This window comes from Barbatula barbatula (assembly GCF_947034865.1).
Source record: "Barbatula barbatula genome assembly, chromosome: 22".
Taxonomy (NCBI): domain Eukaryota; kingdom Metazoa; phylum Chordata; class Actinopteri; order Cypriniformes; family Nemacheilidae; genus Barbatula; species Barbatula barbatula.
The window spans coordinates 2350542-2464842 of record NC_136785.1 but is presented as its reverse complement, the minus strand read 5'-3'; the positions used below and the strand labels follow the sequence as shown (position 1 = coordinate 2464842).

Sequence of the window (114301 nt, the reverse complement as noted above, 5' to 3'; positions counted from 1 at the left end):
TTGTGTGTTAGTATGTGGGGGGTTTTGAGTGTTGGCCAACTGAAACACTTTCGCTGGAGTGCTCCGGCCAAGAGAAGCCTTTTAGAGAAACACACAGACAGGCTGAGGAGTGCGTGATAACACACACACACACACACATTCGTTCTATAGGTTTATGTATGCAGAGAACGTCCATTGATTGTTCAATTATGTAATTTCCTATAGAAATGGAATTGATATTTTTCTCCAATAATGTGATTAGGAAGCTAATGAATAGGTCTTATTTTTCTTCTGAGAAAATGTGTCCTTCATAAGAGTGTGTCAAACAGTGCACTAATTGTTTTTTTAATATTTTAATATTAACTTCAACATTTCTCATCAAATTCTTTGAAAAAACGTTATTGTACGTTTATTTTAAAGCTCTAGATCGTTTTATCATCACCTTCTTTTTCTCTCTCGCAGCATTTCCACGATGGACGGAAAGCACAGCAACAAGTCGAAGCCAGTTGGAAGCAGCTGGAGGCGGTGAGTTTTAAAATCACCGATCAATTATCAATCCATCAGTCAGACTTATTATAAATAATCATTAAATATTTTACAGAAATATACAGTGATTGTGTCAGATAGTAATAGCTTGTACTTATGTGCAGTGTAACCGTATTATATTAATACTGCACTACGCTCACAAAAATAAAGGTTTTTAAAAGGTCCTTTGTCGGGCCATAAAGAACATTTTAATAAAAAGTAAATGTATTCAATATTAGGGTTTTAGGAAGCCTTGATGGAGAGGTTCTACGGCATTGTTAAGAAGAACCATATTAAGCAACCCTATAATTTTAGAAGCGCATCATAGTCTTGGTTTACCAAGACACACGTTTAAAATACCATAGTAATACCATGGTACATGTTTGTGAGTGATTCAACAACTTCACTCCGCAGATGTTTTTACTCGAAAGATATATCATGACATTCCTCTGAACGCCTGCTTTCTCAAGTGAATGTTTGTGTCTGTGTTTCAGACGGTTTGTGGTCTTGTTTTTGGCTGCATGATTGTTGATTCTGTTTGTGTGTAGTATGAAGAAGAGAGAAGAAGAATTGTGTATGTCAGCGTATAAGAGTGATCTCATTGTGTGCGTGTGTGTGATCGGAGGGGGCACAAATGTTGATTGTCCCTTCAAATTCGAATCCAAGAGAGATGAAGAGTAAATAATTCGACTTGAGACACACATTTATTGTGCTGCAAAACTGTTCAAAAAGACCGTACTCTTCCTCACAAATACAGGAAAACGTGTCAGTACCTTTCGGAATTATGAGCTCTTAGTCACAATTCATGCTTTGTCTAATCTAATGAAGCCATTCTTGGATAGTTTAAAAACAACAAAATTTTACTTTTTTTGTAATGTTTTAATGTGTGTGTGTGTGTGTGTGTGTGTTGCAGTGTAAAAGGAAGTTTGAACGGGATTGTAAAGAGGCAGACCGGGCGCAGCAATACTTTGAGAGGATGGACGCAGACATCAATGTGACAAAAGCTGACGTGGAAAAGGTACAAAACTTGTTTGTGATTGTGTGTGCTTGAGCGTGTCTTTGAGTTCATCTGATGAGGTGTTTCACACAAACACACACATTAGAAACGCAGCTATGCCATCTATAACCAGCAATGACATCATTGTGCCCAACACATATGCTCTATTTCATGTTTTTCATGATTTATTGTGCCATTAACACTTTGCGAGATAAAGTTTACAGACTGATGGATGAGTGTGAGTGTTGGCTGTTTGAAACTGTAGAGTATTTCATCGGAGCATGAAATCACCGCTTCAGCTATCTCACTTTGGCATTATTTAGTTTCGGTCTGGATGTATAAACAGATAAAGATTGATAACTCCTGCGACTGCTCAGATGTGTCTGTTTTTTTCCTTTCCTCCTCCAGAACACATCACTCACTGTATCACTGCCGCCGTGGCAGTCTCGTTGCACATCGCCTACGTCCTTTAAAAACTCAATGAACTCATTTTTAATCTTTCCTTATTAGCCCGTTCCAGAGCGTGTGCTCGGCAGATGCCTTCATGAAAGCCTCTGTAGAACAACAAGAAGTTTCCAGAGGTGGAAAAGACAGTCTGTGTCCAAAAGTTTGGAATCCTAAGAATCTCAAGAAGGTTTCATGCCCTTGAAGGCTCGGATAGTAAGGAAGTTAAATGACCTGTTGGTTGGTGTTTGTATAATCTTGACTATGGCAAGCGTATCGTTCAAATAAGTCACCAGAGCCAAACGTTCAGGACTCTCGTGTTGATTTAGATGCAGATGTTCAGGGTCAGTTGTGGTTCAACAACTGTATTGGGTCTGTTTGTCAGTGGCTTTGTTCAGATGTACTAGTATGCAGTATGTTAACGGTGCACACTTTACACATTTTATGCATGCTTAAAAACAGGCGACATACTGCATTTGTAAAACCTGTGCAGTATCCCATAATGCATCGTTCATTTACAAAGAAAGTCATGTACAGTATATGATGCTCTTTGAAACATGAATCATTGCATACTGCGTAGTGTCTCACACTAAGTGTACTTAGTAGGCATCTTAGTTCGTTTGACATTTCACATTTGTTAGTATTTGAAAGCTAACTTTTTTTGTGTGTGTATTTTTTTAATCATGCCTTGAAGCGATGTTATCTTAAGGTAGGTGCACACCGGCAGGTCTGTGTGTGATTTTGTGTGTCGGGACACTGTTGCTTGGCCACGCCTACACGACACACCTGCCGAATGGCCAACCAATCACAGGCTTGCTCAAGTTTGTCTGCGCTGTTGCCTCACATGTCACATCGCTCCAGGCATGAAAATATCAAATGTGTGTCCGTGTGTAAAAACACGATTGAGCTTGCTGGACATGTGTTCTACGTTATTGGGTTGTCTAAAATAAAATGCATTTATTATTATTTAATATAACATCTGATCTAATGAAGTCTGGAAGATAGGGACACTTGTTGGCATTGTGATGTGAACATTGTGTATGTTAAGTATATTTTTACTTTAAAATGTTGAAAATATTTGTAATGCACCGTTTGAAGGCTATTCGTTTAAATAATTGAAAAAAATACAACTTGGATACTAAGATTTCCATGACTTGTAAGACCTGTGAACACATTTATCGTGTCTGCATGCACACTTTCAATTGCTGCAGATCTGCTTGTGGAGTTTGAGCGTATCCATAGCAACACTGAACCTCAGGTTAACAGGCTTGATTTCCTAGAATCAGATCAGGATGTGGCTAACATGACCCTGCTCTTTCTGCATCTCTCTCTTTCTCTCGCTCAGATGCATTTGTATATTCAAAGTTTCAGTTTTTAGACAGACAAACAACTCGAGTTCATTTGTAAAGCACTGAGATCTCCTCTCGAGCAGTTCATTGTGTGTTTTTGTGTCAAGAGAGTTCATGTACTTTTCCAAGTGGATGTTAAATGATCTCTCATTTTTAAGTTGCTGTGGATAAAAATTGTGCCGTGCTGGTTTATGTTAGTTGTAAAAGCATGTATACGTGAAAGAGGCCAATGGTGTGTTTGCTTCAAAGTTTGAGCCGTGAGAATTTAATATTGCGTGTAGTTTTTAAGTTTATGTCTATGTACAGTATATATGCATCAAGTCATTGACTTTGATTCACAGAGTGTTTTTATAGCCAGATTGGTATTGTTTCGTGTGTGAGAGAATCTGTGTGTGGGAAAGACTATGTGTCTTTAGAGATCGTACTGCAATCTTACTGCATTACCAATAATATTATTTACATGAATATTATTTACAGTCTCTCTCGCTCTCTCTCTCTCTCTCTCTCTCTCTCTCTCTCTCAGGCACGGCAGCAGGCGCAGATGAGACACCAGATGGCTTCTGACAGCAAGAATGAATATTCCTCATACCTGCAGAAATTCAACCAGGAACAGAACGAACATTACTACACCATAATACCCAATGTTTTCCAGGTGCGAACACACACAGACAGGAAATTTAGTAGGCATGTAACTTTAAAAAACGATCTTTAATGTCGAGAGCATGCCTCACAAGGTTTCCACAGCTCAACAGGTATTGGAACAGACTGTCTAACTGTTTCTGTTTGTGTCGTGAGCAGAAGCTCCAGACGATGGAGGAGAGGAGGATAGAAAGGATGGGCGACTCGTTGAAAATGTTCGCAGACGTGGACCGACAGATTTTGCCCATCATCGGGAAATGCCTCGACGGAATGACGGAGTCGGCCGAATCCATCGACCCCAAGACTGTTAGTGACACACACACAATCGATCAATCTAGGCAGTGTTTGAGTCTAGCGCCCCCTGCTGTCCATACAGTACCCTTTCTTTGAGGAAAGAAGTGATTTGCTCTCAGCTGGTCTCCTTACACTTTAAACTACCGGAACAGATAGATAGGATTAGATTATTACCCAGCCACTGATACCCGATCTCAGAACTGCCAGAGAGCGATGCATGAAAGGGGCAGGGCGGATCTGAAAGCTTAGTCAGGGTAGACGCCGTAAGAACATTCATTGGTGGCATTTGTGTTCATTTTTGGATTACCTGTGCATATATGCATACCACAGTTCAAAGGTTTAGGGTCAATTATTTGTTCTTTTTGTATATGTTTTTGTCATTAAAACCAAAATTGAATTCTCAGATGTAATTCTGTCAAACAAATCTTCAGCATATTCATCCTTTGCCTCAGAATTTCCAAAAATGTTCCCTTGTCATTTTATCAGCCAGCCTCTCCCCCTGAAATGCTTTTTAAACAGTTTGAAGGAGTTCCCGTCGGATCTGGGCTTCTACCGATTGCTTTTTTCCATTACTCATTCACACATCATTTTACGAAAATGATGTCATAAATTCAGATTAAATGTTTTTAATATCACTTAACCATTTTAGGCAAGTGAATTCGAACATTTGAACATTAGCGTGAACTCATATTTTAGTGATTTAGAAACTTTGATGTGTATGTATATATATATACAGGTATATGTATACTATACAGTATGTGTATGTACCATTAAGTCGTTCGTCTCCATCCTTACGCCTGCAGGATTCGTCTCAGGTCATAGAATCGTACAAGTCTGGCTTCGAGCCTCCAGGAGACGTGGAGTTTGAAGACTACGGTCTGCCGATGAAGAGAACAGTGTCCGAGACCAGCCTCACCAACTCACGCTCGGACAACAAAGCAGACCGCTCCAGCAAGGGCAAGAGTAAAACTCTCTGGCCTTTCATTAAGAAAAACAAGGTAACACATACACACACACACTCCTGTCTATCAGCTACGGTTTAAGATGTGACGATTTGTAGTATAAAACAGAACTATTCAATAAGAAGCTGATCATTAGATCTCCATAAAGAAAGTGTGATCAGTTTCTTTAATTTTAGTTTGTGGTGTTTATTTTCATTTGTGTTTTCGTAGTTAGTTGTGTATTTTCACCGTTGTAGCTGTTGTTAGTAGCTGCTGTTATTCGTTTGCCACCATCGATTCCCTCCGCTCTCCCTTCCCTTTGGTTCACCTGCACGAAAACAACCGTTCCACATTCATCCTTAACACTCGATTGATAACGTACTAATGCACGGCCCATGAGGCCTCACCTGTGACGTTGCAGAGTGTCGTAACCCTTAACTCTTATCCCTTGCTTCCTCTCAAACTGAGTGTGTCTTCCTTCTTCGGCCACTCATCGTTGCTGTTCCCATGGTAACAATATCCTTCTTTTTCCTTCACTGTCTTCCTGTGGCTATTTTGACCCTTGACATTTGTGTGACCCCGCCTAACCCTGCAGGCCCGGGATACGAGTATTAACATTATGACACACATTCAATGCCATGTGTCTGTGTGATTGTGTGTGTGTGCGTGTGTGTGTGTGTGTGGTTATGTTTGAAAAGGATAGCTGTGTAGTGTAGAGCGTACTCCATACCGCGTACTATGTTCCATGTATTGTCCGCTTTGGTCTAAAGAGTATGCAGAATATTACACATTATTATACAATATTTTCTATATATATTTTTAAGAGCGGTACACTATGTTGTTGTCACATCATTATGTTTCATTTCATTATGTTAAGCTACACTATCGCTGTTTGTCATTTATGGTTCGCGCCTGTATTCTGTATATTTTGCTGAATGTAGTAGGTGATCTATACAACGTATGTACATACTGTAAACAGTATACATACCCCAGATATAGAAGAGTAGCATGGTAGTGTCTGTGTGTGTACTTCAATAGCTCGTACTTGTAATTTCTCCACTTTTGTGGGTAGTATTCTGTTTGTGGACAGTGGTAACATATTTCAGGCGTTTAAGACATTTTTAGAGCCTTGTCTTTAGAAACCATGTTATGCAACTGAACACACAATTCTCGGGATGTGTGTTCTTGAATAAGGATTATATAAGTACTGTATTTGTAATTTGTACAGTGGGTTGAATTATGCCCTTAGATAAACTGTGTGTGCAAAAACTGTTCATCCATTAAAAGATGTACCACAATTTTGTGATGGTCAAAATGTTCTGGGTTTAATACAAGTTGAGCTCTATCAATATATGAATGAAGCTAGCACAGTTTGTAAAACCAAACAGAAAAAGTCAAGTTCACTTTAAAATGAAAATCTGTAGAGCCTTTGGGGTTCTTTAGGGGTCTGTAGGGGCCCTACTGATGATGCTAATGATCTTTTGCGGTCTACGTGGGTGTTTAGGGGTCTTTAGGGTAGGGGTTAGGGAATATGCATTCCATAGGGTTTCAGAGAGGTGCTTATATACAATTGTTGTGGTAGAGGTGATTTTCTGCGCTGATTTCAAACTGAAGGACGAATCTAAATATTTTCTCAGGTGATTGACATCCTGCCATAGATGCTTAATTTGTAATAAACCCAGGATATTCCTTTAAATTCATTCATTTCCGTTCATAATCTAGACTTTTCTTAATGTGTAAAGATGGGATTTCATTTGGATCTCTGTATAGATGTTTAACAAGGTTTTTAGCCTGCTGGGAACCAAACCTTTAAGGTCCACTTTCCCAGACTCATTAATTTCTCCATTACGCTTGCAAATAAGAAGTGAGAGAGAGAGAGTGAGAGAGAAAGAATGAGAGAGAGAAAGAAAGAGCAAACGGTTGACCTGAAAGAAGTTTTTATGTGCTTTAGAGGATGTGTGTGTGATGTGCATGTAGCATTTGTTAAAGGGATAGTTCCCCCGAAATGAAAATGTTGTCATTGTTTAGATTCCCTCATGATGCTCTAAACCAGTGTGACCTTATTTTTGTAAACATTCTGCTTAAATTCCTTTTGTGTTTCATGAGAGAGATGTCATATTGGTTTGACATAAAGGTGAATAAACGATGACATCATTTTCACTGTTGAGGAAACTCTTTCTTTAGTTTTGCAGTGAGTTGAACCCGTGCATGTTGACCCCTGATATATCGAATAGAGTTTAACGCACTAACTCTCTCGCTCACAGGTTTAATAACTCCACAGCTGCAGCGTTGTTCTTTCAGTTTGCATTTCTTTTACCTTCCATTTGACATTGTTTGTCTTTTTTGTTTAATTAATTGATTAATTGATTAATTCGTTGATTTAGTTCTGTAACATTTTTCGGTCCTTATTTCTCTTGTTTTGTGTTCCCCCTCCTTTTTTTACCTCTTTCTGGGTCGATTTTGTCCCCCTTGTACTTTTCTCTTTCTCTTTCTCTCTCTGTGCTTCACCCTCTACCCCTCTCTCTCTCTCTCTCTCTCTCTCTCTCTCTCTCTCTCTCTCTCTCTCTCTCTCTCTCTCTCTCTCTCTCTCTCTCTCTCTCTCTCTCTCTCTCTCTCTCTCTCTCTCTCTCTCTCTCTCTCTCTCTCTCTCTCTCTCTCTCTCTCTCTCTCTCTCTCTCTCTCTCTCTCTCTCTCTCTCTCTCTCTCTCTCTCTCTCTGCTTCACCCTCTACCTCTCTCTCTCTCTCTCTCTCTCTCTCTCTCTCTGCTTCACCCTCTTTCCCCCTCTCTCTCCCTCCCTCTCTCTACATTTCTCTCACTTACTGGTCGCTGCTCTGTGGCACGTGTCTTACCGGTAGCTTATGTCCCTGTTAACATCCCCCGTACCCCGCCAGTCCCCCCCCTGAACCTCCCTCACCTTCTGCTGTGACCCCTGACCCCTGCCCCACTCCCCAGACCCCCAAACAGTCCAAGGAGCCCCTGTCCCACCGATTCAACGACCTCATGACCTCCAAGCCCAAAATTCACTGCCTCAGGAGCCTCCGGCGAGGGGTAAGTAGCAGTGCATGCTCGCGTGACGTCACTTTCGTGTGGGTGTGTGTGCACTTGTTGCCGCTCTTTGCCTGTATCATCACCTGCCATGCCATGAGTGTGTACAAATGAAAGAAAAAGGAGCTGAATGATTAAAAAAATTATATATATCGTTTTAGAGATTTGAGACCTTAATGATGTCATGATGTCGCTCCGTTTTTGTAAGTGATGATGTCACAATGTGCTTAATGCTGTCTTTAAGTAAAAATACTATAAAAGAATAAATAAAATATAAATTTTTATTTAAATGTGTTTAGTTGCTTAAACTATTATATATATATTTAATTATATTATTTACATTTATTTATTTTAGATTTCTACTATAATAATCAGTAATAGTTATTTGTGCATAATTTAACAAAATGTTATTTGTTTTTAAATGTGAATTTTGATAATACGTTTAGGTTCCAAGCATTATGTGTTACTAAATTGTAACATCTTAAAAAGACTTGAAGGCAGCATCAGATTCTGAAGCAATGATGTCATAATGTGACTCAGATTCTTGAGGCGATGATGTCATAACGTGACTCAGGTTCTGGAAGTAGCAGTGGAATATTTTATATCCTTCGGCTCCTTTTCCCCTTTACCTCATGCAGCGAATGAAACTCACTCTTTCTCTCTGTCCATCTGTCTCTCTCTCTCTCTCTCTCTCTCTCTCTCTCTCTCTCGCTCTCTCTTCTTTCTTTTGTTGTTTTTGATTTCCATGGTTTCACCATCTCACCTTTTCAAAAACACTCACTCATACACAAGCAGACACACGTATATGGGGCGCCAGTGAAGGGACGTGAACCCCGGGCTTAACACAGAGAAGGTCCCTGCAAAGAGGCTTAAAATAAAGACGGGTGCTCAAACATAAATGTTTGTCCCGATTACAAGCACAGACACGCTTCAAACAAAAACATTTAGAAACAATGTATCAATTACAAACGCCAGACCTTTTGATAAAGTCAGAATAGATTCACCTTCCCCTCAGGAAGGGCGTCCTCGTGTTTCCGTGTGTGTGAGCACAGATTTGGAGTTTTGAATGACTCGAAGATAACAGAAGCAAGATAACAGAGCAGAAGCCTGCTTCTCATGTGCCTTGGTAAATCTTAGAGGTTTGTCTTGCCACAATGATATTTCTCTCAGTTTTACTGTCAGATGCAAAGATCTCTGTTGCGAGATTGTCCCTTTCCTATTTTTTGGCTGTTTATTCATCAAACAGGAAGTGCGAGGTTGGGCTCATTCTCAAAACATGCTGACAGTTTTGTGTTGTGTCATTTGTTTCTTCCTGAGCTCATTTTTAACCCTCAGAGACTCGAGCATTAGAATATGTGCTTCTCAAATGGAAAGACACTTTTGTAGTTTATGCTGATGTTTGTTTTTGGGTGAATATTAAATTTTGTTCAACATTTACAAATGTCATAGTTTTGAAAGGTTGTCATGTTCGAGATGTTCGCAAACATGCTGAGGTTAGAGAGACGATTCAACAGCTTGGTATAGATTTAATAGAACATGAATGAAAGTGATAGTTCACCCAAAAATAAAAATCCATTCATTACTTTTCAAACCTTTATGGATTTCTTTCTTCAGCAGAACACAAAAGTAGATATTTTGAACCAAGTTGGAAACCAAACAGCACTGGACACCATTCACCTTTATTGTATAGACACAAAACCAATGCAAAGTAAAGGGTGCTGGTTTACAACATTTCCAAAATCTTCATATTTGTTCTGCGGAATAAAGAAGTCATACAGGTTTGAAATGACAAGAGGGCGAGTAAAGGATGGCAGATTTTTTGGGTGAACAATCACTTTAGGCAACTGAGGTGTCTGTAGTGTTTTACAGACATTTTTGGAAATTCTGAAGTCATTTCAAGTCGTGGGGTGGGAGCATTTCAGAGCATTTTAGCATGACAAGAACAACTGTAACATGCTAAAATGTTTTACGCTTTCATTCTGTTTGTTTGTGCTCCTGGCTGATTATAAATGTTTATCGTCTATGTATTCGTGTAGAAGATTTGATATATGTTAGTAGAGTAAGACCAAGAAGTTTCATGTGTTTTAACAAATTTTACTGTCTTTCGTAAATAAAGTGTTGTTCTCTAAGCACACATTGAATAAAAGCTGTTGTTTCTGGAGATAATTTAGGGATGGCATGCACACAAGAGGTGTGTGTGTGTTTTCTAGTCTTCAATAGTTATGACTTATGTTGAAATTGTGTTTTTCTTTTTTTCGTGTGTTAGAGGTTTAACGTATCTGGTTGTGATTTATGTTTGTTAACCTATTGATATGTATGTGTGCGTGTACGTGTACGTTTTAGAGACTTTAATACTTGTGGGTGTTGTGGAATTTATATATGTTTTTCTTTTGTAAAGTGGTGTCTGTGTGCATTTGGTGTTTATTTCAGGCTTCAAGGTGTGTATGTCATTTTGTATATTTGTTTCGTTTCACTTGTTGATTTGAAGGTCCGTGATCTGTGTGTGTGTGTGTGCGTGCGTGCGTGCGTGTGTGGTTAATTTGGGTGTATTTTTTGCTGCAGTCTGCCCAGTCTCTACATTATAATAAAGAGATAATGAAGAGGACTCTCGGCCGGCCTACATATGCGTTTGAGGCCAGGCAATATGTTGTAAGTGCGTGAAAGTGTGTGAGACAAAGAGAGTATCTGTGTATGGTTGAATGAATGTGTAGCTGAAACACATTTTTAACTGACGTAACCTCATTTAGTACTTCTTTGTCAAAAAATACTTAAATGTGTTGATATTCTAAAATAAAGAACAGTTTTTTATGAAAATATTCTCTTAAATGAGGTTAGCGTCTGATAATCCTTTTAATAGCCATCTGTAAATGAACAGTTACGTCATCATCAGCAGACTCTCTCATTGGCTATTTTGGCTTTTGACCCACCTACCCGTGCACCCCGAGCAGCTTGGCTCCGCCCCTGTGCTGTGGCAGCAAATCAGCTTGTGTGGGAGGGGTTAATTCTCAAAGTGTCACGAGTGCATCGCCAGAATGTTATCCTGGTGATGGATCCAAAGAGGAAGTGCTCGTAACACTTTATCAAATACACAGATACATTCAGAATTCACCCCTTTAAGTGGCCTTAGAAACAAAATGTTATTTTGCTGCTTTGTTATCCTAGATGTTTTTTTTCGGTGTACATCACATTAGACTCAAATTAGTGTGTATTTGTTATCTGTGTGAAAATCTTTGTCCTGTCAGCACATTTATAAATGTTCAAAATGAAATTCACCTATTGTTGATGCGTTTATTCATTTGTCTAAGTTCAAAACCTTCAGTTATGAAAACACAAATAGCTTTCAATGTCTGGGTAGTTTGAGCACCCTGAAAATACAAAAACTTTCTTAAAGTTTCTCCGCGTTAAAGACAAGTTGAAACTAAATGTCACTTATAAAAAAACGATTTATTTCAGTTTATATTCTGTTTATTAGCATTTTGATCATTTATTATATTAATTATTAATCCTTTTTATGTCTTATAATTCTCCACTTGTTCAGAATATTACACAATACAATAATTGGCCAAGAATCAGCTGTTTACCGTATGTTTTACACACATTTCACATCAACATGACTTTTATTTCGATATCCCAGCACAGGCGCTGAAGGATTACCCAAAATCCTCTCTGTTGTGACAGCCCTTTCAAGCACTAGCAAATCTGATGAGAATCTTCACATTGTTTGTTTCTTTTTCTCTCCTCGTTTCCTCTTCCTCCACTGTTGCTCTGTCAAACAGTCCTTGTGTGTTCTTATAAACCCATCTCTGTTGTTTTCTGTTGGCTGAATATTGCTTTACACCGATGACATCATCCACATGACCCTATAACATCCCTCATGATAAGTGGTTCATTGGTGAAACCTGCTGAAGTTCACTGCATCACAAGGACAGATGTATCATGCACAACATTTTCTGTCAGGTTTTGGTTTGTCTTATGTGCTCAGTTTCTGTGATGTATCCTACATAAAAAAGCCTCTGCGTCTCTTTAATTCACATCAATTAAATCTAAAATCCTAAAGCTAAATAAATGACTCAAATGTGTCCAAAATCATTCCTGCATGAGATCCGGTTGTGTAATTTGTATAAAAGTTGTTTATTGTATAGTATTGTTATACCACAGTAATTTTTGAGGTGAGATTGGATAGCGTAGGTTAATGTGGTGAGCTTCAGCAGAGAGATGATAACACATCTATGCACCTGCATGTGTTAACACATTCAAGCGTCCGGTTGTTGCCTCTCTGATGTGTCTCTGTTCTCTCTCCGTCTCTCGGGCTCTCTCTCTTTCCGTCCGCGAGAAGCTGTCTCTGAAGCTGGTAAGCATGACCTCAGTAGCATGTCCATAGCGGCATGACCGTAGCATGTTCGTCGTCCTAGTAACACAAGGCCCTTTAACATCGTTCTGTGTTCAACCCGCATCAATTATTTAAAGTTTTCCTTATTTAAACCAGCTTTTGTTGTCGTTTTGTCATTTGACCTTTTGTGTGTTTTGAAGTAATAAACCATGTTGTTGTCTCATTTATCTTTTTTGTTGATATGTGTTTTTGTTTCGTCTGGTTGCCGTGATGACTGTCCCTCTGTGTAGCTCTCACTCAATGCCCACGTGCGGAACCTTATCGAGGTGATCTGAAACCCGTTTTATGTCCTCGTGTTTACATGTCCATCCATTTTTCTTGATTTTGTCCGTACGCGGTGTCATTAAAACCTTGCTAACAAGATATGTGGCATAATACGCGGAAATGTTGAAACTCATTTTTTTATATATTGATCTGTACTTCACTAGAAATCGAGCAATTTGAAAATGTAGGGTAGCAGAGAATGTTTAAATGTGCGGTTCTGTCAATTGATATTATGGGGTCTTCAATAATTGTCATTTGTATGTTATGTAAAATATCTTAAGTAAACACTCGGGCCCCTTCCAAAATGTATACATGCCATTTTTAGTAAATAATTGAATCAATAATGTTCAGCGTGATCTGTATATAAAAATACACTATATAGCTTTGTAGATTTGAATCCAGGTTTATGATAGATTTTTACATTTTGAGATGTTTTTGTTGCAGACAACAAGTTTATTTTATATTTAAATCATACATGAAAATAACACCTACTTATTATTTTATTTTAACATTTTTATTATTTTCTAAAGAGGGTGAGTATACACGTGAGTGCAGCATGTGTGTTGTTGTGCTTGTGTACATTTTGACTGCTAGTATAAAGTGGGGATTAGTGGTTTAATTTAATAAAATATTTCATTTTAAATGCAATGCATGATCATAACGTGGATTGTTTGATGTTGCATGACAGTGTTGTGCAGTGAGGTATAAGATCACTTTATCTTGCTATGTGATCTTGGATGTTGTAGGTGGGGTCTTCTCATACACCGGTTCAGTTTAAGGTTAAATTATAGTATTAGTTGTGTATCTTAAAGGAAAGGTTCACCCAAATATGAAAATTCTCTTCGTAAACAGAATAGCATGAGGTTGAGTAAGCTATGAGAACCATTTCGGTTTGGGGTGAACTGTTCCTTTAAGGTCTGCAGACTCATTGCGCACCAGCACCTCCCTATGGCAATAAACGGCAACAGCATGGCTGTCAAATAGAATTTAAGTGTTCAGAATGTCAATACAGTTTATGCAAACAGGAAACAGGAGAGAGAAAGAGAGAGAGATGAGTGAAAATAAGCAGAATAGTTGTTGAAGCTGTGCTGTTGTTGACATTGACTAGATTTAGTGAATCGTTTATGACACAGACTTAATGCCATAAATAAGATGCAGTTTTTCTATATTTAGAATCGGATTGGCTTATTCCTAAAGTCAGCTAGCCAACCAGATTGTAGTATTTATTGTAATCCATTGTGATTGAATGTTAAGTGTAAACATTTTATATTTTTGTTTATATTTTTATTCATTGCTAAAATATTAAAGGTGCATGCATTATTTAAACCCTCTGGCATCCACAGCATATGGAAAGTGATTCTGTTAGTATTAACATTCGCTTTTATTTAACTTACTGTTGTTTACCTGCCCCCTCTCTTCTTCTCTCTCCCTCGCTTTCTTCTTCTCAGGGTTCGAATCCTGAAGATTTCAGTCATTTGCCTCCAGAACAGAGAAGAAAGAAACTTCAGGCTAAGATAGACGACATCAATAAAGACATACAGAAAGAGATGGATCAGAGGTGCATAAACATACACAACAACACACAAACTCTGTATCGCAGATATACTTCAACCTTTCCATGCCGAGGAGCCGCTAATGTATTATATATAATTGTTTATTTTAAGCTTGGCCTGTAAAAACAAATATATAGTGTCATATGATATTATAACATACCTTGGTGTGATGCTTACATTCTGTCATGTGTGTTTGTTCTCCACAGAGATGCGTTGACTAAAATGAAGGAGGTGTATGTGAAGAACCCACAGATGGGGGATCCTAACAGCGTGGACCCCCGGTTAGCAGAGATCGCCCAGAATATTGAGAAACTGCAGACGGAGGCTCAGAAGTTCGAGGTGTGTATTGAAACAACACGCTGGCTTCAGCGAGTACTACGGTTATGAGCGTGTGTTATTGTGTGTGTTTCAGGGCTGGTTAGCGGAGGTAGAAGGAAGGATGCCATCGAAGAGTGACCCACCGCGGAGGACGAGCACACTGTTTGAGACCCAAAACAGCACACCACCCACCACCAACAACAACTGCGCACAGGATAGAGAGAGGTACACACTCTCACACACACACAGACACACACTTTCACTGTAATGCGGTCGTACGGTTGCTATAGTTATTCTCTACGTGTGTGTGTGCGTGTGTGTGATGGAGCAGTCCGGATGGCAGTTATACGGAGGAACAGAGTTCTGAGGTCCAGAGTAAAGTCCAAACGGAACCGCCGGAGTTTGACGAGTTTGATGACGCAGATGAAGACCTGCTACCGACCATCGGCACCTGCAAAGCCCTTTATCCATTTGAAGGTATTCCATGTATGCTATGCATACTTTGACTCCGAACTAATCCCAATGCATTCTGGGATTGGCTTATCCGCGATTGCATCTCTTGTCATTTTTCCGTTTTCTCCATCCGTAGGTAGTAATGAAGGCACCATCGCTGTGGCAGAGGGTGAGCTCTTGTACGTAATAGAAGAAGATAAAGGTGACGGATGGACGCGTGTTAGGAGAAATGAGGAAGAGGAGGGTTACGTCCCCACAACCTACGTCGAAGTCTTTCTGGACTCCAACGCCAAAGGTGCTATAACCTACATTTGACTCCTGACAGGGCTGTATGACCGAGTGTGCGCTTGTGTGTAACACTCTTCAAAGCCAAGCAAGTGACTTTTTTTATGTGAAATTTGACTGTTTTTGGTGAAGTGGATAGACTTTTCCAAAGAGACTACATGATTGTATGTTTTAATACTGTACAGTCTGGGTTTAGATATTAGTCCACCATAGTTGAATATGGTAACAGCACTTCACATAATAATCACAGTAGTATCTTGTTGTATTGAGTAGCAATGCATGTCAGAAACTATTGGGATATATGTGATATATGCAAGGTTTTTTGGACAGTTTTTCTAAGACGAAAACATACAATTATTTGTGTGTTTTTCCCCGGATAATAACATTGATTTAACACAATATACACGTTATTAGCATTAGCCTGCCCACTCATAAAAATAAGTTAGTTGGTTGAGTAATAAAACTCTAATCCATAAACAGGAATAATAACGTTAGTCTATTAACTATTATATTTGTCACTTTTTATTGAAAATGACATTATATCTTTATAACTCTTTTTATACACTGTACATAAAAAACGATTCTGGGTCCTAGTAGATTTCATCAAATGAATCGAGTAAACTTTACTTAATACAATTGTGTTTGTGTTTTTTAACCAAAATGTAAATAAAAATGATAGAAAACTTCTTGGAATTCTAAATGCACAAATTGTTGAATGAATTCAGCTCAATTTTATCATGTTCAACCCACATACACTCTTATCAAAAATCTTTACTTAATAATTTTGTGGTGGGACTACATTCATCTTGAACAGTGAACAGTGCATTTAGATTTCCCAGCATGCGTTGCATGCGACAGGACTAGGAGAGTATCTTTTGTCTAAAAGTGCTAATTTATGGGCTTTACAATAAATATGAAAGACTTGATAGTGTTTATTGTTCACTTGTCTTTAGAGATTGTGTTTGTATTTTTGAGTTTCGTGGTTATCATCGTTCAGAAGGTTGGTGCTTGCGCTCAGGTCAGGGAGGGGCTCAAAATAGGTTTTATTTCATTCAGTGAACAGTAATGCTGCTAATGACAGTACTGAGATAACTCTCAGCTTACTTCTACATAAACAATAATAAATGTTAAACACTCCAATGCTCAAATTTGCATTTCTTGATGATTTTATGTTAGTTTATCATTTGACATGTGCTTTAATAATTTAGATCATTTTACTTTAGTTAAAAATAAGCCTTAAAGTACTTTATTTTATGCAATATTGTTACCATAATTTTTTTAAGTAAATATCTGTGTAATTTCTTACAGCGTATAATGTATGATAATCTCAAGATTAGAACCGCATGCAGATTATGTACACGCACACGGTTTACTGTCAGCATTTATTGATTCCTAACTTAAAACTATATGAGACATCGTTTTACAATATTCAGGCCGCACACCAGTATCGTGAACAGGGATTTGCAGCTTCAAAACGTGCAATTTATGTAGGAATTGTGAACCTTTTCTGGACGTTTTCCCTACAGAGCTTTTTTCCTGGAGAAGGGTTTATCTTTCTGAGGGCGAGACTGAAAGTCTGTCAGTGTTTTGGTCTGTACACATTAAGAGATCTCGAATGAACGTAATTTGTCTTTTTGTTTCACTACCCAAGACTGTCTCCGTGCTTTTTATTTAAAACTGCATGAGTGATTCACTCTAATGGAGTGCCGGACTCGGTCATGGGAACTTGTACATCAGTTTAAAAATGCATGAAATTATTCACGTCGGATGAACCCTTAAAATATAACCCAGAATCATTGAGAATAGAGTGTTTCTGCATCTTGAGTGTTGAGTTTTTTGTTTGGAGTTGTGTGCAATAACGCATGTGTTATATATTTAACACGGAATACAAAGTCAAATAAACCATTGAACTTATATTTAAAGATACCATGACACAAAAATGATTTTGTGTTAATATGATTCATTTTTCAGTCCATTTTGTTGTGTGTATTGTACTCGACTGTACTTGTGAGAGCATACATCAAATGTCACATTTGTGTGTTTAGTGAGTGGGCTTTTCACACTTGAAATTGTCAACAAAATCATCATTTAAGAGAAGATGTCGAAAAACTACAACGTGTTGCTTTAAATGTCTAAAAGTAGTTTTATAGACAATAATTAAATAGTGCAAATATAAACGTTTTTCATTATAAACTAATATAAAATACAGAATAGATGGGAACTCCTTCCATGTGTGTGACATCATTGTTTGTGACCAGCCAGGAACCGCAGGAAATTTTGAAATGGGAAGCATCCATCATTTCACCGTGTCTAATGTTTTTTTGTTTTGTTTTGTTTTCATGTTTGTTTGTTTGTTTGTATGACTGCAGATTCGTAAAGTGTGGAAGGAGGACTCAGTGGTGCAGGGCAAACAGCAGCCACATGTGGGGAAAACTACAACCTACACTTCATGGTCACCCTAGAGTCAGACAGACAGACAGACAGACAGAGAGAGAGAGAGAGAGATTATAGAGGTCTCTCGGCCTAAACGCATTTGTAATTCTCCTGCTGTAGAGAGAAACAGCAAATCAGAGGAATGAGAACTATTATGACATTAGATTTATTACCTGTTTGTTATTTTATAATGAGGTTAATATGATCTGCATATATATCATTTTGCTTAACGGCTGAGCTTCGCTGAACAGTGTTAAATATCCTCTAGCCTGTGTGAATGACTGTACGTATGCGTGTGTTCGCTTGTTTGTGATTCCCTTATCCGTCCCAAACTCAAATCTACTCCAAACCCTGGAAACGTGGCCTGGAAAAGGAGCTAAGTTTGCAGTACCTCATCTGCTTGAGAATTTAATCTCTTACACTTCCATACAAAGTTACAGAAACAGAACTTGATATCCTTTGGTTATTTTATGCTTGGATGCAAAAGGAAACAAAACGACGATGCTAACCATGACGTTTATGAAATTCACTCACAATGGCTCCTTTATCAGGCCACACCTCTTTACGTGCTTCGATTTCATCTCCCAAAGATAACAACTGCTAGCCATTGGTTGCTAACTTGGCTGTCACAGATCAAGTGGGCGGGGCTTCACTGGCCAACAGCATGCCTGCTTGCCCTGGCACCTCCTCTGTCTTCGCCCTTCCAGTGCATTTACCTGTTTGTCTGTTAACCGTTCATCCTTTCTAACACCATTTTTTGCACACCTCCCTTGTTTTGCCGCCGTGCCCTGATATGATGTGCGTTTTCTTTCATCCAGTGACTTTTCTCGCTTTTCTCACACTCAAGCAAGCACTGTTCGATTTGCTGGATGGGGAGCGATTTTTCTGTAAACAGAATATACATACATGAATGAACATGATGATGTCCTGTTGATGTGTATTTATTGTGACGGATGTTATGTTTTCACGGTTTTACCCTGTGGAGCAGCGGGCCGAGAACCTCGCAGGAAATCCATATGTAATGTGGGGGTTTTATATGTTATGGTTTAAATGTATCCTGAGCCAAATGTACAGGTTAACCAGACAAATAACGTGCATAAGCTGCGTGGCCTTCATATGTTAACCTGAATATTTGAGAGACTGGACTACATGCTTGAGTTGTTTTATTTTAACTGATTTGTTTTTCCTTTTTTATCGTGATAACTGCGGTTTGACAGTTTTCTTGTTTCTGTAAAATCTGTGAAGACATTTTTTTTCCAATGACTACTCACAACTCCCGGAGGCACATATTCATTTTTCTTTTCTTTAACATATTTTTTAATCCTCTCACATGTCATGTTGGGTCCAGAAGAGGTTTTAGCGTTTTTCTAGAGATTTTTTACATTAAGTAGGGTTTAAGTTTAGCACATCTAGTTTTTCTCATGCCACAAAACTGCTATTGAAAGGTGAAGTGTATCAGTTTTCTCTCCTGTCCTTGCTAAATATGCAGACAAATCTGAACGTTACTTACAGGACGCTGTGGCACTATCAAAGATCTTAAAACAGCTCTGTTTGTTTGAGCTTCCTGTCCAGGCTCACTAAGCAACATTAGCTCAACCAAATCTGTTTGTCTGAACAATGGCTTTGATTGTTCGAAAAACGTTGCAATTCCGTTAGGTGAAGCCGGGAGCTCAGAAACAACACACTTCCCCTTTAATGCTAAAGGATTTGTATTATCATTATTGAGTTATGAGATATTTTATGATGAACAAACTGCACAGCCTCTCCTAAAAACGGACTGACTCTGATGGAACTGTAAATATGAAAATGTGTAATAGTTTTGAAGTAGAAAACATTTCACCGTTCTGGGAGGAAAACCTCATTAGAATTGTTTTCTAAAAACATTCTTTGAGTGGAAAATCTATTTCAAATATTTCCACCTTTGAGCCATGCTGTCTGTCACCATATGGCAAAAATACACCCCTACAAAAGAAGTGAGCTCATATTTGGCCCCAATGACGAAATCCACGCTCCCAACCTGCTCTACAAAACACCATTCCCAAATAAGAGAATTATAAATATATAAATATATGTATATCTATACGTGCAAGTCTATAAATAAGAGTGAACTACCAAACGTAAGAGTCTATTTTTAAATTTTGATTAAGAAAATGTCCAAATTTCTTTTCTCTGCTTTGCTAAATGAATTTAACCTTTTGGTGGGATCTGCCAACTGTTTGTTTTGCACTTTTTGTTTGTTTGTTGTTTGTTAAATGCTTGTGTTTTGAGCACTGAATACTTTGTATGTGTTAACTGTGCCAATTAAAATAGAGGGAAAATCAAAGAATTATTGTCCCAGTGTGTTACTTTGTGTGTTGACCTACATCGTGGAGACCAGCAAAAAAAATCAATATTATATATGAAATACCTAACATGAATACTTCAAGATATAATATTTATAAAGTTGTTTGTGATGGTGTGGTTTTACTTCTATGAACACTTTCGTAAGTATCGCAATTGATGATTCCACGCAAATCTAACAAGTCACAATAAGCAAGTGGCTGATTGATGGGTCAGGCCTAAATATACCCATGCAGTTTTACACTTATAAGCAAATAAAAAAACACATTAAACAGACAAAAAACGTGTTTGTATTTTCACATTGTTTTCATTATTATAAAACAAAAGCTTTCCGTGGTATGTCAGTTACATTAATGACAAAACACAAATTGGACATGAACTTGTTACATAAACCAGGAATAACCACGAGCTTTGATTTAAATAGACACGTGTATTAGCGATGAACGATTTCATTAAACGACGTGGACTATAGGGCAGGGAATCGATTCCAAAAATAACCGATTCGGAATCATCAGGAATCAAGAGAATTTTTGGGGTGGGGGTTTCCCCTTTTTTTCTCTTTTTCATGTTTTTCTCATATGAATATATAGCCTATATATCAAATTGTAATTTAGTGTTTTAGATAATGTCAATAATTAAGGAAGCACTACCTTAGTTTCTCGTTTTCTTTTCTGTGAATTGCAACCGGGGTGGGTTTAAATAAGTTTGACTTCTACCCACTCCTTTTCGAGCAACAGTATTGTGATGTTAAAGTATGATGAATTTAACTAGTTGTACAGACTAATCAAAACGCTTTGCCATTACCTTTGTTATGTGTCATTAAATATTGCTCGAAATAAAATAAATTCATTCAGAGTCGATTCCTCTTTAAGAGCCTCTCATGAAATGAACCGTAAACAACAACAAAGAATGTTTCCGAATCTTTTCGAATCAGAACTGGAATCCGGAATCGAACAGTCGCTTGTGACGTATTGCTTGCCTCTGATTGGTCAAGAACACTCCCCATGCAAATGAGTAAGCGTCTAAAGAAAACTGTTTACAATTCTAGACACACGGATACTAAATATTTGCCTTCGGTATGCATTATACGTGTATATTTATACAATATGCGGTTACAAACAATGTAGCTATCACGACACAAAATAGTCACCGTCACTGTGTCTGATAGTCAAAGCCAGACGGATATATAGACCCAGCCACCGTCTCTATAACCGTGTTGTATGAAAGGAGAGAAGGTTAGCACTCCCCTTGACAAGGATGGAAGAGGTCCTAGTGACCTTCAACACACATATGGTTAAGGCACTGCCACCTACTTCGTGGCATCTCTAACCACATTTTTTATTTTGCTACTTTCCTCATTTCAGTGAATAGACCAGATAGTTCATTCCGGTTTAGTTAAAACACGCCCATGCTCCAAATGTTTCGGTCGGAGAGTTACCATACACGTTGACAAGCTTCATACATAGTACATTCATACTTCATATTACTGGCTCGCTTTTTCAGTTCGAATCGCTTCGTGTTTCTCACTCGCTTTTGTTTAAAAGCCTTAAAAATACACGCGTGGAAAAGCTAGCAAACCAGTGCTAGCAAACATCACGCGGCGCGTCACAGTGGCGTCACGCTGGTCAAAATCTCGCGATGATTGTTTGAACGGGCGGGCGGGAGTCGCGAGGTTTGCGCTTCCTTTTCCAAACGTACGACCTGTTTGTTTTTGTTGTTGAATTAAAATGTTTTCAACCTTTTCGGTCGTCGTTGATTTTTGTATTTCTTAGTGGGTTAAGCAGGGATGGATTCGGCGGATGAGGATGTGTCTGCTCGGGTTTTGTTGCGGAGGGTCCTGCGTACGGAGTTACCCAGATCTCCAGTTACCAGAAGGTGAATATATTGAATTTAAAATGTCGCTTTAACGTGGTGTTCTTGACGAGTTTATACAATGGTATTGATTAGATGAGTGTTATAAACTGTTAACACGGTGTTTATACAGACGAGACTGAAACAAACACAGAAAGTGAATATATATTATACACAACGGTCTATAATGTATAGCTATAAGATCATACGGTGACGTAACGACCTATCCGTGACATAATATACATTTTGGACTGTTGATCATGTCAGCTTGGATTGTGTCTAGTTTATATTATGTGGTTTTATTTATCAACATACTGTTTTTTTATTATATAATGAAGCAAAATAGTGAGCTATGCATTTAGAAGTATTGTTCACTTACAGATTAATGTTTGTGTACTGTATATGTATATCCCTTGAGGTCAGAGGTATGCCGTGTATTTAGCTGTGTTGTGCGTTTTAGTGGGACCAATGCACGCCGTAGTGCGAGGATAAAACACACTCCTGGACTGGAAAGCCCTGGAGTCGCCCTGCGCCGCAGACTCAAGCAGAAGCTTCATGAGGTATATATGATGTTATTTGCTCCATTATCACCTTATATCTTCATTTGAGTTTCACTTTATCTCTTTCCACAACCAGGGGTGATGCTGTCGCTAGTCTTGGCTTGGACATGTGCGTGCGTCACAGTCACACATTATCTCATGCCAATACTTAATAGGTTGTAAATGTGGCCATTTGCGTTGTAGGCTTTGACACTATAACTACACTGATTTGTAAATGGCTCAGATTAGTTTCAGCAGATGGTGAATGAAGATGAGGGTTTAAGAAACGACTACGTAATAGATGAAGAGTGTTTTTTCCACGTGTGCTTTTTTGTGGTGTGTTTGAACTTGAAATCCAACGTGTCTTGTCATCTCCGTGTTGCCGATGTGTTTCAGAGCACCCAGTCACCTCTCCCTCCACCTAAACGACAGAGGTCAATAGGAGTGAAGACGAATCCTCCAGCTGTAGCCCCGCCCCCTCTGTATGACGATGACATCACAACCCGTGGCCTGCTTAGGGGAATCATTCAGATGGGTGAGCTAAACTCTTAAATCTTGTGAATCTTATATTTCTACACACTACCGGCACCACACCGAGTTACTAAAATACATGTGTATAGTTAATTTTTATTTTTTATTATTTGTTTTTCAGACACAGAGGCGTCTTTGCTGATGTCGGGTCAGCCTGAGGTGCAGGAGGCAGATCCACATCCAGACTCCAGTGTTTCCAGCGCTGGAGAGAAAACGTTCGTATCAGTCTCTTCATTCCTTTAATGGTTCAGTCATCTGCCATCTGGTGGTTGTGTGAATGTGCTGTGTTTTCTCAGTGAGGGTCTGTCTGGAACTGAGCTGTCTGATCTGACCCTACACACCGAGCCTCTGACGCATGTTGTGAAGGGGCTAAGTCGCAGGAAAACGCAACGTGCCTTTAGCGTTTCTGCGTTTGAGAGACAGCTGGATGAGCTGCCAGGTCCTCTGACATATTTCTGCTGCTTTTTTGTCTATTTTTGTCTAAAAATATTTTTTTTCTTTCATTTATAACTTCATCTTTATCATAATCTCATATTCTCAGACAAATCTGTGGAGGAGGGTTCTGTCCCTCAGGAGAAACAGGATGTGTCTCAGGATTTGGATTTCTCTGCTGGGTCTAAAAGGTAAAGATGCTCAGGAATACTTTCAGTATTTTGGTATTGGTATTAACTCATACTAATGGGTTTGATCAAGGTTAAACATCGCGTAACTGTTTAAGAAAAGTCCTTATTTGGGGGAACTGAAAAAATAAATGCAGAGAAAATCTTTTATTCTATAATATTCCATTGTATTCTAAAATATTTATAGTCCAAAAATGTTTAATAAAATACATGAATCTGTATGATTTTTATAACAGTGGCCTGAACCTGACTTTAAAAACCCCATTTGTGGAAAAGCACACTGAGAGGGCGGGGCTCCAGCGGAAGGTGTCCAATCGGAGGCTGCCTTCTGTGGATGCGTTCGATGAGGCAGTTCAGAAATGCCTTGAGCAGGCCCCTGACCCAGGTTTGCACACAGACTCCGAGTTCTACGCAATCATCAAATTCTGCCCATATCTGACTCACTTTTCCCTCTTTTAGATCACTCTGAGGTTCAGGATGGAAAAACTCTAGAAGATTCTTCGTGGCAGAAGTTCACGCTTGGCCTAAATGACGTCACAGAACTTTACCTACAACCTGCGGGGTCAACTGTTCTGCAGAAAAAAGACGATACTATGGTACCAGATACTGAGATGGAGAGAGATGCTGAGAACGAGGAAGATAGTGCTCTGGAGACAGTAGAAGAGGAAAACCAAGAAAACAAACAGAATTATGTCGATGAAATTCAAAATGTTCTTGATTCAGAATCCGTAATCCAAGAAAACATAGACTGTGATGTGGAATTTGTATCACATGAAGAGACGGTGCCTTCATCTCAAGAAGCAGAACACTGTGTGTCTTTGAGTCCTGAAGATGACATCATGCTTGCTCCGACGCAGGCGATGACAGAGTCTCCTCCTGAAACTCAGTATGTAGAGGAACATGATCTAGAGACTGAGGAGGACATTGAGGCAGAGAACGTTCAAGACGATGCAGATACGTCACAGGATTTGGAGAGAATAGCACGCAGAGCTCACCGCTCAGAGGGTGGAGGTGCTGTCCTAGCAGTTCCACCAGGCCAGAGAGTCACAAAGAGTTTAGGGGCTGGATTGAACCCCAGAGAGAAAGGTGAGAGGAACTCAAAACTTCCTACAGGACTGTTGTTTTGTAGTAGGTAATATTAATACAAATGTATGTTTGTGATATGTTGCAGTTCATTGGCCATTGAGGGAAAGCAATAGTTGTGTGTTCTGTTTTTTTTGTAATTCTCTCTGGTAATTTTTTAAAGCAATGAAAATCCTAAATCCTGAAAATTCCTTATGAATAAAACTGTTTCTAGTTATTTACATTTAATTTAGCAGACGCTTTTATCCAAAGCGACAGAGTTCAGGGAGCAATAAGGCGATGTCATACAGGAGCAATAATACAATAGATGCTAATGCAAAGGTACTAGTTTCAACAAAAGCAAGACCACTACCTGTGGAGAGAGAGAGTTAGTATTCACATAAGATATGGGTTTTTAGTAGTTTTTTGAATGTTGTGAGAATTGTTATGCTCTAAAACATCTCTGGACCAGGATGATTATAAAAACTACCATCTAACAGACAGTTGGAAAATAAATGAATTAAAATCACATTATATTGTGTAATTCAGTCAGTAATTTAAAGAGCTCACGTGTGTTTCAGATCTTCTGGAGTTTGGTAACACGAGCAGAGAGAGTTTCCAGGATGTTCCTGATGAAGAGGTGGAACCACAGGGCAGCCTTCTGTCCCCTCCACTGTACCCAGCAGCAGAGGTCACCACTGAGCAAAGCTCACAGCAACGTGAGGCAAGTCTGGATGGGGAGGATTTGCCGGTCGTTGAAGGAACCGAATCGACCCCATCTGAGCAAAGATCACAACACGACACTAGTGTGTCTGGAAAAGAGTTGCCGGAGAACGAAGATGATGATCCCCGAGAGGTGGAAAACCAATCAGAGGATGAGGACATGATAGATTCTGAACCAGCCAATCAGAGCCCTGAACCGCATTCACCTGCTCAGAGTGAACAGGAAGTGGAGGAGGAGGAAGAGGAAGATGATGATACTCATAGTGAAGGTGGCTAAGTTTAGCTAAATCTATCATTAAAAGGAGTATGCCATCAATTTGAAGCTTTTGCATTTAAGTTTTTGTTTGTTTCAGAACTGTCCATGAAAACTCCTGCTTTTGTGAAACAGAAGAGAATGATCCCAAGTGCTAGTGCTCAGGCCACACTCACAGTCCTTAAAGAACTGAATTCTGGGTAATTTAATTCACAGGCATCATTCTTTTTTTCCAGTGCTTACTGTTTTTTCATTCTCAATATAAATTAAAACTTGATTATGTCAGTCCCGCTCCTCAGGTTGTCAAACGACGCCCCAGACAGAAGCGTGAAAAGGGCTCTGATGTTCTGCCCAAGAGTTACGTCATGAGTGTCTTTAAACATTTTGCCAAAACAAAGGTGGCCAGTGACGTCTACCCTGCCATCAATGAAATGTAATACACCACCTTTGTTTTAGCTTTTTTTGAGGAATTTTGAAGCTCACGGCGAGATCACTACTTATTTTATTTTTCCCATAGTCTGAAGAAATACTTTGAACGACTTGCAGATGATCTGGAGGTTTATGCTACTCACGCCAAACGTAAAACTATTGAGATGGAAGATTTTGAGCTGCTCATGAGAAGGTAAGATTACTCTGATAAATATAAATGCCTTATTCTGTGTTTAGCAGCTACAGTGAGTGTTTACGTTTTTCTTTCAGGCAGGGCTTTGTCACTGACAGCATGCCTGTCAATATACTGATAGAGAAATATCTCCCTCTCGAGTATCGCAAACTTCTCATTCCTGTGGCAACCAGCGGAAACAAAGTCGTCCCGAATCGAAGGAGGTGAAAACGCAATGTTGCCCCAAGAATGCAAAGATGCAGCTTTGCATATATGCATGTGTTCATGTAAATATATTCTTACCTTCTTTCAAATGTAAATGTACTTGTGTTCTAGAAAAGGATGCATTGTGTAATATTTAGCTGCTGTTAAAAAATAAATTTGTAGATTTTTGTCATTTTATTTATATATTTTTTTTAAATAATACACACAAAACACTTCTTGCTCATTTAAGGAATACTCCACCCAAAAATTAAAATTCTGTCATTATTTACTCACCCTCAAGTTGTTCCAAAATCTGTTAAATGTTTTATTTTAACATGTTTTTATTGTTTTAGTTATTATGGGCCAAAACAAACCAACTCCATTATGTGTGTGTTCAACAGAACAAAGAAACGTATACAGGTTTGGTACTGAATTTGAGGGTGAGAAATTCATGACCGAATTACAATTTTCGGCTTGGAGTATCGCTTTAAATAACCATTCCTCAGTGGTTAGAGCGTGGCGCTAGCAACGCCAAGGTCATGGGTTCGATCTCAGGTATTGCACACACTCAAATACAAATGTATAGTATCATGCAATCTAAGTCGCTTTGGATAAAAGCGTCTGCCAAATGCATAAACGTTAATACAAAATGACATGTGTGTTAGTTTGATATGGCCACTAGGTGGCAGTCAAACTCTGTGTTATGGAAGAAACTTGTCTATTAGGCAATTGGGTTATACACCAGAAATGATTTAACCAATGTTCAGTGTTTTTACGTCATTGATAAGGTTTCTGCAAAGTTGCCAAACTGCCTTACATAAGAGACCCTGCCCACAAATGAGATATTTTAGTCCTTCAAATCGCTCTGAAATAGGGAACCGAGTCTGCTGTTGTCTACCAGACATCATTTATTCCTTTAGCAAACACTTCCATCCAAAGCGATTTTAACAAAAGTCTGATTGTTCAGAAAAGTAGTGCAATTATGTTCACCTCCCTCAACAGGTTGTCTGATTTGTGGAATGAATCACGTCTGCAGCACAAATGATGCGAGACTAATCACATACCAGTGTTTAATACTTTCGAGTTCAGGGTTTGTTCAGATTCCTTAACCTGAGTGTGAGCAACAGCGTTTAATGTCATAACAATTTATTTATGGATTGTGTTGAAATTAGTTTAAAAAGGTTTTGACGTCCTTAAACCAGCTAATGGTCAAAGTCACAATTGCTTTCCCTACAACTTTCTTCCCTTTGCTAATGAGCAAAACAGATGTGCCTGTGTGTGTTTTACAAGGCTAAGTCTGTTATTGAGATTAGAGGCCCCAGACAGACGCTCGATTCCTTTCTAAAACACTCCCGTTTCTCTTGATTTATTCAGTATCCCATATTCCGGATCCGGTTTACATTCACACATGATGAATCCGACTCATCCAGTTGTTGGGTCCCTGTGGCCCTCTGGGGCTCCGACCTCCTCTTCCCCCTCTCCTGCATGCAGTGACCCTTACGCATTCTTCCCTGCGTGAGTCAGCACTGCACTGGGACCAGCAAACTCAATTTATCACGCCGAGTTTCATTACAGTGTAACACTTAAAGCAAACATCGCTTGAAAAACCAACCTCGGACAAGCCAATCTGTTCTGTGTCTCCTTCACGAAACCACAAACTTGGGTCGCACAGCGGCCAGAATGCGTCACGTCATGTAGCATGACTCAACGGGCGAGAGACCATCAACAATGTGGCTAAATCTGTGAGCGAAGATGAGATTCAAACAGTGAGCATGTAAAATGTGAGAGAAAGTGTTGTACATCAGTAAGATGCGCCAAACGACACTGCATGTCTTTCGTTTCTAGTGTGGATTTAAGATGGAAATGTTAGACAGGCTGTCGTCATTCTTCACGTCTGTTGAAACGATTGAAACATTCATCCCAAATGTTTCTCAGGGTCTCATGCCGTTGGTCACTAGGCAGATGTTTTGGTGTTGGTCTGTTTGTGCAGTGTTGTGTGAATGTATTCTGCTGCTCGGGCTGTAGAAGAACCTTTTTTGGGCGCTTTCTTGTGTTCATCTTGCCAGAATTTGTACCCAGTGGACTCTAAACAGTTTCATCATCACTGCGGGACTGAGTCACACTGCTACTCACACTCACACACAGAGAGAGAGAGAGAGAGAGAGAGAGAGAGAGAGAGAGAGAGAGAGAGAGAGAGAGAGAGAGAGAGAGAGAGAGAGAGAGAGAGAGAGAAAGAGATTGTGCGTGTAGTACACATCTCACAGAACAAAACATTCAACAGCAGGGAATTAAAAGTAAATGTTAAAACAGAAAGACGTCTTAGCCCCAAAAGCTTTTTGGCCTGTTGTGTGTTATTGAAAAAACATGACAGTTGTCTGCTAACCGATGGCTTGTACTTGAGATTAGTTTTGCAACCCTCTCTGTCAGAATAAACCTGCTCAAAGCTCCTCAGATTGATTTAAGCGTGCACAAGCCCCTCACGTGTTGCTTAAAACGACTGGTTAGTCTTCATAACCCGTGCTTTATTAGCTAATGCTATCTAACTATTTAAAATGGATTCGATTACAAATCGACCACTTTTCTATTTCTGGATAAATGAAACATGACATCTAAAACCCAAAGTTGAACCGCAAAAGAGACTTAAGTGTTCTGACATTTTTGAAGTTTCCTCTCATAAAGATGCCGCGGTCGAGATCCCTCTCACAGGTGCCGTTCTGGAACATTCTGACATCAGTCACGTGGAGTTACCGAACATTTTCCGATCTTTTCCATTATGAGGTTTATCTGACTTCGAGAGATTTAAGTCATCAGAGTGTTTTTCAAGGGTTTGTGTGTGTCACCACTGTAAGTCATCTCTCTCTCTCTCTCTCTGTCTCTCGCTCTCTCTCTCTTCTCCCTCCTTTCAAAAAGACGGGTCGACGGATGGAAAGTGGAGATGAATCCTATTTTCCCCCACTCACCCGAAAGATATATAGTTTCCTGTTTGAAGGCCAGTTGTAAATGTACTCGTGGATTTCTCTCATCTGTTTAATTTCCCCTCCGTCTGTTTCTTTTTTCTACATCTTTACATTTCCCGTTCCCCTTCCATTCCTTTTTTCTTATTTCTCTTCCTTTCTGTGACTTAAATAATTTTACCCATTTCGTTTTTGGAATTTACTCCCACACTTACATGTTTATTAAAAATTATATTATTATAATGATCATTTACATTATATAACAAAATACCTAAGTGGCAACTGCAAACTATGAACATGTTTCAAAAATGTCTTCTTTTTCAGTAAACTGTGTGTGTTGTTAAATGACATCTAATGTGAATATATATATATATATATATATATATATATTCATGGTATTTAAATCTGAACAATGTTTTATTGCGACTGGCCCGTTGTAGACAGTTTTACAACAATGTAAATGTTTTTTACCAGAGCATGACTGGGGGTCCTAATCCCGGACTGAAAGTCTCTTTGTTTAGCTTTCCAGTTATTACTCATTGGTTTAATTTGCTCTGATTTGTCGATGGTGTGTTGGCCGATTATGGTTTGAAATGTTCCACTGATGTTCATACCGGATCAGGGAACCTTAATGTCATACAAAACTGTGTACATTGTGTATAAAGCATCGTTGAAGGTTAAGTAAATACAGTTCAGCTTTGCAGACTTCATTTAGGTTGTGATATTATCAGATGAGATGTTTGTCTCTGGGTGTGTGCTTTGCTGGGGTTGGCATTTTCGGGTTTGCCTGCTTTGAAAATATGAGAAATCCAATTCTCATAATTTTTTTAAGGTGGAACCCCTAGGAAGACAGCGGACAGCTTCATGCTTAACTGAGACCTCCTTAAAAGGTCACTAGGTTCTAGTTTTTATACATCTTTGTTGCACAATAGAAATAAATGGCCCTTGCTCTTCTAGCTACTTTTAAATATGCCGCCAGCTAAGAAATATTAAGCAATCGCCCAGAATCATTGGAAAGGACTGATGGTAGGACGGGGAGAGAAATGAAGTTCTCAACATGGCAATATACTGGAAAGAGTTCATGAGTATTAGTGTTGGCCTTTGCTTCTGACTTCTGAATAAGAATGATGTGCCACTTCTTCTCCAACCTGTCAATCTTTCTTCTATTTGCTTAAATAAATTCAGTGTGATGTCTTTGGGCGTGATGGTCGAGATGCCTTGCTGAAAAATGACTGTTCTGAATGTTCTCTTGAAATAACATTCGCTTTAACATCTTTATGAGTCTTGTTTTAAGTATGGCAGCTTAACAGAGCTGGATCGAGCTAAGCAGTTATGCTTCACTAGAAGATTGCTTTACATCATACATAATAGCCATTATTATACTGGATGAAGTGATTTAATCATAGGAGACCCCAGAGATGACTGGTTACCTAGAGACAGCCGCTTACTGTGTTTTTAAATGTATTTTTTTTTATCACCAACCGGATGGTTTTTACTTTTGAATGTCTCTGTGTTTATTTACATTTAGTCATTTAGCAGACGCTTTTATCCAAAGCGCCTTACAGAGAGTTCAGGGAGCAATAAGCGATATGTCATACAGAATATGTCATACAATAAGCCGATTTAAGGCGCTGACACGTTTCACAGTTCTTTTTTCCCTTCAAAAGATGTTGTGACAAAACTATGGTCAGATGTTCTTAATACCGTGATAATGTCCGATAGTCACACTGTGGTACTGTGATACTCGAAGAAAACCATGATGGTGTTTAAAAGTATTTTATTTAGCACAACGTTTTTTTATTTCTTTGTTGTTTTTATTTTAACGCCATCCCACATGTTAAAAAACTGTTGTATACTAGTTATTATTGTAAATTGTTATATGCTAAAGTGCAGATGTCACCTGGATTGATATGAAATATTTTAAGGTAATTTACATTATTAATCTGTAATTAAATGGTTGTTTATACGGTTTTCTCCAGAGCTGCATCCTTCACACTCATTTATTTACATGGGTCTTGCCAAGCAACCGTCTAAACACTGACCCTCACCCCTCCCAGCAGAAACCCCCATCCATGTAGCCTATGCTGAGGACACATCTGAGTTCACACACACATCTGGACTGAGGCAAGTGAATGCCTTTGGGATGTCCAGGTGCAAGTGGTAGTTTGAAGTGAATGGAAGAGGGGAGATATACATATTGTGTGCGTTTGTGTCAAAGAGGGATTTCGTCTGAATGTCTGAGATGGGGAAACTATATAGTAATTATTATTCATGCTTTGATAAATTGAAGAGAGGAAATGCTCGCCCACACACTTTGAAACATCAATAACTTTTTCTGAACTCCAACGAATCATTGTTTCATCGACCCAAAACACTTCTTCGGCTCGATTTTAACAGAACCTGCTATATTTTGTGAAAACAACACAATTTCCAAATACCCATACATAGCCAGAACAGTTTGCTATTTTTTAAGTGTGATTGATTGTAAGGTCAGTAAAAGGCCGACTTTTACTGACTCTTTATTTATAGCCTATTTCAGGTGAGCCTCATCTTTGAACATGTTGTGAGCAAGAGCGTGGGAGAGAACGTGTCTTCACGCTCTGCTGCTTTCAAAAACCACCCATCACGTTTTTTTTCTCATTGCGTTTGCTCTCAATACAAAGCAAATGTTCCCTCCGTCTCTTCCTCTTCGGCTGTCGTTCGGGTTTCTCAGCACCCACACATCTCCTGCGTCCGAGTTTTGGATGGAGAGACGGCGCAGGAAGCTGGGCCCACGATGACATCACCACCACCGTGTTCCAGCTTGCATCTGGAAGCGCTCAAGTTTCAGAACAAGAGGGAGAGTATGAACCATCTTGGCACTTCTGCATCACCAGCGCGGAGACAGAAGTCCACAGAGAAATGGAGGGCTTAGGAAACTGGGCCATTGGACAGAATCAGGGTGTGAATTACGGGGGCGTTTGTTTAGACTCCCCCCCACGCCCCGTAGGAAGTCAAAACTAAATGTTTTACTTATTACAATTCTTATAGTACAATATTCAAAGCTGATTGGTGAATTGTGAAGTTCTGTGGTCTTTTGTGTTTAAATAATAAAGCTATACAGTTTTACAATTGTAACTGTAGTTTCACATTGACATTAGTCAACCCCTACAAATGTACCATTGTCTAAGCAATGTTTAACTAAGATACTTGGTATAAAAGTGGAAATATAAATAATAATCAATCTGCCATGTTTACTATACTCTTGCTTTCATAAAGGTTAAATATGCTAGGTGATAGACAACATTCGTGTTTCGTGGGTGGGAACTGTGACAGCTGGCTGGAGGAAATCCTGCTTCCAGTGAACACATTTTCCCCCTCACCTCCACACGAACACCTCTCCTGCTCCCATTTGGAAACTATTAACTCAAGACGACAACCAGCCGAATCTTCTCCGCTTTCATAAACAACACCATTTCAGATGACATTGCGCTCGCGTTGTTTAAATTATGTACCAGTACTGATCGGTTTATGCCAAATTTTTTCGTCTGACAGCATCACTGTGAATGTAATGTTTCTTCTTCACAGTAACTGTGAGTAGTAGGGTTCGTATGGGGACCAGGAGACTGCAGCGCCTCTGCTGGCCGTTAGGGGGCAGGTCGCCCTCAAAGCCCATATAGGAGTCACGTGACTTCAACTTTAGAAGTCATTAAATGAAATCATCCTCACACATGCAGCATCTCTCTCTCTCTCTCTCTCTCTCTCTCTCTCTTTCTCTCTCTCTCTCTCTCTTTCTCTCTCTCTTTCTCTCTCTCTTTCTCTCATTTTCAATTTAAGTGTGCTTTATTGGCATGACAAAATGTACATTCGTATTGGCAAAGCATTTGCAGGCCGTGTACAAATAGTGCAAGTATACAAGCGAAAAGAAAGATAATTATATTAATAAAATAAAGTGTGATGTATGTAGTGCAACTTAAAGTGGTTTATAATATACAAACTAAAAATATATATATTATTTCAAAACTTTATGACTTTTTCATAAATCATAAAGTCGATAACCGTACAGCACCAGCTCCCACTTCTACACTGGAAACGTTTTTGCTGTAGTTATGCATCTAGTTGCCAGTAACTTACTGTAGATTTAAACTGATCTAATTTATTGGCAACAGTTTGTTCAAAGATAAATGAAAAGTCATTATCTTTACAGAAAGATTCGTTGAAAGAAAGTCATACAGGTTTGAAATGGTGAGTAAATTCATTTGTATTTTGGGGTGAACTATCACTTTAAAGATGCAAATATGCATGGTAAAAGAGCATTGTAAAAAATCTGTAAACGGAAATATACAGTTTTTTCTGTAGAAATGATAGGATACAGGGATATATATTAAATAGTTTTCCCCATTTTTCTTGTAAATGTTTTCTCTTGTTCTGTCATTTGATAGTTTTTGACCGTATTTCAAAAATAAACTGTACAAAAAGAAATCTTGTTATAAAAAAATAGAAACTTTGCCAGCAATAAACTGTAAAATAACGGGTTTTCCTGATAATTTCTTGTAAATTTGCGGTCTTCTGTAATTTTAGGTTTTTGACCGATTTCAAATACATAAAACATTGGTAAAACAAACAGTACAGTTTTGTTGTTTTGACATTTAACGTGGAAAATCGGTAAAAGATTCTCTAAAATATTGTTTTGACAGTGAGCTTAAAGTGTAGAAATGTAAAATATACATTACAAACATAAGTTTAGCACTTGTGGACCGTACACAGTTACATATTTGTAATTATATTACAAACAATATAGAATTTGTGATTATACAGCATATTAATACCAACACATTCGTCTTCTCTCCAATGCGGCTGTAAGAAGAGAAAAACACAAATTAGAGAAGAAACCACACATGTGTAACATACTGTGTAAACAGTTCTTTTTCCTAATGTCTTTTCTCTCTTTATCTTTCCTCAACTCTCTCCAAATCCTCACGTCTCTGGATGAACAATTCCATTCGTGGTTCATTGTTTTTTCCTCAAAGGCAAACACACAAATGCACACCCACTCTTTCTGTAGTCTGGGGAGAGATGGTGATATGATTTGCTTGACCCACAGGATGAGATGGAAAGAATTTACCACAGCTGGTCAACACGTTAAGAGAAGCAGAAAAGAAAGGAGGGAGAAACAGAGGGAGTGTAAGACACAGAAACGGCTGAGGGGGGTGTTGCTTATTTGTGTCATTTTTTCCACATTCCTGTTTCGTGACCAATCCAACTGTCTGACCCACACGTTTTGACTCTCCGTCTGTTTCTCGCTCCAGGGGGTGTCCGTCATGGCAACTCTGAGGGGCAGATCCAATCCATGTGCCCACAAAGGCCTCCTGTCTCCAAGCAGGGATTCCCCTGTGTCTTTTCTCCTGTGTTCCACATATACACAAGTTCTGCTGTTTTCAGGTGGTTGGCAGCGAGGTCTAGAACATTTGTGTTATTTCCAGTCAAGCTTCTTGCCGTATGTTATAGGTCATGCAGATGACTGTGGTCCATTTCTAGTACATGCACATGGCTCACAAATGTTGCAAATAGTTGCTTTGTTCTTAACAAACACAATTAATGCACATTTGTAAACATCCTGTGGTGTAGGATCCCATACTATAAATATGGCCGGCGATTTTGTTTATTAACACGTGTTTCTCGATTGATAAAGCATTGCAATAACAGTGCCAAGGTCATGGGTTCGAATCCCAGAGAACACACATACTCACAAAATGGACATCTTGAACGCACTGTAACTTTGGATAGAAGCTCAATTCTAACATGGAGGTTAATATTACAGTTCATGCAGTTTGTTGACGTTTTGCTTCTCTGTGGTTCCACATCACGTTTTAAGCTCCATGTTTTCAACTTTTAAACTTGAGTATTATCCCGTACAAGACCGGCAAATCATAATGCAAAAACATTTCCATCACGAATCCTTCGAATCTCTCGATACGTTCCTTTTCTTTCATTTTGCACGTTAATCACTGGAACAGAGAAACAGGAGAACTGTTGGAGGTAGGAGAGGCTGGTAGGGGGAGGCTGGAAGTCTGTGTCCCAGGGCACAATCCCTCTGTCTGGAATGACTCAACAGGAAAACATCCCTGCTCAGAGCTCCACATCATCAGCCCCCCTCAACTTTCACGGGTGATTTCTGAGAGGTCAGTGTGTATGTGTGTGTCTATATGTGTGTGTTTGTTAGTGTTTAGAAAAGAAGCTTTCTGGAAAAAGAATTACCACTGTCATCCATCACCATTAAACAAAACACACACACAAACCGCTCCATTCGGTGAGAGGAACACACACTAGACACACTAACCCAGAGAAACCCACTGGAAATACTTCTGAAGTCCCTCAGCATTTAATAATTTTGTTACTTAAAACAACTCATCTTTAAGCATTAAAATAGCATAAGTAAATGTTTTTTTCCTGAATATGCAAACCGGTACCCTCCTCCATTCAGTGGTGTGAGCCCGGACCATAGATTATAAGTACATAGATATGAGCAGCGCATGCTTGTGCTGAGAAGCAAAGCTGAAAAAGCAGCGAGTATTTCAGTGCCGAGTCTCTGCGCCATCCTTAATATCTATGGCTCAAATCTGTTAATGTGATTGGTGACAGGGTTATGATGTCATAAACAGAAGCTTTCAAACTGCATTTTGGTAAACTGCATTTTATGGATAAAAATATTCTGTAATGGTTTAAAATGATGCATTTGGAGATGGTTTATCTTAAAACACCACATATACATATAAACTAAATTAGTCTTTGAGTCTTGATTTTCACCACCGGGGGACTTTAATATGGTCGACATCTCTCCGAGACAGCAAGGAGAGGAAAATAGATAATGTCTCCTGCTATTCTGAATTGTCACTTAAGATTCCCAAAACATGAAACGTTTCTCTTTATTATTTCATAATTATTAGAAAATGTGATGATGTATATTCTTTATTGCTTCTGTATGTTAACAACCGTCTCATGTATTTCTCACTTCTTTTACAGAGTTTTAGAGGCATAATGGGGAAGACCTATCTGAGAATTCTCGTTTTCTCCGAGCAATGAAAGTTCTTTGTTTACTTTCATCCAGCTTAATAAACCAATAGAAGAGTTGGACCACGTTCTTATTGTTCTATATGTTCTATACTGTATGTTCCGATGTTTGAGGGTAAATCAGAACATATGCAGACGTTCACACATCAACTAAGATGTTACGTACATGCACACCCACTTTTCTCCACAATCTCATTCGCTTCAGAATCTCTCTCTTTCTCGATCTCTCTTTTTCGCTTTTAGGACTCGCTTAATAATGGAAAAAATGTCGGAGAATATTTTCCAGCTTTCGAAACCCCAAAGCACTCAGTGATTTTATGGAGTGAGTCAGGCTGTCTGCTGAGGGAGAGAGAGAGAGAGACCACAAATAAAGAAGAAATGTAAAAATGACAAAAAGGGCCGCTTGTCTTTATACAGTAGGAGGAACTGTGAAATAGTCTGTCGTTTCGTTTGCTCACTCTATCCATAGTTTGACTCTCTCGTTCCATTGAAGTCGAATGTTTCTGTTTCTCGCTGCATGGGCCTCTTCCTCTACAGAGCTGGATGTTCTCCATGGGTTTCTTGGCTCCTCTAGTTCAATATTCTGAGGATTGATTCAGGGAATGAAAGAACGAGAGAGAGTACCACAGTACAGTGAGGAAACACCGTGGAAATGTTATATACACCATGATACCGTTATCATCATTTTCATACCATAGTCACACATAGCCAGACAGTATACACCATGTCTATAAAACATTCCCAGTTTTCTTTGTTTGGAACTTTTTTGATATTAAATAAAAATGTTTTTATCATGCGTTGGATTTTTCCATTTTTAATTGTTACCAGAAACAGAAGAGATACGTTATTCTAAAACAATACATGAACCATAGAAAACAAGGTATTATTTCAATAACAATTTTATTGGAAGTTAAAGGTTTTTAACTGTAAAAATAATTGCACGATTATGATTACTTTCTGTGTAAAAAGAGGAGATTTGATGACGAAGAAATCAACCTTTTCAAGAGATGGATGGGGATCACCCCTGTCATTTTAAAAACGGTTTGGAGTTTTCAAGATTATGAGACATTTAGTCAATTAGTAGAAAAGAGTTATTGTTCATGTTTTTCTTACAGTATTATGAATGTTGAACATTTGTAAAATTCTCTGCTTTCTGTCTCTTTCTGTCTTGAAATTGTCTGTTTGGTGGTTCTCACTGCAAGGAAAGTTTACTGAATCCTTTACTGATCCTCATAAATCTGGATTAATGTCACACCTCTTGACGTTCAAATGACACACACGTCCCCAGACCAAGATTTTTGAAAGACAACAGTGTTATTTGTGTTTACAGGTCGTAACACAGATGACATTCAGAACCAACCAGCTTCTCATTCTGACAGTGTGTCAGTGTTTAATGAGAGCTGACAGTGGCCATTACAAAAGCCAGAAGCCGCACCGCGGTCCAAACGGACAGAAGATTACAGGTTTGGACCACAAGCGCTGTGAAGTTTCTTCAGCACAAGTTGGTTTATGGTAAAGAGCAGTGAGATGTAGAGTTGCTCTCTGAACATATTCTTTCACTTCAGTTTAAGTCTTTTTGTGTACAGTTTTTTATTCGAGTTGATGTTTAAGCCACACTTTACCTTGAAAGCAAACGAATAAAATAAGGAATTTGGATTTTGACGAAATTTATGCAAACTATGTTCACTTCAGTTTAAGGTGATTTGTGTACGTTGTAAGCGTGTTTTTTATTTGATTTGATTTAAGTCACGCTTTACCTTGACACCAAAAACTAAAATGAGAAATCGCGACAGTTTTGCAAAATATAATTTCGATTTTCATTAATTTCAGTGTGAAATGGAATGCGAAAGATTTACTTCTCAACTTATTGATGAACTCAGTTTCTGAACATAAAGCTCAGAATCAGAGAGATTCACATTTGAGCAGTGCAGGAAATGTAAATTGTATCGTAACATTTTCTGTCAGACTCTAATCCGCTTTCCTGTTCTCCTCTGATCCTCCTCTTATTCGTCTTTGCTGTCTGTCTAGCTCTCCATTTCTCTCCGTTTTTAAACTAGTTTCCGTTTGTCTGTGGAAAAAGAGTTGGAAATACTTAATAATTCCACCAAAATGTCTTTACATTCTCACCAGAAGAGGGGGGGTCCAATCCCGCCCATTCCCCCTTTCTGATGGTGTAATCCCTCTCTCTCTCTCAAAAGAAACTGCAGCCCCCTCAGAGGAGTCCCATCCGAACCAAATCCAAACCGATGCTGTTTGTTAAACATGCAAATATTTCACTTAAGCCCCTGACACAGATTCTACGCCACGTGATGCGTTTTTGATGCGTCATTTTCAACCACTGCCTGTCTTAAAACTATAATTTTCTTGTTATTTCAGCTGTCCGTTTTTAATAAGCCTCCCTCGCACTGTGATTGGCTGTCGTGTGCGGCTCAGGTGTGTTCGAGTTGGTTCTGTTAATGTAATGCTCCAGGTGAAATAGCAGAGCTCCGGTCATGCTTAAAGTTCAAAGCCACACACACACACACACACACACACACACGCAAGAAGAAATAAAAACCCAAACCAAGCTGTAAAACAGAAAATATTGGGTGATAAATACACATATGGAGAAAAGAATTTGAAAAAAGGAAAAGAACGTTGAAAAGAAAGAATGTAGATGCAGTTGGTTCTCCATGCGTCCCCCACCCTCCTGCCGGACCGTGCAGTGAGCTCAGATGATGTCAGAGAGAGAGCACATATGTTTCTGCTGTTACAGCAACAGTATGGAGGGAAAGAAAAGAAGAAAGCAGGGAGAGGAGAAATAGAGTTATCAGAGAAAGGAGGGGACGACAGATCTGCTGGGCGGATTCTGTTCCTAATAGGCCACGCCCTCCGTAGTAAGCCACGCCCTTGTCTCTCACCGCTTTGGATGTGATAGGAAGGTTCCTTGTTCTCTGTTCTGTGTCACTACAATACATTGAAGTGAATATGCAACACCGTATAATGAACAGAACTTGCTAAAATGATTTTGTGCGGAGATTAAAGTCACAGCACACCTGCACACAGTGATGATGTCAACTGCCCATCATCCCATGAGAATGTCTCAGATGCGTGGTCTTCTCAGGACGGCCGGTCGTGGAGCAGCTGGTTTTTATGGTGCAGATTTATGACTGTTCATGGTTTTAATGATTTGGGTGTTTGCTGTGATAATGATTTGAAGTTTGGTGACTGTTCTCTAATGTCATGATTCACCGCAAGGAAACGTCGCATAACGCTTTACATGTTAGACAATAATTAGTAACACTAGTCCTCATTTTTGGGCTGATCAGACGTCTGAAGACTCAATCTGTTTCAGTTAATTGTTTTATACTGGATATAGTATCTTATAAACGTAATTGTCATCAGACTCTCACTACACGGTTATCGTGGCCAAGAGACGTTGCGGTGAAAATATGATCACGGTATCTAAAGATTTTTATAAAATAAACAATCCTCTCGGTCAAATCCATCTTTAATTTGGTTGATTTTCCTTTTTCTCTTTTTTTGGCATCTGAGTTGCACTCAGAATAGGAAGTGTGAGACCAAGGGAGATACTTTGTAACTATTGTGGCTCTTAAGGCAAAAGTTTAACCAATGCTGAGTTATTTATGATATTATCATGTGTGTAAAATTAACACAATATTGATCGTTACGGTTATAAACATCAAGGTCATTGTCAATTAAGGCATATTGTGAAACCCCTAATTTGTGCCAACAAGTTATTTTGTTCATCACGTAACTCTTTTTTATGTTTATGTTATGCGTGTGTACGTTATATACACTATATATTCGCTTAATAGGACTAGGTGTTATAATCTAGTTTTATTAAGCGAAATGCGTATAAACATGTATATAACGTACACACTACGTTTATTATACATAAGATACAATGACACTGTACGGTAGTATATATAAGATACATATGTATATCCTTCAGGTTTGTGCACACTATGTTCATAGAAAGTTAGATTGCAAGAAAAATATATAATCTTTTGGTAGCTCTAAAATATAGCTTGGAGTTTAGAGACCCACAGGCTTAAAGAAAAAGGGACTTAAGAATAATGTAAGTTCTGTCATCATTGAATCACCCTCATCTTCTTCAAAACGTGTATGAATTCCTATTCACATTTAGAGACTAATATGAAACAAGCTGTTATAGAGTTTTTTGTTGACCTTGTAAACAACATCAATTTAATTTCTTAGAAGGATAGTTCACACAAAAAGTAGAATCCTGTCATCACTTTTTCAATCAAAACCATTATATGGCACACAAAAGAAGATATTTTGAGAAATGTATCAGTGGTTTTGTGTCCATACAATGAAAGTCAATTCTGGCCTGAGAGTGAGTAAATGATGAAAGAATTTTCATTTTGGGCATGATATCTCTTCAAAGCTGGTGGACCCCCTTGGACCACCAACAAACAAGCTACGTGTTTCAAATAAACTTTGACCACACTAGACTGGTATGACCTGGATTTTCCGAGCAGTGATTGCTGATGTGTTTTTTTGGCCAGTACATTAAACATAACAGATGGGGGTCTCCGTAACTGGCCTCAAATGGCTCATGGTGGAGCTGTGTCATGGGGCTCTATGAGTCTTTGTGGGTTTAACATTGACCGAGTGGTTTTCTATCGTGGGAGAGAAACACAAAAAGCAAATCTCTATTAACAAAACATACAAATTAGGGTGGGGGCCAAGGTTGGCGTCACACAAATATTCACACACCCACATGCCTCCCATCAATGTGTATTGTATCGTAAACCAACACAAACACACACACGGAAATCCTATCGGCCATTTATGTAGATTTCTGGACTAAGCATTGTTACATTTTATTATTTCAATCTAACAATGTTGGTGTCTGACTCGTCTGTGTCCTGCTCTTTGTGTCTGTGTCATCCTCTCTATCACCAAAATCAACATTAAGTGTTATTTGTAACTTTCCAAATGTGATGTTTTCACAAGAAAATAGGAGCAACAAGAGACATAGGCTATAGTTGATATTAAAGAGATCTCATCTTATAAAGTACCACAGGACAACTGGAGATTGTCCTCACACCTTTCGTGTGGTGCGTAAGAGAAGATTCCAGAACAAATTTCCGGTCCCCCAAATTCAGCAAAAATGATTTCTCTCTCTCTTGGAGTAAATTCCTTTTCTCCACTGTCCAGCTCTGCCCTGCTTGTCTTTGTGAGAATAACGTATTGAAATGTGCGTCTCTTTGTGTGTGTTTAGGATTTTTGGTGTGCTTGTTTCTTCATGATGTGTTCATTCAGTGGGAAGAGAAATCCTGAGTGTGTGTGTGTGTGTGTGTGTTCAGAGTATCGAATGTGTTCACAATTTCCGAGTGCGAGTTGCCAAAATTTAACAAGACATTTACCATGCATCATACCACACGCTACCTAACCAACATTCATTACATTACACTATCAAAGCGAGAGAGGGACATGTTTACAGACAACAATCCAGCTATCTATCTTTTCTTGTCAGTCTGTCTGACTTCATCAGAGTGTTTTTAATACTGTGGGAGAGCATGAACGTCGGTCATGAGTTTTATATGTTCTTACTTCATTTCATAAACTCATTCGATCCTCTGAGGACCATTTTTGAAATCCATATCCAGAATGAAGCCATGCGTATCTAGGTAGATGTTTCTTCAGCAGGATGATGGAAGTGTTTCTGAAGAACACAGAGATCATCTGAAGGACACATGTGCAATGTCGGTGTGTTTTCCACAGCGTGTTCCCTGCTCCCACTACTTTTTTGTTTAGTACTGATTGAAACATTATGAATCCATTTTGTTTTTAAGGTGACCTGCATCCAGAAAACAAGGTCATACGGGCTTGGAACGGCATGAAGGTGAGTAAATGATGACATCATTTTCAGATTAAGGACTCAACGAAGTCCATATAAATGCACAAATACAAGCCTGTATAGAAAGGTTTTTTTCTGAAGCTTTGGATTTGGAAAGAATGCAAATGAGGCAGCACTGAGGGCTCATGGGTAATAGGTAGGAAAGGATTGGCTCAACTGAAGGATATTGGGGTTCTGTGAGTCACCGATAATAATTACACTTTCTTCCAAACAGCATGTGCTCATCTGACCGCAATTCCGAGCGCACGCTCTGGAAGACTTGAGCAGAGCCGTTTAAGTCGGTATGTAATTCGAAATAATTTTCTTTGATTGCTGTTTGTAGGACAATCTGCATTTGTTTATTCTCAAAAGAGAGCTTGAGATTATGACCTTAAAGAAAAAAGTGAAGCATGCACAATTCATTCAAAACAGCACACATTCTGAATGTTTCATTCAACAGCATTTCAAAAATAAATTGAAACTTTTTGGAACCTTCAGAGGATCTAAAGCCGTGGTCCTTGAATGTAACGGAATGAAATAATGCTGACTCAGTCAATGTGTGGCTTTGCCTGGTACCGGTACGTCTCCCTTGAGGTCCAGACGCCACAACGGAAAGAATTCCTCACTGTTGAAAAGGAAGCGTGTCACCACCGAATCACGTCTGGAGAAATCTCTCACGCCCCCCCCAATGCACTTCATGATGGATTTTCTGTTGAATGTGCACAAAACTTATTCTAATTGGCAATGGAGAGGATCTCATGGCTGGAATCACTTTCCTTGCACATGAACTCAATGTACTGTACTCGAGAGGAACTAAATGTTTCTGCTTCCAATATGTTCCAGGTTTTTTTTAAGGACAGTAGACAGTTTGAGGCTTTTGTGTCTGATACACGTAAGTTCGTGGGTCATAAAATTACTTTTAAGTTGTCTTTGTAAATTTAGATAAGAATACACCATAATGTCCACCGATAACTAAAAATGTATAAACATCACCTGTGGATTTCTTGGATTTCCGGTCTTTGTTGAAAAAGAGTGACATTTTCATCTACACATTTGTTAGATACTTATTTTTCAAAGTTTTTGTATATTGCGCTCCTTTAATAATTGAGCTACAGGAACAGGCGCCAGTGACATCATCAACATCGCAGTACACGGAACATGTGATGGTGCTTTTTCTGTAGCTTGATTCAAAACTGTGATGTTTGGCATGTGAACATTTGACATGAAAGCAGGGAAAACCGTCGCCTATAATGTTAATTAAACACATCTCGCTGTCTGGCACTCCACCCTGTGTGTTTGTTGTGGTTAAAATACCTCACACTGACCTGAGAACAGTTGTCATGGTTCAGTCCTAATGTAAGTGGTTTGATAAAGCTGATCGGGGGTCAGATCTCAGGCGAAGGTTGTCGGTAGTTATGTGCGGCTGCCGTAAGTGTGTTTAGTAGGCCAGATCTGTTGTGGAGGAAGAGGTGGCTTTCACATGGACATTTAAGTAATGAGAGGCATTTAAAGAACATGTATGAAGATTCCCAGGAAAAGCGATCACTTTAGGGTATATTTAAATGTTAGAATTACACAAACAACTCAAATGAGAGGAAAACAAGACACAGTTAATGACATGACCGGGTGTTTAATTACGAACTGCTTTATTATGTCTTCATGTGGAGTGCGATGTGGGTTTATTCAGGGATGAAAAGAGTTTCTCAGAATGTTTGGTGTACATTCGATTCAAATGAATGTATGCAGCACTTTTTTTACAATATCGCAATGTTTTAAAGCAGCTCAACAAGAAAATAAACGAATCACAAAAAAGTATAAATACAGACAAGTATAAACATTTCTAGATGACTGTGGTCATTTCCAGTCCAGCGTCTGTTGGATTTCTACTAAATCAAACCTCAGGAGTGACATAAACTCATCCAACAGCAATGTGAAAGACGGACAGCATGACAAGACACATGGAAATAAGACGAAAATTAAACTAATAATTGCATAAAATATATTTTTTAACTTTTCCAAAAAACAAATATTACTATTGTATTGCTTAAAAGTGAATAAGAGCTTGTGTTCTTTACAGTATTTGAGGTCTACAAAATACAGAGCACCTTTTCTGTTCATCTCTAGTTTCTTTTCTGCAAATAAATGCAAACAGAAACTTTGAAAATGTTTATTTGAAACTTTATTAGCACTTCACAGAACGAAACAACTATAATCATTTTACCTGAACACATACCTACATGCTATTAAATAGCAAATAAAAAAAATGAAAATAATTGAAATGGTCTCTTCATTTTTTTCTAAGGCTGTGCGGGACATGAGAATTTAGCAAACTGTATTGTCCTGATAGAAAGATTGTAGACTAAACTACTTTTTTTTTACTTTTCTAAGATAGCCTACTCTTAAACCTTAAATCTCAACATTGTCAATAAGTTGAGAAAACTAAAAGAATTCGAGGTGAGCAAATCTTTTGAGCTACGATGTTCCCAATTTTAAGTAAGCAGAACTATCGTAGTAGTTTTGAGCTTGTTGTACTCGTGCATATTAATTCCTTTTAATTTTTAAAATGTATTAAGGTAACTTTTTTATTATTAAATAGTTAAATAAAGGCAACAATTATAAAACAGCCGTCACCAAGATGGCAGCTATGGCACCTCCCACAACCTAAGCATAAGCACCGCTCTTCTGAACGAAGTCAAAAACACAACAAGCTCTTCTCAATATCCAAGATGAATGAACATTCATCATTAACAAGGCTTCTTCCTTTCTAAAAACTCATAAAATAACACTTCATTTCAAAACCTACTCTCCTAATGCAGTCTCACTCAAAGCATGCTGGGAACGGAAATGTATTCTCAACAAATTGTCTTGAATTAACTTGTTTAAATGAAGTCAAACTAGCTCAAAAGTAAGAATTAGTTACATGAACTCAAAATATTTAATTTAGTAAAATTGTGGAAAATATTTTTCTACTTTAGACTTTAACTATTTAATTACTCTAAAGATTCAGGTTTACAGCTGAGCTGCACATCTTCATGTCAAGAGCTAAACTTGGTAGCAGCACGTGTTGGATTTATTAGCTCTCTTATGAAACTAAATTCATGACTAAAAACATGAAAACAATGTCTCATGGACATATGAAACTAAAATGAAAGATTTATCTCCCTTCTTTAAAGAAGTGTTAGAGATTTCTGCAGACATGATATGAAAGTGACACGTGTTAGCGAGCATGACATTTCTTACTCTGTTCTCCGATAAAGCCACAGGTCGACTGACTCAACATTATTTCATTCAGATGCTTTCCGTGACCAGAGGAAATTATATACAGTGGCTTTTGGATCCTCTAAAGGATGTGAATTTTTGACTCAAAATTAAAGCAGATTTATAGCATTTTAAGTCATTTTATTTTAATTTAATAAATTTGTTTCATTCATTTGATTTCATTTTCCAGAGTTATCCTGTGCCGGGTGGTGACCGGGCGTCTTTCCCTTGGTTTCCAAACCAGTGCTGTAGGCCTTATGAGATATTTAATTCCACAGCTCCAAACACACAGACAGTCAGACAGTTAGAGTGAACATACCAGGTGACAGCTGACAGTTTTCTCTGCTTTTATGATGCCAAACATTACAGTTTTACATCATGTGTTCTATGTTGACCATAGATGATGGTGTCTCACTTAAACACAGGTGGTCTTTCCAACATTCGGCATGACGTGGCACGGCGACCCACCTCATGCACCATAAAACCACTTTTACTAAGTCTGGGGTCTTCATTACATTATATGTTTATTTTATATAATTGAAAAAACTTTTTCTAATGTTCATTCATTCATTTATTTATTTACAGGAGATGCAAAGATTTAAACTAAAATACGTTCACAATGATGTGAAATCAGGCTTCCAGCTATAAATGTTCATATGCTGTACATGTTTAAGACTTTATTCTGACTGGTCTTTAGGGAATGGTTTCGATCATTTACCAGTGACATATATCTGGAACTGAATTTAGATGAAGCAGTTCTGCACTTGGGGTGAATTCAGCTCACATGGTCTCATCCAAACACGCTTTAGATTCCCTCCGTGATTGATAACATTAAGCAGATATCAAAGGAGTCGCTGCGGAGGATGACACGCACGGTTTCCACATGCAGATGGAGAGAGAGGCACTTCATAGTTTTATAGAAACTAACATGTTACCTATCACTGTCTCAATTTCTCTAAAAAGATCATGTGAAGTGTTTCGAATAAGAGACGTTTGCCTGTTTTGCCCTTGTCTGTACGTGTTTGAACAGCCTCGTTGGGTCCAAATCAAATTCTCGGATCATGTTTGCAAGATGGAAAATGTGTGAAAACCTTGATCCAGATTCAAGGGTTTAACTCTGTAATTATTAATCTGATTGACTTGATAATGTTGATGTGAATATTCTGGGGTTTATGGAGCAGGGTTAATATGAAACACTGATGGATGGAGACCTGAGGGAAAAAGTGAGGCTGAGCCAATATGTCCATCACCGTTATTTTTTCTGTTCTTTTGGCACTTCTCTTTTATTCACAGAGTACATGGCACAGGTGAGGATGACAAAGTTATGATACATTTTTTTTTTGTGTACTGTTTATGCGTGTACAGAGGTAGTCAAGATTTCTAAAGGCCAGGTTAATATCCTGTGGGTTTGTCTTGTGCTTCCCAAATCGTCTTTTGTAACCAAAAGGTTAAAAAATATTTCTATTTGTCTTTCGGATATGTAACTGGATAGTTTTCACACATGTTGATTGATAGTTCCATAGTTGCTTTATCAAGAGACTTCAAACGATTCAGAGATGAAAGTTAATGGCTTGGTGAAAAAGGATTCACTGCAGATTTGCCATCTTTTCACACGGGCCCCATGGCGTAACACGTCTTGCAGAACAAGCTCTATTTAAACTTCTAAAATCCTCCCGACTGGTATTCCTCTTCTGGATATTCATTAGATAAAGTAGTACTTTCACCCTCAGAAAAGCATTTTGTGTACTTCTGCAAAAGCAAACACGGCAGACAAAAGCAGATAAGTAAAATCCCAGCTGAAGATCTCTGCAAAAGTATCCAAATGTTGGCAGCTGGATCGAATCCAGTGATGAATGCTGTTTACATTTATGAGTTGTGTACAGCACTGGCTTTTGGCCATGTTTAATAACTGTCTTCTTCTTACTAATTGAAAAGTGCTTGAGAGATGTGCACATGTTTGCTGAGATCGCTCCGGGATGAAGAGAGTACACTGGCAGAAAATAAAGAAATAAATGTTTGCACTTTTGCAGTCTCTATACCCCTTCCATGTTTTCATGATTACTTTGTTTTCTTCTCTTTCGAAACATCTGTTATTAAACCACAAAATCAGTAAAATGCACTTCTTTATATCCACCAATCAGATTGCAGAATTTATCCAGTGAATGATCACGATGGGGCTATTTTAAACTATTTTACAGCAGGTTTGTGTGTTCCGCATATTTTATTGGTGTTTATAATTTTTTTCATTTGTATTATTTATTTGTATTTTCAAAACATTTTGCTGAATTGATGAGTGCATCTATGAGGTATTAAAGTTTATAAATTAATGTTTTAATGAATACAATTTTTAGAAAGAAATTTGCTTGAAATAAATCAGTAGTGTTCTAGGGTTAGGGTCTCAACGACATATCATAAATAAACATACGAACAAGATCATTGGAAAAAGGCATTCGCACGAATGAGCCCCCTTGTAAAATCGGTATGAGTTCCTATCAGATTGTGTTGATATATATGTACACATATGAAGAATGTCGCGTATGAAAATACGTTAGACTGAAAGTCGTGCTGACCGACACGAAAAAGGGGGAAATTTGTGTCCATGAACACAAGTGAATAGATATCAGTTTATGACAATGTCACAAATTCCCTTGAGACTATGTTGAGTGAGTAAACGTAACAATTTCATCGACAAGAGCATCAAGTTTCGGGAGATCCCGTTCCTTAAACTTATTAGAGTTGTTAATGTCCCAGTTCACTGCCATTTATCCATTTTTATGTCAGGTGTTCCGAAGACGTTTTTGTTGACTGAATGATGTGTTCTCAAGTATGCGACCGTTCAACCCACCAGACACGCTGTACATTTAACCTTTACAGCCATAAAACAATGTATATTCCCTTCCACGCTGCACTGTCTATTTACTCAACAAGTGTTTGATTTTCTTAATATCTGCTTTGAGGTGGTACTTGCGGTGTCTTATTTTGGGACTTCAGCGTTTGTGTGTGTTTGAAGGGCTGTTCGGGAGTAGCTGCCCCCCGCTGGCTCAGGGACACCTCTGCACAAAAGAAGCTGCATTCTTCAAATTCCCTGCGAGGTAACCTGAGGTGGAGTGAGACATCACCCCCTATTTAACATGTGTAACGTTGAGGCATAAACTCCACAGCGATGTACAATTTGATGTCACCTTTCTGATGTCACTCTCGTAAAGTCAACATTGGAAAGTAATGGACTTCTTTAGAACGCATCTAAACTTTTTGCTATTCACCATTGCCATAATTTACCGGTAAATGTTTTTATTGTGTTTCATATGTAACAAGGACCGAATTCTCATCCCGTTTACATTCGGCCCCGTGTCAAAAGGTCATCACCTCGATGGCCTTCTCTGCCTCAGCTGCCACGTGTGTCAGGAGGTCCAGAATCATTTCAGCCTTAGAATAGTTTCCAAAATGTAATTTTAGGATGTACTCGGAATAACCATTGGCTCTAATGCACGGCACTGTTTCGTTTTTACCGTTCATTGGCTGGGTAGACAGGGCAAGTTGAATTGTTCAGCATCTTGTGCTAACCGCTTTACATTGGCTCTGTATTAAAAAGAGAAAGAAAACGATTAAACAGGCGAATAGTACTTTTTTAACATTGGAATCACAATGTCTTTGATGATGATCAGATGTCTCTGTTTGATGTCCCTAAAATAGTGTTTTGTCTATTCTTAGAAAAGAAAACCAAGCCACAATGAACTGACAGCAGAAGACATCAAAAGATCCCTCCCTCCTCTCGCTCTGACCAATCAGACGCCGCGCGTTCTCTTCTCTCCTCTCCGATTGGATGCTCGCCTCGTGACTGACAGCCCTTCTGAATGAAGTTTTTCCCATTTTGGCTCCGCGAAGTTTCAGTGACGGGGGCATCGCCTCAGCTGGAGAGAGATTGAGAGAGAGAGAGAGAGAGAGAGAGAGAGAGAGAGAGAGAGAGAGAGAGAGAGAGAGAGAGAGAGAGAGAGAAGCAGCGCACCGAAGGAAAAGCATAGTCGGGAAAGACTGGAGAGAGGGTGCCCCATCCATCTATCCCTTCATTTATCCCCCCATCCTTGATTCACTTATGGCTGCATGAGAAGCGCTGTCCCTCCACGCTCCTCTCTCTCGCTTCCTTTCCGTGGGACTTTTGGGTTACTGCTTGTGTCCTGATAGACAGCGCTTGTCAGAGCCTAAGTATAACCGAGCTCGAGCGATCCACGCGCGGTGTGGACGGGTGGTCATGGATACACCTATCAGATGGAAAGTAAAGAGGAGGCTTAAGGAGGTGCGGCTGTCGCTACTGATAGCATTTCTGATGTTTGTCACCTCCAGAGCCAGCGCAGGTAAGCGGCCGTCAGATGTTATCCAACTGTTACTTTGTATCGCTTGGTCGGCGCATCAAACGCGGGCGGCGCACAACGGGGAGTGCGCGAGAATGCTGCGCGGTGTCTGTCCGGTGTCCCAGGACTGGGGATGGAGTGAGATGTTAAACATTTGTTTGCGCATACACCGCATCGGTACGATACGGAATAACGGCATTCTCGTGCAGCGCAATGGGAAGAAACTGAATTTGCCAACTCTGATCCCATTCGATGTAAAGCTCGTTCAAGCTCAACTATTGTTGTGTAGATCACCATAAAGACTCTCTTGTGGGGTTCAGAATTTGATCTTTTTACATTGCTTTTTTAGATCAGCACATTCTTTTACGAGAACTCGGTACAGAAGGTTCTCGAGGGGCATCAGCATCCCTTTTGAGCAGCCCCGACGTGGGAGTTGTGAGAGCATCAGGGGTGACTCGGACGACTCGAGGCTTGTGTATGAGTTGTTTTGAAGTGTTTGTGATGCTCTTTCTAAGAGATCTGTCAGAAAGAAGGTTTTCTCCAGCAGGCGCTCGTTGACTGCAGAACGTAATTGGAAAAATATGCAGGACGCAGATGAGAAACACAAGAGCATCACACCAGTCTTTAAGTATTTGGATTGGTGGTTAAATGATAAGAATAACAGATAAATGTTAATTCCTCTTCATGAAGAGTCGGGAGTCCTGTAGTGGGCTTTAATGAAGAACATCAGTGGATCGGGGTGGAGTCGCCACACATTCTCTACATCAGAGATGCTTGGGGTTAAACTTGTCATTATGCTCTCAACCAATTATCAAAACCTCAGTATTTTGTGCATATAAAGTAGGGATACAGTATTCAGTATACCTTATGCATACTATATACTTTTTAGGGTTGCAGTGCACTGGTTGTTTGGTGTTCCATCATTTTATTGTTCCCTGGTTTGTAAGTGTGAGGCGTGTAGTCATTAATGTGAAGCTTTAGGTTCAGTTCAATTATCACAGAGCTCAAGCAGACAGGATATAATCTCTCATCTTCTTTTTCGATTCTCCAGCCTGTCCCAGGGAGTATACCCCTTCTCTCTCTCTCCCTCCCTCTTTCCCTCCCTCTCTCTCCAGGCTGAAGGGAGGGCGAGGGGTGTGTTGGATATTCTGCTCCGTGTGTAATTAGTTTCATGTCTGGTCTGGCCGTTTAGAATTATTTATCGGTTTTATTAATAGCAAGGTTCGCAAATGTTTTGTAAGAACTTAAATATAAATATATTTCTTTGGTCTTAACTTTTAACAATTTAGTCTTTTATAAGAACTAAAAGGATGAGGTTGCTAAGTCTCTGGTCTTGTAGAAAACTATCTAAAGGTGCTAAAAGCTAAAAACTATTGACTACCATAGTAGGAAACGGAACTGCTATGGTAGTCAACGGTGCCCCAGAACTGTTTGGTTTCCAAAATCTTAAAATCTTATGTTGTGTTCAACAGAACAAAGAAATGTTTACAGGTTTAAAAAACTTGAGGTCGAGTAAATGATGACATCATTTTTGAGGGAACTTTCTTTTTCTCCATTGCTTTTTTCTTAATGAGGATGTTGAAGGGTTAATGCCACATCTGTTTATTTGATCTCCAAAGAACTACTTAGGACCTGACTCTAGACCTCAGACCAGGGGTCTCCGACGTTTTTAAGCGAGGGCTACCAGATAAAATCAACTGGAGGTCTACTTGTTTATAAATTACTTTCAAACATGAACATGTGATGCATTATTTTTCTCACATATTTTTGCACTTAAATCATTTAAACATTGGCTTATAATACATTTTCATGACGATGTAGCACTTGGTTGATCGGTACAGTCACAGATTCGTCCAATTACCTGAGCCTTATTATTTAGCCCTGTGTTTGGCGGGCACCTTACAGAGTGGCCACTAGGTGCCCGCGGGCACCACGTTGGAGACCACTGAACCATAAAATAATCATTTATTGTGATCACATCTGTTAAGCTGTGAACTGTATCTGATCAATACATGCTTACACTTACTCAGAATAAGTCAAGGCCAAAACAATTAAAGTGATGTATTCTTTAATGGTGTTTAATATAAAACATCTGTTACTAAGATCATTACAGTACTTTTAATCTGGACTAATGCTTATTATATAAGTTATTTGGTTTCCTACATACAACTTCACAAAGAATGCTTTGCACGAGTCTCAAATACAGCTGTGATCCCTACGCATTTTTGTTCCGAATGCTTCCTCGGTCACGTGTTTTGTAGTAATGCAGAAAGATGGTGTGTTTGATTCACGGACGAGCTTGCAAAATTTCAAGGGTAAACTTTAGAGAGCTATGAATCCAATTAAGGCGTTTAATAGTTAAAAAGTTGTTCCTTCTTTGTTTAAAAAAATACCACAAAAACACTCTACAAAGCTATGCCAAACCAACAGGTGGCGATATAACTCTTACCCTAAGTTGCCTTGGCCAATGAGAAACCTGGAATCTGACGGCAAACAATGGAGATAGCAGAACGCTTTCCTATATCATACGTCAAATCTTCAGTTTCACCGTCTACACGACAACACTGAACCCGGTGTTTCTAAAAATCTTTCCCCTGGCAGGAGTTTAAAAAAAAGTTTGGTTTCACTGACCGAGTACCGCATTCGGACGAACGGCCAAACCGCATAGAAAAAACTGCGGTTTTGAAAATAACCGTGTTCGTGTGGTCAGCAGCTTTCACTGTTTCCATGTGCTCTAACGATGATGTAATGCAGTAGGCGGAGCAAAGCTGAATTTACTGCAAAGTTCGGTACAGAGTAGTGCATTCTGGGATATGGTTGTTACAGATTAGACAGAAGCTTGTAAAGTAAAACAGCCGACGGGGGTCCGGCTACACTTCCTGTGCAGGGTTATTCCCCTTTATTACTCAGACCAGTGCTGTTTTATGAGTTTTTTACAAACACTTTCTGTGGTCCGTCCACACTCATTCAGGCTGTTGGGTGTGCTTGACTCCTGGGAGTGTATGGATTCTTTTTAACAAATGGCATGTTGTATAGTTTATTGCCCATGTGTGTTTTCTCTGTTTTTCGTTTGTCTTGTTGTTATCATGGACATACCTAAACACAGTCGTGGAGTCAAACTTTCAGATCCTTGGAGCCTTTCAAAAATGTTTCCCTTGTAATGAGAACAAGCTGTATGTCTTTTCTGAATTGCTTTTCATCCAGAGTTTGATTCAGTGTCGTTTCGAAGTAGAAGAATATCAAAAGTTATGCGGAAATCAGATTCGTGTTGCCTTTGGCTCAGCAGGTCCCATTACCTGGAGACGCGCTATTTAAAAAAGGTTCACCTTTAAATCCAACAGGAATAGAATGAAGGGTTTCCCTTTCCGATCGGACCGAATCACCTACTTATCTCTCTTATGAATTTAAGCATGCAAGATTTAGATGAGTGTAAAAGTGATTTGGGTGTACAACTTTTTGTTGATTTTGTAGTATGCATTCAGAAGTAGTATGCAAAATTATGATTATTGAGTCCCAAATAATATTACACTAAACATGATGCTTAGTCCACTAATATATTATATCTCCTAAATGAAATGATTAAATACTGCCAAACTGCAAGGACTTTGATGGTCCCTGATGCACATGATGTCATTTCACAACAGTGTAGTATGTTGCAACACTGCCATACTTGCTTACTTCACAAGGAAAAGTTTATACCTTTCCATTGCCAACACAATATGTGTCTAATAAAAATATGCAACTGAGATTCAATCTCGGTAAGGGTAGCCAGAAAATCAAATATATTTCTAACAGTGAATCATATACAATGCATGCAGAACAAGAATGTCAGTATAGATGCTAGTTCAACAATTACCGTGTCAGCAGTTGTGAATTGATGGGTGTTACGTAACATCAGACCAACGCTCAGCACTATTACTGCCCTCAACGTGTAGGAGGTCCAGTGTTATACATTTTGTACTGCATTTAACACCACTGTGTTTAGCCAAGGGTTTCTTTCTTTCGGTTTGTGCGGTTTGGAGTTTATAGCGTGTGTTTTTGAGTTGCATTGTTTAATGATTTTAAAGTGCTTTATGTCTCCTTCCAATCTCAAATCCCACAACTGGGAGGGTGATGGTTGGTCTTTAAGGAGTCAATTCACACTCTATAAAAATAAAAACAAGACGTTGTCTCTTTCAGACATGTTGACCCAACCACCTTGCCACAAAAAAAGCAGAAGTTAAGTTTACTGTAGTAGTAGCTCGGTTGCTCTGGATTGGTTTTGTAGTACGAGCGAGAAAATGAATCGATCCTTTGAAGTTTGATTATTTGAGTGATTCAGTTGAATCAGTCAGCAGAGAAATGGGCAGTTTGTTTTAAATCACTGAACTGTAAAATCTTTAAGCAACAAATCTAAATGTTTAACCTTGACAAACATTTGACAAACTATAATAAAACAATTCATAGTTGACAACAACTATGCGTACTTTCTGAAAATAAATGAGTGAATCACTTTTATGATTCAGTTCATTGATTAAATGATTAAATTATTGAGCAATGAATATTTTAAGTTATGTAGCTGATTGAAATGAATCATCCATGGACGAAGTTTGATGATTCAAAGGGAAAGTGAAAAATCGAGGAGAGTTATTGTAGCCAATGACAGCAGATCAACAGGAGATGAGGTCAGAGCGTCAGAGGTTATAGGTCAAATACTGTGGGTGGTGACCTTCAGATTATGACCACCCCAGTGGTTTACAGTGCTATACAGCTGTTCTTGAGAATGACAGGTTTGCAATGACACAAGGGTGTGTAAATGTAAAAAGATTTTGGGTGACTTTAAGAACAATTCTTTGGTGGTTACTAGGGTGTTGCTAGGCGCTTGCTAGCTGTAGTGTGTTGTTGTAGAGGGCAGATGTTTTTTAGGGGGGATTACACCTGGTCTTGATACAGCCCACCACCCCTGCAGCTCAAATACAGCGCATTGTTTCTGCCATGCATGCGTGTGTGCGTGTTTAGATCTCTGGTTCTCAGAGCTTTAGAGTTGAAGATTTTGAGTATTGCATTTCTGTCTGCTCTGCTCTGTATGAATAGACTCTTTCATGGCGCTTTTAAACGGACGCCATGTTTGAGCTTTGCTAAGGCTTTGTTGTGATTAATTGGGGGGGGGTCAGAGTGTGTGCGTGTGTGTGTGTCTGGCCTCTCTCAAGTTCCGAGCACCCCTGCAATGACTCGAGATTCCCCTGGGCTTTCAAGAACCCCACACATGTGCAGAGACTTCCTCTAGAATAACATTCCCTACATACCTGTACTAGCGCTGCACACTTAGTATCTGTGGACTACACATCAGATCCAGACGACCTCAAAGCATCATGGGATAGCTGTGTTTTTGGAACGAATAGCCACAAATGGAGCAACAGTGATGTTTTAGTTAATTTCTTTTTGGTTTTGAGAATGAGAAGTCAGAGAGAGAAATAAAGAGAGAGTTGTGTTCTCACATCTGGAAGCTATAGCCGTCATTGTGATGTCTGCTGATCCTAGAGAAAAAGAGGGAGAAAATAGGGGGAAAAAGGAAAAATACGTTCCAGATGTTTTTCCTCCCCTCGCTGTGGAACAGCAGAGGAATAAAATACTGTTTCATTAAGAAAGAAGAAAAATACACGGTCCTCGCAGAGAAACGTGAGAGAGTTTTGGTTTGAACTTATAAAAAAGTGGTCCAAATGTTATCGTACAGTTTGAACGGCTTTTGTTTTATTTGTGTGTGTGTGTGTGTGTGTGTGTATGCTTGTTTGTGTCAGATTATCAGACCTGAGAGATGCTTCAGGGTCTCAAATGCATGTTTCGCATTACGTGATGATATGTCGGTAGATTGCAGAGAGCCTGCAGTGTTGTTGTGTGTTGTTGTTGCTCACAAGTGGCCGTAACATTTAAATGCGAATACAATTTATTAATATCTTGAATATTTTTTTTGGGTGAGTGTGGAAGAGAGAGTGTGCATTTGGTGACCTTTCTTGTGACCTCTGATCTTATATACCACATTCATGACCCTGAGCCAAAGCTTTATGGGTCTTCCAGGGGTTTATGACCAACACACACTTCTTGCACTTTTTAGGAAGGGGCGATACTGATTACTGATGTATCTTTTCATCTCATGGAAGAAGAGATGTTTCTTTGTCTGATACAGTACAACGATGAAACACATCTATTCTCATGATGTTCGCAGCAGAGTCTGAAACACTCTTCCAAACTCTGACATCCCGACCCGAAATGAGGCGAATTTCTTCTCACACGCACCATGGAAACCAAAGATTCCTCCAAAATAGTAACATATTGTTATATAAAGTTCATAGTAAAGTTAAAAGCGATATTATAAAGTGAAAAATATGGGATCTCTGTTTAAGAACACTGTAAGAAACGTTCACAATCTGCCATTCGCATTTGGAAAGCAGCACAATTTTATTGCACTTTAGTTCTGGGATTTTGGCAGAAGCTCCCGTACCGTGGTAAAGGTCAGTACATGAAAGCTTCTAGTGTAAAGACTGCTCGAGTCTTCAGAAGGTTTTCATTATCCTGTGGACGAGGCCTTTAGTTGCTCTAGGAATGGACCATTTGAGCAGCATGTTAATGGTTGCGTGCTTGTCTCTCTCATATATGGATCAAATGTATGAAAATCCCTTTATAGGTTTCAACAAGTAACTATAAATGACATCCGCACCCATTTGACCCTGCACACCTGGTAATGCAAACGCAGTCATGTGTCTAATATCTGTATGGATACCTGCAGTTTTTTGGGGATGACAGACACGTGGAGTCGGTAATGAGCGATTAATAATTGTTCAAGGAATATTGAGGAGATGTTTAAGAGAACCCACAGGTCCAGACATGAGCGAGAACTTTAGGATTCTGGAGCGGTGTGTGGAAAGCTAACATTCCTTCCACTGGCCTCATACAGAGAATATAAAATAGTTCTCTCTCTCTCTCTCTCTCTCTCTCTCTCTCTGCAGTAGCACATTATGAACTAGCCGCAAAAGCCACAGAAACGTTCATCTTTCTCCAGAAGGAATTCAACAGAATCTACACACACACTTCAATCAGACTTATAGGGCAGAACAGAAGCTTTTTGTTTCAGAACTGTAATGATATGGATACGGATATATTGTGTCACATGTAATATTTGGCTTTAACTAATGAAACACGGACAATATTATTGATGTATGAACTGTTTTACGATTTGTGATTTTACAGGGAAACTTCTGTACTGTAATATTCTGTCATCATTTACTGTCATCACCTTCGAGTTGTTCCAAATGTGTACACATTGTGATGAACACAGAGAAAGATTTTTGGAATAATGCTTATAACCAAACAGATCTTACACCCACTGACTACCATAGTAGGAAAAAAACAATGGTAGCCCAGAACTGTTTGCTGTCCTACATTCTTCAAAATGTATTCTTTTTCCTACTATGGGAGTCAATGGGTGTTGAGATCTGTTTGGTTATAAGCATTATTCCTGTGTTCATCAAACAAAGAAATGTATACACTTTATAACAACTCGAAGGTGAGTAAATGATGACAGAATTTTCATTTTTAATGAAGTGCATATGTGATTTAAACAAAAAATGTGTTGTATCTAAAATCATTAGATCTTTATATTAGATTTTAGTCATATAATATGGCATTTTCATTGAAATTTTTTCCTATTTTCTTTTTGGACATGCACCATGCTTAATACCACTTTACTCTTTCAAGTACCTTAGCTATGTAAGGACTGGACCATGGTACACAAATATGGTAATTATTTCAATCCTAACCGTGGTCTCTTTTAAAGTACAAAATTTGATCATTTGATTCTTTCACTGCACCAAGCTGCTATTTGATGGAAATAGCCTATAGTTTTATTTTGCTTACTTGTATTTTGTGTTTGAAAGAGAGGGGCGTCTGTTTTGTAGTAATGATCACTGATCTGATAGAGGGGAGATTTAAACTGCAATTGTGCCATTGCTGTTGAAATTGGATGTTTTTGTCCTCAAATGTGTGTGCGATCGAGTTTGTGGTACAGCACCAATGAGTCAACGTTTCCAACTCCCATGCTGAACTCCAGCCAGCTTTGCAGTTGCTAAATGTGAGCTGTTAAACACTGACAAAACCTCCACAAACACATACACTTTTATACAGCTTTATTTTTGCTTTATTAGACTATTAAATGTGTGTGAATGTGTACATTGTGCTGTTTTCGCTGAATCAGTTGGACGTCAAGTGCTGCTCTGTGGAAACCGGTGCACACTATCGTCTTACCAAACCACCAGGCCGCCACACAAAACCATACCATTAAACGGTACTTCAAAGAAGCCACAAGAGGAGAGAGAGAAAGAGACTGAGAAAGATAAAAATAGGTTTAAAAGTCTTGGTGAAGAAAGATAGCCTAGCAAACTAAGGCCACAAAAATCAAAAGAAACCGCACGGAATCATTCAGCACCTGGTTGGGATACCTGCTTTTGAGCCCGTTTGCCCTGTGAACCCTGCCCTCCTATTACTAGTGTTTCTGTCCAGGTCAAATGTCGAATCGTGGACAGTGACCTACTGCACGTCTTTATATGTACTTACACCGCTATCTTACCCACAGGGCACTCCGTATGATTGGCTGCTGTTGGTTAAAAACCTGTCAATCACTCGGGTTGATCTATCATTAAAATGTCAGTGTGGGCTTCAGTGCCGCCCCCAGACACGGGTCACGTCTAGAAATGACATACTGAGCTGCTGTTTGCGGTGCCTGCCGGGGCAAGCGCCGCCATTACTGTCGCTCTCTAATGACCACCTAGTAACATCCTAACAACCATAATTTCAATCAAAGCAGTACACTGACATCATTATTTTGCATTTTCTGTTTAAATAACTTTCTTAAGTCTATCGTCATCTGTGTGTGTGTTAGAGAACCAGGGTACTAAAGACAACAAAAGATTGTGTCAGTACTTGAGGAAACAGATTTACAACACACACACGCATACAGACACACACATGCAGTGTCACCCTCTGGCTTTAAACAGAAAAATGCCTTTGATGATGGATGTATTTCAGAAAATAGTCTTTTAACTTTCGCCTTATGCATGGAAGTCTCTGCCCACTATCTCTCTCACTTTCTCTAACTCTTTCCATTGATTCACAGTGCTTGCATTTTCCACATCAAATGCCGCTGTTAAGCTGTCATTTTCTTTCTGTTTACCTTCAAGTGTACAGTTAGATTCTCATTTCTCCATCATTACAGTCTGATGTGGTTTTAAAAAGTGACTGATGGTAATGCAAGCATGTTTTGATACATTAAACATTCTAGATCTTCCTCTAAAACTTCTTTAGCTGGAAGTATGTCTTTGGTTGAAATTCATTCCACAAAATTGCTGTGTAAACATTAGACATTTTGATTCAGTTCAGATGTGCTGTGGTTAAAGATGTACTGTTGTGTGGTACAGACATTTGGGTCCTGAATGTTGCATTGTGGGAAATGGAGTTTAACAGCTGTGTGTTAGCGAATTAAAACATGTTCACACAAAGGATGAAGTTAATTTTTTTTTATAAAAATAGCTACACGACAACTGTAATGATAAGGCTTAGATAGGTTATTTTGTTAAAGTGACTACATGCTCCCAGAGCAAAATGTTATTGCTCAGAGGTTGCTCTTTCATAGCTCATGAGGTTTGATAGTGATTCAACTTAGTCTTGGATGTTCCTACTATACTTTCTTTAGGAGAAATAAAACTAGAAACAATTGAGGCATTTTTTAAAATAAATATAGAGTATTGATGTGGACAATTAAGGTAGTTGTATGTAGACAAAAGACTTAAAGTGACAGTTCCCCCCCCAAGAAAAATCACCCCGGGTTGTTCCCCTGTAAATTTGTATAAATGTATTTGTTCTGTTGAACACAAAAGAAGATATTTCGAAGAATGTAGGAAAGCAAACAGTTATATGTTAGTCAATGGTGGCCAAGAACTGTTTCCAAATATCTATCTCTGTGTTCATCAGAACAACACTTTTATACAGATTTGGAACAACTCGAGGGTGAGTAAATGATAACAGAAATGTCATATTTGGGTGAACTGTCCATTTATGTAAACATTCCCAGTTGCTTTTTTTTAATTCAATTACACGTTAAAGAGAAATAATAAAGACACTCAATTATGATTTTTCGTTCTAATGAACTTTCATTTAAATTCGGATGTGTGAGTTATACTATTCTGTCAGTTGACAGATGCATTGTGGGATATTAAATGCTGTAAACATGTAGTTTCATTTCCTATGTTGTTAATGTACTTCAGGTTAGAAAGTGTTGTGTTGGTAAATGTAGTCGGACAAATGGCAAAGGTCCATAAAAGCTGTGTCTGATTTTGTGCTTTTGTATGTCGCTGTGTGTGTTAGAGGAACAACAGACAGAAGTTTGGACATGTTTTGAGCGTTGAGTCAATTTTTCCACTTCACCGAATGAGAGACACAGAATTATCTGTGCAGTGTTTGTGAGAAAGAGGAATCCCTTTGGACAGGCAGGTTAGGAAAAGGACACTCGCTTTACACATATTGGCAATGTGCGAGTTGGATTAGGTGTGCTACAAAACGAATGAAGTATTATGCCTGTTTCTGCTATATGAATGCGTGTGTGTATCTTATCGTGTCCGTTTCCTGTTGTGTGAAAAGAATAAGAATATCATTGCTGCTTTGGATTTTATAATGGGAAAGAAAAAAGCGAGAGAGAGAATGTGTCAGCTCTCTTTCCTTTTTCTGTCATTCACCTTCCTGTGTATGTGTGTGTGTGTGTGTTTGTATCTGGGTTTGTATGTGTTTCCCAGAAACACACGGGGCGGGGGCTGGTTGTCACATCAGATAGCAGTTACAAAACTAGACCCGGCCAACTTTCGGAAGATCCAAAGTTTCCAGCATGCACATTGACAGTATGCACTAAAAGATGGATGACCTTTGTGACCCCTCAGAGCTGAAAACTCAGCCGGCCTCTGCTGAACCTGAGCATTATTTATATAGTCTTGACACTACCCTACAGTGATTGGTCGTGAAGGGAATCATGTGATAATTTCCTCGCAGAGAGGTCAACCGTAAGCGTGAGTTGGTAATTCTGATTTACTCACCGAATGAACTAATGCTGGTGTGTGTGTGCACATATTTCTGAGGTAACTCTAGATGTGACATCACATTTGCTCTAGTAAATGAAACGTTTTCATGCTCTCTCAGTATGCTCTTGGCTGCCAATAGCTATTTTATATAAAGGGGGAGGAGCCACACAGTATGTCCCGCCCTAACTTCCTGTTTTTGTGGAAGTTACATTCAATTCAACTTTTTATTCTATCCATTTGTCCATTTGTAAGAAGTGTGTGTGTGAAGCATGTTTTGTATTTCGTGCTCACTGCTTGTGTGGTAGTGTTTACTTAGTTTAGTTTATTTAGTGTTTTGGATGTGGTTGTTTTGATGCTATTTTTGTGTTTATGTTTGGGACTGTGTGTGCCTTTTGTTGTCAGTGTGTTATTATAAGCTGGCATTAAAACCTAGTGTTTTAGAGAGAGATAGAGAGTTGTCATTATATCCGTTGGAAGCTTGGTTCAGAGGTTATTGTTTGTTTCTGTGTTTTTTAAGTGCAAACATTTGGATTATTTTACAGAAATCACAAAATAAGGGAAAAAGTTAAACGTTATAGGTGTTATGCAAACACACCTGAGCTGTGGCCTGTTTGCGGAAGGAAATGCTGTGGTTAAGGTACATGAGCACAGGCAACATTTCTGTTCCTCCGGGACGCCTCTTTAACAGAGTAAACACACACACACCGAGTACAAACAGTCGTGGAGAGTTAGTAAAAGGTGAACCTCAGTTTACCCGAACAGGTCTTTGCGAGTCGAAGCTCATGTGTGTGGTTTCGTGTGTTACATGACATTTCAAAGAATGTTGAGGGATTCCACTTAACCAGAGCTGTAAATAGATCAAATGAAAACTTAAGAGTGAAAATATTTACACACACACACACACACACACCTGGACAGGTAACAGTGAGGACACATGCACAGTTGCACACACATGATCTGACACATAAACTAGAGAAAAGAAACACTGTGAGCAACATGAAAAGAGTTTGGGTGAGTATGATGATTCATGTTGAAAGAAGAGTGCACTTTACTGAACCTTTATTTTTAGGAAGGAAGAATTTTTAGAGTATTGGTGTTGTGCTGTCTAAAATCTAATGGGTGTTTTTTAAAACAGTTTGAAGTGTGTTACTGGGTCAAACCGGGTTTGCAGACCTTTGTGTTTTCCTTTTAGTTTTGCCTTGGCACAAAAACCATTTGTCGTTTTTCTTAAACAGCCTTGAGAAAACGCCTTACCTCAAAAACGTGCAATTATACCACATATTAAAGGAACAGTTCACCCAAAAAGAGATAATTCTGTGTTCATTTACTCGCCCTCGAGATGTTCTAAATCTGTATACATTTCTTTGTTTCGTTGAACATAGAGAAGGATATTTTGAAGATGTTTGTAACCGAACAATTCATGGATCCAATTGACTACCATAGTAGGAAAAATGATAAAGTTAGTCAAAAGTGCCCCAGAACTTTTTGCTTTCAACAGTACAAAGACATTTATAAAGCTATGGTGGCCAAGAACTGTTTGGTTACAAGCATTCTTACAAATATCTTTCTCTGTCTTCATCAGAGAACAAAGAAATTCTACATATTTGACAATGTGAGGGTGAGTAAATGATGACAGAATTTTAATTGACAAATAATTTAATTTCTGTATCCGGCATGATTGTCTCCTAAGTTCAGCTTCGCTTTTCTGTCACAAGCATTTGCCTAAAGATGACGATATGAACACAAGATTGCAGTGGATGAATGTTTTTTTAATGTTTGTTCAGATGGTCCCGCTCACGGTATCATCAGACTGTAAAAGCGTGTCATTTTAAGACCTAAAAATAAGAGCCCTCAGAGCTCTCACATTTGGCATATCTTTAATATTAAACCATAACGGCTTGTTTTTTTTTGACAAACTTCACTGCTACTCTGATAAGGATTGGCCCATAACTTTGGCTAACCAGAGTATCTCAGTGTGGTTCTAAATGCTCATCGATCGGATGGACTGATGCCTCTTTCTGGCTTTGGAGGTCACTTCATGCCGTCTCGTGCCAAAATCTTCATTAAACTAAAATAAAATTCAATTGTGTCATGACACATTTATGTCTTGAAGCAACATTTAAAAGTATGTTCCTGTTGCCTTTCTTTAGAAACAAATATTTGGACTGTTTAAAATGACAAATCTTTCGTTATTAATGCAATGACATTTGGACATTTTAAAGTATTTCCTTAGCGTCCAAATACTTTCTAGGGCCATTTTTTTAAACGCATCACAATTATTTCGCTGCACATTATTTCACCAATACGCTGCACATAAAGCAGTGATCTGTTTTAAACAGTTTTTCAGATACATTTCTCAACCGTTTTAAAGGTTGGTATCGGATCCAACATTCTTTTAGAGTTGATCTCAGCGAGTAGTATTGAAATGGCCAGACAGCGTTTATTATAAATATCTCATTGAAAAATGTAAACGTTTTGAGGCATCACATCAGACAGAGTAGTAATAAATAAACAGTGTCTGTCTCTTTGTCTGTCTCATTTTGTCTGTCTGTCTGGATCGTTGAAAGCCTGACACTCTGTCTTAAAGGGACAGTGCACCCAAAAGTAAAAATATCCATCTTTTTGTTACAAATTCATGGAATGGGAGTGCAGTGAAGAGGCATTGAGGTTCAATCTGACATTTTTGTCAAAAAACATATTCTTAATCTGGAACAGCGTAGTTACATTATGTGATGTTTTTTCGTCATGCTGTGTACATTTCGGGTGTTTTTTAGAGAACAAAAATGTTTAATCTATAAAGTCAAAAAACTTTGAAACTTGATATCTCACTGTATGTGTGTGTGTGTGTGGGCATTGAAAGCCAGTCACAAAGCAGATGCATTAACTGTGTGTGGTCTTCTCTGGGAATCTCCACTAAAGGGAGAGAAAAGGAAAGGATGGATTAAGTTATGTGTGTTTGTAAATGGCCTTTGTACGGAGTGTATTCTGTGTTCATATGGTCAGTTTAACTCAACTCTAAACACATTAAACACTTTGTTTTGTTTATTTTGCTGTGGTGGGTCACATCTATATTTGGAGCATGTAGTGGTGACTTTGCGGGGCTTTTAGTGTGCTAATGATACATGTATGGTTGACTGGGCACATGAAAAACTAGCAGATTATATACTGCATACTGGACAGTATACACTGTATACTACCTGCTCGTTTTGAATAATAGTGTCTGTAGTATGCAATGAAATGAAAGTTTTCCTCATTACCTGGTGCATGTTTAACTCGGTGAGCTTAAGCCCAACATAATCTATTGTATTGTGTACCAAAGCAGGTTTACACTTTCAGATTGGATCCTTAACGGTTTTATACAATTGGTCAATTGTGGTTTTATTTTAATTGTGTTCCTAAATAGCACAAAACTAATTTTGTCTCTCTTTCTGTTTACAGCTCAACCAGCCGATCTCTTAAAGGTTTTAGATTTTCACAGTTTACCAGAGGGTGTAACGAAAACTACAGGCTTCTGCGCACACAGGAAGTCATCGAAAGGGCCCGATGTCGCCTACAGAGTCACAAAAGAAGCACAGCTCAGCGCTCCAACTAAACAACTCTATCCCTGTGAGTACACAAACACACGCATACCACACACACACATTTCTGACGTGAAGAAGTCTCTATAATGCCCGTTCTTTCCCCATTGTCTTCCAACGCTGAATAGCGTTAGCACATTCTCATTTAGGCATCTGTAGTGAATTCAGGTTTACATGAATGCAAACCCACACAATTGAGCATCTACTGTATAGTCACACACAGGTGCACATTAGGATAATATAAATGTGTGTGTGTGTCCTGCTTTGTTTGTGTTTGGTCTGCCAGTTTATAAAGACACACATAGTCTCTCTTTACCATCTTTTCCATATGTCAATGTGTTTATCACTTTTCAGCACTTTGACCCTAAATACCCTTCATTTCTGCCTTATTGGCGTTAATGTCACTGTGCCCTGGATTCTGCATTTGGCAGGAGCGCTGAAAATCTCAAGAATTTGAGGGAAGGAGGGAGAGAGGAGCGGATGAGGAAAGAGATGCCCATCATGCAGAATAATCAGACTAAACTGAATTACAGTAAATTAAACAGAGACGGTCTCTTACCTCAGCCGACAGTAGCTCTGTTCCAAACTCCTGTGAGCTTCCTACCTAGACAGCATTTTTAGCTATTATATAGACAAAATTATTCCGACTTGTCAGATACATTAAAATGCAAAGGCAGCGTAACACGATAATGCAATCCCAGAATGCATCGTGATGAACTGAAAACACTCATCCAATGAAACCCAGACCATCTCATTTACAATTGATGTGATTGACTGATCAATCACTTAAGAGGTTCCAGTTTTGTTAGGATGCTGCCTGTATAGAAAGCAGACAGTGACCATATTCATCATTCTTTAACAGAATAGTGAGCTTGTTCTAACTTTTCTTAGTCTTTTGACTTATATTGGAGGGACTCGAATACTTATGTCCAAATATGTCTTCATAGCGGGGTTTTGTGTTGTTCAAATTAACACACACACTTGACTGGTTGGGAAACCTTGAGGAGTGAAAGCAAATGGAAGGAATGAATCACTCTGAACACAATGCATACATCTGTTCTTCATCTCTCTCTTCCACTCTTGCACCGTATATATTGTTCGTATATTTATAAATATATACATTTAGGTTTAGAAAAATCGATTTTGCATCCCAAATACACACACGGCGGGTGCACATATTTGCATGCTTTTATGACAGCATGCACTCGAGCTGACATGGACAAGCACTGTCAAAAACTTTTTGTAAACTCCTCCCCCTCTACTTTTCTCTCTTCCATTTTTATCCATACCCATAAGGCATTGTCTCCTGTTGAGCTGTGTCTCCATGGTTACAAAGAGGGTCATTGGTTGCTGGAGTTTGTATACATGGTAGAGAGCCAGACCTTCAGACATGATGAAAAACAGACCTGGGTTAAAATAACCTCCGCTTGTACCTCCACAGATGAGATTCTTTCAGACTATATATATATATATATATATAAGTATATATATATAAATTCACAATAAGATAGTTGAAAACAACCAAAGCAAAGATAATACAACTGTAAGAGTAAGAATAAAATCTGCAGGGTCCAACATTCATTCAAGTCTTCTGAATTACAGCTGAGTAATTCTGCTCACAAAGGGAAGGGTATGGAGCAGAGATGAGACCACAGATATGACTTGATTTCTGAATTCTTGTGTTTCATGTTACCCTGGTGATGGGCAGATCTCGTCTCCAGAGGGATGGGCCAAGGCTCTTACCCTTTGACCTCTAGACGGATTTCAGCTCTGTCTCTTTAACACACACATCCACATTCACAGGAAACAAGGACAAAAGCACAGAGAAAGTTTTGTTGGCATCTGCGTGTGTCTGTGTTCTGGCGAACCCTACACTGTGGAGACCAACTGTCACAAAGATACCAGCAATGGATAGCTTGTGGGGACAAAAAGCAGCTTTATAAAACAAACTAAATTATGTTTAACTGAAAAATTTAAATACAGAAAAGTATGAGGGTTAGTTTTAGGAGTTCGGGGACAGAATATACAGTACGTACAGTATAAAAATCATTACGTCTATGGAAAGTCCCAATAAAATGTGTGCTTGTGTATAAGTGAGAACAAAGCTGGTGTGAGTTTGTGAGTGTGACAAGAATATAACAAACCTTTCATCTCACTGGAAAATGTTGCGATTTTATGAGGTTTTGAAGGAAATCAAACGTTGTGAATCATATATAAATGTGTTTGATTGTGTTTTTCAGTTAAAAGCAAGCATGAAGGTTAACTCCAAACTCAACTGTAGGAATTTATACGAATTAGCCACCAATTCGCTAAAATGTTATGTAGTGAATGGTCATGAAATTGAGTGTTAAGCTAACACACACACACACACACACCAGAAAGAGTGAAAACAGGTGTGTCCGTGTAATGCATTGAGTTGTCTGAGAAGATTGATTAAATCAGAAATGAGATGGAGGAGAAATAATGAGAAAAACAGAAACTCTCCCTTCCTCTATGCTTCTTTCTACTCTCTTATGAAGCAATATTCTTCAACCCACTGTTAAAGGGACAGTTCACCCCCCACATAAAAACGTCTGACATCATTATTCACACTCGAGTTGTTTCAAAACTGTATAAATGTATTTGTTCTGATGAACACATAGAAATATATTTAAAAGAATTCTTGTTACCAACCAGTTCTTGGCCACCGTTGACTACCATAGTAGGAAAAATATCAATGGTGATCAAATGTGCTCCAGAACTGTTTGCTTTTACTAAATTCTTTTGTGTTCAACAGAATAAATAAATTTACCAGAAAAAATATCCTATATGCTGTGTAATTACTTCTATTGCTCTACATATCTGTTCTGTCAAACAGACAGACTTGAGTCATCTTTCGTCTGGTATTTAGCTTGTGTCAGATATTTTGCGACATTTATGCGCGTAGTGCTTAAATCGCTCCACATCTTATGAAATAGTCAAATCAAAACTGTTCAATTAATTTATTCAGCGTTCAAAACAGCAAAATATGTAATCGAAGACATGCACAATTGCAAGGAAGGTGAAGAATGGTGTCTCGATAAAACATCTGAAGTCTTTAACATATTCGTCCCACACCATGAGAACTGACCAAAAGCAGAGCAGGTTGTTGAGAATGTGTGTGGATTGAACACATGTACTGTATAGATGCTTTGTCTGCTTGTCTGGAAAACTTACTTCCTGTCTGACCAGTGCAGATTTTCCCAGAGGTCCTGGCGACAGGCATCTGTCTGGCACATGCGTGTGTCAGTTAGTAGTCATGTCTGTTTTTCTACTTTTAGAAAGGCACTGTTTTATTTCACCTCTTTCTCATTCTCTGTCGCTTCTGCTGACGGCTGCTTTTTAAAATTCGATTTATTTTCCTTTTGACTTTCAAGTCTTTTTCCCCCCAAAACAGTCTGAAGTTCCACAAAGATCTTTTGGAAATGAACATTAAGGGCGGATATAATCCAGTATTATAATAAATGTACAGTAGGCCACAAATCTCACATTTAACGCTTAAAGTAAGGAAAGTTGTAACTCTGAAGTAATGCCATATTTCTTTTGTGTTGCTAACATAAAAAGTCGTATTTGCTTGAAATGAAATGAAGTTTTCATATGTGGGTTAACTGTTCCTTTAAGAGCTCTCTCTCTTCCTATCTCGCTCTTTCGCTCTGTTTATTCTTTTCATTCTCTCTTCTAAATAAATTGGAGCAATAAAATGTCTCTTAGAAGGAACAGCTGTTTTCTTCATTACACTCTATTCTCTCTCTCTCTCTCTCTCTCTCTCTCTCTCTCTCTCTCTCTCTCTTTTTTTTTTCTCTTTCTAAAGAGCCTCAGTAGATCCAAGGCTCTTATCAACACATGCACGCACACATACACACACATGTCTAGTTTATTATATCTGTGGGGACTGTCCATAGGCGTAATGTTTTTTATACAGTACTGTATATTTTATCCCTTAACCCAACCCCTAAAACAAGAGATCATAGAAAGCTTTTTTAAATATTTAAATAAAATATTCTTCTGTACAAATGAAATGCATTTTTGCCCATAGGGACCTCATTTTTCGTCCCCAAGGTGACATGATTCCCCATGAGTTGGTGTGCTTTCAGGTTTAGGTCCCCACCGGGATATAAAAACAAGGCCACACAGAGAGACACACACACACAGAGAGATAGTAAGAGTTTCCCCAAGATGTGCCAAGTCCCCATCAGACGATCCAGCAGTTTTCCATTGTGCGCATATCCCTGTCAGATCTTTATCAATGTTACCTGACAGTATCTCTCTGTCTCCAGACGTGATGTCACACACTGTCTTTATGTAATATTTTACCATTCTGTGCACCCAAAACAGTAATGTTTTTCAACACTCCCTCCCTCTGTAGCATCCGTGTTCCCTGAGGATTTCTCAATCCTGGCGACGGTGAAGCCGAAAAAGGGCAGTCAGTCCTTCTTGCTGTCGGTTTATAATGAGCAGGGCATCCAGCAGCTCGGACTGGAGATGGGCCGTTCACCAGTCTTCCTGTACGAGGATCACATGGGTAAACCCGGCCCAGAGGACTACCCGCTCTTCAGAGGGATCAACCTGGCCGACGGAAAGTAAGCATTCGGTCGGATAAAGAGATCAGAGTTTTGTATTCCTGACCCGACAAATGTATGCCTTGTTGTGACTAGCTAGGAATTTGTCATTTAAAGAAATATTTTGTATCTTTGTATGATCTGATGTTGGAAGCTTTAGTGAGAAAAGTGTTTGGCATTCATTGTAGGCTTTGATGTGTCAGACTTAATCTGACATGCTGGTGCAAAGAGAAACACCTGCACAGGTGTGAAGACTAAAATGATTACTCTTGATATATGAAGGCTTTGTGTTCATGTGCCAGACGTGCTGTAGACAAATATAACAAACAGACTAACACGCCGGTAGAAAGACAGACAAATAGACATAGATGGGAAGACAGACAGTTAAATAGACACAGACAGACAGGTAGACAGCATGCATTGTGTCCACTTAAGAACAATAAGGCTTAAAGTAAAGGTTCTTGACTATTTAACTACCTTAGAACGTATTTTGGTTTCCCTAAAGAACATTTCAGCCAAAGTTGCTTTCTTGCCATTTCTATAGAACATTTTTCCAATACAAAGTTGCGCAAAAAGTTCTGTGGATGTTAAAGGGTCTGTATGGAACCGTGCAGCCTGATAAATAACTTTTTAAGAACCTTTACTGTCATTTCCAAGAGGTCATAAAGTCAATGTAAAGGTTTTATTTCTGTGCGTGACTCAGGTGGCACCGTGTGGCGATCAGCATTCACAAACAGAACATCACTCTCATTTTGGACTGTAAGAAAAAGATCACACGGACACTAGCCAGAAGCCCTCACCCCATCATCGACACCAAAGGGATCGTGGTCTTTGGAACGCGTATCCTGGACGAGGAGGTATTTGAGGTAAGGAAGAACTCCAGAATCTATTCCAGTCATCAAAAATATTTACTAGAACTTTCTTCTGAATCTTGTCCCCTCAGTCTCTCTTCAGACATTCCTGTTCTTTTGGCTCCTAAAATTGAGAACTTTGATACTTTTGTTTCTCCAAAAATTCTTTAGTTTAAATGAAAATGTGAGACTGTTCGTAGAATGAAAATAGTGTAGAGCTATAAATAAAATGTGGGTAGCATAGCTGAAATTATTTGGTTTTTGGTAGAATATGACTTTATCTTAGAGTTTTGATTTTGGTCATTTTGAGCACAGGATGAAACATTGTTGAGATAAAACTCCAGAGGAGATGAACGTGTTTTCCTTTTCTCTTAACTTTACCATCATTGCAGTCTTGGACAGATGATTGAGATATTAAAGAGATCTCATCAGTTTTTTTTATCTGAGGACCGGGATGTTGTTTGTCGATGATCTTTGTCTGGGGTCTGTGTACGCGTGTCTGTCGGCTGAATGTTAAAATGTTTTATTAACTGGCTGTGAATGTCAAGTGAAGATGTGAGAGTTTGTTTAACGTGTATGTTTACACCTAGTTGTGGTAATGTAGCACCAACTTAATTGTTGGGTTTGTCGGGTTACCCCGTGGCCCAAGAGTTTATAGACTGCGGTGTGTGTCTATTCAGGTTGACAGTAAAGGTTTGGTACATTAAAATGTGGCTTTGCTTTGGTCAGTAGTTTTGTTCTGAGCCATTCACGCTTCTTTTTACATCAAATTGAAATAAAAATGCAGAATAATCTCTTGTTTCAAGATGGCACTAGCTGAATATTTAAAATGATTATGACATATTGCTTAGTAGTTTTGCTGTATTGTGTGATTTAATGCGTCCAAATGAGACCAAGAGCTGCCCAGGAGACGTTCAGAAGGACTTTTGTTAATGCTTTCGTTTCCCCTAAGGGTTTGACCGCAGACGCAGAGATATCATGGAATGTTGACGTGTCTTCATGGTTTGGTCTACCTTTCTGTTTGAAGCTCAAGGGTTTGGAGAAAATGGAAAGAAGCGTGTATTTCTTTCCACAGAGTGAGACTGCAGGTTACCACAGAACCATAACCAAACGCCTGCTGCCTTCACACACACACACACACAGAAAACATATTTCATTTCAAGAGTCTGCCCGTGTCATTCTCTTAAAAGCACACATTTCTGGATGATGGATTTTGAAGATAAACAGTGACTTTTGTATAGTAAGAAAACAAGTCGAAGGGAATCGAAGAGAACGTTTTTATAAGAGAGACGAGTGTCATTTGCGTTGAAGTTTAAGGCTTCTACACGAATGGCTTAAATTATTGCTCATGCTTTGAACAAACCCGGACCTTCTCATTATTCAGTCATCCTTCCCTAAAATTAAGCATGGTTGTATTACAGTAAAAGAGAAGAAACCGTGTTTTTTGGACACATTGATTATAATTCGTTTTATCAAAGATTTACCACAGTTGTCATAGCTAACTATGGTTATTGTAGTGAGACCATATAGTAACTTGGTGGGTACTATGGTTTTATTACACATACCATAGTTAAACCACGGTTACAATAAGGTTAATGGTTTCTCACATGTCATTTGAATAGATATGTCATCACATCCATTTGAAAATCCGATAAGGTTCGAAGCTATCAGCGTGTTGCCATATCAAAATGTTTCACCTGGATCTACTTGTTATTAAATGGATATTTTTATAATAATAGAGAATTATTCCTATAGGTATTTAACTTCGGTATATAACTTGTCCTTGAATCACGTGACTTTGAAAGCTTTGCAGAAACATTTCTAAAGGATGTAACTCCTCAGAATACCGCAGCAACCGTTTAGCAACGTCCAGGCAACTTTTCACACTTTAGCATCACTATCCGTGCTAGGTGATATTAGTGACCCTCTCATATTTTTTTTTTGTTAATATCTACTTAGCAACAGTTGTTTCTTGAAATAAGTTGTGAAATAGTTTGCCAGTTCACAGATCATTAATAAAGCATTTTGATTCGAGATGACGACACAGACAGAGAGTAGACGAGGGGGGGAATCGGGTAAAGTTTTTGTGGAAAGTTCTTGTCAGGATGAAGCTTATGAGGTCCATGTCTGATGACATCATTAGGGGGTTTCTACACAGGTCGGCAGTGTGTGCGTGTGGGAGAATATCTCTCTCTGATAGAAAAAAGAAGTCCAGACGTGTGGATAAAATCAGCTGTCAGACATCCAAACTGGATGGATCACTGGATGTATTGCCTCGTTCTAATGCAGTTGTTTTAAATTCTCTCCCTCTTTTTCAACCGCCCCTGCTGTCTTAGGTCCTAACTGTTGACCGATCAGCATTCAGAACCAGAACTATTTCAATGAAATAAAATGGGAAAAGAAACGTGACAGACAGAATAGGAGGGGCTGGAGAGTCGAAGGAGTGGACTAATGTGGCAGACGGGCATATTGCTTTTGGATGAGAAGTCGGCGCTGTGTGTGTGCGCAACTGGTGTGGTTTCTGTGGTTTGGCTTTTTGCTGTCGAGAATGCCCAGACGCGGTCTGGATGTGTGTGTGCACACCGTCACACGTGCGAAATTGTGCATGTGGCATATGCGGTCTTGAGTTTGCCCAGATTTATCGTTTTATGCTTGTGGTGTCCTGCTGAGTTCAGATCTTTTCTCAATCTTTCCCACGACGAGAGTTCACGTTGTAACGTGCATCATACGCGCTGTGTTTCTTGTCTCGGGCTGATGAGGTCATAAGCAGATGTGATGATGTCATTTTTAAACAAACGTAATAAAAGCAAGACCTGAAGCTGTAATTCGACCGGATTGTGTACCGGGTGTGTTATTGTTAGAAAACCTGTCAAAATACAGTCTGGCTCAAAATTAGGTTAAGGAAAATGAAGCCTGTTTTAAACCATTAAAATGATCTTGCATTACTACATGTATGTTGGCATTTGTTGTAGGCCTGTTGCTTTAAATGTATGCTTATAAAAAAGAACAAAAACCTAACTGGCTGAATACATTACAGTGATAATTTGTTGTTGACAGGGGTCTCAATTAACGTGTGTTTCTTTACATTTAAAAAAATGTGACCTGGTCATGTTTAAGTGTGTTTTTGAGCATATTAAATGTGTTTTCAAATGGCAGTCGAGAACAAGCGATCCAGACAGAGACAAAATGTTGTTGAGCACTAAAAGGAACGTGTTGTTCTCTGGGCGTCTGACCAGAAAACTTTGTGATCACTTATATTCTTTTTTATTAATTGACCACAGCACCATGTACCGCCCCCCTCTGGCGATGGAGCAAAACTGCAGCCATGTGATGCCAAATTTTTGTAAAAGTGGTGTTGTGCGTGTGTGTCATGTCTTGGCTGAATATGTTGCCACAAGCAGCTGCTAAAACAGTTTGCTTGAGCTCAGGAGAGAAGTGGAGAGTTCTGGAGAAGGAGATGCTCATATTTCAGAGATGCTGACAATGCAATATCTATTATTCTTTCTCGCTCTGTGTCTCTCTCTCTCTCTCTCTCTCTCTCTCACTCTCTCAGTGATGTGATGAATGTTTCTCAGAAACACAGATCCACAAAAACACAAATCCCAGAATTGATCCATTATCTCTTTGCCTCACCCCATCCCTTTCTCACTCTCTGTTTTTGATTGTTGACCAGCCAGACTAACTGTATTCAGTTATCAGCCGTTCAGTTCCTTAGTTCATTCTAATGACACAAATTCTAATGGCTTCCATTACAGAGATCCTTCTTCAGCTGTTTCCCACCCTCAACCATTACTAAAAAATGAACAGGAAAGATGAGTAATAGTACTGCATGTTCACGTTCAGTCTGGATTCTTCGTTATTCATGCATGAAACAAATTGATAATTGATAATTTAGTTTTCTGAGAGAAGTTATGAAAGCAGTTTTGAAAAGAGTTAATATGTTGGCACCTATATGTGTGTGCATCTGTGTGTGCATGTTTGCATGTGGATCAGGGAGAGTCTGGAGTTTAGATTTTGGACGTGAAACTGCTGTCAAGTCCAAACACATGTTTATACTGGCAAACTTATCCAAAGCAACAGCCAAGAAGAGATGACTAAAGCCATTGTTCCTACAGTAAAACCAAAGTACATTGTCATAAGTGATGTGACAACCACAGCTAGCCAAAATAATCCTAATAAGTTGAATTGAAGTAGCCTGTACAGTTTAAAGAAAATTATTTTAAATAATGCATCAGTATTTGTTGTTTTATCAATCTGGTGGTATTTATTTATTAAAAAACGACATGTTAGGATTGAACAAAAAGTGAATCAGCAGCACCAAAGAAAATTTGTGATTTGTCTGGAGATGAAGGATTACCCAGAATTCACTATGTTCAGCGTGTGTTTTTGTGGTTGGCAGTGAACTCACTGTGTTATTCTCTGTGTTCTTGAAATCTTGACAACTTTGTGTTGTCTGTCTGGTCTCCTTTTCGCAGCCAAATCTCCTTACAGCCTGGAGAGCCTTCTGTACTGCTCTCTCTCTCTCTCTCTCTCTCTCTCTCTCTCTCTCTCTCTCTCTATCTCTGTGTATGTGTGTGTCTCTCATTCTCCAATTCATCCTGTCTCTGTCTGTCTTGTTTTCCCATGATGATTTAAATCACCTCTATTAGATAATCAGTGTGTGCGCTAGAACTCACTTTGCACACCTTTTATTTTAATTTAGTCCTAACATCATCTACATATAATAATGGTTGCATTTCACGTTTGATAAGAAGTACAATCAAGTAACAACTCAGCAATGCTGTTCAAATCATGGCTTTTATAACGGTTTAATGGTAAATGTAGAGTTCAACTTAGTGCATTGCATTATGGGATGTGGTGTCACATGCAGTGTGTTCTGTTGTGTGCTGTACAGCCATACAAATGCATGCGGTCATTGTTGCATTTCATGTTTACAAAAAATGAAAATGACAATATAATGCAGAAATAGCATGTTTATGGTTGTGTGCTATTCAGAACATAGCGTGTGTGTACATGAAAGCGCACAGGTGCCGTAATTTCAATGGACAGCTTTGGCGCCCGCTCGGGGTTCTTGAGTCAAACTTCTCTCCTCCCAGACTCTGACCCACTTTCTCAATGTTTGCTCGTGTGTTTCCTGCCTTTTGTGTTTCATCAGTTTTCCATCCGAATTCGCTATTCTTTAAATCATGGTTTTTGAATGAAAGGACTATCTGTTACGCAGGAAAGTAGACTCGTTCATGTTTCTGTGCTTCGGAGGAATTTGACGTAACGTTATGACTTCTTGCTCATTGTGGAAGGGCTTTGCTCATGCTTATCACAAAAAAGCTTTCTATCCATCTCTTGTGCTCATCTGGACGGATACAAGCTGACAAAATTTTTGTGCAAATCATACAGACTATACAGACATACATATGATTAAAAATGGTTGCCTTTGATTTGAAAGTGTTTGCATTTGATTTGAGTTTAAAAATGTATTCTTTTGTGTACTGTTTATGTTCTTCCTTAATTCTTATTGGTTGTCAGAAGTGTTTTTAGTATACAATTAAAATGAAGGAAAGTTGAAGTATTACTCTGATATATCTCTGATGGTACAGGAAGGTAAACCTTTACTTTAACTATTGCTGCGCTATAGTATATTACGCTATAGTCGTGAAGTATGTGTACTGTGCATAGTAAGCAGTTGTGCATAAATACTGTACAGTACCAAATTACATTTTTGTAGGGCTGTGCGATTAATCGGAAATTAATCGTAATCGTCAATTTCAGCCTTCATCAATTACAAAAACAAAATAATCGAGATAAATGATAATTGTGCAGCATTCCATTTGGCACCTCTCTTACCTTTACAGTGGTTTAGCAGTGCTATTTCTTTACATGTATTTTCTGTTAAATTCAGAGTTTAAAAGCCAAGTCTTTTTCTATGTTGTTTTAAAGGTTAATGATTAATCGTCTTAAATAATCGGGATCTCAAAATTGGGCAAAATAATCGCGATTATGATTTGAGTCATAATCGAGCAGCCCTAATTCAAAGTAAGATCGTGCCCTGTGGCTCTCGTAAATTAAATATCCAATGAAATGGATATTTCATCTTTTTCTCCGGTCTGTTTTGTTTTATAATCAAGTGGTTTAAGATTGTTTGCTTCTTCGTTTCCAGGGTGACATCCAGCAGCTGATGATTGTAGCCGACTATCGGGCTGCGTTTGACTACTGTGAGCACTACAGCCCTGACTGTGAGGTTCCTGCCCCAGATCAGCCCCAGAACCAAGACCCAAACACTGATGAATATGTAAGTACCTATCGAAAATAAGACACCCTCAGACCCTAGTAAAATAACTCTGCATTGAAAACATAACCAGCACTTCCCAGAATCCTTTGCGTTCTGAACTCCTTCTGGTCCGACATCCCCATTTAATGCTAACATGACGTGTTTCACACCTCTTACATTGCTGTACTTTATGGAAAATGTCAGATCTGGTTTTGGTGTTACTGTTGTTCCACAGCGCAGTCACTCAGATCATTAATACATGTATTCAGCTGTTATTTGGCCTGTGAAATGAGAAGATAATTAAAATGCAGTAATGATTCCTGTCCATGCTTGTGTGTGTGTGTTTCAGCCGTATTCATTCTTTATAGATTTTTCCATCTCATAGGAAAAGACTCAGCTGCAGGCAGTCTGTTTAGCATTTACTTTTCCGACTGAACAAAATGACCTCATCAGTTGGAGAGACAGTGAGAGAGAGAGGTGATGGGAGGAGACGAGTGTTTTAAAGCAGGTCTCGGCCTGTAGTGCATTTGGGTACAGTACAATGCACCTGCGTTATTTTATTGAAGCTGACAACACCCGCAAGTGCTTCTCATAAAGACCTCACAAAATAATTTGTTTGCTGTATTGATGTATTTCCTGTTGAAACAGGAAGCTTCCGTGTATTATGCTTTTACACTTAAACACATTATCAGGGAGACGACTGTCTAATTTTAGCAGGCATTCATTTAAAGGGACAGTTCACCCAAAAGTTTGTATTCTGTTGTTCCAATTGATCAATTTCTGATATTTGAAAGAATGCTTGTAACCTAACAGTTCTTGGCCACATTACAATGGCGGTCAAAGGTGCCTCAGAACTGTTTGCGTCCTACACTCTTCACATTATCTTCTTTTGTGTTTAACAGACCAAAGAAATATATATATATATACAAAATCTACTATGGTAGTCAATGGTGGCCAAGAACTGTTTGGTTACAACTTGGGTGAGTAAATGAAGACAGAATTGGGTGAACTGTTCCTTTAAACTGTCCTGTACAGTACATCTTGAACTTAGAGAATCTTGTTGAGCAAGCTAGATCTTCTAAACATGTTTTATTTATGATGTAAATACACATCTGGTTAAACTGAAGCAGACTCTGAACTCTCTCACCCACTTCAGTAACCATTTGTTACAGCCAACGCGATGCAAGAATGCATGTTGCGCACATGTTAAAGGGCAAGTTCATCAAAAAATTTAAAATAATGTCATTATTTATTCACCTTCATGTTGTTTAAAACATGTATGTGACTCTTTCTTCTGTGGAACACAAAAGAAGATATTTTGAGAAATGTCTCTGGTTTTGTGTTCATACAATGGAAGTCAATGGGGTCCATGTTTGTGTGCTTTAAACGTTCTTCAAAATGTCTTCTTTTGTGTTCTGCTGAAATTGTTTGGGCGAGCTTTCCCTTTAAATGGGCAAATCTTCTGAAAGTTAATGGTGTCAACTTTTTAATCTGTGGACTAAATGCCAAAAAGCTCCAGTTGTGATGCCATGGACTTTATGGCACAATAATCGAGTGTTTACTTTCTCAGATTCTGTTGTTCCAACCATCTGGCTACACTCAGATGCCAATATCCTCTGTGTGCTACAAAGAGGGGAAGAGACGGATTTAAATGAAAGATAGAACGCTTTAGCATGTGAAACGTATAACAGATGAATAAAAAATTCGACCATGTGTTTTTTACTTACCCATCAAGCTATAAAACAAACAAGGACAAACATTTTCAAATTAAAAGCACATCTGTCTTGTGTCTGGAAAAGGAAATGAAATACAGTAACTGAGAAGCATGGACTTTTTAAAAGTTTGAGCTTTGATGTTAGCACGTTGCCATAATAAAGCCTATCTGCTGACCTCATGTTCACCCTAATGTGTGTCTGGAGCAGTAAATCAGGGTGTGGGGTGTCAGTAGGGGGCAATATATCCCAGAACCGTTTCAAAAACTTCTTCCATCAGTTAAAAATCACAGGAACCTTGTTTGCGGGTGAAGACGTGATGAGTTATCCATAACTAACATGTGGGAATTAGGGAGAGCGAGGGCGGAACGATGAATTTGAGCGAGAGGTCAGCGGGCGGTTGGAATTCCTTGCGCTCTTCCCTCTCACTGTAGATAAGAGGACACGGATTTCCTCTGGACTCATCTCAAGGGGAATCCTTCCATCCTCCAAAATATTTTTATATCTGTTTTTCAAATAAGGAACAGATAAATATGAACAAATGTTCATTATTTTTCAATGGCTTATATAGTATTGGTTGAGATGTATTGGGTTGTAGCTACATTTGTAGGAAGTCTTTTTCTGTTTATTTTACTGTTATTTATTTGGTACAACATTTGTTGTTTTTAAATGTGCTTTATACAGAATCGAATTTGTACTTTATTGTACAACAAATAATATGGTTGAATTACCAAATCGAGCATATGATGAAAATAAATGATTTTCATGTCTGACAATCAAGGTTTTAAGTAGCTGGAGATAAAATGTTTTTGAACTACACATACATTGTAAACCATTGAAATCCTTTGAGAAGTGTTAACTTTGTTATTTTATTCGGAACATCCTATTCACCTCTATGGGATTATGGGCCAGTCTTGCCCTTTCCAATATGGCTGCACCATTAACCCATAATTCAGCGGTCAATGTGGACTTCATGCATGCCTGTGAATTGTTTAGCATAATGTTTCCGAATTTAAATGACAAATTACTGCAAATAAATCGGACAACCTAAATTTTTAGAGCATGAACGTGGAAGATAATTATTTTAAAATATTTGTTTTAGAACACAGAGGATGACAACTACTATTATGAATATCCGTACTATGAGGACATGGAAAAGACAGGAGAAACGGCGACAACCGATGAACCGACTGGAACTGCAACAGAAGACCTGATGGTAAATCAGCTCTAATCATCTGACTAATCACATTACAAAGGATTATCAGTTATTTTCCAAAACAATTATCTTATACTGATTCATAAACATGCTGTATTTCAAGTTGATACATAACATTCAGAAAGGAAAAAAACATGACATTCAGTGTGTACATACATTGTTCTACATACATTCATGAACAATGACAGGCATTGTTTTCTTTGGAATAAATTAAAGGATTAAAGGAATTCAAGTCCACTTTTGATTTTATCTCGCAAAAGATTTGCACAACGCACTTTGTCTGAACTTTCTTAATTCACTAATGTACCAAGTTTGATGGTTCTCCACATAGTTCACGGATAACTTCTGTCATATCTAAACCGATAACAATCTGACTGAGAGGTTTCTAACCGGGTTCTAACGCTGATGCCATGTAATTGTTTTTACATGTTTCATTTGAACAAATTACCAGGTGTCTGTTCCGGATAGCAGTCGTGTGATTACCTCGGTTATTACTGGAAGTTCTACAAAAGGAGGAAGTTCAGGTAGTTCCTCTTCATCCTCATCTTCATCCTCCTCATCTACAGCTTCTGGCTCCACCACGTCAACTGGCGAGGACCCGTACGACGGTTATGATGGGTATGAGACGGGATACGACCCATATTATGACGAGTCGACATCCCAGCCCGATAGCTCTCGGACCATCACGATCACCAGCACCAGTGAAGGTACAGACAGAGAAGTTGAAGTTGGACTGGGCGGTGAGGTGGATCTGGGACTGGGAGAAGAACTGGACAGACGCATCATCACGTCTGCAGGAGGAGGAAGTAGGAGAGTTCACACAGGCATCACGATTATACAAAACGGAACATCGAGTTCTGGATCTGGTTCCAGTGGCAGCTCCAGTGGCGGTACCAGATCCGGTTCCAGAGTCAGTACCAGCTCCAGCTCCAGTGGCGGTACCGGATCCGGTTCCAGAGTCAGTACCAGCTCCAGCTCCAGCTCCAGTGGCGGTACCGGATCCGGTTCCAGAGTCAGTACCAGCTCCAGCTCCAGCTCCAGTGGCGGTACCGGATCCGGTTCAAGAGTCAGTACCAGCTCCAGTGGCAGTACTGGCTCCAGTTCCAGCACTTTATCTACCTCGGTCAGCTTACTCTTTATGTGGATCTATAAACTGTATATTAGAATAGGCTCATATATTCATTTATATATGTCAATATAATTTTTGGTGCTGCAGATGTGATTTTTCTAAATAATGCAATAAGACATTGTTTTTTTGTAACTTAGTATTAAAAAACCAATTCTAGAAAAAACTTAAATACATCAGACGTGCTCTCATGCGATCAAAGGCACTAAAGTCAGAATAATAAAATATTATTATAAAAGTGTTATTTTTCAGTACAAAATATCCTTAAATCAAGATTTACTTGCTTTTATATCTACTGTAAATATAAATATCTTCCAGTGGGGTAAGAAATATACATTTGAATAAAGATTTAGTATTAAGTTTTAAGTTCACAATAGTTTGATTTTCTAACCCCGTTGGCAGATATTCTTATTTATATTCTTATTTATTTTAAGCATAAACAAAGCTAATTCATTTTAATTTGACTTGGCTTCTTAAGTAAAATCTTTGATTAAAGAATGACTGGAACCAAGACAATAATAACACATGAAAAGAGTATATAAATTCAGTTTATACTATATACAGAATATATATACTGTATATATTTTTCTTCTTTGTAAGGTTTAAACCTTTTTCATTGCTTAATTAAAAGAACTGATTATTTCAATAACTTTAATATATTCTGCATTTCTTACACAAACATATATAACAAATATACAGTATAACAGGTTCTGCACATATAAATATTCAAAATAAATGATACGTTTCTGATTCTGATTATTATTTAGTACTTAGACTAGTACTTTTATACGAATACAAATTGACACACACATTATACAAACGTTGTGCTATAGATACTGTACATTATTATTTGCCTTCTGCATATGAGTTTAACACCCTCACTTTGCGTTTTGTGCAGGATGGTGGTTATGATGATAACAATTATGGTGAGGAGATTGATCTGACCTATGGAGAAAGTTACGGTGAACGATATGGAGAGGGAGATTACACCGAGGGAGGAGACGGCACCTCTGTAACTGTTAGAGGTGGATCTGTTTCCCCCACTGGATCAGTAGTCGGGGGCGAATCTGTTGCCATGGGAGCTGGACAAGGAGGATTCGGTGGAGAGTCCGTTGACATCGACAAGTTCAAGGAGGAGTCCATCGCGGAGGACAACGACTCAGACCTGGATCAGTTGTACGACTATGGGAGCTACACTGATGTCGAAAAAGAGCTTCCCGTGAGGACCGATGAGTTCTACAGCCAGGTAGTCATGAGTAATCTGTGAAAATGTGAATTTTTTTGCTTTTAAACTTGTTTATGGTCCCCCAAGACAGGAATACGTTGTGGCTTTTAGGTCATGAGGTCATTTATATATACACTCATTGGATGGAGGGATGGATGGAAAAAATTATCATTTAAATAAAAACGAATTGTTTATTCATCCTCACGTTGTAAAAAACCTGCACATGACCCATTCTTCTGTAGAATGTAAAATACATTATTTTGAGAGACGTCTCAGTGGTTTTGTGTCAACACAATGGAAGTCAATGAGTGTCAGTGAAATGACCCAATGGGAAACAATTATGAAAAAAATGATAATTGTCGGGTGAACTATCCCTATCATACCTCTGTCCCTACGCTTGTACCAACCGTCAAGTAATTCTGGGGCGAAAACAAAAGTTTAGGATTCATCCTTCCCAAACTTCCTTTTCTGTAGGAAATATGCCAACACATAAAATATTAAGGAGCAAGGACTTAATTTATTAACTGCAATTCCAGTAATAATCCAAATGACATTATCGCTGATCTAGTTTGATCAAATGTTCGTGCTTTTCAATGTGAAGGGTGGACTCAGAGGAGAGAAAGGCGAGAAGGGAGAGCCTGCTATCATCGAACCTGTGAGTAACACTTTTTTTATGACACGCGTACTTCTAAGTGTTAAAAAACAGCTCTGGAGGTGATTGACACAATAACAGATTTTACTGGCACCAGTGAGTATTTGCATCTTTCTCTTGTTTATGAATCCATCCAGTTTTGTGTTCACGCACATGTTCATGCATCTTAAAAATATCTTTGCACGGGCACCTTGAACCGGCGTGTTTATAAGAGTAATCCAAACTCACTCCCGAACTGCATTTACATTCACATCGATCACTCCAGTTTCTGACGTTCCGCCAGCGTGACTCCTATTCACTCCGCATCGCAGCTGTGTTCTCCATACGAAGCATAACAATTATATTCACATGATGGAAATCACCAGGCTCTTTATGTTTTCTTTGCGTACACTCTGCACATTTCCACTTTCATGAACTGCTCACGTGGATCTTGATGTTAAACAGCTGTGAGATTTTAAACAGATGTCTCAGTTAAGTGTGTGTTTGAGAGTGTGTGTGTGTGTGTGTGTGTACGCATTTCTGATTTCCTTAACAGCATGAGAGCATGGCAGGTCGTAGAGGACATTTGGGTTATTTGGAATGAGCTAAGAGTTGATGAAAGTTACAGTAGGTTATAGAAAGAGACCAGAGATGATGGAGACGATTCTTTTGGGTGAGAGAGAGAGATGTGTTGTTTAGAGAAGCTTTAACAGATCAAGAAGGAGGTCAGTATTATTTCAATGTCAGGAAAGAGTCAGATCAGCCCTGTTTCAAAGAGACAAACATTTAGACAGAAGGAACTTTTCTCCAAACTTTTACATTACAGTATAAGATTATATATATTTCCCAAATGCAAGGCATACAGTATGTGAAATCCTCTTCTTTGTAGAACTGTTTATATTTGTTTTTTAGCTTTCTAGTGAGTTTTTCCTCACTACAGTTTTCTTAATCTCATTCACTGGACTTTGTACAGTGAGCAGTATTCTTTACAAAGATGTCATGAAACAAATTGTATGGTGAAAGTTGCTACAGTATGAATAAATGTGAATTTATTGATTTTCTCTTCAGGGTTATACATCCAACAGTACGTGTAGTCACTTATTTTATATGTAGTCTTTATAACATCACACTTACTACTATACAGTCGCGCGAAAACACTTTAAAGACTAAATCAATCCTCAGGAGTAACATAATGTCATCCAAGAGCTATGTGAAAGACTGACAGCATGACAAAACACATTAAATCTGTGATAAAAATCCATTTTATCACATAACAAAATTATTTCCCGAAATAAATGTACAAATACGATGTAGTTGTCTTGCTTAAAAGTGAATAGTAACTTTTACATGCAATACATGCAAATAGAAACAATACTTTTAATTGAAATTTGGAAGAAATATTGTTAGTAGTTCACAGAATAAAACAACCCTAACCCTTAAAACATACCCATAAATAGTAAATTCAGATAAACCGAAAATAATTTTGAAACTTTGATCCGCGGCTGAATATAGATGTATTTTAGGATAGATATGTATTGCAGGAAGGGGCGATCCACAAAAGGTATCATATTTGGGGGTCCCTGGCATAATAAAGTTTGAAACCCCCTGCGCCAGATCTTTTGTTTAAACACAAAAGATCTAGAGCAGTTCATATTTCTTTGTTTTATTTATGATAATTGCAATGTTTTTCGTTTGTGACGCAACTCATGCAAGCTGCACATTTCAATTAGCATTTGAACATAACTGAAGCTATCCAGACGAAATATCTTGTACAGTAGGTCACAGTTTATTGGCTGGGTGAATACTTCATTTTCAAATCATGTGCCTTTGCGGACTCCCTTTAATCAGTGAGGGACAAGAAGGCCAAACATAGAGCTTCTTTAATTCTTTAAGAGTTTCCATGTGATGATAAGAGGGAATCCAGTGATGTGAAGCAGAGTGTTAAAACACTAGATAACCTTCCTTTACATGGTAAAATGACTTATGTAGTATATATAGTATCAAGTGTTTTACTGTAATCGTCAATAAAACCGTGTAAAATACTTTGTGATTTTCATAGAAATCTGTTTTTTTGAAGTATGAAAAGGCACAATTTCGGCAGCGTTCTGGAATGTTCAGTCTGTGTAGACGATTGTCTCAAATGTTTCATAAATAGTCTGAGCCATGAGAAACAGATATCAGCGCTTAAACAGACTTCCTCATGCTGATGTTTGCTACATTCATTACAGAGATCTACAGCCAATATACCAAACACACACACACACACCATTTCAATCTACAGACTGTGATGCTTCGTAAACTGAGAAAGATGTTAAAAATAAATGAAATAAAGACGTTTTTGCTTAAATATCATCAGAGCTTTTATGGTCTCATCCTTTAAATTCACATTTGTTTAGGCCTAAATGTTGTGTTGACACGTGTGTTAATATAATTGTGTTATTATAGGGGATGCTGGTCGAAGGACCACCTGGTCCAGAGGGTCCAACAGTAAGTCTACTTTTGTTTGTGTGTCCACATGTCATGTTTATGTGTTATTTAGTGTTTGCAAAACTATTTGAACTGCAAGCTGAACATAATGTAGATCGAGTTAAACTACAGTGAGTAAGACCAGTTTAGACCGGCCTGGATTCTCTAGATACTATAAGAAAATAAAACAAGATTATAAAAATGGCGCGATGATGTCATGTACTTAATATTCATGGGACAGTGATATTTTTTGTTCATCCAGTTTCATTATTCATTTTCTGCACTTATATAAAGCGGATCTTGTGTCTGATGGATTGATTGACTATATACAGTAATGAAGTCCAACAGTGACATTACTAAACTCACTGGACTAACACCCATGTGTGTGTTTTGTGATGGATTTTGTGTGTTTCTTACAGTACCTTTGTGTCATTCTAGGGTCTCCCTGGTCCTCCAGGTTCATCAGGACCCCCGGGAAGCTCCGGAGAGCCTGGTGAGAGGGTAGGTAACCGTGACAATAGTAACTAGCTAATATGTGCATATTCTGCAACACATTCGGCAAATTGTGTTCTGGAAAATGTCCAGATTTGCTAAATGGTTTACTGAGTGAATTGCTGCGTGAATTAAATGAAAACTGTAAAGAAATGTATGGATCATGTTGCCGTCCTAAAACCCTAAAGCGACCAGAATGCAAAATATATGTGTATTTTTCCTAACACTGTAATGCAGAAAAAAAGAGTAAATCATTTTAATGCTATATTCTTTTGATATATAACATATATTTGTGTATTCATATAATTTTTGTACAAAAAGTACATTTGTAACAGAATTGTAGGTGTATGATAAGCTACATTTGTGGCCCATGTTGTGTTGTAAAAACTAAAACAGTATATTTAATAAAATATACAAAATAAAATACAGTATTTCCGTAATGTGAATTTGGGTGGGAAAAAATGCCACGTAAAAGCGCCAAAATACAGTCCTAAAAGTACACTTCATCAAATGTGTGTATTTTCTGTCTATCGATTGAAACATATTTTCATGATGTTTAATGCATTACCCACAATGCTTTGGTGTTTTGACAGGGTCTTCCTGGTCGTTCTGGTCTACCAGGTGCTGATGGTCTTCCAGGACCTCCAGGGACTGTTCTGATGTTGCCTGTAAGTAATTCTGAGCAGAATTATTTGATAAACTCTCACACTATGAAAAATAACAGTTTTTTGAAATGGCACACGTTACATATAGGGACTAACTATTAGGATAAAGCAGTTGAATTAATGTTGGTCCCCCTATTATTGCAAGAGAACCAGTTTCTCACGGCTATTCTCTGTCGTATTGAATGTGAACCGCATTATTCTCCAAGTGCTTCAACACCGATCATGATGTCAGAGAGTTATCAGAAACTTAATGTCCCTTTGCTGCGATAATCTTCTCTATCGATCACGGGCTGGTTGGGTCTGCTTATCCAAATGTCTTCTTTCCCAGCTGTTACTTCAATATATTTTACTGCACGGATTCTGATACCGAAACAAGTCTAAACATCGCAGTGCATTTTAGTGGAGGGTTCTTTAGGCATGTTTCCATTGCGAGCACAGGTTTTCTCTTGATCAACACTCGAAAACTCATCATGTCCGTGCTGTTTTGTACGTTCTCAAGATGACTTAAAATGGTTAAAAATAAGACAAAACACGCATTGAAATAAGCTAAAAAAACCAAGCAAGATGTCTTGGTGTTTGGTTATTTTCCACAAAATATTCCTCTTTTTAGTTATTCTAAGCTCTGTAATATTTTATTGGGATGAAACTGTAAATCTACAAATCTTTGAAGTCTTTTAAGGGCCTTGAAGTCAAAAAGATTTAAATTGCTTTTCAACCAGCAGTCTTGCTTGAAAAAGTGTAATGACGGTGTTCAGCCACCAGATAGCATCCCTGAATAATTTGACTCGCACACATGCAGACAGAAATATCTTCTTTCTCAATGTTAAACTGGCAAAGATATTTAAGCTCAAAATCACAACTTTGTTTTGTATACTATTTCACAAACAAAGTTCATCCAGATACAGTTTCAATGTCTTAGTTTATTTTTAGTCTTACTCATCTGATGTGTTATGGATCTGTGTCTGTCTGTAGTTCCGCATGAGTTCAGGAGGAGACTCGAAGGGTCCTGCTGCTTCTGCTCAAGAGGCTCAAATGCAAGCCATCATGCAGCAGGCCAGGGTACGTCCAGGACTTTTACACTGTACAGACTGTATTCTATCCCTTAACCCTTACCCAAACCTTTCTACCTTGTATATATTTTACTATGTATATTTATATTTTACAAATAGACATCATTTAGTGTGTTTAACTGCACTGATCCCATTTTTCGTTGTGAGGAAGCTGACAATTTATTTTTATTTGTCCGTCTTTTTATAAAGCTGGCAATGAGAGGTCCAACCGGACCAATGGGATTGACAGGCCGTACCGGTCCTCTGGTATGACTGTGTGTCTTGTCTGTCGCAGTGTGTCTAAAACATCACAATTTTTTTAAATGTGTAATTTTGATATATGTAAAAAAAATGTGCCTCTTCTTGTTTGTTGTTTCCAGGGTCCTCCTGGTGTGGCTGGACTGAAAGGAGAGTCTGGAGAGGCAGGACCTCAGGTAAGGCCATCAGAGATTACCCACAATCCATTTATCCCACGCAGACATAATGGACAGGACCTCTTTTTAGTTCCCCTTATATTTGACATTCAAGTAATTCAATTTGTACAGACGTGTGGTCCAGGATCACATAGGTGACAATAAGCCACAAAACTATCAAACTGATAAAAATGCAGCATAGAGCAGTTCTGAGGTCTGGATCTTTTTCAGGGTAACCGTGGTCCAACAGGATCCATAGGTCCGTCTGGAAAGCCAGGTAGAAGGGTAAGTTTACATTCCGTCTAAAGCTAGCAGACCTTAAGGCAGATCGAGTTCCAATATTGAAATGATCGAATAATGTTTTCTGTGTTTCTTCTTTAGGGTCGGTCTGGATCAGATGGAGCCAGAGGAATGCCTGGACAGACCGGACCGAAGGTAAAGTTAAACTGTTTATTATAAACCTCTTATGGGGTTTATTTCCCTTACAAAAATCGTAGTCCTCAAATGAATTGTTTAAATTCAAAATTCAATTGTTTTTCACAATCTCTGTGCTTCACAGGGTGACAGAGGATTCGACGGTCTAGCTGGTTTGCCTGGTGAAAAGGGCCACAGGGTAAACACTTCTGCTTATTAAAATCTTAAAATAAATCAACTTGTGAATGTATGAAGGTGTAACTCGGAATGACCTGTGACTACTATTGTAAGACATTTCTTTGATATCCTTAATAAATATTAAGTATTAATAAATGCGCCCTTGTGGTTGTTGTAGGGTGAGTCGGGCCCTCAAGGACCACCGGGACCTCCAGGAGAAGATGGAGAAAGAGTACGATATCTTGTTTTTGTTTTATTTTAATCCTTTTCCATTTTATTCATCATTTCATGTTATTTGTATTAACGGATACGATTTTCTGGTATTTCAGGGCGATGATGGTGAGGTCGGACCCAGGGGTCTCCCTGGAGAGTCGGTGAGTTTTTCAGCGTGATCTTTATCCTCTGTCAGTCATTATAGTTTATAGACAGGTTCGTAATATTAGTGGGTTCTCCAAATGTCCCAAAGTTTATAATCTACAGGTTGTGAGATACAAAGTGAGAGAAACAGTAAGAGATACAAGTTGGGAAGCAGAAAGGCCAAGATAGAAAAGAAAGCAGAAGGGTTTAGTCAATTCTTACACCACAGTTGATATAACATTGCAGTTTTAGATCCTGTTCACCTGGGGGCGCTCCACATTCACCATTTAGATCATCACTTCTATTCTTCTGGTATAACGGTGCATTCCAAATGCTTTAAAGACGTTTTTTTACTTGTATTGAATTTTGTTTGATAACACTCTCGTTATGTAATACACTAAACTTCATTAATAAAATAAAAAAATAGCATATAGTTTTTCTATATAAGCCCTATTTTTAGACCCTTCCATACTAAATTACTCATGTATGAATAGAGCATTTTAAAAATGGCATTAAGCCATTAAGCACATCTTTAAAACAGAACATGTTGAGCATCCGTGAAGTTTGTGAATGCAGAAAAGTCACGTCTCTTTCTCTTGTTCAGGGTCCTCGTGGTTTGCTGGGCCCCAAAGGACCCCAGGGACCCCCAGGAGCGACTGTGAGTACAAACTTTATCTGAATCAATTCATTAGATTCATTATGTTGTAAGTCATCTGCTTTCATATCATTTAGTCAATCGCATACTTAATTAATTGCCTTTGTGTTCATCAGAATCTTTACGAACGCCTATTACAGCAAGTAATGAAACTGTCGTATTCATTTTGATTGATTTTGATTTGATTTATTGCTCTTTATCTGCAGGGTGTGACTGGAATGGACGGTCATCCAGGACCTAAAGGAAACATTGTAAGTGTAATACAAACACAATGTTTTAATTAACAAACACACACCTATTATTCATTTTTCTTTTTTCAACCACCAGGGACCTCAAGGTGAGCCCGGCCCACCTGGACAGCAAGGCAATCCTGGAGCTCAGGTAAACAGATCACGCCCACTTTCGCCCCATCTAACCCGCCCCTGATTTATTTCATCCAACCCAAATGCTTCAACTCCATCCTCTCCATCCTTCTACAGGGACTTTCAGGTCCTCAGGGAGCAATTGGACCTCCAGGAGAGAAGGTGACGTCACATTTGCATTTATGCATTTAATTCTGTCAGTTTGTGTGTTTCCTGAGGATCAAACCCATGACTGAACTATAGAAGCATGTACATAGATAAATGCTGGATGTGATGGGAAATGTTGGTTTTCCGCTCCTTAGGGCCCCACTGGAAAGCCAGGTTTACCGGGAATGCCAGGAGCCGACGGACCTCCGGTGAGACCTGGAAATACACCAACATACACGCTCAAACACACTCAGCATCTATTCTTGATGCACATCATAGAGATTGTATGCTTATTGTGTGTATAATTATAGCAATCTTGGTCTCATTTCCAGCTTTACAATTGGTCATCTTGTCTCTGTGCACCTCTTATTATTATGATTTAATCTCTTTGTCATGTGAACACAGGGTCACCCTGGAAAAGAAGGGCCTGCTGGAGAGAAAGGACACCTGGTACATATATTTATCCTTTAAGCCAATTCTCTTTTACAAATGCTTCAGATATATCCGCTTTGTGTGTTAAATCAAGTCATTTTTGTGATTTACAGGGACCACCTGGTGCCCAGGGCCCAATTGGATATCCTGGACAGAGAGGTGTAAAGGTGGGTGTTGTAAATCCTCATTTGCATCTTACTAGTCATTTCAGAAGTCATATCGTCATTTGGTCATTCGTGGATATTCGTGTAGTTGTGTCGTTGTGTGGTTATGATGTTAACCAAATGTCCCCTGGTTTGCTTAAAAGCATTGCTCTACAGCCTTTTACCCACAATTCACATAGACCGCAATGTTCCGCTGTCTGAGTTGTTTTCGAGACTTTTCGAAATTCATCTAAAAAAAATGTTCAAAGCCTTGTTAGAAAGGATTTAAGGCATCATACAGTCGACACAAACTTGTTTCAGAATATGCCTTGTTTTGGTTATTTAATGTTATTTAATGTTTAACATTCATGTGCAGCATATACTTTAGTTTTGTGTAGTATTAACAACATGTTTCAGATCATTTGTGAGGATACATATCGGTTACATTGTGGCCTTGGAATCGTGTCACCTATGTAGGCAGCTTACTCTTTCTTATATCTCTGTTATATCCGCAGGGTGCTGATGGAGTCCGTGGGCTGAAAGGAAACAAGGGTGAAAAGGTAATTTTAGTATGTGTGTGTGTGTGTGTACTTGTGTTTGTGTGATTTTGAGCGTCTGTATGGATATAAGCCGTTGTGTGTGTGTGTGTGAGACGGCTAATGCGCTCTTACTGTGCCATTAATGTTTCATTTCTGCATCTGAATATGGAAGCCATAAAATACTTTATGTTTAGACCCTTTCGCTCTGGTCGTTAAAAAAAGTTTTATCCTACCAGAAAAAATATAAAATCAGGTCGCAAACAGCAGAAAAAGCAGTTGCCATGGAGATCGGTCCCGCTGCATTTGTCAAAAAAATGGCTATTATGTGCGAAAGAAAGTTTACAGGTGTCTCTATGTGAAATATTAATCTCAACATCTCTTTTTCTGTTAGGGAGAAGATGGTTTTCCTGGATTTAAGGGAGATATGGGCATCAAAGGAGATCGGGTGAGATTTTTACCGCCTGTTTATCAACTCTCACTTATTTGTAGGTAAAGAGGTTTGAATCTATAAAGTCTGAACCGATGGATCATTTGCTGTTGTTGGTTTTCAGGATGTTTATTTGTTGGTGTTTTACGATTTTCACACCACATCAAAAACTATACAACTATCCCTTCGTTCTGTACTTTTCACCTCTAAAGTTCACTTTTAGTATTAAACGTGTTCCTGCCTCGATTCATAAAGGTAGTTTGTTGGTTGTTTAGGGAGAACTCGGACCTGCTGGTCCCAGAGGTGAGGATGGACCGGAAGGACCCAAAGGAAGAGGCGGTCTCCCTGGAGACCCCGGACCTCTCGGGTCGTCAGGAGACAAGGTGAGTTTGACAGATCCATCCATTTATATATTTCTACATTCTATGAAATATGTAAACCATTCAGTGCCTTGGAATATATCAAAACGATATAGTAGTGCCTGATGTTAACACTGTAGTGCTGCATTTTTAGCCAAGAAAACTGTTTATATTTGGAAGAAACATTTATCAGCTATTATCTTGACAGTTTTTTTGTGTGTGTTTTGGTTTTAGGGTAAGCTTGGTGTGCCCGGGTTGCCCGGTTATCCAGGAAGACAAGGCCCCAAGGTAAATATATTCAATCTGCCTGTGATTACCTAGCATGCAAAGCGTTGCTGTTTGAGTAGCTGCGTGTATTGATATTGGTACAAGGGTGTGTGTGTGTGTGTGTGTGTGCAAGCATTAGAGTGGAGCTGGAAGTCAGACATGTTTGAACTTCTTGATCAAAGCTGAGTGGATTTACCCATAATGACATCTGGTGTCAGCTTTCCGTCTGACCGTGACCCAGCATGCACTGCTGTAGCAGCACTTTTCTTCTCTTCTCCTCCTTATATCCCTCTCTCTCTATGCTTTGATGGACTTTTGACTTAATCTCTCTCTTTTTTTCCGTTGTAGGGTTCTCAGGGATTCCAGGGATTCCAAGGAACCAGTGGAGAGAAAGGCACAAGGGTATGTAAAAGGAAAAAACACGTTTTCTTTTTTGCTATTCCTCTATTCTCCCGTTTTGCTATTTTTGTCCGGTTGTTATAAGAGTCACTACACCTGTTTTCCTTGTTTTGCAGTATAAACGCACTGTAATGCGAAATACTGAACAATTGTTATAAGTATAATTCATTAGATTTAATTGGATTTAAAGGAACAGTTCCCCCGAAAATGACAATTCTGTCTTCATTTGCTCACCCTCAAGTAGTTCCAAATCTTTATACATTTCTGATGAACACAGAGAAATATGTTTGGAGAAATGTTAGCAACTGGCCCACCATTGACTACCATAATATTTTAAAGAATGTAGGAAAGCAAACGGTTTTGGGTCACTTTTGACCACCTATGGCAGACAATGGTGGCCCAGAACTGTTTGGTTACAAGCATTCTTCCAAATATATTTTTCTGTGTTCATTAGAACAAAGACACTTATAAATATTTGGAACAAGGGCGAGTAAATAATGATTTTTGGGTGAACTGTAATGTAGATTCATTCGCCAGCATCCTCATCCATTTTATGACATGACGGCTTACCAAATAGGTTCAGCTGAAATCATTATTTAACATCCATTTACAGCCTTATCCATTTTAGCATCTTACTTAGACTAGTTCTCATTAAGAAATATAGTCTGTTCCAGGTGGATTATGATTGGCTGTTTTATGAAAGTGAGTTTATGATGTCTCAATGGTGTGCGGTGTCTTTTTGAAACTCTTCGGCACATTAAAATGGATGTTCAGGACTGTAAATCGGGAGTTCAGGACTGTTTTATAACAGCTTTGTGAGCTGCAATGTGTGTGTGTGTGTGTGTTTGTGTAGTCATGCCTGCTATCAAAGCCATTATCACCAACAAAAGATGGGAAAGTCTGAGAGTGAAATCTCTGTCTAGATGCTTTATGGGATGTACATCAGCACATTTAAGCTGAGAGCAGCAACCGCCTGCCATTAGGAAGACAATGCACTTCCATTAACACATTATAATCCAAAAACCTCTTATTCTCTTAGGCCATCACGCACACGTTCAGTTCATAGCTTTACAGTTCATTCAGTTAATCTCAATATTTTCTCTCGGGCTGAATGAAGTGTGATTTTGTTTTAATTATGCAAATGTTATTTTTTTATTGCTGAAATGTCTGCAAAGAGAAATGAAACACGACAAGTAATATTGATGTAATGCTGAGTAATATACTATTTAATGTGTATTTAAATAATGTTGAAAGCTTAAAGGAAACTGGCGAATAAAAAAGATGATCTTAAAAAAAGTGTTTAATCATGTATTTGTCTCTCACATGCATAGGGGACACCAGGTAAGCCGGGACCCCGGGGACAGAGAGGACCTACGGTAAGATGACAAAAATAAGACAAAAACAAATGATTGATCCAGTTAAGAACGCCACACAGCACTGCTTTACATACATCGCTTTCTCACACAGACCTCTTCTCATATATTCTCTCTATAGGGACCTCGAGGAGAAAGAGGCCCCAGGGGACCCACAGGAAAAGCAGGACCAAAGGTGAGCCTGTCCTTTTGTCCTGTTTCTGTATCCCACAATGCAATGGGATCAACCTGACATTCACTTTTTAACACACAAACGACTTAGTTTGGAGACTTTCCACTTGGCTTCAATTTCTGGATATTGTAATAGTCTGTCATCGCTTGTTGTGCCATGAATACTAACAGCTGATTCGTCCATTTCAGTAGCAGCTAATGGTCCCTCTATCACATTATAAAGCAATGTTTCTCTCCAGCACTCAGCTGGAACAAATTTAACAGATATATCCTCTATGACTCAAACAAATTATTAAGCAGCACACTTGCATGGACGTTTTGCGATTCAATTACAAACAGTACTCTGTTTATTTTTCACCCTTTTTATGATTTCTCCACAGGGCAACTCAGGAAGCGATGGCCCCCCAGGACCACCCGGTGAACGGGTACGGTATAATGATCGTCGAATCTTTCCTCTTTGTGCTGTAATGGATTCAAGTATTGACTATTGAAGATCTCAGAAGGAGATGTTTAACAACCATTACTTTCATCTCTTACAGGGTCTGATGGGACCACAGGGACCTACTGGATTCCCCGGCCCCAAGGGTCCACCTGTATGTGCCAATAAGAAAAGAATTCAATTATGAGAATCAATTGTTTCTATCCCTATCACACATCTTCTTCATCCTCTCATCCGTCCTGTTTTCATCTCTCTTTTGGTTTCAGGGACCTCCCGGAAAGGATGGGCTGCCCGGACACCCCGGCCAGAGAGGAGAAACTGTGAGTGATGTTTAATATCACCTCAAATGTTGTTTAGACACCTATAAAGACTTACATTATGTTTTCTTTAGGGTTTCCAAGGCAAAACCGGACCACCCGGACCCCCAGGTGTTGTCGGACCTCAGGTGAGTGGATAAGGACGGCCTTAAAATGAAACTCTTATTCCTCAGTTCATTTTATTTTAACTTCTCTTTTTACTAGAATACTAGTTTATAATTTTCAGAAGATTATATTTGTATAAATAATGAGTTTAAAAGTCATAAAGCAACTTGCTAAAGCAGGCATATTGTCTGCTAATGCAAAGGCAAACAGCACCCATATTCTCTAGTTTGTTTTGCTGTTGCGTTTTTGTTTATTTATACGCATTTTAATATGCTTTTACACCACATTGCAGCTTTATTAGTGTATCAATGATGAAGACTGGGCTGCATTTAAGATCCACCAAATAAAACATTATGAAGCATTTTCTTTTGCACTCAGAGAAGAGCACACACACGCATACCTCACAGGCATCATTCATATTCATGAATCCATCATCCGCCATCACATGCTCATTTGATTATCTTAAAGGTGTCTGTCCTAAGGTCATCATCGGGGGCTCATAATGGTTCCATTAGGCCACGTACGAACCATTTGTCAGGCTGTCGGCATTTGTTTCCTGACATGCTATTGTTAACGCGGTTAGATGTTGGTGCTTGGCGGGTAATGAAATATTCATAAGCAATCATGATATTCTAGTTTTTATGGAAGTGTTGAGATGGGCGCCCACACCCACCCACCCAATTAACCACCCACACATACACACATAGACACATATATGGATGTTTAAGCGCACGTGTTCTGCCGTGCGTATGGATACATATAACACGATTACATTTCTCAGTGTTGCACAAACATATTTACATATTCACAAATGTTTTTGAAGCACCTGTGGCCTCTTCATTTTTGAGACTTTTTCGAAGGCTCAACCTGACTTTAAGACTCTCTGACTTTTTATTTGTGTTAAATATGAACAAATATGAACCAAAAATCCAGTTCAAATTAGCTTAAAGAGGAATATGCTGTGTCTCACAGGACCAAGGCGTTACAGAGTTAACATATATAAACTTGCACCTAGCAAACCAACCGAAAGAGTTGATCTCCTCTCACAAAGTTTTATCGTTTGTATTAACATTTCATTTGTTTATTTTGATTAATTCATTTTAGTTTTTATTCATTTTGTAATATATATATATACTTATATCATATTTTCAATGTATATGTGTAAATAGTGCACTTGCTTTACATTAAAATACATAAAACCACTTTACGCAATAAGCTTGTAACTAAATGCAAACTTTGTAGTGCACTAAGAAAAAACATTTACTTAAATAAATACAAACATTTTAAACATACACATTAGGTTAAGGGCAATACAGTCTCTTCGGTATGGCAATATGACATTGTAGATTTGACAGATTACAGATTTTTGAACATTATGTTTAGTATATTAAATCAAACTGAATCTGTGTGAATTTACAAAAAAATCTATTTAAAAACGTTGTAAATCAAACCACTAGAAATAATCCATCTAGTGTTTAATTGTACGATAACTTTTATAAAACGGTCAGTTCTGGTCCTCGATTCTGATTGGCTGAGCCAATCTTCTTATCCGTTGTAAAATACCACGATTAATAACGGCTGACCAACTGCTTCTTTGGGCTTATTGCTTTAATAATCCGTCACTCCCTCTCTGTTCAGGGACCAACAGGTGAGACAGGACCAATGGGAGAGCGAGGTCACCCTGGACCCCCAGGACCACCCGGTGAACAGGGTCTACCTGGACCTGCAGGCAAAGAGGGAGCGAAGGTGCGAACCGTCTATCCATCCATCCCTTGGTCAGTTCTTTACCATGTCAATGAAAACATTTAACACAATGTCCGCTTCTGTATGATCACAGGGAGATCCAGGTCCGGCAGGTCCAACGGGTAAGGACGGACCTCCGGGGCTGCGAGGATTCCCAGGCGAGCGAGGTTTACCAGGTCCTTTGGTGAGTACTGCATATTAAACCTAAAAACTTAAAATCTGATCTTATTGCCTGGCAGATGAATCATTTCTTAATTACATTGAATGAGTAATCTAGGAAACGTTATACAAGACACTCAAAAATTCTCCAAGCTGATTTTAAATTGGAGCTTCCCTTGTGTAACCCTTAGACGTTTGGTACATGCACACATGAAGAAATGTGTGTGTTCATTTTCTCTTTGCAGGGATCAGCAGGTTTGAAGGGAAGTGAAGGACCCCCTGGTCCACCCGGACCTGCTGTAAGTACACATATTCTGTCTTTATTGTTGATCTTTTCTCCGCTTCTTGTTATTCACCTGGTTTACCTTGTCTTTTCTCTTTTTTACCCCTTTGCTCCAAACACTGGCTTTTCAATGAGTATAGTGATTTCAGTGCAGACAGATGTATGATATGTAGATGATTTAATGCATATCTACACTACCAGTCAAAGGTTTGGACACCTTTGACTGAATTTGTATTGGTCATAATAATCAAATCCTGTTAAATCCTTGTGCATACATATTTTGTATGTTTTGATGATTTTACTATTATTTAACAATAGGAAGATAGAAAAGATGTCTAACCTTTCGGTATGTCTTACCTTTTGACTGTGAAGTGAATGTTAAATGATCGATCCAACCTCTCTCTCACCCTGTCTTTTTTTTTTTAGTATGACAAAAATGTACATTTGAATTATGGTCTGCGTACGCTAATGTGTGCAAGTAATGTGTACAAATAAAAAGCGCAAAATTAAATAATGTGTAATAAAAATAAAGTGTAAATATGCAGGGTAAACATATTAAATCACAAAATGAAGAAGTAGTACAAGTTATACAATTTAGCTACATAAGATGGAAACATCAAGGTCTTTCTCTCTCTCTCTCTCTCTCTTTCTCTCTGCAGTCTTGACACCACAACTTTTAATATTTAGATGTACTGATCTCTTACATAATGTCAAAATATGCATAGCTGTCTAATTAATAATTCCTACGATCAGCGTTTATTTCTGTATTCAAGTCTTGTCTGTTTTTTATCCGCACGTCGGGCTGTCCACTCTCCGTGTGAATTTTTCTAAAACAAATGAATAATGAATCAAAAGAGACAAATGATTGATGGGTAGCATGTGCGAGTCAATGCCGTTCTGCTGTAACGTTTACATTTTAATAATAACATTCTCCCTCTCAGGGTTCTCCTGGTGAACGTGGTCCGTCTGGCCCAGCTGGTCCCACTGGCCTCCCTGGCCGACCTGGACCTCAGGGACCCCCAGGCCCCGCTGGAGAGAAAGGTGGACCTGTGAGTACCCTACCAAACACATCCAGTCCAGTCCATGAAAGATCTCTGTTTAGTCGAGTTCAGCTGTCCTGAACTTTAACCTCTCTCGCTATCATATAAGGGTGAGAAAGGACCTCAAGGCCCCGCAGGTAGAGATGGTATTCAGGGACCGGTTGGACTTCCAGGTCCGGCTGGACCCATCGGATCTCCGGGAGAGGATGGTGATAAGGTACAGAAGAAAATCATTTTTTGGGGAGGAGTATAATACAATACTTCACAAAAACAAGATGTTCTATAAAGTTTGTCTTTCTTCTATTGTTTTCTTTCTTCTAAGATTTTATCTATTTGCATATATGTAAATGCTGTATTCTTGTGACAGGGAGAGTTCGGAGAACCAGGACAGAAGGGAAGCAAAGGTGACAAGGGCGAGCAGGTGAGTCACTCCGAATTTACCGTTTACATTTACATCCCAATTCACATCAATGGCACAATTAATTCACCGAAGGCCTGGAAGGATTCATCTTTCTCTTTGTGTTCATCTCAGATAAATCTCCCATGACATGCGTTCTTTGTTTAGTTTTCCCACGGTGCGTTTATGAATATACATGTTGTCTTTGTTTTGAAAATCAACGAGTAATCATCGCTACTTGATTCTTCTCCTTTCTTTTGCATTCCTCTCGTTCTGTTTCAGGGTCCTCCAGGGCCAACCGGTCCTCAGGGGCCTGTGGGTCAGCCCGGTCCTTCTGTAAGTATTCTGATGTGAACTCTTTCTTCATGTGATGAAGACGGTTTTAGTGATGTCACTTCCTTATGCAGGGTGCAGATGGAGAACCGGGTCCCAGAGGTCAACAAGGTCTGTTTGGGCAAAAGGGAGATGAGGGTGGACGAGGTTTCCCGGGACCACCCGGACCCGTCGGCCTTCAGGTGAGATTAATCCAAATTGATTCATTTAAGATGTATTACTTACATTTAATGTTTAGTTTTGGCTTGTTTAATTTAGTCTGAAAGGATGATATTTTTTACCTGACATCTTTAACTTTTAATGCACAAAAGTATGTTAGACCTCACATTCCTTGTTGCAAGTGACATAAATGTTGTTATTGTTATTTAGCAAAAGTGCTTTGATCTCAGCCATTTATACGAGACCTTTTTCAACTAAAAACGAAAAAATAAAGATGTGTATTAGCTGTTCATTCACGCGAAAATTGCGTTTTGGGGGGCTGAAAACGACAGCATTATTGTTAACGTCATACGCATGCGTATTACACGTTCAGTCTGTAGGCAAGCCATACTTACTATCTTTTCTCAAGCAAAAAGCCATTTTCTGCACCACTACAACCAGCGGAGACATAGTATTTAGATGCACACTACTATAAACACACATACACGCCGACAAAGTGTATTAAAAGCGCTTTTTAGATGAAAACTGTGTATGCGGAATGTGTATGTATGCAAGCACGTAGGGTTTCTTTATAGCCCAACAGCACCATCCACTCTCCTGGCATGCACAAAACATTGCTTTTATTCGGTTTCCCGGATCCATGTAAATGCGGATCATTTTGAAAACGCTGTCGTGAATATGTGAAACTTTTAAAAAATACAACGTTTTTTATCGTGTAAACGTACTCTCAGTAAAAAGGATGAATTTATAGACGCTGGGGAGGGTTTGCAGACGGTAACAAAAACACTGCCAGCCTACTAATACCAGAGAAGTTCAAACTAAATTTGAAACAAGAATGTAAAAAAGAAATCATCCTCACCATCTCTAGTTAGGGGTTGATGCACTTTTGTGTAAGTTTGACTTTAGGAATGTGAGATTTGGCAAAGAAACACATTATGATCAGATCAGTTTGTTCCAGCAGTCAAAATCCAGTATGCCATATTTATATCCGTTGCTATGGTAATGATGTAGGTGTCAGTATGATGCCAAAAATGTCTTCTTTCGCAACTATTGGGAAAAGCCACATGGAAAATGAATATAGAATAATCTGAATAATTATCCTAGATATCAATGAGATTGAATGGAGAGCATATGAAAACTTTGAACAATTTCTCCTGAGAAAGAGAAATCCGAAATCTCACAAATGTCTCCTTTAGAGTTTCAAAAGAGATGTCAACAATGTCTTTATTATCGAAGATCTCAATATGAACTCAAACATTTCTCGTCAAATTTCCCCAAATCTGTTTATAATACCAACACAGTTCGACACCTCTTCATACGTTTGAACAATCGTCTCAGTTTTTATAACCCTTAAGCAACCCTTAGAAGAAACATCTGACACTACGTTGATACCGAAATGAAACGTATCTGAGCTTTCACTGTATAGCTATATATTCTTAGATTTTTGGGAAAGAGTGGGTGAAGTGAATCAGTGGATGATTTTACATTCACAACACATAATATGATGAAACACTACTTGGGCAGCTCAGACCGAGACACATTTCTTAAAATTTGATTCTGGATAGATTTCCAACCACCTTTAAATATACTTGGGATCAGGTTTGTGAAAATCTGATTTTGTGTGCTTGAGTACATGTTTTAAACTGGTTTTAATGGCTTGTGCGCAGGGTTTGCCTGGACCCTCCGGCGAGAAAGGAGAGACTGGAGATGTCGGTCAGATGGTACGAAAAAGTTTTATCTATAAAATAATAATAAGCTGAAATTAGATTTATTACATTTCAAATTAACTCATGCTGTTCTTCTCAGGGTCCCCCTGGCCCACCCGGTCCCCGAGGCCCCTCAGGACCCCCAGGAGCTGACGGACCACAGGGTCCTCCGGGAGGTATTGGAAACCCAGGATCGGTGGGAGAGAAGGTAAAGAAAGATCTCCTTATCCTCCACCTGACTCACTGTCTCGCTTCGAACACCCTTTCATTTCAAATAGAAACTGACAGATCTGATGAAGAAGGTGTCGGTATTTCTCCCAGTGTGATTTCAGTGTGTGTTTGCGTGTTTGTGTTCAGGATTCGCAGGGTTAAACCCGTGTTTGTGTCAGTTTGTGTGTTTTTGCTCTAATGTGCCGTCTGAGATTTTAACCTACGTCGCACACCAGCATTGTTTCCGCGTGAGTTTCTTGCGTTCAGGATGATTTCACGGCCGACAGGGTGTGCGATGCCCAGTGCTTTAAAATCTGTTCCGATTTGAAAAGTCATACCATGTTTGTGTCTGTGAATCTAATACAAACACACAAGCGCGTTCGCATCATTGCGCCCGGTCAACCGCTGTCAAGATTATTGAATGCGACTGTTCAGTCACAGAACCAAAGAGCCATTTGAGTTCCCCGAGGAGTTTTGATGACCCAGGAAACTCAGAGAGAAGAGATTGCCACAGAAACAGATGGAGATGATAGATAAAGAGCTTGAGACTGTGTTAACTGCTGCTGGAGAAGACAGACCTCTTTACCCAGACAAGCCACTTATCCTTCTACAGCCCATCTAAAAGTACAGACTCGCCACTTGAAACAAAAGTAAGGTATAAAGAGAGAAAAGACTGTCAGGTTAAACTGATTTGTTTTTTTTCACATCCTGTTTGAAGGTGTTGTGCGTTGGGTATTGAGGTTAGCAAATTGATATATAGTTTGCAAAATGATCCATGCGATGACATAGCAAAATCTATTGTGAACTTTTACTAAATAAATGTACGAATATTACTGTTGTGTTTCTTAAAAGTGAATATCAACGGAATATCTCCGTGTGTCCAGACGATTGCAGTATGTTAAAATGTGGATGTTGTGCAGATTGTGATTCTGTAAGAGATTTCCAAAGTGCGGTGGATCTGCTGGCATGACAGTGAATTATGATGCTGACATACTGCTCTGTCCAGTGGAGAAAACTCTGCAGTGTTGAAGAAGAAAAGTGTGTGTGTGCGTGTGTAGAACTGACCACGCTGCATAGTTCAGTCACGTTGTTTCATTTACATCTTTCACCCATCTCTATTTCTCTGTAGGGTGATGCTGGTGAATCAGGAGAACCGGGTCCACAGGGAGACGTTGGCCCGCCGGTATGACATAAAACTAATGACCAACAAACACTTTTAAAACAATTTAAAACGCTCATTATCATTGTATCCTGAAGTTATTTATAAATAAATGTGCATATTGTCATATGGTATAATTCACATGTGTGTGTATGTTTCAGGGTCCAAGAGGTGAAAGGGGAGAGAAGGGAGAAGGTGGACCTGCAGGTTCTGCTGGCCCCCCTGGTCCAAAAGGACCACCAGGAGATGATGGTCCTAAAGGAAGTCCTGTAAGTTTGACCATGTTCACCTGTTCTACAGTATATACTGTACATACACTAAATGCTCTGTTTTTCTGATCTTTATCATGTGTCTTAGATGAATAAATACAAACTCACATATTACAGAATTCCGAGTCCTTTAGCTGCTATATGTCAAATTACTTATGAGCAAATATTTGACCGTGCCGTAATTTCCATGTTTCTGTATTCGGTATGTATTGGCTTCAATGTCTTGGTTTGATTTTCAGGGTCCGAGTGGTTTCCCCGGTGATCCTGGTCCTCCTGGAGAGCTTGGGCCCGCTGTAAGTGTTACGACATGAAGTTCTGAAGTGATTTTAATATGGAGAACTCACATAAATATGAATATCTGGGCAGTACAAGGAAGATATAGGTGGACGTTATATACAGGAAATGACATCACTCACGCCATCTCTTTCTTCCACAGGGTTTGGATGGTGCTCCTGGTGACAAAGGAGACGACGGAGAGGCTGGTCAGCCTGTGCGTATCTTCTAAATCAGCCAATCTGCTTGCTTTTCGCTGCATGCATAAATGTGTTTTATTTGATTATAACGCTGTTTGTGTTTGTTGTAGGGTTCTCCTGGACCAACTGGTGAAACTGGCCCCACCGGTCCTCCAGGAAAGAGAGTGAGTACCTATTGCATTAAGCTGTTATTTAGATGCATAGAATCATATAAGAGCTGGATTCATAATTCATTTTTCTCCAGGGACCTCATGGACCTGCTGGACCTGAAGGAAGACTGGGAGAGAAGGGCTCCAAGGTAGCATACCAACGAGCACATGCACTCAAGTATTCTGTCATACTTTTAAATGTGTGTCTTAAAGTGTCACGTGCTGTGACTTTGTGTGTCAGGGTGAATCTGGTCTGGAGGGTCCCGCTGGTAAGACGGGTCCGGTTGGACCTCAGGGATCCCCTGGAAAGCCTGGTCCTGAGGGTCTGAGAGGAGTTCCTGGTCCAGTGGTGAGTGAACTGCTCAGTTAAACCAGCATGTTCACAGATTATGAGGTCTTGTTGTAAATCTCTGTGCTTGATCAGTAAATCAGTCAAGACATTCTCACATTAACCCCATAACAAATATTGTTTGTATGTTTATAAAGAGTTCAGATGCAAAGAAAGACAACTTTTTGTCATAAAGGAACGTTTTTATCAGTCTCCTACATTTACATTTAGCAATACCAGATATTTCAGACCTGGCAAAGTGTAATATTTAACGGGGTTTGAAGCAAAATGATTGATGTGTTTGGCATTCACCCAACATCGTAATCTCATTTTTGAGGTGGCATTTAGAGAGTTTTGCATCTGAACTCTTTATATCTTTTTAGGACAATCTTTATATTATATTATTAGTTTCATTATAGCATTAAAGCTTGCACTTTTCCTCTTATTCTTATTTCAGTCATCTGAAAATAAATATATTTGTTTGTACTGTAAAGTGTGACTTACTGCTTTCATATTGAGCTACTGTAATAGATACAGTACACATCATCTGGGTGTGATGGTTTGTATTACTGTCTTATTATAATAATAAACACTGAGAAAGTATATTTTATTAATATGGCATGATATCATACAGGCATGTTTACAGCTGTGATTCTCTTTTAAAGTGTCTTTGTTTGATTCTGGTTTAGGGAGAGCAAGGACTGCCTGGTTCTGCCGGACCCAATGGACCCCCTGGACCAATGGTACCGACAAGACATTTTTTTCTGATATTACTATCTGTTCATTACATTCTGAAACATTGTGGAAGTTCTTTCCATTGAAATGACTTTTCAGCACACCCCTGAAACCTCACCTCGTAATTTATCATCTTTAATAATCAAATCTAATTCCATCAATACTCTCTCTCTCTTTCTCTCTCTCAGGGTCCTCCTGGTTTACCCGGCTTGAAGGGAGATAGTGGTGTTAAAGGTGAAAAGGTGAGAAAAGCAAAATCATCTTTGTTATTCCCATTCAGTGATGTCTCATTTTACTTGGGCTGGTGTTATACATCATGAACGAATGAGTTGAGTTTATACCTGTCTGTCATTTCTCAGGGTCACCCTGGTCTGATCGGACTGATCGGACCTCCAGGAGAACAGGGCGAGAAGGGCGACCGGGGACTGCCAGGTCCACAGGGTACTTCAGGACTTAAAGGAGACACTGTATGAAACGCACAAAATTGACTTTAAAAAAAAAGGTTTTCTGAGCCGGAATTCATTAACTTTCTTCTTGTGCCATTTTCTTTAGGGTATCGCAGGACCCTCTGGACCGCTCGGACCGATTGGACCTCCTGGAATGCCGGTACTGTATCTGATATTTCTCTGAAAATTGTTGCGCCCCACAGTCATTCTCGGGATGAGCAAAGATCGGTTTAAAATTGCTGTACAGATCCGTAATTTACAGTAGGGCTCCTTTAAAGCACCAGAAGGCTTTCCATTAGAAGCGAGAAAATATTTCAAGCATCCTTTATTATTAATAATGTTTAATATTATCTCATATATACAGTAGTAAAGTCATTAAGTTTTACTCTGTCTGTGTGTTTTGCTCTTGTTTAGGGTCCTGCTGGCCCTAAAGGTGCTAAGGGATCATCTGTAAGTTATTCATAAAACTTACATCAAATTATATATATGTAGCGTTTTTATTGTGTATCAAACCCAGTTTTTATTCTCTTTCTGTAGGGTCAGACTGGTCCGAAGGGAGATCCTGGACACCCTGGAACTCCTGGACCTCCGGTGCGTAACAGAAATCAAACTGCACTTCAAACACATACAATGTTTTCATCTGCTTTGAGAGAAATACACATTTAAGTAGTTTATTCTGCAGGAGCTGTTACGTAACTATAATTACAGTGTAAACTAAATCTGCTGTTCTAAATCACTCTGTTCAGATACCTCTGGGAGATTCAGTTGATATTACTTTATAGCGTAAACCTGATATTTCAAATCTTCAGATTTGTACTTTGTTCTTTTTATGTACTGGGTGAATGAGCCACGTGTCACAGACATATTTTATTTGTTGTATGAAACTTAGTTTATTTATGGGGTGAAGAGCAGGGAACAATGCAGCGATCCGTATTCATATTTACGCGTAGGCCATTTAGTCACTAGCAACACCCTAGCGACCACAGCTTCCCCATCCTACATTAAAATCACTGTTGTCTTCTTCTGCAGGGTCCCCCTGGTGATGTCATCCACCCTCTGCCTATGCATTCCAGCCCGAAACGGGCAAAGAGAAACATCGATGCCAGCCAGATGATGGACGACGCTGCAGATGCCAACTACAAAGACTACGAGGATGGTATGGAGGAGATCTTCGGATCTCTGAACTCTCTCAAACTGGAGATCGAACAGATGAAGCACCCGCTGGGCACGCAGAGTAACCCCGCCCGCACCTGCAAAGACCTACAGCTGTGCCACCCAGATTTCCCAGATGGTGCGTCTCACACACACACACAGTTTTCAATTTCAAAGTGATTTATTTGCATGACTATTTTAAACATCAAAATATTGTGGGTACTATGCTTATTCTTAAGAAAAAGAGTTGAATTCCTTTTGAAGTTGCTTTGGATAAACGAATAGAAATATAGAAATGTAAATGTCTATTAGCTTGCGGACTCCTTAATGTTTTGTTTATTACTTTTTATGTTATTAAACCACTCAAATGTGTAAATGTCACATGATGAAAATGGGTTTTCACGTACTGATTTGCCCGTTCTCGTTTTTTCTCAGGTGAATACTGGATCGATCCAAACCAGGGCTGTTCCAGGGACTCTTTCAAAGTCTATTGTAATTTCACCGCTGGTGGGGAGAGCTGCATATTTCCTGAAAAAAAGAGCGAAGGGGTATGAAATATTCTCCTGACAGCTGCTAAGCAAAACATTCCATGACACATAGATCTGGCCTTTAAATGAGCCTGTTCTGAGTACAGTTCTACAGAGAGATGGGATGAATCTCAACCGCGGTTATTGTGTGTTAAATATATCCGTTCTTGATTTAATTAAGATTCTCATTTCATAGTTCTTCAGCTTTGCTAATGGAGGATAAATCAGTAGGGTGTGAAGGGGATGCTCACAGACAAACAACACCTCTGACTTCAGTTCTTCCACAGGTTTAGGCTTTTAAATGGAGAGAATGCATTCCTGTCTACTTCACCCTGGATGCAAAAATTCGACAGCATTTTTTTTTCTTGCATGGGTTGTTGGACAATATATATTGCGAATTATCTTATAATAGAATCACAATGTAGGACATCATAATTCACAACTACATCATAGTCAGCTTGTTTATCGCTGTTGTCCTTCTGAAACCTCGTATCTCCATATTTCGTATTTTTTGATAAATCCTTTTTTTAATAAATATACCATATATACCATATTTACATACCAATTTATGTAAACCATAAATACATTATTATAAGTCACCCTTTAGGTTTTTCACTGGGTTTTTCAAATATTTAACCAACAAAAAGTATGAAAAAGTGCATGTCAACTTTGACAACACAGTATTTAATCATTTAGAAATGAAAATGTTTTTTTCCATTTCTTGAAAAACGGCAAATGTGGACAATCAACGTTTCAGAACGACAGCGACGGACATTTCATTCACCGCACAAAGAGATTTTCTAACGGGTCTTTCTGCCTGTCTACCTATCTAACTGTCTCTCTCTCCCGCTGTGGTGTGCAGGCCAGGCTCACCTCCTGGGTGAAGGAGAGTCCGGGGTCGTGGTTCAGTGAATTCAAACGTGGTAAACTGGTAAGAATGAGTCCTTTTTCTCCCCCTCCTGAAATAGTCTCCTATTTTACAGAGCAAAATGGCTCGCTGGCCCAAAGACAGTCCAGGCACATGGTATAGTCGCTACAAGAGAGGGTCAATGGTAAGTAGGAATGCATGAGAGACCGGGCCCGAGGTTCTGTGGTTCCGAGGATCTGGGTTCTGTCTCTGGAGGCCTGAGCTTCTGCATGTGTCATTGATGCGTTTGCGCAAGAGCATGGTCTTCATCAGAACAGCAGAAAAATGTGTGTTTGCTCAGACTTATGGGTGTCGGAGGGCTGTAGGCGGGGCCATCGGTCAGTCTGTTGCCGTGGAAACAAAACCAAAAAATGGAAAGCCCCTCAAAAATGACTCTGGTGATATGTTTCATGAATGTGTAGTTATTTGGAGATTTTACCGGGAAAGTTCTGGCTGATGGAATCCGTCTGGTCTCGCCTTTACTGTAGGTTTGAGTTTGTAAACACATGATTTTTGACAGACTCATAAGCTCTGTTCAAACACTAGTGAGCTTTCTATCTGAACAGCGTTTTAGGTGTTTAGATATTTACACAATTATACTGCCTAATAAATACATAGTAAGGCATAGTCATTTTGTATAAAAATAACAACCACAGTTGTTCCAGACATGTAGGACTTTAGTCTGAGATATTTAGAAGAGCAACATTGAGCCCCATCGCCGTCCACTGTATGAACACAAAACCACAGAGACATTTCTCAAAATATCTTCTTTTGACATATGGAGTCATATACAGGTTTTGCAACATGAGCGTAAGTGAATGATGACAGAATGTTAATTTTTCAGTGAACTATCCCTTCAGCTGGGCCAAAATTCTCAAATTCTTCAGATTCATTACACAGACTGATGGATTAGAGGGAAATGCCAGTTCATTTTAAAAAATTTCAGTACATAAGAAATGATAAGAAATTGTTTATTTTGGAAAAAATATATACATGATACTGTATTTCATTTAATTACAATGAATACTCCTTTTAAATCACCATTTAGTGAGGTTTTGTTTCAGTTCGTCTCCGAAAGTAGCCAGATGGGTAGTGGACAAGTGAGGCAGTAAAGAGAGATGTAGCTGAAAGTGAAGTTTGAAACTGAGCTTTTGTGTCTGTTTGCTCTTGGTCATTTCATTCTGAGCTTCTTAGTTCAGCCTCTCATGACATGAAGCTGTAATCATGAGGTATTGTGTTTAAGACGGATGTGGATGTGGGGCAGACGAGGGGACGGTGTGTAACTTGTTTCACTGTACTTGTGAGGGACTCTTCTTTAAAAATTTATTTTCTAAAATGTCTTACCTGGTACAAAAAAAGTACTATAGTAGAACTATAGTTAAGTAATGGTATCAGATATTAATACAATGATATATATCAGGGATAATCCGTGTGTTAAAGGGTTTTAATGCACGGCGCGGAGGCTATGAACCACCCCTGATGCGAAGCGGAGTGCATTAAAATCCTGTAAGGCACGGCTAGCTGTGGATTATCCCTTATATTATACCATGAAAATGTAACGCTGTTATTGATGTTACAGTGTCATTTTAAATATCAAACAGGTGAAAATGACTGATTTTCGTCAGTTTATTTAAAGTATAATCAAACTGACTGGAGCGACTGGTGCGTTAAAGGCTTTTAATGCCAATTAGAATCGCGTATTCAAACAGACCATGGTATACTAAAAATATACTAATTGATAATATTTAATCGTATATCACAATGGTAGTGCGACGCGTACTCGAAGAAGTACTACTGTAGTATTACCAAGTTTTTATCAATAACCATAAAATGTTAGCCATAACCAAAGTGTTTATAGGGTGCAGACATTTCAGTAGTCCTCACAAGTATTTGTGTACAAGTTCTGATGTGTTTTGTGCATGCATGCAAGGTCAATGCATATAAGTGTGCGATGCGGAGGTCCTGTTCGTAAGTATATAATGTGGGATGTGTGTGGTTGGCATGTATGCTGCATGTGCTTTACTCTCTCAGTCAGTCAAATATGTGTCTGTTTGTGGATCAGAGGAGATGGAGTCGCTTCTTAACATGGGTTGGTATATTAACGAATGAAAACAAGACATTTGCATATTTTTGGTAATGCAAATGTTGCATCACACCACAAAGGGGAATTTGCATATAAAGCAGTACAAGTGATTTGAATATATTAGTGATTTGTTTTTCAGCGCAGTCTCTGAATGTTCAAAAAGAGTTTGCAGTTTATATTTGAGTGTGGTTTTGTTTTTGTCGCTTGCGTAGAAGATCTGATTCGAGAAAGGAGTTTGGGATTCTTATTTAAATACATTGAACAAAAGCCTTTTGTCTATTAGATTTTCTTAGACACACATTTGTGACTCACAATGCTGCCACTACGCAGGTGCATTATGGGTAATCGGATGTGGCATGGCCAGCTTTCAGAATTTCCCAATTATGGAGCAAAATCCATTGTGATTTCACTCTGTGCGAAGAAAGAAAGAAATTACATTCTGCGTAAAAAGAATATAAAGCTTGTTTTTTGACCGATACCTTTTTGCATTGCATTGCATTGCAACATGATTTGTGTTTTAAAAGGAAAAGTTGTTTAACCTTTTTCAGAACTTTCAATGAATGTTTTAGCTTTCCGAATAAAAAATCCAAAACCACCAAAAGACCACAGGGGTGTGATGTGTAGTTTTCAACCGAGTCTCTAGGGGGCGTTTCTTCAGCTGCTATCTAGACCAGACTTCTCTCTGTTCGTGGTTTTAGCTCTCATACGTGGACGCAGAGGGAAGTCCCATCAGCGTCGTCCAGATGACGTTCCTGCGTTTGCTCAGCGCGACAGCACGACAGAACCTCACCTACAACTGTTATCAGTCTGTGGCTTGGTACGACCAGGACCAGGACTCTTACGATAAAGCCATCCGCTTCCTGGGCTCCAATGACGAAGAGATGTCATACGACAACAACCCGTACATTAGAGTTGCTGTCGACGGCTGTGCGGTAAGCTCGGGGCTGATGAAAAAATTGGGTCTTTTAAAGAAGTTTCATGCATTGATTTTCTGTTGTTTTACCCTTTTCCTCTTGCAGTTGAAAAAGGGCTATGAAAAGACTATTCTTGCGATCAACACACCTAAAGTGGAACAGGTGCCGTTTGTTGACATTATGTTCAACGATTTTGGCGGAGCGACGCAGAAGTTCGGCTTCGAGGTCGGACCGGCCTGTTTCATCGGCTAAGACTGCTCACCGAGCGCACACGAAACATATTCATTTCCTCCGAAACAAACACGAGAAAGAAATAGGACGACATATTTGTAAAGTTTTGTGTTTCCCAACCAAACCCAAGAGAAATTTGAAGAATGGATGTCTAAACAATGGGTTAGTAAAAAAGAGCAACCTTTATAACCTCAGTGTACCCTTTTCATCACATGCAAGTTTTGAAACTGGATGAGGTCATCGCTCTTGTTTCTCCAAGCCCCTCCCACTTTACGCCTGTCCGACTCTTCACCCCGCCCCGTGATGCTCCTCCCACAGGCTGTATAGACAGACTCCTCACGTAACGCTCTGTGTTTCTCAGACGAGAAGTTCTGTTTGGTCGTTTGTTTACTTGGGTTTATGTTGTTCCGCCTTTCACTTTTTTGTGCATACTTGTCCTCCATTACCTGGAATGGTGATTATATATATATAAATATATATAAATATTTTTTCTATGTTTGTAAGTACTTTCTGTATATTTTTTCTGGTGTACTGATTTTTTTTTTGGCTCTGGCTTCAAAACATGCATGTGAACCCATTGAGCGATAAGGACAGAGCAGTGGGTTTTTGGAAAAAGTAAAAAACAAATAAGAAATATCTGAACCCCCTCTCAAATAAATGCTGAAGGTCTTTCCCCTGAGTCTGAAGAAATCAACAAAATAAAGGAAATTATTAAAGAAGAAAACGGCAACAAAATGATGTTTCATTGCCAACTTTAACGTTAGGAACACACTTCCAGGCTCATTGAGATCGAGACTCATGTGGCGAGTCCGATCACACACACACACACACACACACACACACACACATACGTACGTAATGAGAGACCGTCACACTGAGGAATCACAACATCTGTAAACTTGGTGCTATTTCCTTCTGTCTGTGGTGCTACAAATATATACCATTCCTGTTTTGTGTTTGTTTTGATTGAAAATGGCTCTGCGGCGGCACCCAAACAATTCCACGTTTTATGTCAAAGTGTCTGGCTGTTGGTTCGAGGTGGGGCAGTATTTTTATGCATGTGGTCAAAACATAGTCAGTCACAGATGAAAACATGTTTCCTTCCGTTTCGACATCTGACATATCTGTAATTACTTTTATACTTGAGGCGTGTCTTATGTATTTCTGGTCCTCCAAAGCGTTTGGTTTATACTTTACATTGCAGAGTTCGTATTACCGTTTACAGTAACACTCCTAAAACACGGTTGTACTGCAAGTACAACATTATAAAATGGGCCCTGTAATGTAAAGTGTGACCTTTTGCTTGGTCACAACACAACTGAGAGCTTGAATTTATTTTGTGTATCATTTCCTGGGTGGAAATCAGTGCAATGGAACAGCTTTCACCTCAAACTTTTAACATACTCAAACTTTAAACGGCTCAAATCGCTCTGGAAAATTGGTTTGGGACCTTTCGTGTTTCAAAGAGGGTTCTGTGAACATCTTAATCGAGGATCTCTGTCTTACCAAACGCTTATGCAAGTGAATAGTTTATTCGTTTTTCTGCCAATTTCAGCTTTTCTTCCAAAGATTTTAATTTAAGACACTTGAAGACCAAAGAGAGTTTTTCCTGCACTAATGTTTCGAGTATGTTGTACATTACAAATTTCTGCTACTGTAGGTACTATTGCATTGCATTGACTTCACGTCATTTGGGGGATTTGTTTTAATTGAATAGAGCCATCCTGTTATTCATCTAATGTTATTCAGCATCTTTTGCCACTAGCAGTTTCATTCGCGCGCTCTTATTCTAGCTTTTGACCACTAGACCTGCTACTGCAAAATCTTGCTTTTCGATTGTTAAATATGACTTGAACTCTTTCTTTAAAGACACGTACAGACACGTTTTTGTCAATGCAAAATATTGGGGAAAAAAATCTGTACATTTCAAAACCAGCAGTAATGCTGCCAATAAAGGTGATTCTGTTTTGTTTTTGTCTCTGTAATGTTTGTTTGTTTGTTTTGAGCTCCTGTCAAACCTGTGTACGAGCAGATAGAAGAGATATCGGTTTTGTGTCAATAAATTTGAGTTTTCTGTGTCCACCCACCCTTGTATGTCTTTTGAAGCATTAAAACTTTTCTGAATGCATGAAATTGTTAAGCTTTTTCTCTTGATGTTTTTTGTCCTGCAGTTTGATCTGATTCCAGCCACATTCTGATCTAGCGATCGATGAAATCAGGCCTGTCCTTCATTGTGAAATGAAGCGAGAGCGATGATTGTTGTAACGCTCTACTAAAGCCCATGTTCCTCTGTAGTATATTTATTGTATTATTTAAAAATAAATGTTAATTGATACCAGTAGTGTTCTGTATATCTGATAACTGTATATCTGAGGACAGATATTGATGTTATATACGATACAATATACATGGAGAGATGCAGCAGGGGTCATGTACTGTGTGTTCTATGTGTGTGATTGTATGGGATTCATGTGCATTTTTAAGAAAAGTTGACGTATGTTTGGTTGGATTGATGTTTTCGCCATCTTAGCGTCAGTGGGTGCAGATATTATAATGATGGAGACCACGAGATGGATAAATGACGTGGAACCTGTGAAGATCATGAAGTTCTGGTGAGAAATAGCAAAAACATTCAAAATAAACACATATACAAAGCGTTTTAAACGTAATATATTGTCATTTAAATGCTGTCATGAGTACTGTTTTAATATACCGTTGCTTTCTAAATAATCATGTTTTTGGTAATGAAATAAGCATTTTATTTTATAATATCGACATTTGGACTCCCTGACATCCCATAAACAAGCCTAAAATTTAGATCATCAAGAAATAAATAAGTGTTTTATCTCTCTGTCTGTAACGTGAGTTCTTTGATCAATATATAAATCAAAGAGACGTTTTCTCTTAACCTCTCAGAAAGCTGCAGTAATGAGCTGTAGACATCTGTAATCTCCCGAGTCTCACTGACTGGAGCCTTTTTCTCAGGAGACAAGAGTCACTGTCCTAGATCCATTTCAAACAGTCCAGACCGCAGGACCAGCTCTGAAGCTCACAGTATTAACATATTCATTCATTCATTCAGTCCACCTCCACACGAGCACATCAGCATGCGTTCCATTCACACAGATGATGTCTTTACAATATCAAATGTACAGTATGAGTAAAAAAACCCTGATCAACGCACAATATTAAATGGTTATTAAATCTAACCATGAATAGTTACGGAAACAGTTGTATTTGCAGTTTACCACGTATATAAACACCAGTGAGATCTCAAACAACTGAAGGGCAACTCAATGTCAATGAGATGTGTAAATATGCTTGAATTTAATCATATACAGGATAAGAGGATCAATGGTAAACATGGCCTTTAGGATTGTTTGACATACACCACACAGCGAGGACACTGGGGTGCGGAGAGAAAGAGAGACTTAAAAGCTTTGAAATGGAAAGTGCACCTATTACGTGTAGGAGTGTTTTTGAAAGTAAATTGAAAGGAATGTGACTCACATTAAAAGGAGTCAGAGAATATTTCCAACTTCACAACCGGTGGATGGAAGGATGAACCCTTTGGTGAATAACACACATAATGTCTAGTATATAAACAATATACTGCCAGTAATAATCTCTCTCTATCTCTGTGGAGTGCAGGACAGTGTCACTTCATGGGTGTCTAGTCGTGTTTGGTTTGAGAACATTTAAATGTGGTAAACTGGTGACTTCTTTTTGTTCTCCTGAACTTTTAATTTGTCAGTTTTGCAGGTTGTTTTGTGCATATGCAGTGTGTATTTGTAGGATATGCGTGTTAGTGTAGGCTGTGACAGTGTGTGTGTGTGTGTGTGTTTGCCTCTGTTAAAAGTGTACTTGGTGCGTTTCTGTATAAAAGCGGATAAAGTACTGGCAGAAAATGACCAGTACATTTCCCTTTATTTTACGGACATTTCCGTTAATTCCAAAATGTAATCGAACGACAAAACGTAAAATACAGGTTTAACAACTGTAAAAAATCCTTCGTATTTATACAGTATATTGTGCCCTATTTTTGCACATGTGTAGGTTGAAAGAGCAAACTGTATACACTATATGGACAAAAGTATGGGGACGCCCCCTTGTAATAAACATACTTCAGTCATGTGTGTGTATCTTAATGCCACAGCAAATGATATTCTAGAGAACTGTTTTGCTTGTAGTTTTATAGGACTGCAACAAAGATGGAAACAAAATTCCTATTGAATGGTATGGCATTAGTGTAAGACTGAAATACATAAACATGTTTATTAGAAGGGGGCGTCCCAATTCTCTTGTTCATACAGTGTGTGTGTAGTTTTTTTTTTTGTT

General features: G+C 38.9%; 3 protein-coding genes across 6 annotated transcripts in view; all 3 read left to right on the top strand.

Moving 5' to 3' along the window:
• The window catches only part of fnbp1b (formin binding protein 1b), a 41682-nt gene extending 21450 nt beyond the window's left edge, over positions 1-20232 (top strand). The window contains 15 exon segments of the mRNA XM_079486427.1: positions 442-504; positions 1418-1522; positions 3818-3946; positions 4093-4239; positions 5031-5225; positions 8026-8048; positions 8050-8218; positions 12552-12566; positions 12836-12871; positions 14318-14427; positions 14629-14761; positions 14835-14965; positions 15072-15217; positions 15330-15488; positions 17848-20232. Coding sequence (XP_079342553.1) covers positions 442-504; positions 1418-1522; positions 3818-3946; positions 4093-4239; positions 5031-5225; positions 8026-8048; positions 8050-8218; positions 12552-12566; positions 12836-12871; positions 14318-14427; positions 14629-14761; positions 14835-14965; positions 15072-15217; positions 15330-15488; positions 17848-17855 — 1569 coding nt within the window. The 3' untranslated portion in view covers positions 17856-20232.
• A 1226-nt stretch (positions 20233-21458) lies between these two features.
• Positions 21459-26832, top strand: cenpt (centromere protein T). 3 transcript variants are annotated; one of them, XM_079486070.1, is made up of 14 exons: positions 21459-21923; positions 22024-22126; positions 22563-22662; positions 23038-23176; positions 23294-23387; positions 23469-23611; positions 23714-23795; positions 24029-24177; positions 24252-24878; positions 25436-25846; positions 25931-26030; positions 26117-26263; positions 26348-26452; positions 26530-26832. In XM_079486070.1, exons 2-14 carry the CDS (start codon positions 22038-22040, stop codon positions 26657-26659), a joined length of 2316 nt encoding a protein of 771 aa, XP_079342196.1. In that variant the 5' UTR covers positions 21459-21923; positions 22024-22037; the 3' UTR covers positions 26660-26832. The 3 variants fall into 3 exon arrangements, 2 of the variants coding, with proteins under 2 accessions (XP_079342196.1, XP_079342195.1); XM_079486069.1 differs by having other exon boundaries at positions 21490-21945; XR_013788226.1 differs by having other exon boundaries at positions 21904-21945; positions 26130-26263.
• A 22950-nt stretch (positions 26833-49782) lies between these two features.
• On the top strand, positions 49783-112297 carry col5a1 (procollagen, type V, alpha 1). Of its 2 annotated transcripts, none has more exons than XM_079486358.1 (66): positions 49783-50118; positions 64650-64817; positions 69174-69387; positions 70070-70232; positions 76372-76503; positions 79297-79410; positions 79862-80533; positions 81435-81782; positions 82363-82416; positions 84838-84879; positions 85297-85359; positions 85944-86018; positions 86988-87074; positions 87275-87331; positions 87445-87498; positions 87709-87762; positions 87859-87912; positions 88037-88090; positions 88247-88300; positions 88398-88442; positions 89030-89083; positions 89287-89331; positions 89408-89461; positions 89560-89604; positions 89745-89798; positions 89995-90039; positions 90135-90188; positions 90680-90724; positions 91095-91148; positions 91406-91513; positions 91724-91777; positions 92105-92158; positions 93487-93531; positions 93650-93703; positions 94080-94124; positions 94239-94292; positions 94405-94458; positions 94530-94583; positions 96199-96306; positions 96398-96487; positions 96708-96761; positions 97687-97794; positions 97895-98002; positions 98153-98206; positions 98465-98518; positions 98590-98697; positions 100342-100395; positions 100481-100588; positions 101720-101773; positions 101911-102018; positions 102258-102311; positions 102455-102508; positions 102602-102655; positions 102736-102789; positions 102882-102989; positions 103658-103711; positions 103892-103945; positions 104063-104170; positions 104256-104309; positions 104564-104599; positions 104687-104740; positions 105179-105440; positions 105737-105849; positions 106812-106880; positions 109517-109750; positions 109838-112297. In XM_079486358.1, the coding sequence occupies exons 1-66, from the start codon at positions 50016-50018 to the stop codon at positions 109982-109984; spliced, it is 6096 nt and encodes a 2031-aa protein (XP_079342484.1). In that variant the 5' UTR covers positions 49783-50015; the 3' UTR covers positions 109985-112297. The 2 variants fall into 2 exon arrangements, with proteins under 2 accessions (XP_079342484.1, XP_079342483.1); XM_079486357.1 differs by lacking the exon at positions 106812-106880 and adding an exon at positions 106691-106759.
• Positions 112298-114301: the final 2004 nt, after the last annotated feature.

Excerpts from the sequence above, each read along its gene's own strand:
- cenpt (XM_079486070.1), top strand. The coding sequence starts at position 22,038 with ATGGATTCGGCGGATGAGGATGTGTCTGCTCGGGTTTTGTTGCGGAGG. Across the intron at positions 23,796-24,028 it reads TTCTCTGCTGGGTCTAAAAG|TGGCCTGAACCTGACTTTAA; the intron begins GTAAAGATGCTC and ends TTTTTATAACAG. Across the intron at positions 26,031-26,116 it reads CTTAAAGAACTGAATTCTGG|TCCCGCTCCTCAGGTTGTCA; the intron begins GTAATTTAATTC and ends TGATTATGTCAG.
- col5a1 (XM_079486358.1), top strand. The coding sequence starts at position 50,016 with ATGGATACACCTATCAGATGGAAAGTAAAGAGGAGGCTTAAGGAGGTG. Across the intron at positions 87,075-87,274 it reads CCATCATGCAGCAGGCCAGG|CTGGCAATGAGAGGTCCAAC; the intron begins GTACGTCCAGGA and ends CTTTTTATAAAG. Across the intron at positions 102,656-102,735 it reads CCGGTCCTCCAGGAAAGAGA|GGACCTCATGGACCTGCTGG; the intron begins GTGAGTACCTAT and ends ATTTTTCTCCAG.